General features: G+C 38.1%; 2 protein-coding genes and 1 long non-coding RNA gene across 6 annotated transcripts; all 3 read right to left on the minus strand.

Annotated features, from left to right (window-relative positions):
* Positions 1–12,789: 12,789 nt before the first annotated feature.
* On the minus strand, positions 12,790–67,298 carry LOC114290252 (putative uncharacterized protein YDL057W). 2 transcript variants are annotated; one of them, XM_082868992.1, is made up of 8 exons: positions 67,086–67,298; positions 66,250–66,386; positions 65,314–65,396; positions 31,042–31,163; positions 28,643–28,807; positions 27,837–27,930; positions 13,167–13,333; positions 12,790–13,051 (listed from the first exon to the last, which is right to left on the minus strand). In XM_082868992.1, the coding sequence occupies exons 1-8, from the start codon at positions 67,144–67,146 to the stop codon at positions 13,044–13,046; spliced, it is 837 nt and encodes a 278-aa protein (XP_082725118.1). In that variant the 5' UTR covers positions 67,147–67,298; the 3' UTR covers positions 12,790–13,043. The 2 variants fall into 2 exon arrangements, with proteins under 2 accessions (XP_082725118.1, XP_082725119.1); XM_082868993.1 differs by lacking the exons at positions 12,790–13,051; positions 13,167–13,333 and adding an exon at positions 23,797–23,887.
* Positions 67,299–77,882: 10,584 nt separating this feature from the next.
* LOC114264675 (putative uncharacterized protein YDL057W) lies at positions 77,883–103,483 on the minus strand. Of its 3 annotated transcripts, none has more exons than XM_082868996.1 (9): positions 103,325–103,483; positions 103,082–103,157; positions 102,311–102,435; positions 101,370–101,452; positions 82,305–82,426; positions 80,338–80,502; positions 79,490–79,583; positions 78,261–78,427; positions 77,883–78,145 (listed from the first exon to the last, which is right to left on the minus strand). In XM_082868996.1, exons 2-9 carry the CDS (start codon positions 103,107–103,109, stop codon positions 78,138–78,140), a joined length of 792 nt encoding a protein of 263 aa, XP_082725122.1. In that variant the 5' UTR covers positions 103,110–103,157; positions 103,325–103,483; the 3' UTR covers positions 77,883–78,137. The 3 variants fall into 3 exon arrangements, with proteins under 3 accessions (XP_082725122.1, XP_082725121.1, XP_082725120.1); XM_082868995.1 differs by having other exon boundaries at positions 79,490–79,580; positions 102,311–102,447; positions 103,325–103,464; XM_082868994.1 differs by having other exon boundaries at positions 102,311–102,447; positions 103,325–103,464.
* LOC145790654 (uncharacterized) lies at positions 85,924–94,709 on the minus strand. The gene is made up of 2 exons (XR_014329552.1): positions 94,433–94,709; positions 85,924–89,270 (listed from the first exon to the last, which is right to left on the minus strand). It is a non-coding gene; the product is annotated as an uncharacterized LOC145790654 (long non-coding RNA).
* Positions 103,484–144,179: the final 40,696 nt, after the last annotated feature.

Raw genomic sequence — 144,179 nt, forward strand, 5'->3', positions numbered from 1 at the left:
ACACACAAAAAAACTCGTTAATGTACTTTTTTCAAACATAACACTCAAATTTAACACACCAAAAAAATGATGTGGAATTCTTCAAATAATTCCAAAAGGATGTAGGATTCTTCAAACCATTCTAATAGGAGTATAAAAATTCTTTAGTAAACTTTGAGCAAATTTATAATTTCAAATTGGGAGTATTACGTTTGAGAAAAATATATTTAGGAGTTTTTTAGTGTTTTTGTGTGTTACATTAAAGTGTTATATTTAGGAAAAATACATTAAGGAGTTTTTTTTTTTGGAGTGTTACATTGTTACGTTTAGAAAAAATGTACTAAAATTTTTTTGTTAGAGTGTTACGTTATTAGAATGTTATATTAAAGTGTAACATTTTTATTCGTAACGTAGGATTTGCTTCAGAATGAGGGAAAATCCAAAAACTCTAGGGTGTGGATTGCTCAAATATGTAATATTACATTTGGAGAAACTCACTTTTCTTCCTAAAAAATTAAATCCAAACATGTAAGTGACTACTTTTTGTGTAATTTTCAATATATGGGACCTTTGGATTCATAACAAAATATATATATATATATATATATAGTTTATAAGATCATATTTTGAGATTTATTGATACTTCACTCCAAATATATTATGATAAAAGTTTCCAAAATTATCAACAAAAAAAAAAAAAGGCTTGTATCAAGGAAAGACTTCTTCCACAAGAACATTCCTAATCTCAAAATATACTCCTTGTGATTCAATCAAATCTCACTGTACATGTAACCGAAGAGTCAAAAGGCACAAGAGCTACCACTTGAGCATAAGAATGTTTAAAACATGGTTGTTAAAATCGAGATTCTAAATTGGATCGTTGGAGGTATTTATAGGATCGAATCGTAGAATTGGATCAAAAATCATAAGATCCTACCAAAAAAGACAAATTACATAATCATGTAATTTAAATAAATATTTCTTAAAAAGTATATACAACATGAGCCTATATTCTATTAAAAAGAAGTTAAGAAATTGTGAAAAATATAATACTCCATGAAAAATATAATACTCGATGGTGAAAGTTTTATATTTCATCAAAAAAAAAAGGTGAAGAAGAAGAATTCTATAATAAAATACTTTACAATCTACAATAATGCATAAAAAGTGAAGAAAAAATATTTAACAAAATTGGATATGAAAATAGATTAAGAATTCAAAACCGCAGCTTCACTGAATGAAAAGGTTTGTCGTTAGCATCTTTGGTGGAGCGGATTCGAGTCACAAAAATAATCTCTCCAAAAATTAGGATAAAGTTGCAATCATTTTACCCTCCTTAGACTCCACTAAAGCTAAGTTTGTTTTTCCGACTAGTTAATTTTCTTAAATTAACACAATATTTGAATGTTTGTTTCTTAGTTTGTTTTTCTTAGTCTATTTGATTCAATACTACTTAATTTTTATTATTTATTTTGACCACATAAATTGATATTTAGATAACAAATATAAAATTTACAATAAAATATGTTATAAAATACAAAACAAGACTTGTAAATTAGATCGGATTCGGATCGGGATTCCACGATCCTATAAGATTCCATTAACAGGATCGAAAGATCCTACCTATAAGGAATTTTTTATACGATCCGGATCGTTTGTACTCAAATGGATCGTAAGATCGTAGGATCATAAGATCTGGATCGGAATTCTGATAACCATGGTTTAAAATGGAAAAATAAGAGCTACCGCTTGAGCATCAGAGTGCTTAAAATGGAAAAATGCATGTTTGGCATTTGAGGGAAGAAGAAAAAATTAAAATTGATTCTCACAATTCTCTATCAAATTTGATTCGTCAACTGTACCCTCAAAAATCGTAAAAATTATGTATATAAATAATAGTAAAATAATTTTTAAAAAAGAGAAATTACATGTGTATTTGTTCTCTCAAAGTTCGAATCCTAAATCTGTCAATCCATCATGAGGTTCATGTGACAAATTTAAATTGTTCAATTTGTACCACTTTCAAAACAAATCAAATCACATTTGTTATTAAAAATAATAGACAGTAAATATAATTTTAAGAACTAGCCTATTAATTCTTTTGAAGACAAAATGTGATCTAGTCATTTAATTACAGTTGTTTGATGAAACTGATTTTTTTACATCATTGATTTGCATAGTTTGAATCATTGAAGTCGGTGGTCTCGCGATGGGCCTATTGAACACCAATAGGATGATCCAGTTGGCTTTACCACAATCTGTTCCAAATTAAAAATGTAAGAATTGCTTATCTCACAAAACAAGATGCAGCCACCATGCACAAATAGTATCTCAAGAAACCAACCGAACCGGGTACTAAGAATTCACCGCCAAATAGGAATTTGCAAACAAGATGCAGCCATCATGCACAAACATACTCCAAACAAACCAACCGACTGAGTACCAAGAATTCACCACCAAATAAGAATTTGTAAATAAGATGCAGCCATCATGCACAAACATACTCCAACAAACCAAGCACTAAGTATTCGCCATCAACAAGATGCAACCACACACACATAATCCGAACGAACCAACCACTAAGAATTAACCACCAAATAGGAATTCAACACCCTACTATAGCTATACTAGGACTGCAAGGGTAGCTGATTATGGCCAAATTGTACAACATTGAGGCCGTTAATTAGGATATCTTAACTTTACTTACTTGTCAAACTATGCATTTTATGCCTGTTTAATGTCAATCAGGTTTGTACATAGTAGGAGCATAAAATGAGCAAAAATGTAGAGAAAATTACTTCCCGCACGTGCGAAGGCCCATTCTCGTACATACAGCGTTTACCTGGCAGCCAAACAGGGCCCAAGCTTCCCGCACGTGCGGTTATACCTTGGAATTTGTGCCGCTGTTTTAAACCTGTTTGAAAGACAACAGAGGTATAAAAAGAAGAAAAAGAGGCTGGATTAGGGTTCTGATATTTTTCGAAGGAAAAAGGAGGCTAGGGTTTTGAAGAGAAAGAAACTTGAAGTGTAAAGGATGTCTCCCATGGTGGCTTTTTCTTCCTCCACCTCTTCTCACTCCTCCATGAGTGGCTAGTCTTCCATTTTTAGGGTTTTGATGAAACCCTAACCATGTAAAGGGATTTTTCTTAAGTTTTGATTGTGAAACGGTTTGAATAAATGTATGGATGTTTTAGAAGTTTATAATAATTTTTCTTTTTCATATCTTCAAGTGTTTTACTCTCTGTAATTGTTTAATGCTTTCCATACATTAGTTTTCTTTGTGTTCATGTTCAAAGTATGAGACGAATCATGCTACGAGAGACGGGTCATGTTGTTACCATAGTTTAGAGCAAATGTCTAGTGCTACTTGAGAAGACTCGTGCCTGTACGTTGAACACAACAATCCTCTTGATCAATGTTTCAAACTTGTAGTTGTGAAATATTGGGTAGTTCAAACCAGAGTGCAATTGATGGTCGATGTTAAGTCATATTTATGTGGTTAGTGGTGAATTCTTTCACCCAAGATTTTTCCAAAAATCAGTATCTCAAACCCTAATTTTAATTGTCAATTTAATTCCTCAATTTCATTTAATTCTCGTTTAGTCATAATATCCCTCAATCTTTTTTATCAAAATTAATTTAGGAATTTAACAATCAAATTAGTTTAATTTCCCGTTTGTCTCTGTGGATTGATACCTGGACTTACCATTATTCTAAGGAATTTGGTATAATTTAGTGTTTATTTTAGTGTGTAAAATGACCCATCGGTAGCTTCAAGGGAAATCAATTTCAAAAGCAACCATTTGAAATTGACAACTTTGAGTGGTTGTTTTTATTTTCGTTAAATTAGTTTCTATTTTTTCAAAAATCAAATATGGCGACAATTTTGATATCATTATTAAACAAATCCATTAAATCAAAAAATTCAAAACTAAAAACATTTCATATATTAAATATATCGATTACACATTTAAAGCCTAGCAGCTACCCATTACATGATCATCAACCAAACACATAATAAAAATTAATTTGGTAAAAAAAATAAATAAATGTGTAAAAGATTTATCAATTTTACATAATTTTATCTTTAGTGAGTAGAAACAATTTTTAAAAATTTAAAAATATTTTTTGACATTTATTTTTATCAAATTGACAACTTTGCCCTTAAAATTGAGCAATGGTATTTTCAATTATCCTTATTTTGAACAAGATTTAAAATTTAAGGTCAAATGTGTCACAATTAAAAAGTCAGGGACCAAAGTGACACGAGACTCAAACTATGAGACTGTTAGTGTAATTCGCCCTACTTTTTTTTATTAAAATTTAACTTTGATCCTTTTACTTTTAAATGAAACAAATGTTGTAAAAGAGGTGATTCTAGACGTCCCTCCATTGTTTGTGTGAATCTACACTTGGCACCATTGTGGTTCCAAAATGCTAGGCTAGATAAGGGACACGTGGTGTATTCAAGACTGTGAACTTCTTTCCAGGTACCCTTTAGGAAGGATCTATTCATTTGTTTGTTTTTTTTATTTTTATTTTATTTTATTTTCTGTGAGAAATAAAACCTAGATTTGTTTTCTCTGAGCTAAACAAAAGAAAGAAAAAGTAAAAGTTGATGAAACCTCTGGCTAACTCCATATAACTCTTGCATGAAGTCAGTAGTTTTCAAAAGGCGATTGGCCTTTGTTAGTCTATAGACCTAGATGCCCACCTTCTTTTACTTCAAGGAGAGATAAATAAGGTGTCTTCAAACCTAGATCTCTTACTAAATAAGAGCAAGGGCTTATACTAAACTAGACCCTTTGTGGCTATCTTTTATTAATATAGATTGAAGTAGGACATAGTTCATCCAATTAGATTGTATACCTAAAAGATGTGCTAAAACTCCTTTAGGACTTGTAAAGTGCTAAGACCAATGCTATAAATACAATTTTAACTTTCTCAAAACTAATGGAAAATGCCTTGAGAGAGTAGTGAGGGAGAGAGAAACGCAAGGAGGTCTCAGACTTAGTAATGCACTGAATAAAAGAGAATATTTTAAAATAAAATAGTTAAGATAAAATTGTTTGATTTTTGAATAAAGTTGTCAAGATATAGTTGTATAAAAAATGTATAGTGAACTCAAATATAGCGATCCCGGTTTTACCCCGACCTTTGTTGTGTTCCGGACTCAGATTCCGTGATTGTATGTTGTTGTCTATGTCTTGTTTCCTCCCTTTTTATTCTTTGAAATTGAGTTTTGGGACTTGTTGGATAAGTTTGGAACAGGTTGGTTGTTAGTTGGTCTAGAATGTTGTTGCCCAGATTTTGGCTTCTTCGCTAGAGCGAGGCTTGTGTAATCTGCTTTGTCGCTCGAGCGAGGGTTCTTACGCTCGAGTGAGGATTGAGAGTCCTCAGGTCTTTTCCCAGGCACAAATTTTCTGGGAAGGTGGAGTGCTTCGCTCGAGTGAGGCTTGCCTTGTGAAATTGTTTCTTCGCTCGAGCGAGACTTCTTGCGCTCGAGTGTGCGTCTGCGTTGGTGGCAGACCTGAAGCTTTGCATTCTACGCTCGAGCAATGCTTCTTGTGCTCGAGCGAGGTCACTGTTGTGTCTGGTCACTCGAGCGACGACTCCTTCGCTCGAGCAAGGACTGCATATATCAGTTCGTAGCAGCGTGATTTTATATCACTTTTTGGTCTCCTTTTCACTCAAAACCCTAATCCAGCTGTCTCTCTCTCCAAAGCACACTCTCTCTCTGCAAATACTCCATGATCTTGGGTCTCTCTACCCTACTCCCTTTGTTAAAAAGGCAGAGTTTTGCGTGGGCTTCCTTTTGATCTGAAGAAGTTTGAGTTTTGGGCATCTTCAAGTTTCTCCTTCTTCCTCTTTGGGCTCTACATTTGAGGTACGGATGTTCTACTCTTTAATATGGGTTTTAACCTAGATATTTGTCATTTTTGCATAAATGGTGAAGTTGGGAAGTTTGGGTGAAATAAGGGTTAGGGTTCTGATATTTGAAAGAGGGGTTTTCCATATTTGGTACCATATGTGTCTGAGAGGTCTTGAACATGATATTGCTTGGGTATAATTTGTGAAATTTGGTATTGGGTGTAATATTTGAAAATGGGAGAAGATTGCCCTAATTTGAACTAAATAATCAATTTGTATAAATAATGAAATTGGTATGGGGAATATGAAATTGGGGGAATATGTAAATGAATGGTGTAGTTGGATTTGATAAATCACTCACCTATGGGAAGGTGATAAATTATTTGTTGATAGATTTATTTATCTGTTTAGAAATATCTATTTTTGGCTATCGGTGGAGGATAACTATGATTGTTGTAGAAATTGCATGAGAATTAAGATTGAAACCAATCAACTAAATTATGTCATTGAATATGACGGTTTGATTGAACCATTGAATATGTGATTTGATTAGTCATTGTATATGACAACGTGTTTAAATACATTGTATGTGTATCATTGTTTGGGAGGAGATAAGGGATGTACTCCATTGTGTGAGAGGAGATAGGGGATGGACTCCATTGAGAATTAAGTTGGCCGGAGTGTCTAAGGTGAAAGTCCCGAAATCTTATATTTATGGGTGCCGGTTCCCTCGGACATGGTTTCATAAAATGGCAAGAAATAGAAGTGTTGAATTGATAAATGTATTGAATTGTGAACCATTGAGTTGTAGTCTCATATTGGTTGCTTTGATAATAATGAATTTGGTTAATTGATTTACCCGAAATGGAAAAATGGAAATGAATTAAAATATTGGCTATTTATATTGAATGACCTTGAAAAGAATGTGTTGGTTAAGAATGTTGCACATTTATCTGATGCTCATATTTTAGTTAATTCTCATATATTGTTTAGCATATCTCTATTGGACTTTGGCTCACCCTACTTGAGAAATCATTTTCAGGTATCGGTGACATGCCCCCTCCAAAGACATAGCTTGGGAGGCTTAGGGGCTGAAGGCTCCACTTTTGTGATTTTGTCTTTGTCTTGAATGTTTATTCAAGTCGAGGGCTTTACTTGTATAGAGACTAGACTCTTCTTTTGTTGTAACCAAACGAAGTCTTGGAAAGTTGTAAGCACTTAGGGCATTTATTTTGTTGTTCTCAATTAGAATTAAATGCTATAGTTTCAAGATAAACATTTATGAAAATGTAAGGCATGTGATAGCTCTTGTAACATTAACTCGGATGAATGAAAATATAATATTTCTATTATGTCTATAGATCTCGTGAATGATTGATTTATATACTATTTTGAGGGCGTTACATCAAAGCTTGAACAAAATAAGTTTCGGTCACTATCAGAGGCCACTAATTCATAGTCGACCAACCTATTAACTCATTAATAGAGGATTGTTAGTGTTTTTAACTCATTCATAATCAACATGCCTTAAAAGAGGAAAGATTTGTTGGGATTTATTTTACGTCCTCAAACGTGAACAAAAGCATATTCATACACATACCATAAAGAAAAATAATCACAAAGATTTATGTGGTTCGGCACAAACACATATAAGTTCATAGGAAATATATTACATTAATATAATAAAGTAGAGAATGCGTGTGATATAGTTAAAATAGTCAAAAACTACACAATTACTCGAGTTCCATACTCAAAAGTAGTTGATCTAGTAAACCTCGAGGAACCTTGTTTTTATAGCGATCCCGGTTTTCCCTTTTCGATATCTGTTGTATTCCGGACTTTGGTTCCGCGGAGTTGGTAGTTGTATCTATCTTATTGTCATCCTTTGATTCCATTTGTTTGAGTTTTAGGATGTGTTGGGCATGTTTCGAGCAGTTGGGTTGAGCCTTGGTCTAAAATCTTGTTGCCAGGTTTTTGGTCGTTCCGCTCGAGCGGGTCGTCTAGAGCTCGAGCGGAGATTGCACACTCCCAGTATTTTTTGGTGCTTTGTAAAACTTCCGTAGGTGTGATTTATACGCTCGAGCGGATTTCCTGCGTTCGAGCGGGTCGCGCTCGAGCGGGCTTGTTGGGGCTCGAGCGGGTAATACATTTTTGGTATAAGTTCTAGGAGGGGGAAATCTACGCTCGAGCGAACTGGTTTTCGTGCTCGAGTGGATGTACTTTATTCTTGTGTCTTGGCGCTCGAGCTGGCCCTATTGCGCTCGAGCGTGTCCAGATTTTTGTGCTTTACGCTCGAGCGTCCTGTTCTCCGCTCGAGCGGGAATGTCGTATATCATAAGGCAATTAGTCATTTTTGAATCACTTTTTACATTCACTCTCTCTCTCTTACTTTCCCAAAACCGATTTTGAGTGCCTCTCTCTCTAGAAACTCCCTTCTCTCTTGGGTTTGATCTAGTTAGAGTGCTTCCCTTTCCTTTGGCCTTTGTAAAAGTTGTGTTGATCGTCGAGGGCTTCGTTTTGATCCGTGGATCTTGGAGTTTGGAGCATTTTGGTTTTCTTCATCTCCTTCCCTTGGGCTCCGAATTTGAGGTAGAGATTCCTACTCACTTTTATGGGTTTTGACCTAGATATTGAGTTTTTGTATAAATGGTTTTGGGTTTTGGAAACTAGGGCTTCAAATGTTTAATTTTGAAAAGAGGGTTTGTTTATTTTGGACCTTAAATACGTATTTGGGTTTCAAAATGAGTATATTGATGTTGTTGGTAATATATGGACTCTTGGAGTCAATATTGGGAATCAAGGGGAAAATGCCATGTTTGGGTATTTTTGGGTCACTAGTGTAATTAATGACAAGTGTTGAGAAAATATGGAATTGAGTTGAATATAATGAAATTGGCTCATTATGAGATGGATTAGTGAAGTTGGATTTATTAATCGCTCACTTTTGAAAATATGGATAAATTATCTGTTAACCCATTTATTATCTGTTTAGAAATAATTGCCTTGGGCTATCGGTGGAGAGTAGTCGTGATTGTCGTAGACAATGCATGATGATTAGGCAAACTAAAACTAATCAATGGAAGGTGTCATCGTATATGACAGTTGAAAGAATACATTAACTTTATGTATTGTTTGATAATGTATATAATAATTGTTTATATGCATTGTGTTGTGTGGGAGGAGATAGGAGATGTACTCCACGGTTTAGGGGAAGATAGGGGATGGACCTCTAAACTGGTTAATGTTTGGGAGAAGATAGGGGATGGACTCCGGTGATACAGCTCATATGCTTATCCGTTGAAGTGTTGATATAGCTTATATGCTTATCTATGGAAGTGTTGATATAGCTCATATGCTTATCTATGAAAGTATTGATATAGCTCATATGCTTATCTGTTGAGGTGTTGATATAGCTTGTATGCTTATCTATTGCGAAATGGGAAACGTTTAATATGAATTATTATTTCATTTAGAGTGTGTGGCCAGGTTCTGAGCCATGGGTATGAATTTGGAAATTAGATAAAAAATGGAAAATGAAATGAAACATAGACATAGTGGTCATGTAATGGAAATGGTTTATGAATTGATTTATGGGAGTTAAACATTTATCAATTACTAATGTCTTAGTTACTGCTCATATTGTGTTTAGCATATCCCTACTGGGCGTTGGCTCACCCTATATGGGACATTATTTTCAGGTACAGGTAGCATGCCATCTCCAAGGACATAGCTTGGATGGTTGTGGGAGTTGAAGGCTCTTTTTGATTATTTTGTTTGTATTACATATGTATCAAGCAAAGGGCTTATTTTGTATAGAGTTAGCACTCTTCTTTTGTGTAGGGCATTTGCTTTTGTTGTTAACATGTAATACTGTTGTAAGAACTACTCTGATGAATGGAAAGGTGTTGATTTTCTTATATTACTGCATGTCTAAATGATAGGTATTATGTATTATTTTGAGGGCGTTACAGTTTTATTTTTCAACTCAAGCTCAACGATATCCCTCAAGAAAACTTCTATTAAAATACTAAGGTAATAGAAATGATCTAGTCTCTGATGGGCTAAAATGGACTATGCTAGAAATAAAGGTTATTTCATAAGTATTGATTTTGATGATGTCCTTGAATGATTCTTTTCGACACAAAATATGAACAATTATAATTGAACTTCTGCACCTTATTGCTTAAAACTTCATACATCATTTGTTTTCTTGATCTGTGTCGTTTCAAATTCTTCAAAATTTGGCTAACTAGTATTTGATTCAAACTTTGTCCTTAAAGATGTCAAGTATTCTTAAAGAATAAAGAGTGTTTCACATGATTTTATATTGAGTAAGATTCAAAACAAAGTTTAAAAGAATGAATCGCATGTTCATAAAAGTTTATATATTCTCAAAAGATGATTCAAGCTCAATTTTATGCAACCGTGTTTTCACACATGGTTATCCTTTTTTGGTTTTGCACATGGTTATCCTTGATTCAATCATATTGGTGTCCTTTAATAAACACTTCAATAATATTTTAATATTTGATATGAGGCTAAGAACTTAATTAACATGCTTGTGGATCATATACATTTCTTTCACTAAGATTTACATGAGCAAAAACCCGCAAAGGAAGCCACAAGTCAACAAGCCTACAAAGCAAACAACCACTCTGAGAGCATTTTGTGATCCTGAGAGCACATCAATCTCAATAGGGTCTAGCAATCAACCACTTGGTCGACTAGCTGGCTGACCAACTAGTGTTTCAATCATGTACCCTGCCAACCGCTTATAAGAAAGACATATCACGATCTAATACTCCAACAGCTAGATGTCAATTCATCTAATGGTTAAATGTTATGATCTTAAATATACATGCTCTCATATGAAGATCAATACATTGAAGAAGACAACAAAGTGCCCTGAGCTTTGAACTGTTGAAAACCTAAGTTACTCTAAAATAGCTTTCTTTCTCCCCGTTTGGTACAGCTTATAAGCAACTTAAATCAACTTTTGACTTAAAATAAGTCATTTTGGAGTGTTTGGTTGAGCTTATGAGAGATAGATTATAGTTTAAATTAATTGATTTTGAGCTAAAAGTTGTAAGCTGCCTCAGAGGTGCTTTTTTTTTTTAGCTTATGCGCGCAACTAGTTAAAATGACTTAAATGCCCCTTCAAAAATTCAGAAATTACCAAAATGCCACTATATAAAATTGATATTCAATCGCTGTTCATGTCGAGAGAAAGAGAGAGAGAGAGAGCCTGAGAGGCGATTTCCGACGACTATTTCCGGCTATCTCTCTCTCTATTTCCGACTATTTCTAGAGACATTCAAACACTGTTCTCTCTCTATCTCTCTGTCTCTCTCTCCGGCGTTGGTTTGTCACCATCGCGATCTGTCTCTGAACCATCGCCATCGCGATCTGTCTTTGAACCATCGCGATCTCTCTCTCTCTCTCTCTATGTGTGTGTGTGTGTGTACCTCCACCGTCATCTCCCATCTCCCTTTGCGATCAGCCGTGCGAGGCAATCTCAAACCCTATCGCCGGTTCATCGCTGCCCAGCCTGCCGGAGCTAGGGTTTTAGAATTTTGTGTGTGCGTATGTGTGTGTAGAGGTTTATTTTTTTAATCAAAAAAAAAAAATAATTATTACGCATTTTAGCTATGAATGAAATAAATTTTATATTAATTGAAAAAATGAAATAATTTTATACTAATTGATTTATAATGAAAAAATGGAAATAATAATCTATATGAAAAAATGAAAATAAGTCATTAATTGACACTAATTAATTAATTGAAAAAATGAAATAATTTTTTACTAATTGATTTATAATAAAAAAATGGAAATAATAATCTATATGAAAAAAATGAAAATAAGCCATTAATTGACACTAATTAATTAATTGAAAAAATGAAATAATTTTATACTAATTGATTTATAATGAAAAATTGGAAATAATCATTTATAACGAAAAAATGAAAATAAGCCACTAATTGACAGTAATTAATTTATAATGAAAAAAGAAAATAATTTATACTAATTGATTTATAATGAAAAAATGAAAATAATAATTTATGTAATACTAATTATATTAACTTTATTAATGAAATAATTTTTTTTTCTAAAACTAAAACTGAAAAAAATGAAAAAATAATATAAGGGTAAGAAGGACAATTATACATCAAAAAATTATTTTACAGCTTATCAACCAAACACTACTCTGCTGTTTAAATTCATAATCCCACAGGTGCACCAAACAGGTTAACGGCTTATGTTCACAGCTATAAGTTATAATCTGTTAAGTTATAATCCACAATCACTTTTCCACAGTTCTACCAAACGGGACCTTTGTCTGTACTTCATTGTTGAAATCACTTAATTTGTTGCACACAAACATTTTGTATATATGTGCTAGTACAGACACGTCTGACAAAAAGGTAATTAAAATAGTAGATGACACGATATGTAAGAATACATACACAATATATAATTTAATATATTTATTATATATTATGTATATGTATATATAAATATGGATATTTCATTAAAATTAGAGAGATTAGACGTATAGATTTATATTTTTTTGGTTTTATCATTGTATTTTAAGTTTTTCTTGTTCAAACTTGTCTGGATCAAAAAACTTTAAAAACATAATACAACATGACATGTTTTGTATGAAGTGTTTGATGTGTCCGACAAGTACACACCACCTTCTTAGAAGTATAAATACTTCTTGGGCCTTATTACACAAGCATTAGCAATGTTTCAATTCAAAGTACAAGGATGGAAAAGTTTACTTAAGCTGACCCTTTCATTGTTGCATCAATTAGTCTGTTATCTACAGTACAGTAACCATGATTATAAACAAACAAGAGAGTAACTTAATCTGCTTGGAAATTAATTTCCTGCATTAGTAGAGAGAGTAACTATATTGATTGCTGAGCCAAGAAATTAACCATATGCATAGTCATTGCATTCAAAAACCATATGAAACCCTAAATGGTGTTTTACAGCCATATGAGAGTGCAGTGATGCAAGAATAAAGGATCTATGTTAGCTGCGAAATAGTTAATCACTTGATGCTTATGTATATAGTCATTGCACTCATAAACCAGTATAATAAGGATTGGGGAAGGGGTAACCAACTTGATAGCCCTCTCAATTTATAGTTCAATCATCTCTCTCTATATCATGAGAACGTTCCATTAAGCACCTGTACATAACAAGGTAAATTAAGGGATCATCTTGAAATCACATAAAATATATAAATTTACAGGTCAAATTACAAAATGTACAGCTTAGAAATGTATTCACATCTTGCTGCAGACCTTTTATGAAGGGCAGAACAACTGAGATTAATTCAGCTTGATGTTTAGTGTATACATGATTGGCTTCTTCAATGATGTGTAATTTATGGTTAGGTATGATCTTGGCAAACTCCGAGGCATCTTCAACCGGAACTATTTCATCAGCAGATCCATGGATAGTCAACACCCTACGCATACAATACCCGCCGCATACATGAAACATGAAATATAATAAATATGTTATAGATCATGAAAATACAGTTGCTGATGAATCAATGAAATGAACTATCAATCAAGCTAAAGAGCATACGCCCATTTTAGATCCATATCATATCAGAAAGTGTAGCTAAAAACTCAATGTACTTGATTTTTTTTTATCGCAACAAGTAAATTCAATGAGCATGAATAAACAACTAAAGTTTTTTAACTAAGTCTGTCACAGAGCTTATTCATGGCAATAGCTTTATTTCAACAACTTGCCGTGTATTTTGAGTCATGTGAACAAAGGTCATTCCATTATCCAACAAAAATTGATATAAGCCTTCTTTGATGCAAAAGATCATTATGAGGATTCATAATTGGCTTCTAATATGGTTGTGTTAAATGTAGCCTATGATGAAACACCTCATAAATGCAGAGAATGAATATACGTATGTTGAGATCTATACTCGGCAAGGCCGGAAAGAATAAGGTTTAAAGAAAATTGCATGCCAGGATAAAATTATTGTAGAAACAATTGAGAATTGGACAAATAAAACTAAATGGGTGGGACGTGCAACAAAGATTCCAAGGTTATAAAGTTGTACCACCAAGAACAACGCAGTCCCAATTACATATAACAAATGGACTGTTGAAAGATGGGATATGTAGCTCGCCTCTTTCGCGTCCCCTTTCGGAAGGTTTGAAAAGAAAGGCCTCACAATTTGGACTCCCGCAGTTCTGAATCTAGTCTCACAAGTGCAATGTGAAACTGATAAACACCAAAGAGTCCAAATTCAGCAAATCTTTTTAGAAAATCGATTGCAAATCAAATAATGCCAAAATTGGACTGTTTTGCCAGATACAGAGTCGCCACCTAAATATTTTTCATTTTAGAAAAATTTAGAAAACTTTGACTTGTGCCAAAGGCCACATGTCCGTCATCACCAAAGTTGCCTCGGCTCGAGAACTTGGATACGAAGGGGGAAGGTCATGAATTAAGCACCCCCGCTCACCCGATCAAAAGATCGGCCTCTACTAATCATGATATGATTTTTATGTACATTATGTACTCTTATTCCGGTTATTAGACTAGCTTTATTATGTGATGCGCACAAGCAAGTATAGACTAGTTTGCTCAATTTGGAACAATTCAACTCATGTTTGTTTGCGAAAATAGTTTGAATTTGCCACTTCAAGTGGGCTTAAAAGTTACGGATTTGCCACTAAACATAGTGAGCTTAAAACATGATTTGCCACTCAACAAAATAGGCTTAAAACTTATATTCATTGAATTATTTCAATTTAAACAACAAGCCTTCATCCACAGACATTCATGCAGTTTATGAAGTAAGCACATAGCCTCATGGCAAGCATGCTAATCATGGCAACATTCACACTTATGCAAGTATGCTAAAGCAAACTCACCGAGTACTCTAAGCCAAAAGAGAAACTATTTAGAAAGATGCATGATCCTAATTATGTTAAGTGTCTAATGCAACACATGCAATATGCAATTTTAATAGGCTCGGCTACTAATATGGCATATGGATTGATTTGATAACATGCAATTAAACACGTATTCAAAGAAGTATTGAAATAGCAATGCAGTTTGAATGATGTGCCGAGCCTCGGTGCATGCAAGACAAGATGAATGGATGTAAGCATGCGATATGCTAATTGAAACATGACCCTAATCTAACCATAAAAAAAAAGATTAAATAAAAAGGAGAAAGACATATACACACACGCACACTTATTACAACATTACGCCCTCGTGAAGGAGGGTCTGAATGAATAAGAGCTAAGCTAGTCTAAGCTAAGTTAATCTAATTAAGCTAATTAGACTAAATATTACAAACCAAATGAATAACTAACTAAACTAATTACTAATTATTACAACACTTTAACCAACTAGTAAACTAATTAATTAATTTACAACACAAATGTACACGAACTAAGCATGTAAGACATTAAACTATGCTGCCACTACTCCGCCTCGGGAAGTGAAAGATGCACATGCTCAGTTTTGGCCTGAAAAGACCTCTGTTTTGCTCTCAGAAGCCTCTGTTTGCAAGGTTGAGAATTTCCAGAATCTTTCTGCTTCATCTTACCAAAATCAACTGAGCTTTACATCAGTGACCTGCCGGCCATGGATGAATGTTGCCAGCCCTCTGCCGGCCAAAAAGGTGTACTGTCGGCCATAGATGGTGGCCTGCCGGCCACTGATGCATTAGATCACCATGCTGCAGCAGAGCACAAGCAGAGCAAAAGGGGAGGGGGGGTTTCCAAGAGTTGTCTACACACTTTGCCTCTCCTTTTCGTGGGGAAATCAAAAGAGGGACAAAATTTGGTTCATAAACCATCAATCAAGCAATTTCATTGCATGATGGCTTATGAAACCAATTGTGCAAGTTTAATAAATGCAAGATAAGACCAAAATGACCATCCCCCTATTATGCATGATCAAGGGCAATGGAGACCTAGGAAAATGGCACATTTCATCACTTTTGAGTATGAAATATCCCATTTTCCTTGTGCTCAAACTAACGTCCGATTTGAACACATGCAATGCAATACAAAGAGATACTTATCTTGCCTCTTTTACTTGCCAATTTTGTTTACACATTTTAATTACCAAATCATTTTTTAATCCATTAAGTCCATTGGTGAGTGTCCTCTAATGGAAAGATGGCTCAAACCACAAGTTGCTTTGGGTATGAAAGAGACATTACATTGTTGGTAATGAATCCCTTAAGGAATTAAACCATTGGGTGTAGTACCTCTGTAACGCCCTCAAAATAATAACAATAAACCCATCAGATAAGACATGCATTTACATATAAATTAACCACACTCTTATATTCATTAGAGTTCCGTTAATTAAATATTACATGTTAACCTCATAACAAAATGCCCTACGGGCTTACAGCTTTCCAAGTTAACACTTGGTTACAACAAAGAGTTCTAACTCGTTTACACATTAAGCCCTTGGCTTGAAGTTACATATAATACATCAAAAGTAAAACGACAAAACTATGCCCGCCACTAGCCTCCCAGCTATGTCCTTGGAGGTGGCATGCTTCCTGTACCTGAAAATGATATTCCCATATAGGGTGAGCCACAGCCCAGTAGAAATACACTAAACCAACCATGGACAATGACTAAAACATTAGCAATTGATAGTTGGTCAACACTGATACAATCACATAAATTACATATTTATGTCAACGACTTACAAGTCCCATTTACTTTTCATTTTCCCTTTTTCAACAGATAAGCATGCTAGCTCTATCATCATTTCCACAGATATGTATAAAAACTATATCTCACATTCAGATAAGCATAAAAGCTATATCCACATTCTCAACAGATATGTATATCAACAATATCCACAGATAAGCATACAAGCTGTATCCACATTCTACAACAGATATGTATATCAATAATATCCACAGATAAGCATACAAGCTGTATCCACACTTCACAAGATAAGCATATGAGCTCTATCTTCACTTCTCTAGACAAGCATATGAGCTCTGTCTACGGAGTTCATCCCCTATCTCCTCCCAATACCTATCCGGTTTAGAGGTACATCCCCTATCTTCCCCTAAACCGCGGAGTACATCCCCTATCTCCTCCTCTACACATAACGTATATAAACACATTGGTTCTATATACAATCACACAATACACACAATTAATGTATTCTATCAACCGTCAAGTTCCATGACACATTCCATTGATTAGTTTCCGTTTACCTAATCATCATGCATTGTCTACAACAATCTCGACTATCCTCCACCGATAGCCCAAAGCAGTTATTTCTAAAACAGAAAATAAATGCACAAATGGATATTCAATCAACATTTCATTTCCTCATTTCTCACCAATTAATTATCCCAATTAATTAAACAATGTAATTAGGCCATTTTCCATAATTACTATTTCAACCCTTAGGTTCTATTTTCATCAATGATTCAACAATCATTCCATTTTTTTCTATGCCAAACATGCATCTAGGTTTATTATGAATAAAATCCCAACTTTTGTAAAATTACACAAAAGCCCCAAACTTTCACAAAATTACCAAACCAAGCCCAACATCTCAAAATACCAAAATTTAAAGACAAAACCCATAGAGAGGAGTAGGTTATCCCTACCTTGAAGTTTTAGCCCAAAAGGAGATGAAGACTCCAAGATCAACTTGCTCCAAATCCAAACTTTTTCAGATTAAATCGAAGCTCTCAACACCCTCTACCTTTTTAACAAAGGCCCTAGGCTAGATTCACACCCTAGGGAGATCAAACCTTAGAGAGAGTGCAAGTTTAGAGAGAGAGAGTGTCGGATTAAGGGTTTGCTCAAAGAAAAGAAGTGAAAAAGTGATGTTTTAGACGCTGCTGTGCGCTGATATAAAACACGCTCGCTCGAGCGAAGGATTGGTCGCTCGAGCGACCAGACACAGAAAACTCTCGCTCGAGCCAAGAAGTTCTCGATCGAGCGAAGAAAAACCCAGACCGCTCGAGCCACGAGAAGCTCGCTCGAGCCAGGAAATGCAACTCTCAGGTCCAGAACCAGACGCAACACCACTCTCGCTCGAGCGACATACTCCTCGCTCGAGCGAAGGACCAAAAATCTGGGCAGCAACACTAGGCTCCCAAACGCAACTAACCTGTAACAAACCTGCCCAACGCATCTTATAACTCAATATACAAAGTAAAGAGGATGCAAACTAGAAAATAAACAACTACCAACATCCACGGACACATGTCCGGATCACTGTACAACAAGGGTAAACCCGGGATCGCTATAACCTCCCCCCCTTAAAGAATTTCGTCCCCGAAATTAAGCACAAGTTTTCAAAAACAAGTTTTTCTTCATTTTAAACAATGTTACACTTGAACATTCAACAATTCGACCCATTACCGGTCATCCCATCCCTTTAACAAGAGACATATCACAATATGTAAACAACATATGTATTATTAACATGCACCAACATTATGCACTAGCTTTCCAATGTCAACAATATATTCAACATATATAGTGTTACATCCAACTACCATATGAGGCAAGTTCCAAAACATGCTTCCAATAATCAAAACATTCTCAATGTTTCACAATTTAGGACATATAAAAGCTCTTAAGTTCAACATAATGTAAAATTTAAATACAAGATCACATATCAACAAACAAGTCCGGATATTTCTCACGGACTTCCAACTCATGTTCCCAAGTGGCTTCCTCCACTCCGTGATGTTTCCACAAGACTTTCACCAAAGGAATGGTCTTGCCACGCAGGACCTGATCCCGCCTATCCAAGACCCGAACTGGTCTCTCCTCATACGAGGCATCCTCATCTACCTCTAAATCAGTCCAATCCAACACATGTGAAGGATCTGGCTCATACTTCCGAAGCATACTCACATGAAACACATCATGCACTCCGGACAACTGCGGCGGTAAGGCTAACCGATAAGCAACCTCACCTATCCTCTCAAGGATCTCAAAAGGACCAATAAACCGAGGGGATAACTTCCCACTCTTCCCAAACCTCATCAGGCCTCGCCTAGGTGATATTTTCAGAAAGACATGATCACCTACCTCAAACGCCAAAGGCCTCCTCCTACGGTCGGCATAACTCTTTTGTCGACTCTGGGCTGTAACAAGCCTCCTACGGATAAGCTCAACTTTCTCCGTCGTCTCCCTAACCAACTCCGGACCCAACAAAAGGTGCATCACCCACCTCGGCCCAACAAACTGGAGACCTACACGGTCGGCCATACAAGGCCTCAAACGGTGCCATACCGATGCTAGACTGAAAACTGTTGTTGTAGGCAAACTCTACCAATGGCAAGTGCCTCTCCCACGTCCCACTGAAGTCCAGGACACAACCCCGAAGCATATCCTCGAGGATCTGAATAGTACGCTCGGACTGCCCGTCAGTCTGAGGATGATAAGCCGTACTAAAGGTCAACTTAGTGCCCAAGGCACTCTGCAAACTCTGCCACAATCTAGCAGTAAAACGAGGATCTCTATCTGAGACGATCGTCACTGGGACCCCGTGCAATCTCACTACATCCCGAATGTACAAATCGGCAAGATGATCTACCGAATCTCTCACGCGCATAGGAATAAAGTGCGCCGACTTAGTCAACCGGTCTACAACCACCCAAATAGCATCACTACCCCGCTGAGTCCTCGGAAGACCTACAACGAAGTCCATAGTGACATGCTCCCACTTCCACTCGGCAATAGGCAAGGGTTGCAACAAACCCGCTGGCCTCTGATGCTCGGCCTTCACTTGCTGGCAAGTAAGGCACTTCGATACGAAAACAGCCATATCTCTTTTCATACCCCGCCACCAAAACTGGCGACCCAAATCCTGATACATCTTAGTACCTCCCGGATGCACCGCAAGGCGCGAATGGTGAAACTCTCGGAGTACCTCCTCTCGGCAAGCCTCCGGTACAAACAAACGGTCTCGGTATCTCACACTCAGGTCGGGATACACCGTCAAACCCTTCTCAACTTTCCCACTGGAGATTTTCTCTCGGAGGGATTCTACCTCAAGGTCACCTCTCTGTGCCTCTAACACTCTAATCACAAGTGTAGGTTGCGCCACAACAGAAAACAAGGCCGCAGCCTCAACAGATTCGCCCAGTAGCAAATCAAACTCGCCCAGTGCTCCCAACATCTCCCATTCCCGGATGGCTATACAAGCTACATCACTAATGGTTTTCCTACTAAGGGCATCGGCCACAACATTGGCCTTTCCCGGATGATAATGCAACTCAAAATCATAATCCTCGATGAACTCCATCCATCTCCTCTGCCTCAAATTCAAGTCTCTCTGTGTAAACAGATACTTCAAACTCTTATGATCCGAGAATACCTCGAACCTCTCACCATAAAGGTAGTGCCTCTAGATTTTCAAGGCAAAGATCACAGCTGCTAACTCTAGGTCGTGTGTGGGGTAATTCTTCTCGTGTATTTTCAACTGACGTGAGCCATAAGCTACCACTTTCCCCTCTTGCATCAACACACAGCCCAAACCCTCTCGTGAGGCATCACAATAAACCGCATAACCCAACCCTCTCTCCGGAATAATCAACACCGGAGCGGTGGTCAATCTAACTTTCAACTCTTGGAACGACTTTTCACAAGTCTCACTCCACACAAACTTGACTCCCTTCCGAGTCAGTCTAGTCAACGGTGACGCCAACCTGGAGAAATCTTTCACAAACCGATGGTAATACCCAGCCAATCCCAGAAAACTGCGGATCTCAAACACACTCTTAGGCTGTGCCCAATCTTGCACTGCCTCAACCTTGGATGTATCAACAGACACCCCTTCCCCGGATACCACGTGGCCTAAGAATTTGACTTCCCTCAGCCAGAACTCACACTTCCCAAACTTGGCATACAGCCTATGGGCTCTAAGTAACTCAAGCACCACTCTCAAGTGTGCCTCGTGCTCCTCCTCAGAAGACGAATAGATAAGGATGTCGTCCACGAAAACAACCACAAATCGGTCTAAGAACTCCCGAAAAATCCGGTTCATCAAGTCCATAAAGACTGCCGGTGCATTGGTAAGCCCGAATGGCATCACCAGAAACTCGTAATGGCCATACCGCGTACGGAATGCCGTCTTAGGAATATCTTCCTCCCTGACCCTCAACTGATGGTAACCCGATCTCAAGTCTATCTTAGAGAAACAACGGGAACCCTTCAACTGGTCAAACAAATCATCTATACGGGGCATAGGGTACTTATTTTTAACCGTAGCCCGATTCAACTTCCGGTAGTCTATACACAATCTCAAGGCACCATCTTTGTTTTTAACAAAGAGGGCCAGTGCTCCCCACGGTGAAACACTAGGGCGAACAAAGCCCTTATCGAGCAATTCCTGGAGCTGAACTTTCAACTCAACCAACTCTGCTGGAGCAAAACGGTAAGGTGCCATAGAAATCGGCGCCGTACCAGGCACTAAATCAATAGAGAACTCTATCTCTCGGTGAGGTGGCAAACTAACAAGATCTTCGGGAAAGACATCCGAATACTCACAAACCACCCTCGGTAACACAACCTGGGTCTCACCACTCTCACCACTCTCAAAGCTGGCATGTAGAGTACTAAGCTCACTTCGCCCTCGCGAATCATACCCCGGTGGCAAAACACTACCAACCCGGTCTCCCAAGAAATGGAACCACTCCCCGCTCAAGGTACATAATGTAACCCTCTGGCGGTAGCAATCAATAACAGCCCGGTATGACGATAACCAGTCCATACCCAAAATAACATCAAAACCCTTCATGGGCATGACAACAAACGGAAAAGGAAGCCTATAGTCGGCGACCTCTATATCACAACCTCTAACACCCTGTTTCAGAATCAACTCACCACCCAAAGGCGATACCACACAAATAGGAGATGCTAACTGTGCTAACTCCAATTCCAAAACAGATGCAAATGCAGCAGATACAAAAGAATGAGATGCACCCGTGTCTATCAACACATTAGCAACTGAGTTGCAAAACAGAAAAGTACCTCTCACTACTGATGGAGCTGGTACTAAATCCTGCGCGGTAACAGCATACACGCGCCCCGTAGGCCCCTGGTCTACCTGCTCACCTCTCGGAGCAAAAGACTGCTGCACAGACTGGGATGACGAAACTCCCGGATTGGCCCTCGAGGCCTGCACAGACTGAGCTGGCTGAAAACCCTGCGTCTGCCTAGAACCAGACGCTCCCGAAGTGGCACTCAACTGTGGGCAAAACCTCTTCATGTGCCCAGGTTGTCCACACTGATAACAAGTCAAGAGCTGCCCCCTGCCCAAACTCTGACTCTGCGGTCTAGCTGAAGAAGAAGCAGCTTTCTGACCCCCACCCTTCTGCGGGCAAACAGATACCTTGTGACCCAGCTGGCCACACTTGTAACAAGTGAATTCCCCCTGACTGCCTCTCCCCGAGCCTACACTCGGCACTGGAAAGGTCGATCTAGAGACTACACCCTGAGACTGCTGAGGGTTATAACCCTTCTGTCTCCTGCCATCACCCTGACTATCCTGGCTCCTCTTGGAGCCTCTCTGACCCTCATCCTCCTCCTGCATCATAAGCTCCATATGAGCTGCAGCGTCCACTAGGTGTCTATACTCTCGAATATAAGACCCACCAATTCTCAACTTGAGGCCCCGCCTCAACTTCCGCTCAAACTCATAGCAACGGCGTTCCTCAGACGCCACCAGTTCAGGTGCAAACCTAGACAGACTGGTAAAAGTAGCCTCAAACTCGGCCACTGACAAGCCCTGCTGATTAAGCCGGCTAAACTGATCCCTCAGCTTCTCCCTAGCTGCTGCTGATAAAAACCTCTCCTGAAAAGCATTCACAAACGCCTCCCAAGTACCACCAACACGAGCTTTCTCGTACTTCCACCATTGACCCACATCTCCCTTCAGTTGGAAGGATGCCAAGGTCACTTTCAGTGCTCCGTCCTCGATGCCAAGCATCTCAAACGTCTTCGTTGTCTGTTCGAGCCATTCATCTGCCTTAAGCGGCTCTTTAGGATCCCCGATAAACTCGTCCGGATTACACCGGAAGAACTCCCTCTTCAAGAAGGAAGGCCCTGTCTCAGCTGCCTGATTTCCAGCTCTAAGAATACCCAAAGCTCCTGCTATCTCTCTGGCCAAGGCACCCATAGCCTGCTGACCCACTGGCTCGGCCACATTGGCCTGCCCAACTCCCTCCTGAACTGCCGGAATCTCACCCTGTAACGGTACTTCCTGCCTCGCAGGTCTACCACGCCTAGCACCTCTTCCTCGTCCTGACATCCTAATAAAGGCAACACAGAACGTTAGCACATTCATAAGTGTGCCAAAACTAAACACTCACGTCCTAATGCATGGACAACTGTAATTCACTCCACATAAGCACATAAACACATAAGCACTTACGAATTTCATTTCCGGATAATAATAGTCCCAAGGCGTTACTAGAGTTCCAGTTAGAAATAGCATTGATCAAGTGCTTTTCCAACAAGACTCCCAGAAACTCAAGGATCCACTCAACATCCTAGAAATTAAATCCCATACCCACATAGTCACATAAGCATGTTATCAATTAAGCACATAGCATATGATACTACATCTAAGTCTCTATCAAGCGAGACAAACCCATTGTGATCCTAATCACTTCCCACGTACCCAAAGTATTCGAACCCGGTAGGCTCTGATACCAAGTTGTAACGCCCTCAAAATAATAACAATAAACCCATCAGATAAGACATGCATTTACATATAAATTAACCACACTCTTATATTCATTAGAGTTCCGTTAATTAAATATTACATGTTAACCTCATAACAAAATGCCCTACGGGCTTACAGCTTTCCAAATTAACACTTGGTTACAACAAAGAGTTCTAACTCGTTTACACATTAAGCCCTTGGCTTGAAGTTACATATAATACATCAAAAGTAAAACGACAAAACTATGCCCGCCACTAGCCTCCCAGCTATGTCCTTGGAGGTGGCATGCTTCCTGTACCTGAAAATGATATTCCCATATAGGGTGAGCCACAGCCCAGTAGAAATACACTAAACCAACCATGGACAATGACTAAAACATTAGCAATTGATAGTTGGTCAACACTGATACAATCACATAAATTACATATTTATGTCAACGACTTACAAGTCCCATTTACTTTTCATTTTCCCTTTTTCAACAGATAAGCATGCTAGCTCTATCATCATTTCCACAGATATGTATAAAAACTATATCTCACATTCAGATAAGCATAAAAGCTATATCCACATTCTCAACAGATATGTATATCAACAATATCCACAGATAAGCATACAAGCTGTATCCACATTCTACAACAGATATGTATATCAACAATATCCACAGATAAGCATACAAGCTGTATCCACATTCTACAACAGATATGTATATCAACAATATCCACAGATAAGCATACAAGCTGTATCCACACTTCACAAGATAAGCATATGAGCTCTATCTTCACTTCTCTAGACAAGCATATGAGCTCTGTCTACGGAGTTCATCCCCTATCTCCTCCCAATACCTATCCGGTTTAGAGGTACATCCCCTATCTTCCCCTAAACCGCGGAGTACATCCCCTATCTCCTCCTCTACACATAATGTATATAAACACATTGGTTCTATATACAATCACACAATACACACAATTAATGTATTCTATCAACCGTCAAGTTCCATGACACATTCCATTGATTAGTTTCCGTTTACCTAATCATCATGCATTGTCTACAACAATCTCGACTATCCTCCACCGATAGCCCAAAGCAGTTATTTCTAAAACAGAAAATAAATGCACAAATGGATATTCAATCAACATTTCATTTCCTCATTTCTCACCAATTAATTATACCAATTAATTAAACAATGTAATTAGGCCATTTTCCATAATTACTATTTCAACCCTTAGGTTCCATTTTCATCAATGATTCAACAATCATTCCATTTTTTTCTATGCCAAACATGCATCTAGGTTTATTATGAATAAAACCCCAACTTTTGTAAAATTACACAAAAGCCCCAAACTTTCACAAAATTACCAAACCAAGCCCAACATCTCAAAATACCAAAATTTAAAGACAAAACCCATAGAGAGGAGTAGGTTATCCCAACCTTGAAGTTTTAGCCCAAAAGGAGATGAAGACTCCAAGATCAACTTGCTCCAAATCCAAACTTTTTCAGATTAAATCGAAGCTCTCAACACCCTCTACCTTTTTAACAAAGGCCCTAGGCTAGATTCACACCCTAGGGAGATCAAACCTTAGAGAGAGTGCAAGTTTAGAGAGAGAGAGTGTCGGATTAAGGGTTTGCTCAAAGAAAAGAAGTGAAAAAGTGATGTTTTAGACGCTGCTGTGCGCTGATATAAAACACGCTCGCTCGAGCGAAGGATTGGTCGCTCGAGCGACCAGATACAGAAAACTCTCGCTCGAGCCAAGAAGTTCTCGATCGAGCGAAGAAAAACCCAGACCGCTCGAGCCACGAGAAGCTCGCTCGAGCCAGGAAATGCAACTCTCAGGTCCAGAACCAGACGCAACACCACTCTCGCTCGAGCGACATACTCCTCGCTCGAGCGAAGGTCCAAAAATCTGGGCAGCAACACTAGGCTCCCAAACGCAACTAACCTGTAACAAACCTGCCCAACGCATCTTATAACTCAATATACAAAGTAAAGAGGATGCGAACTAGAAAATAAACAACTACCAATATCCACGGACACATGTCCGGATCACTGTACAACAAGGGTAAACCCGGGATCGCTATAACCTCCATTTCACACTTAGGGAAACAAGTGGTTTGAAGCCACTTTCAAAGCAAAAATAAAATCAAGAAAAGAGGGAGGTTACAGAAACGATTAAGTGCTAGAAATAAGTGATAAAAGCACTAAAACATGCAACCGACTCAAACCAATGGTCGTTGAAGCCTTAAAACACTAAGCTAGTGAAGGAACTTACACTACGCTAGTGAAGGAACTTACACTACAACCATGCCATACAAGGCTTAAAAGGGACCAAACAGCCAAAACAGTTCAAAATAGAGGGTAAAACATGCTGGACTTGAGCCACAAAAAGCTAAAACATTAAGCTAATACGTAGGGCTGACTAGGCATGCAAACAAAACACAAGGAGGGGAGGCAAACCCCTCAAATTTTGGACTTCAAAATGAGTTTTTTACCACTGAAAAATCTCTGAAATTCAGTGGTTAAAAGGCCCAAAAAAGTTGGTTTGAAAGTAGTGAACAAAGGTACAAAAACTTTACAAGCAAAGAAGCAAGAAGGGTAAACCACCCCCTAATTGAAAATAGCCTAAAACCACGACTTTTAGGCCACAAAAACAGAGTTTTTGACAGTTCAAAACCAGCCCCAAAACAGTTGAAAAAGATTGCAAAGCAAGTGTGCAAAACAAGTATAGAATGAGAGTGTTATACCTCTTGAAGGGAAGACACAAATGAGGCAATAAACCAAGCCAAGACCACCTTTTAGAGCTCAAAGAGGATCTCAAATAACCTCAGCCCAAAGATAAGCAACTTTGGTTAAGGGTTGATAGGCAAACTTGAAGTGTATGTAGGTTAATTTGCAAAAACTTACAAGAGTGTGAGAGAAATGTAGAGAGAGAGAGACTCCCAAAATTTTTCTAACCTTGAAAACAATAGAGAAGGTCCTCTATATATAGAAAAATGTGAGTTTTGATCGAAAATATCATAAAATGGACAGCTGGAACTTTGTGCAAACAGCTGGAGGTAAATATCTGCACAAAAAATTGATTTTTGACACCAGTGGCCGACAAGCTTCATCCATGGCCGGCATCCATGGCCGGCAAACATCATCAATGGTCGGAATGGGGCAGGCAAACTTCACCTATGGCCGGCATGGGGCCGGCAAGCCACATCAGTGGCCAAAAACTACTTTTCGGGCCCGATTTCAAATGGGCATATCTCCTTCATCCGGACTCCTTTGCAGGTCATTCTTGAGTCTAAATTGAAGCCCCGAAAGTCTACTTTCCAACGGTGATAGCGTCACATCAAAATTCCAAGTGTGCAAAAAGATATGCCTATTTTAGTGAAGACTACTCAGTTTTAGTACTAACCGGATTGATGCCTAACTTCTCCTCAACTAGTTTTCTTCCCTCCTCTCCTATTTTCTTCAACTCCAAACCTCTAAATAAGGTGTTTTGAAATTTTTATCAAAGAGTTCACCTCTCTTCCATTTATTTCCACTTTGCCCTTGCTCGGTTTACCGAAAAGTGCAACATTTAACGAAATGCGAGCTTCGGAATATCATAGAGATATTTGGCAAAAATATTTTGAAAGAGAGGGTTTTAAAGCCTAAAATAATTTTGGTCAAAAATAGTTTTTGTCCAAAAATAAGGTGTAAGGTTGAGGTTTGAAGCTCCTCTTGCCGAAGGAATCAAACTTTTGCATAGCACAACTTTCATTACCGAGCAATCAACCTGGGGCGCCCAAGTCTTAAGGGCGGTAAAAAATGGGGTGTCTACAGGATGACAAGTCAATGATGTGAGCCCGTGACAAAAAGACATTAAGCCCCACAGGATGACAAGTCAATGCTGTGAGCCCGTGACAAAAAGACATTAAGCCCCAGGACTTGAAAGTACATGGACACTGGAAAAAATTGTGTGGACAGTCAACTACTAGATCAAATAAGGATTCTTATTTTTAGATCCCCAACTTTATAACAGATCCTTCTGTTTTACAACATCTAGATTGATAAACTTGGGCATTAAACAGACGTACAAAATACTTGATAGATCAACAAATTTCTTTCAATCTTTCTACTGAGCTATTGCCAGCAAAAATTGCAAAATTATGAAAAAGCAGACTTCTCATTCTAGATTTTTCCCTATTATATGTTATCAATATGATAAATCAAAACTGCATAAATATAGATTCAATAAAATGAAGCTGACTTCCTTCTGACCTGCAATTTTTGTCAATCTTAAGGCATGCATCATGCATCTTTGTATTTAGGCAATCCATCAAACTTTCCTCAGTCACTCGAAAGAGAACTTCTCCTACACAATGCCATTGTCTAACCATCAAACGCATATAGTAAAATATAGCTTCATGCCAACCAATATCCATACATGATTTGTATTGATCCATATGCTAATTTGTCATGATCATGATTGTCTCCAAGTTTTATAAGCAAACATAACTAACTTTTTCTTGTCCCAAAGAATCAGAAATGCTAGATAGGCATGTAGGATGTGGATTCCATCATTAATAGAAGGGTCAGCACACTGATGATAGTTGTTGGCTGACTCAATCTTGCAAACAATATATTTTTTGTCTTTTATTGAAAAAAAAAATGAAAAAGTGATACCAAAAAAGTGAAAGATAAATCCATTTAGGCACAAAATGAAAGGACAACCTGCAATCCAAGTAGACGGGCGGGACAGGTGATGGAGCTACATATATATTTAATTGCTAGTCCCTAGGAAACACAAATTAATAATGTAAACATCCGATGATCCCAATTACATTTTTTAATGGAAAGAAAAGCAAATAGGTTGTTTGAATTTCCTATGTTTAGCCAAAAGAAAATCATCAAAACAAGTATAATTGGCTAAAGAAACAAAATCATATGACATGCAAACAATGACTAAACTGTAAGTAAACATGCGAGAACATGATGATAAAGCATATCAAACCCATTAATAACAAGGAGAAGTGAAAAACAAACAGCAAAATAATGTGCATAATGAATGTGAACTAATACATTACCTTTTTTATTTTCAACATCCAAATATCCATCCTTCTTGGTTCTTTCAATGAAGTCTTTACCAAAGTGTTTTTCAATGCCCTTCTCCAAATTATAACCACCAGAAACATTGACAACTGTGTGGATATCATGATACTTTGATGCATACAGGCGCACCACATTTCCTCCTGCAAAAATTGATCTCAGTGAGAGCAGTTTGTAGGGAGAAAAGAATTTGCAATGGGCTTTAATGCTTGTGAGAAAAAGTCCAAAAATAAGCAGAGCCTAAGAAGCACAGGCACGGATACGGATATGGATACGGATGCGAATGCGGACACGGACACGGACACGGACACGGATGTGCACACAGGACACGGCAATTTCAAAAAAATGAAGACATGGACACATACACGGTGGGGACACGGCAATAAAATATGTTTTCATATATTTTTATTTGCTATCTAGATAAATATTACATCCACAAACAATCAATATTAACAAAAAATAACTCTAATTCTTTTTTTTATTTTATTTAAAAAAGTACTTTTAAATTAACACTTAAGTTTATATATATATATATATATATTTTTATAGATGATCTATTAAGTATTAAAATCTAAGAAAAAAATAATAAACATTCAACATTCATCAAAAGCACTAAATAAAATGGGAGAAAAGACAACTTGGCATGTCCCTAGTGTGTCCCTAAAGTGTCCTTGAGGTGTCCTCTGAAAATAAATTAATTAAATAAGGGGAAATGTGTCCCCGAAGTGTTCACGTGTCCCCGAAGTGTCCGTGTGTCCGACACGGATACAGCACTTGCTTTGAAGGGTCAGTGCTTCATAGAGCAGAGCTAAAAATCAATAGCACAGTGCAACACTATTCTGCACATCTTTTATTGTTTATAAATCAAGATTCAATTTTTCTCTTTACAAATTCTGCACCTGTGATCTAGTCTTGAATAATAGGCCAGATATAGGCAGTGCAACTACATTTCAGTGGAGATCTGATCCATGAATTGTGAGTGGAACCAACACTATCGTTTCGATTAAAGACTCCCAATTAAAAAAATAAAAAAACATGTTTGTAAGTAACATTTGAAGCATAGTTGAAATACAATCCTAAATGTTGGATGATTCAAAACTCTCATGGAAAAACAATTTATGTAGCTGATCCCATCTGATTGAGACACAAAGCTTAGTTTGGTTTGGTTTGATTAGCGTTGATCCAAACTCCCTAGGGCTAATTTGAGGCAGTATGCCCCACTTTATTCTCAATTTAGGACAACACTTCACAGATTCAATAATTCTAATTCTTGTGGGTCTTATGTATGCCTCTCCTTAAATTAATGATTGCCCTTAAGCGGAAAATCATTGATCCTCTTTTCGTGCATGTGCCATTACAATAGCTGCTTGCTAGTGCAGCCAAACATTAAATAATTACGTTGTGCAAATGGAAAGCATCAGAATTAACTATGTTGGAAAAGGTAAAAAATTGCTCAAATTCCGAAAAGTCCTGCTAGAATTTGTGAACAGTATGATTTTCTTCTTCCACAAAAAAAAGAAAAAGAAAAAGAATTATAGTACTGTGTAGGACTGCAGTTCACAGACTCAATAACGCTACCCAACATTAAATATTTGGCAGCTTTGTAAGCTAGTAGATTAAAAGTCTAAAAGAGTGGAAGGAAGGTCTTAGGCTGTGTGCAGACAGAAACTTTTGGAATTAGTTAGGTTTTAATGGTGATAAATTGCCAAGATTCAGAGATTCCTACTAGAATTTTTGAAAAGTACGGTTTTCATTTTTTTTTTTCCCCCAAAACAGAAAAGGGTGGATAGGGTAAGGGCATGGTTTGGAAAAATTGAGCTTTTAGGCTTATAATTTTTTTTTTTTTTAAATATGGATTAATAGCAATCAAATTTTGGGGGGGGGGGGGATCTTATTGCAGAGAACTAGAGAGAATATGAGTATTTTAAGCATTTTAAGCATCACCTCTAGATCCCTAAGACATCATAGCCAGGGTTAGAATCAAAACACAGAACCCTCAAAGAGTGTAATTTGTGAAACTATTGCATAGTAACAGATCGTACAAATACTAATAAATATCATGTGAAAAGACCTAATAAAATAATGAGACCCCAAGACAGACCTATGGACTACCACTACAATCCAAGCACATAATATATTTAACTTACCAAAATACACCTAACTACTAAAGTTGACTCAACTACAATGAAAAACACAAGACCAACAGTACTAACCTCTAATTGAAAAATATGACTCATTAGGAATCTAGCCTTCTAGAATTTTTTGTTCAGCCTATTATAAACAGCATTAATTCTTATGAACAGAGAACCATTTTAAGCTCAAGGGTCCATTGAGCAGTGAAGTTGGTAGGTTGAATATTTAGTACAAGAGAACACACCTTTACTATGACCAAGAATTGCACTTGTTACACGGCTTGCTCCATTGAAGTGTTGGATAATGGCACGCAAATCTTCAGCTTCTCTCCAATAGTAACCAAATTGAAAGGAACCTTCACTTTCCCTGTCAATAGTCACTAGTACATAGTTATTTAAGCAACCACGAAGTGAAATACACAACTACATGATGCTCAAGAAAGATATTTAGAACTAGAACCAACAAAAAGAAAAATTTAAGCTAGTACAAAAACTAGACCATATACAAGAAGTGAAGTTGGGACAAACTAGATTGTTCATTGTTGGGCCTATTCCCAACAACTTGCATTTGGAGCAACTCGTCGTCACCTTAGATGGAATCGAGGGTTTAGTTCTATGAGATCTTAAGTTCAAAACTGTAGAAATTTAATGTATAAAGAGAAAAAGAGAATTGTATTATTGATTGATGTTTGTAATTGTTGAATAATTGAATGCTACAATGATTCCTATATATAGAAGAGTAGGTGGTAGTAGGTGGTAGATGGAGTAGGTAAAGTGGAGGTGGTAGGTGGAGTAGGTGAAGTGGAGGTGGTAGTGGTGTAGTGGGTTTAGTGGAGTAGGTGAGGTGGTAGTGGTGTAGTGGGTTAGGTTTAGTGGAGTAGGTGAGGTGGTAGTGGTGTAGTGGGTTAGGTTTAGTGGGTGAAGTAGGTGATAGGTTTTCCATATGTTTATGTTCCTTCTCCCCCCCCCCCCCCAAAAAAAAAAAAAAAAATATTCATCATTATGCACTCTATCCCATGTGAGTTTGTCCACCAGTTTAGTTCAGTTTAGTTTGTGTTTAAAATGTCAATTCATGAGCAAGAGGGAATCATGTGTGATGCATGGTGAGAGAGGCTAGTATATGTTTTTGGACCCATTTCATAAGTTTTTGTAGCAATTAACCAACAAGTGAGATATCAAAGTAACGGAGATCCAACCCCAAGAATAATATAAATTATTGAACAACAAAATTAAAGGAAAGAAAATGTTCATAAAAAAAGAATAAGAAGAATCCCAAACCAATAACGTATAAAGGACTTATAAGATTCCAAGGTTGTAAAGTTCAAAGGGCTTTTATGATTCCATGGTTAATACATAAGAAGCATGGACACGGACACGTGACATGACACAGGCACGCCAATTTTCAAAAAATGCAGAACACAACACGTGGGAGACACGCATAAAATATATAATTTTATATATTTATTATATGTTATATATATGAATCTATCATTCAAAGATAATAAAAAATGTAATATGACAGTCTATAAAGCACCAACACGTCCCCAGGGCTTGCGCATGAGTGTCAGACACGCGGTGGACACGTTTCCGACACTCTCTCTAACGTGTCCTCTTTTTTTTTTTTTTTGAATTTTTGCAGTCAGACACGCCATGGACACTCTGTGACACTTTCCGAACATGTATAAGGACGATCGAAGCCCTAACTGTTGGAGAGAAAGAGAGAAAGAGAAATAGAGACAGAAAGAGATCGAGGGAGGAGAGAAGACAGAGACAGAGAAAGAAATTGAGGGAGGAGAGGAGAGGAGAGGAGAGGAGCCCTAACCTATTCAGATCAATAGAAGAAGCTGAGGTATTCTTCATCTGCTCTCTTCTTCTTTGCCTCTTCTTCTTCGTCTTCTATCTCCTTCATCTCCTCCCTTTTCTTCAACTTCTCCTATTCTCTCTCTCTCTCTCTCTCTCTCTCTCTCTATTTCTCTCCTCCTTTATTTTCTTCCCTTTTTTTTTTCTTTCTTTTTATCCTTATTTTTATTAAACCTAAAATTCATAAAATAAATTATTTTTATTTAAAAAAACTCATTTTTTATTAAAAAAATTTAAAAAATATGTTCATTAATTTTTTTATAATTGTATAAAAATTAATAATTTTCTTTTTATTTAGACATATAATAAATAAATAAAATTATATATATTAAACATGTCCCCAGCGTGTCGTGTCCCCCATTTTTTTAAAATTTGCGTGTCCCTGTGTCTTTGTCGTGTCCCATATCCGTGTCCGTGCTTCATAGATGACAGTAATTCTTATAAATTTATATGATTTTTGTTTTATTATTGTATCCTAAGTTGTTTTGTTCAAATTTATAATTAGTTTCACCTGTGTCTAATCGATAAATGCACGTGTTTAAGTGATAGACACGTGTGTCCTCCAACTGTCCAAGGAGTGTCCAAGTCTTTAAAAAAAATTAAAAAAATAGGACGCGTTTTGAAGAGTGTCAAACACGTGTCGAGGAAGTGTCCAAAGAGTGTCAATGTCTGACACAGACACAACACGGATACGTTACCTTCTTAGAAGTGTCCATACTTCTTAGGTTAATACTCAACCATTAGCAAGCAATTCACAACGGAAGCTGCTAAAACAACTCACCCCTCAAAGTTCTAGGAAGTAATTTATATACTTTTTAGATAGTTAATGAGATTCAAATCTTGTTATCCACTGCACAATAGCTCCCATATTACTATTGGACCCAAACACCAATTAGGAAGTACATACTTTAATAAACGGATTGCATCTCCAAGGATATTGAAGAAGAGACAAATGCGCAATGTTTGACACACTCCATATAATGATGTCATCTACCTACTTTTGAACTTCTATTGCTTTTCTAACATGAAATAGAGAGGACAAGGGCATCCCAATTGTACAAACTTCACGCATAAGACATATCTCACATGCCAACTCATTACATTATGTTCTTGCCTTCAATTCGTGTAATACCACATCATAGTTGGGCCAATCCCCTGACAACCTAAGCTACGGCGATAACAAAAAATCAAATTACATGGTATAAAAGCTTCAATCTCAGGAGGTCCTTAATTCAAGTCCCGTCATCTTTGTTATCAGAATCATACGATTCGAAGATTCAGTTCATGATTTGATTCACGATTCATGCATAGATCGATACAAATCTATGGGTGAATCTATTTTTGGCAGGATCTATTCACTATCGATTCATAATTCTATTCACCGTTTACAATTCATTCAACTCTTGAAATTATCGTGTTTGATATACTCTTACCATTTTTTTTTACATTTTTTTTTTCTCCAGAAAATAATTCTAAGAGTATTTAGTACAAAAGTAATCAATACCTATGCATGATTTGTGTGACAAGAGGGTTTTTAACTAGATGCAATAGTTCTACAATAGTTCCTTTATAGTCTTTCTTCTTTTCTTTTTTTTTTTAACAATAAATAAGCATACATATCTTTTAAAGTGTTTTATGTTTTAAAATAAATTATTCCACTTAATTATTTTTTCGTATTATACTCTATATCGAATTGTTAGGTCCATTTTAAAATGTCAAGAGAGATTATATTATAGTTTTTCAATAATTTTATTGTTGTTATGATTTGCACTGACTTCTCTTGTTACAAAGGAAATGCCTTCCTCACTTCCAATCAGACGGTTTAAACATGTCCTTATAGGAGAACTATTTCATAGCATGTATCAAAATCAATTTATTTCATATATATGATTATTCAAAATTATTTTTATAGTTTGTATTGAATCATAATGATTCTCGATTCACAAAATTAAGATTTTGATTCACAATATGATTCTCCATTTGACAGCTATGTCCATCATATTTGTTTGTTCCCCGACTATATTTGTAGTGTACTCTATTTCATGTGTGTTTGTGCAACCCTATTTAGTGTTAATTAGTACCTTCACTTGTAACAAAGGACTGCACTTGAAGGAGGGTGTGAGAGTTTGATTTCATTCTTAGGTCCATTCCTTAATAACGTAACCTCTCAGGGAAACTACAAGGCACTAAATCGAAACTAGAATCAACATCAATGCAATAAAGTTGGCACGTTGTTTCAATCACCATGAAGTGTTTCTCATGAAATTATTGGCATGTGTTTTGCTAACACAATGATATATACGAATTCAACCTCTTGTAAATGGAGCTACAAGTTGTAAATCGAAATTGTGGAGATTAACACATTTGTGCCTAGACAAGGATGAATAAGCCAAATTCTCAAACAAATTACCTGTTAAAATCCACCTACTCTCCACCTACTTCACCCACTTAAACCTACTCCACTAAACCTAACCCACTACACCATTACCACCTCACCTACTCCACTAAACCTAACCCACTACACCACTACCACCTCCACTTCACCTACTCCTTACCTACTACACACTCACCCTCTTCTATATATAGGAATCATGAATCATTGTAATTGAAATCAATATATATCAATCAATAATACATCAATTTTTACATGGTATCAGAGCAGGTTTAGAACCTAATATTTTCGCTTCACCGGCGGGCGGCAACCTCACCTTAGCCGTCCGCCGGACCTCAACCTAGTCCGCTCGAATTTTCTGCACATACCTTGAAATTTCCCTTCTTCAACTGCTATGCATACACTAGCTCTTTTCTCTTCTCCACTGTCCTCACAGAAACTCTGACCCTCAAGCTCAGCGTCACTCACTCTCCGCCAGCCCATCAGCCGCCGTTGTCTACCAGCACCATCACTTCCGTCCTCTTCCATCACCATACTCACCGAAGCTTGCCTAGGGCCCCTAAAAGCTCCGGGTCGACCCTCCAAGCCATGGCGAAGACGACCTCCCTACCTCCACCGCCGCTGCCATCGCTCTCCTCCCCGTTCCCAGTGAACCTGTTTTGAGGGCTCATACTTTGTAGTGAGTCACTTCTGATACATATAGTTATATATATTGATGCGTAAAACCAACAACAAAGAAATAAAAAAATAAAAAAAAAACAAAACAACCTCACCCACTGTCTCTCTCCCTCTCCCTCTAATCTCTCTCTCTTTGGGGTGTTCTGCGATCACGTGCTTTGAGTAGCCATGAGGGTGGCCTTTTGATAAAGCTGTTGCCATTATACTCTATTATAATATATAATCTTCACTCACAAATTCACACACTAGTTTTATAATATATAATCTTGACCCACACACTCACACATGCACCTCTGGTTTTTTAATATAAACAAGAGATCCACACACTCACACATGCACCTCTGGTTTTTTAATCTTTCAACCTTTTCTTTTTTTTTATTTTTTATTCTTTAACTCACGTGGCATGTCTCTTCATGATTTTTATTTTCTTTTATCATCATCACATTACACTCATCATTTCTCTCACATTTCTTTTAATATTTCCCATCATTTCTTTTAAACTTTTCTTCTGCCAACCTGTTCCCCATTGATTTTATAATTTCATTTATTTTATCACATATCTATTTAAAAAAAAAAAACACAAATCATAAACCAAAACACACCACACATCGTTTTATTCATGACAGGGAATTAACCCCCATCACATTTCTACACAAAAAAAAAAAAAAAAAAAAAAAACAAACAAACAACAACAAAAGCTTTGTTTTCTTTTCTGCAGCGGCCACACATCGACCTCACTTCTTCTCTACTCTGCCGCCGGTCTTTTCTTTTTGCCTCCGTCCTGGACGGCCCTTGCCGGTGTTGCCTCCGTGTTTCCCACTCCACTGGGCATGATCACTACTCCCTGCTCCTCCACTGCAGCATATGGCGGCCCTCCAAATCGGAACATCACGGTGGCCTTCCGCTTCAGCTCCTTGTTTTCCGCCTTTAGCACACTTGTCTCTGCTCGCGCATCCTTATACATGCGTTGGAGCAGAGCTAGTTGGGCGTTTAACTGTTGCACCTCATTTGTCCTACTCTGCAGCCGGTTCGACAAATTTGTAACCGCAGTCATGGTTTCCACACATGACTTCAATGTATACTGATTGGCCTCCACATCCGACTGCACTGCCATTCTTTGCTCCACAGACCGCATAGGAAAGTTCAACGGAGCAAACTCCGGGGCGCTTGGTTGAGTTTCCAGTGCCACCGCACCAGTTATCTCTCTTGTTGACTCGTTGAGGTCGGGAAAAAGAGTGAGCAGACCACGGGACGAAGAGGCCATATTCTGGGTAGCTGAACGGGAAGACGAGGCCATGTTTTTGGGTTGCAGAGTGTTTCAGCGATGCAGCAATTTCCGACTGGTACTTTCAGAGAAGGATTGGTTACAGAGTGTTACAAAGTTTCTCTCTCCGAAAATGCAGAGTTTTTCAGAGAAGGGTTGGATCCAGAGTATTTTCAGAGTGTTTCAATCTGACAATGTTCAGAGGTTTCAGCCTGGTTTGGTTTCCACAGCCTCCGCATTGGTTTATATCGACACTGACGACGCGGCCGACACGCCACTCTGTCGCTCACGTGCCTCGCCGCGTCTCCGGCTCACCTTTTGATGGCTCGACGCTTTCTGTCGGGCACGCCTTTTGATGAAGTGGGCGCGCCTTTTGAGGGCTCACTATATATATCCATATATATATATATATTTGGGCAGCCTATATACACCATCATACAGTGTATTTTTTAAGGGTCCGACAAGACTCTGTAAACTGTCCCGACATTGATTCCGGTTAGCTCCTTCAAGGGTCCGACAAGACTCTGTAAACTGTCCCGACATTGATTCCGGTTAGCTCCTTCATGGGTCCGACAAGACTCTGTAAACTGTCCCGACATTAATTCCGGTTAGTTTCTACAAGGGTCCGACAAGACTCTGTAAACTGTCCCGACATTAATTCCGGTTAGTTTCTACAAGGGTCCGACAAGACTCTGTAAACTGTCCCGACATTGATTCCGGTTAGTTTCTACAAGGGTCCAGCAAGACTCCGTAAACTGTCACAACAACTGTCACAACATTGTCTGCTACAACGGTCCGACATGACCCCATAAACTGTCTTCTACAACGGTCTGATATGACCCCATAAACTGTCTTCTACATCGGTCTGAAACCGCCATCCAGTGTCCTCTACAACATTATGACACCCCCATACAGTGTCCTCTACAACGTTATGACACCACCATCCAGTGTCTTCACCAATGGTCTGACACGACCATACAGTGTCTCCTATCCTCTTTTATTTTTATGTATTTTCTTGTTTTGTTACTCTCTCCAAACTCAAGTTGGTTAGTTCCTATCCCCCTTGAGTTTGCGGGGGGCTGTTAAAATCCACCTACTCTCCACCTACTTCACCCACTTAAACCTACTCCACTAAACCTAACCCACTACACCACTACCACCTCACCTACTCCACTAAACCTAACCCACTACACCACTACCACCTCCACTTCACCTACTCCTTACCTACTACACACTCACCCTCTTCTATATATAGGAATCATGAATCATTGTAATTGAAATCAATATATATCAATCAATAATACATCAATTTTTACATTACCAATTAAAACTTACCAAGTGGATTATTTAAATTTATTCAATTTCCAATTTCCAATTATCAATCATATGCCATACATATCAATATTGTAGTCAATAATAAAAATAAACATGATAATAGACACAATGATATATGTTAGTCCTAGAGTCCTTGTGTCTAGGTGTTTGGCAATTCTATTTGGACAAACACTTTTTTGCTTTAATACTTTAGGTTCTGTGTTGGTTTTTATTTGAGATGAATCCACATGTTCTGGACCTAAGGCTAAGTGTATTGGAGTCCAAGACTTGCCAAGTTGCTAGCATGGCAAATTTGTTGAAGTGACTGCTCGAGCCATGAAGTGTCTACTCAAGCAATCAAGATCGGTCACGTCACTTTTTCTTGCGCGATGTGATCCAATATTAGGGCTAACTGACTGGGGCTTCTCTCTCTATGCATGAAAATTAGATCTAAGCTTATGGGGGGGGTGAGAGAACTTCAATTCCCTAAAGAAATTGAGAGATTTATGGATCCTTGGTGATTGATTGAACTCTTCGAGGGTGACTAAACGTCAAATCTTTCATACTTTTATCTTGGAAGTCCTTTGATGTTTCCCAAAGGCAATTTGGGTGTTTGTCAGTGGATTTCGGCAAGATCATTGATGGATTCTGACAAGGTGTCTCAAGGTGAGGGATATCAAGTTCTAGGAGTGATGAACTTGGACTTGGCAAGTTGTCTTAGATCCGAGAGATGTGGATTCATCTAAGGGGTTGTAAGCTAGCTCTTCTAATCACTGATCTTTATAGTACTTGATTTTTTTCCACAATTGAAGAAATTCAATTGTAATTTTCCACGTTAAAATTGTTTTCCCCTTTTGTGTTTGATTGCTTACATCTTATAGCAATTGTGTGATGGATTTGGTTCATTGCACATCTCTAGATTTAGGCTTTTAATTGAATCAACACTATTTTGATTAATCATAGTTCCTTGAATTGGTTGTTTGGATCCTTAAGCAAATCCATAGTTGTGCTTCACTAGGGATTTCAATTGGTATTAAGAGCAGGCACTCTTCAAATAGTATGTTTTATTTGAGTGTTGATTCTTTGAATTGCAAACATGGATATGCATAAGGATCATGTATTCATGCCTATCATGTTAGATATCACGAAATATGTTGATTGAAAGGTTAGAATGAGAGCTTACTTGAAGTCTATTGATAGTAAGGTTTGGCTTTCTGTGGTCAACGGCTAAAAAGCATTTACTGTTCTTGTCGATGATGTGACTATGCATATACCTATTGAAAAATGAGATAAAACAAATTTTCAAAATGAGAATTGGAATAGCAAAGCTCTTCATAGCATTTCTTTATTTGTGTCAATATGGAAGAATTTAGGTATATCTCTACTTGTGAGGCAGCTAAGGATGCTTGGAATATTTTGCAACTCACTCATGAGGGAACTTGTGCATGAAAAAGATCAAAGTCTCAAAAATTGAAAACAAGTTTTGAAAATCTTTGAATGGTCATTATTTCCATTTATATCTATCTCTGTGCATATATTTCATATCTTTCTATTATTCTAACAGTTGTTTTGCAACTTCTCAGAGGAATTCACCGTTCTTATCTTGTGTCCACCTTTCTCTTGTATTTGTTGGGCTTAGGATTATCTTGTTAGATGTATTGTGTCATGGAATCACCAAAAGGAGAGATTGTTTGTTCTATAGTACTTGTGTCTAGGTAGTTGTTTGGCTATTCCGCTTGGACAAACACTTTTTTGTTGTAATTCTTTAGGTTTTGTGTTGGTTTTTACTTGGGATGAATCCACATGAAATAGACCTAAGGCCAAGTGTATTGGAGACCAACACTTCCCAGCAAGACAAATTTGTTGAAGTGATTGATTGAACCATGAAGTGTGCGCTCAAGCCATAAGTGTTAGTTGAAGTCATAGCTTGAGCAATGAAGTGTGACAACCTCGTCATGTATTATGCTTTTAATTCCTTAATTCTGCATGTGCTTATGTGCTAAGTGTGAATTTGAATGATAATTATGTCATTAATATGGTTTTGACTACATACCTGTTGATCGTAGAAAAATCTGTTATGATTTTTGTTATGATCTGAAAATTAAAGGCCTTAATGGCGTCAGAAACCAAAATTGGTTGGTTTATTGTGATCAACATAATTTTTAGAGCCTATTAGAAAGTTTGATTAAAATTTGATTTAGTTCAGAAAAATTAAGTTTTAATTAATTAGTCTTATACCTAATTATTTACTTGATCCTTGATTAGTGATAATTAAGCTAATTAGTATATAATATAATTAAGAAATTGAACTCACCATCTTATTTGGTTGAGATTGTACAAGTTAGAGAGAGAGAGAGAGAGAGAGAGAGAGAGAAAGGGAGCTAGAGAATTTGAAATTTGACAAGGAAATTGGAGAATTCGGTAGAACAACTTAAGTTCTTGCTAGAATTAGTGTTCTTGAAGATTATATGCAAGGGTTTATACCTTAATTCATGAGTTTAAACCATCAAATATGTGAATTCAAAAGGATTATGTGATTAACTACAAGAATTGAGCTAAGATTGTTGAATTTAGAGTCAATTTATGCATGCCTGCATGCATAATTTGGTAGAGTTTCATAAGTTTGAGCATGATTCATCTCATCCATGTTGAGTTTTGAAGCCATCTTATACATGCATTCATGAATTATCAAGTTTGAGAGCTCAATTCCATGATTTACAAAGTTATGACAATGAATTGCATGTTTTTGAAGCTTTGCAAAACAGTATGGAAATACATGCATGATCATTTGAGTTTGAATTCTTGAAGTTTTGAGCTTTGATTTTGCAAATTGGCTTTGTATTCATGTTCTTAAAAGATTTTCTAAGTGTTTTCAATGTTTTGACAAGCCATGTAAGAATTTGATTTGAAAATACAAGCTTTGAAGTTCAATTATGTTATGAAATTTCCAAAATTTTGCCTCACCGCTCGAGCAAACAATCCGTCGCTCGAGCGCACATTTCATGAATCCAGCATTTTTCCAGACATTTGCAGTTGGCTTGAGCGACCGCCTTTTATTTTGCACCTAGGCTCGAGCGAACATCAAGCCTAGATTCGGACCATCCAGTATTTTTGTAGACCATGTTGACCGCTCGAGCAACCAATGTTGCGCTCGAGCGAACTGTCCTGTTTCAGCATATTTTAGAAAACCATGTTTTACTCATTCTAGCATTCTGATTTTTGAGCATTCCTAGGCTTATATTGAGCATCCTGAACGAATTAAAGAGTTAGAATGAAGCCTAAGAGAATTGAATAAGTTAAAGAACAATCCGGTTAAGCAATGTAATTCAATGTGTGTATGTTTATGAATTGTGTAGGATCATCCACTAGGACGAATCAACAACCAAATCACTGTGAGTAATATCTTAGTAAAGATATTTTCTTAATTACTCTATTTTTTGTATATCCTACTGTGGTATGTTTTTCGAACTTATGATTTTGCAAGTGTGAATGAGTTTCTATCTATCTAATCAATATGATACCTGTGACTGTGATTGATATGACACAACTGTGTATAACTGAATTAGACCCAAGGTCATTCTGTATATCTGACAAGATGGACCCAAGGTCGTTCTGAATATCAAATAAGTCTGATTATCTGTTATGAGTTGACCAAATGGTCATTAAGATATGATTGGACCCAAAGTCATTCCATTAAGATATGATCAATTCTGTGTTGTACATCTGTTATCTGTTGGACCCAAGGTCGTTCCGCCATCTGTTGGACCCAAGGTCATTCCGTTACAAATTGTTTATGATATGGGATTGCATATGTTACTTAAAAGAACTCATTCATATAATCTCTTTACTTTGATGTTATTCACTGGGCGTTAGCTCACTCCGTTATATATATGTATATAGGTGAGCAACGAGATATCCAACCCCAGCCTTAGTGAACCTATGAAGGATACTAAGTTTTTGTGAAGTCTATCACTAGCACCTCACAATGTAAATTCCCTAAGAATGGTCTCGCACTCCGTCACTACCCTTTCATCCCATATGATCAAAACTCCCCCCGACCTCCCACAAGAAGGTTAAAAAGGCCCACTTACGAAAATGCAACCCCCCAAATACTTTTAATCAAAGACCTATCACACAATTCACTCTTCGTCTCCTAAAGCATCACAATATACAGCTGATAAACTTTCAAGAATTCTTTAATCACTGCCCTCTTTCTATAGGACCCTAGTCCTCTAACATTCCAGCTTAGAATCTTCATTAAAAACCATCACTGCCCCTTAACCCGTCTCTCTTCCCTCATAATTAATACCGCTTTCAAGATTCCTCAACTCCCTTGCTCCTCTCTTTTGCCCAATAGTCCTACGACTACTACTTCCCTATTCACAGATACATTCTTCTTACTTTCAAAAATCTTTCCATTGTTCCTCACCAAAGATAACCCTAAGGTATCTAGCAAATTCGCAAAATAAGACACATTCCCCTCTTCTAGGGGGAAGGATACATACTTGCTCATATCTCTCAACCACCTTTATGTCTCATCTACTTGTTCCCTACAAACTCTATTCTCATCAAGCCTATGATTGCTAGAGATATCTCCCTCGAACAACCACTTGTGTGACATTCCTCATTAATCTCAATATGAGTTACACGGTCATTGGTAATACATCTATTTAAGGGTAAATGCGACACAGAATCAACCCTAATGGAAACCATTCTATTGGACTGTAAAGAACCAAGAACATCGTGCACCCCTTCCCCAGAAACTGACTCAGAATGAAGACTCTAGTTATGTTTTGAAAGTGAAGAAAACATGTTGTCCCGCTCAAAAGAGTCACGTACCTTTTCAGCTGAATTGAAGTTGAGGACCTTCTCACACTCTAATACCTCAGTGTACTCCTTGCAAGAGGAAGTCAGAATCTCTTCATCTTGGACAAACTAGTTGAGCTTAGGATCAAAGTCCTCCTCTCGAACCTTGTTGCTTTCATTTTCAACTTGATCGATTAATTCATTAGAGCTATCAGTCGACCCATACTCATCGAGAGCCTGCAACACCTCATGGGGAGTAAATTCCCCCTCCACATCACACACTAGCCTTTCAATTCCATTGGCCTCATCATCGCGAAACTCAACCTCAATCTCCATGTCGCAACCTCCTTTCGGGAATCCACATAGCAATGCGTCACTTTTCGATCGGTCGATAATATCCGCCAAGCCCAGTTGGGTCTCAGACTCGTTAAGGTGTGAATTTGGGTCTTCAAAGATCCTTTTCCCATTACATTATGCATCGTCTTCCTCAATAGCTCTCGTCGACTCCTTTTCTCTTCCACTAAGCTCGTCAATCGACTCAACAAAATCCCTAGCTGGTAATTCCTCATGACCTGACCCATGAGGCGTACCCACATCCACCCTAGAATACAGCCTAACTTTGTTGTTGTTAATGTGTGGCCCATTAACAGTGTTTAGCCCAATAACCCTCTGATGACAATAAAACCCTGGGTCTGAGAAGATTGGCCTATAGGTCTTATGATTGGACCATGATTTGGCCCAATCTCTCTAAAACGACAATTAACAGTAACCGGCCCAATATCCATCTGAATGACAGTAAAACCCTGGGTCTAAGAAGATTGGCCCATAGGTCTTATGACAAGACCATGATTTGGCCCAAGCTCACTAAAACGATGACACATTTCTAGTCTTGACCCACCATCCACATGTAACCCATTTGCTAAACCCTAGGCCAAATCATTATTCAGCCCATCACCTAACCCAACCCCATGTATCTCTTTCCTTCCCTCCTCACCCGATGCCCCAAGAGCAGAATCATTCGACTGATTGTCTGGCGCCTCTTCGATTCCAACATAATCACTCTTCGAATGATCTAACTGTCTTGCCCTGTCGTCTTTGCCACGTATCAATCCTGTCCCTTCTAACTTCTCATCTTTCCCACTTCTGCAACTTGGGCTGCTTGAGAAATCTTGCCAGAAAATCCATTGCCGATGATCCTCCTTTTTCCTATCAGACTTTAATAGAGAACCCGGCCAGCTCTAACTTCAAAATCGCTGGCAGAAATCCACACTCATAACCCCTTACCTTCAATCTTCCTTCAAAAAGATTTTTGAAGGATTTGGTTCTTTGATTGACTTCCAATAATCCTCCACACTTCTTTCCAATCAAGTCAAAAGTGTCATGATTCCACAAGTTGAAAGGTAGGTCATAGACAGCAACCCAACCTCCATATGATGCAATAACCCCATAATAGCTATGCCATTCCTCCACCCACTTTTCCATCTTCACTGCTATGCCTCTGTCGAAGAATCGCAAACCATAATTACCAATGATCTCTGCCTCATTTCTGTTAGTGGAAAGGAACAGAGCTCGATTTAACTGAAACGAACGAAGAACAATAGTCTTCCTTAGATACTTGCTCAATTCCTTTTCAATTTGAGCCCAACTAACAAAGAAATCAGTCCTAGTGCATACCACAATACAATCCATATTTGAATAAGAAAAAATCATCTCAAGCTTTGATGTCTCATCTATAAATAAATTTGCATACAGTCTTGCCCTGTTCGTCCCTATTTTTTGACCTTCTACCATTCGACGTGAGGTCCTCCACTGCGACCCTAGTCCTTTGCAACCTCTCTCTGCCTCTCGTCTTCCCTGCCTTTCCTCCTCATCTCTTCCTCATTCCTCGTCATTGAGGTCCCTATTAATGGTATTTCCAAGCATCTGAGCCATGTCTGCCCAAGCACAATCATTACTCCCCGCCGGAACAATGATATTGCTCGTTTCTCCCCTACCACCCATTTGGATATCTCAATAAAGAAACCTTTCTTATTGTTGAATCTTTGTAAACAAAAAACTGCTAAACTACTACTATATTTGCTGAAGAGTTTGCCTTCACTAATCTTCCCCCATGCTTCTCTTAGAATTTGCATTGCCCAAAAAACTACTCCCAAGTCAATCTTCAAGGAAAAACTTCGTGACCGATTTCTCTCAATGATCTCTACTAACCTCCCTCTTGACGACTCATCAATCTGAATGATGATAATCTTCTGCTCAATCCTCAGTTTTGAACTTTTCCCCCTGTAAACTCTCATGGTATAACAACTGTGAAATTTGGATCGATTGGCCAAGTCATTCTTTATGTTCCCTAATTCTTTCATATATCTTATAAATTAACTGAACCAGGAAAGCATTATATGGAGAAAGCATTACATGGAGAAACATATAAAGCAAGAGCACTAACACAATAAGCACTAGGACTAAAGAGCATTACAACAGTGAACAGAGGAGAGCTAAGGAACCATATTGCCGGAGTTGTTACCTTTATGCTTTTAATTATGTAATTGGAGTCCGTAGAGTTTTGTCCAGTGTTATAAGGCCTAGGCGAAAGGCGCAACGAGGGGCAGGTGCAGCGCCTGAAGCAACCCAAGGCGAGGCTAGTTGAAGAAGGCACGCGCCTTTTGCGCAACTTGGCCAGGCGAACAAAGGCGCAAGTCGTGTAAGGTTTTAAAAAGCGGCCGCAACCGTTACGTAACGCCGTTACGTAACGGTTATGGTGATTACCGTCACCCGTTACGGCTACTTTTGCAGTGTGATTGAGATTCACAAGTGTGTCGGCCATAGCGGCTGCCATAGCGGTCGTAACGGTACCGTAACAGCCGTAACGGCCTGTTATGCACCGTTACGTAACGGTTCTGAACTATTTTTCGAGAAAACACACAAAAAAAAGTTAAAAATGGGGGAAGAGGGATAGAGAGAGAAGAGGGAAGATGGAGGAGCAAGAGATAGAGAGAGAGAAGAGGGAAGATAAAGAACATGTTATTGATTTGTTGAAGCTGTAAGAACTATACTATTCTATTCAGCTGATATCACTCAACTATTTTGTTTGTGTGTGTCTATCTATATATTGTTTGAAAGTAATAATAATAATAATAAGTGTGGTCATTATCTATTTGGCTTGATTAAAATATGTATATATATATATATATATATTTTTACGCTCTTATTTATTCTCTTACTTCTGTCATTGTTTATCTTATATATAATAGTTAGTGATTGATTTTTTGTATAATATAAAGTCATTAATTATTAAAATAAAATGTAAAGAACTCAGTTTATAGTGATTTAAAAATATGAAATATATTGGATCATACTTAAAAATTTTAAAAAATTAATCAATAGTTATCTTAAAACCCAATAAATATGATCATGGAAAAAAAATATGCGTATCGGTAAGTTTTTTTCAAATTGTGCAAAAAATAAAAAAATTCACGGTTCCGGTTACCGCAACTGTTACGCTACGGCCTTTACACACCCGCAACCGCAACCACAACCGCGCCACCGCCACCGTTACGGCAATCGCAACCGCATTTTAGAACCTTGCATGCGACTGTTCGCGACTTGTTCTTTTTTGGTTTTTAATTGAATCTACCGGTTGATATCGTGTTTTTAAAGGCCTCAATCACAAAGGATTAGAACTCTGAGCTATAGTACTCAATAGCCAGCCCCAAATCAATTTGAAATGTGCTAATCAATTCGAAAGAAAGAAGAAATCTTGTGGTGTCTCTTCTCTTCCCTTCGGCTCGTCTAGTCCCGTCTATAGCCCGGGTGAGTTCTTTTGCTTTTTCTTCTTCTCCTTTTCTCTTCTTCTTCGCTGTCTGGGTTCTTCTTCTTTGACATTTTTTCCGAAGAAACCTTACGATGTCTAAGTGTCTCTTCCCTTAGGCTTGTCTCGTCTTGTTTGGACTAGGTAGTTCTTCTTCTTCAATGCTTTCTTCTTCTTCTCCTTCTCTTCTTCTTTGTCTACTTCTTCTTCTTCTTCTTCTTCGCTGCCTCTTTTTTTGGCATTTGTCTCAATTTTTTTTTGCTTCTTCGCTGCTCCGTGTTATTTTTTCTTTTTCTTTTGCTTATTCAATGTATTGGGCTGGGTTATTCTTCTTATAAGCAAATAGAGACAATTGATTTTCTTTTTTAGTTGAGAATGTCATCAAGTGTGACATCATCTTGCACTTGGAATTTTTAATCTGATGATATGACACTACTTTGTTTGCCAGTTAACTTTCAATTTGGAAACACTGATTAGCTACATAAATTTAGTTATGGTTTCACTTACAAAAAGCTTCAAATGAACATCAACTTACCAAAAAAAAAAAAATCCTTTTCAGTGTTTCAATTGCAAAAAGCTTCATATATATATATATATATATATATTTTGTGGAATGTGGATTATTTTATCTTTGAAAATTAGAATGCTATGTAATATGCACTTTTATAATTAAATACGGAAAACAAAAGGTATTATTTTCTGAAAAGTGGATTTTGGAAATCAAAACCAAACAGAGTGATTAGTAGCTGTTATATATTTATGCTTTGGATGTTAGGTTATTTTTGTGTGTGTGTGTGTGTGTGTGTGTGTGTTGTGGGGGGGCGGGGGTTGGTTAAATGTGGGTTATTTTAAATGCTATGCAATATGTATTTTTATAACTTTGAGAATTATTCTATAATTTGCCTCAGTTATTTATTTATTTATTTATAAATTGTCTTAGTACTAACATACTATGAATCATTAGTCTATGTTAATTTGTCTATTTTTTTACTAAGATTGTGCGCCTTACTTCAATAAAGCCCGCACCTCACCTTGCGCCTAGGCCCCAAGAGACCTTCGGCACCTTGTTGCGCCTTGAGCCTTTAAAAACACTGATTTTGTCCTTGGCCATCGGTGAAGGATGGTATTGTTTGTTGATTAATAGATGCCATATGTAGGGTTTGTGTGTTAGATTATTTAACAATAGTTGTCGATGGACATTGTGAATAGACAATTCTATTTGTGTGTTGTGAACTATGTTGTCAGAAAGAAATTGGAACGATTGTAAATGTTGTTCATGTTATGAGATTGTCGTTGGATAGATAGTTTGGGTGAACGATAACCATTAACTAGTTATGGTTTTGATGATTAGTAACTCATATTGTATTTTGGAAATGAAAGAAAACCTGTTGTTGAACGGTGCTACACGGAGCACATTTTGCAAGAATGGTTAATGCATCTAATTAGTAGAGGTTACTGCTGTGTTGAATGGCTTAAGTGTATGTATTACACTCGTATACTAGTGTAGGGAAGTGGTTTGGAAATACTCTTTCGATCCAATGGGACGCTTGAGATCCTTAGCTAGTCACCTGAAAAGGAATGAACACTCCGGTCGGGGGTGCCGGAATTAGCACTCCGACGGATAAGTCAATGTATACTCTCTTGGTTGCTTGTATCTTAAGTTAAACTTCTTTGTTCTCACATACCTCTCTTTGGCTGATGTTCCTCTATTTATATTCTTTCCCTTGGGCCTTAGGGTCGGGCCCACCCTTGATTCATTGCACGTCTATTTATTCGGCTCTTGTTCTGCTGGTTGGAATGCCGATTATCTTATTCGGCTCTGTGGTCGACTAGGATCAATACCGAATACAAATTCCGTCCTTGACTGATCTCATACCTGTATCCGGCCTTATTGCCCCCCAGAATATTCAGCTCCCACAATTGCCCCCCAAACATCCTATTAACGCCAGTTATTCGGCATGTTTGGTTTCGAACGGCATGTTTATTTTCGAATTTGAGAAGTCAAAGAAAGAACGGCGGCTAACCTCATCCCAACGTATGTCAAAGCAGATGCTTTTTAGGCATTATTACATCTTCTTGCCTCTTCGTACGCGTTCTTCATTTAATGCGATTTGAAACTATGTTGTCCCTTCGTGTGTAAGTTCCTTTTGAATACTCAAAGCTTCTGGTTTGCCTTTCAATATACCTCCATTTCGTGACTTCTGCAACTTCCTCCTATCTCTCATTATCTCTTCTGCTTCTTGTAAGTTTTCTTCTCCTTCATTTCGAATCCCATTTCCTCGTTTATTTTTAGCTCCATATAGTCCTCAGACTGGCTAGGATGGCAAAACATTTGAAAGAACTCCTTTCTGCGGGTCGAATTTCCGGCTTCCGACGCCATTATTCCATCCGCAACAACGTCCATCTGTCACTCGTGGCAGACAGCACCACTGATATGGAGAGGACTGATGAGAGTACAATCATCTTTCCTCTCCTATCGATTGCTAAGGGCGGAGTCCATTTTCCCCTTCATCCATTTCTAAGGGCCGTCCTTCGACACTGGGGTTTAATCCCTTCCCAGCCTAACGTAAATTTTTTCCGAATCATAATGGGGATTATAGAGTTGAATCGACGCCTTAGGATTAACCTAGGGATACCTGCTATTCGGCATTGTTATGCCTTAGCCAAGTCTACTAGCCGGCTGGGACGCTATTTTCTCAGGGCCAAGGATACGGACCATCACTTAGTGACTATGCTTGCCAGCTCTAGCAAGCGTGTTGACGATGTGAAGGTCGTTGTCCGAGGCAACTGGGAATTCGGCGAGGGTGAAGATCGCCTAGATCCTGTGCCAAGGCGAAAAAGCGAACCAGGTGGCCGTATAGTTCATTTTTGTTTTTTGTTTTTCTTTTTTATTTATTATCATACATGTATTTGACTTTTCTTCCATGTACTAACCGTTTTGTTCATGCAGGCAACGATTTAAAGAAAGTGTTGGTTTCAGCCGCCGACGCTGTGCTTGCGGAGATTAAAATCGCACTACAGTTCGTTGGTCATCCAAGCCTTCAGAAACAAGGGAGGGCGGCCCACATTCTCCTACGGTACGAGCCGACTAACGCAACGTTTTCGGCGGCAGACCACATTCCAATTCCCAGAGGCAAAGAGCATCTTACGGCCCTTATCTTTCCCAACTTCAAAAACCTAAGGCAAATTGGTTTGGAAGACTCCGATTCGGAGCATGCGGAAGAACAAGCAGCTGAAGAGGTCGCCGAGGACCCGAACCAATTGGAAGCCGAGGTAGACGAGGCTCTTAACTTGGCCTTTGAGGAAGCCGGACTCCATTCGTCCGACCCTCCGTCCACGTCAGGCCGTGGGGACGTCTCCTTCGAAGACATTTTTACAGACTTAGGAGACCTTCCCGGCGCCTATCCTGAGAATATGGCTGGGGAGTCGCTCACGCAACTTGCCAAGAGAAAAAACGCCAAAAGGATGGCCGCTCGGAGGAGAGCCTAGGCTGCCCGATCGAAAACTCCACCCGCCGCGATCGCTGAATCCTCTCTGCCTGTTAATGCGGAAAAAACAACTCAAACCGAAATGGCCGCGACGGAGCAAGTAGAACGAGGGGATAAGGAGGCTGAGCATAGGGGGGAAAAGTGCCCCGCCGAGCAAGAAGCCGTCCAGGATGAGGACTAAAGCGACAAACGGCCGTGCATTGAGGAATCGGACTTGGTTGTTCCATTCACTGTTCAACCAAGGATAAGGAATATGCCGATTGCCTCTGATGCGTCGGCTTTGAACGACCCGACAATGGCCTTGAGCATGGTCTCCTCAATATCCCTGCCGGTTGACAGAGCCGCATTTCGGGTAGGAGCCAAACCTAATGCTAATTGCTTTAGCCGCTCAGTCGGCCTTATTGGTACATCACTTGCCTTACCTGCAGTCCTCCGACTAAATACATATATATATTTTTCTTATTATTTGTTTGCTGCAACTCTATTTCCTTGTTTTGTAGACAGTGGGCAGGATAACCGAAATCGACCGCCGTCAACATGACGCCATAGAACAAATCGGCTTCTTGAAAGCCGAAATTGACAACGAAAGGAACAAGTCTGTGGTAGCCTCTCAAAGGGCCAATTCTGAGGCATCCGAGCAGCGGAGGAACGTACGAGAGCCGACTTCGAGGCCGAGCGAGCGAGGAATTCCAACCAACTAAGGCTTGCCGCTGAAGAGAGGGCAAAAGCGAGCAAGAATGCGCTAAAGTTAGCCAAGGAGGTGATCGCCAAGCTAGAAGCCGACTTAGAAGAATCGAGGAAGGCAAAGGAAGTAGCTGACTCCGAGATTTCCAAAGCGTTCCAAGTTAGGAAGGACACCGCCTTGGACAACTATGTGGAAGAAATCCCCAAGTTCGAGAATCGGGGCTTCAAACACGGCTGGCTCAAAGCCCTCGCTGCTGTGAATGTGACATTGGCGCAGCCGATTCCATACGAGCAGGTGGACGTTGAGCCGTTAGCCTCTGACCCTAAAGATTGATTTAGGGGATATTTTTGTTTTTGGTAGGCATCTTATATGCGTAGTTTTTGTAGGTTTTTGTTAGTAGCTTTTCATTTCTTGAAATGTAAGCTAATTTTCATGCGTAAAATGACTGCTGTTTGTGCTCTATTTATTAATGAAAATTTTATGTGCTTTCCAGTTTACTGCATATACTATTTGTCATCTGTCTTTAATTTATTAATGACAATTCCTTATGCTTTTCTGTTTGCTACATGAGTAAATTAAACATCCAATAAATTAACCAAATCAGTTGAGCATCCTTGCCTCTTATTTAGCCGAATAACTAAAATAATCAACAGTTAACAACTTGGAAGCATGAATATTCGAGACTAACAAGTAAAACGGCCCAAGGCCCCGACGCGTGGCCAATTAGCTTAATGAATCTGCCCTTACCCCAACTGGTGTAAGAACTGGAAGGCCGAATTATATTAGGTCATGGAGCGGCTAAGGCACATGAGATGATCGGCACCAGGTTTGGGGCATTTGCCAATTAGATTAATGAATCTGCCCTTGCCCCAGCTGGTGCATGAACTGGAATCAGATCGGGGCATTTGCCGATTAGATTAATGAATCTGCCCTTGCCCCAGCAGGTGCATAAACTGGAAGGCCGAATGATACTAGGTCATGGAGCGGCTGGGGCACATGAGATGATCGGCACCAGGTCTGGGGCATTTGTCGATTAGATTAATGAATCTGCCCTTGCCCCAGCTAGTGCATGAACTGGAAGGCCGAATGATACTAGGTCATGGAGCGGCTGGGGCACATGAGATGATCGGCACCAGGTTGGGGAATTTGCCGATTAGATTAATGAATTTGCCCTGGCCCCGGCTGGTGCATGAACTGGAAGGCCGAATGATATTAGGTCATGGAGCGGCTAGGGCACATGAGATGATCGGCACCGGGTTTTGAAATTTAGCATTAATGAGGTCGCCTCGGGAATGTTGCACCCGTAGTTAATAAATGGGGTGGGGGCTGCGTGCGCATAGGTTCCATTTCTGCGTTCAAATCCAATAAATTATGAGAGGGAAAAAGCATTGTGTCGAACTAAGCTGGATGACTGTTGTGGATGGCAAGAAGAGTATTCTTCAACAGCAGAGGAGAAGGGAGGACACTCGCGGAGTTGGACGCAGAGATGAATCGAGGGGGTGAGCCAACGCGTACGGGGAGCAGGACATCGAGGGAACGTGAAAAACGCCAGTCCCTGCGTCATCGAAGTAGGTCACCTAGAAGAGAAAAATAGCAACGGGGCAGCTCTCCTCAACCACGTTCAAGAGGAGAAACCAGTGCGACTCCGCGCCCGTTGAGTTTTGCAGTTTTTGTGGGGAACAAACCGATGACGGAAGCAGATTCAATTGTGCACGACCCAAATGTGGTAGTTGAGTTTGCTTGACAAATTTTTCCACCAGAAGTCCAGCAGTCGGTGGTCAGTCGACCTGATTTCGAAGTGTTTCAGGAGGGCATCCATGGAGCTGTGAAAGGGCTGTATACCGCCTACGAAATCGGCATGTGTCTTCGCGCCGCGCGACGGGAGATAGAGTAGAAGGATGAACGCATTCGAAGCTTAGAAGCTCGCGCGGAGAAGGCTGAGTGCGAACTAAGAAAGGTCAAAACCACCGAGACACAATCGGCCAGACAAGTTAACCCGATCGTAGAAGAAAGGGTGACCCAACGGCTTATAAGTCATGAGATTGCCGATCATGATACGGCAAGTATGTTTGCAATAGAGGCCGTAAAGACCAAGTCTTATGAACAAGGCTTACACGATGGCCAGAAAGTCGGGATATAGAAGACTAAGGAAAAGCTCACCGAAGAGGTCTGCCGATGTGAGAACCATGGATTTAAGCACGGGTGGGTCAAGGCTCTCCAGGCCGCAGAAGCTCTTCGGGCAGCAGGCGTGGATTCGGCGTCGCCGTTATATCAGAGTCATCACTTCCCCTTTACGGCTTTCGAAATCAAGAAAAGCGACGACGAGGGGGATGCCAAATAAAACTAAAGATGAAACATATTGTATCGCTCTAATGTAGATTGGGAGCGAATTGTGTATTATCGATTAATTCAATAAAACATATTATTTTAAATGTCTGCATGTTATTTTAATTTCTCGCAATTCATATATTTGGTGTGCCAAACATTATGATCCCCTGATTTTAAGCTCATATGTAATTTGATAAATTCACATATGAGATGGTGGGTTTTTTGAATTCATAGTTGTACCGGAACGGTTGAATTTAATCAAAATGGTTTTTCTCTTGCATAATTTGTATGCTTGTTTAGTTTCTAGTATAATTTGTGGACAATAACGCCGAATAAAACTGAAGATAAAACATATTATCGATCTTCCTCCATTTTTTGTCAACTGCGCTTGTGCTTGTTATTCATAATATTCATGAAAAGCGTGCCGAGTTGGTAGGCGTTTTGCCTCGACCAAATGTGATTTTTGGTGAAGGGCACCCCGAAAGGAACTTCGAATCCGGAGGCTTACTCGGCCCAAAAGTGTCATTCATTAGTGCGGCTCCGAATTCGGAGGCTTTTAACTTGACTAATTGTGAATTCCACGAAGGGCACTCCAAATTCGGAGGCTTACTCAGCCCAAAAGTGTCGTTCACTGATGGGGCTTCGAATTCGGAGGCTTTTAACTTGGCCAATTGAGAATTCCACGAAGGGCGCTCCGAATTAGGAGGCTTACTCGGCCCAAAAGTGTCATTCACTGTTGGGGCTCCGAATTCGGAGGCTTTTAGCTTGGCAAATCGTAAATCACGAAGGGCGCTCCGAATCCTGAGGCTTACTCGGCCCAAAAGTGTCATTCACTGATGGGGCTCCGAATTCGGAGGCTTTTTACTTGGCCAATTGTGAATCACGAAGGGCGCTCCGAATCCGGAGGCTTACTTGGCCCAAAAGTGTCATTCACTTATGGGACTCCAAATTCGGAGGCTTACTCAGCCCAAAAGTGTCATTCACTGATGGGGCTCCAAATTCGGAGGCTTTTTACTTAGCCAATCGTGAATCACGAAGGGCGCTCCGAATCCGAAGGCTTACTTGGCCCAAAAGTGTCATTCACTGATGGGGCTCCGAATTCGGAGGCTTTTAACTTGGCCAATCGCGAATTCCATGAAGGGCGCTCCGAATTCGGAGGCTTACTTGGCCCAAAAGTGTCATTCACTGATGGGGCTCCGAATTCGGAGGCTTTTAGCTTGGCCAATCGTGAATAATAAAGGGCACTCCGAATCCAGAGGCTTACTCGGCCCAAAAGTGTCATTCATTGATGGGGCTCCGAATTTGGAGGCTTTTAGCTTGGCCAATCGTGAATCATGAAGGGCGCTCCGAATCCGGAGGCTTACTCGGCCCAAAAGTGTCATTCACTTATGGGGCTCCGAATTCAGAGGCTTTTTACTTGGTCAATCGTGAATCACGAAGGGCGCTCCGAATCCGGAGGCTTACTTGGCCCAAAAGTGTCATTCACTTATGAGGCTCCGAATTCGGAGGCTTTTTACTTGGCCAATCATGAATTTCACGAAGGGCGCTCCAAATCCGGAGGCTTACTCGGCCCAAAAGTGTCATTCACTGATGGAGCTCCGAATTCAGAGGCTTTTAACTTGGCCAATTGCGAATTCCACGAAGGGCGCTCCGAATTCGGAGGCTTACTTGGCCAAAAAGTGTCATTCACTGATGGGGTTCCGAATTCGGAAGCTTTTAGCTTGGCCAATCGTGAATAATAAAGGGCACTCCGAATCCGGAGGCTTACTTGGCCCAAAAGTGTCATTCATTGATGGGGCTCCGAATTTGGAGGCTTTTAGCTTGGCCAATCGTGAATCACAAAGGGCGCTCCGAATCCGAAGGCTTACTCGGCCCAAAAGTGTCATTCACTGATAGGGCTCCGAATTCGGAGGCTTTTAACTTGGCCAATCGCGAATTCCATGAAGGGCACTCCGAATTCGGAGGCTTACTTGGCCCAAAAGTGTCATTCACTGATGGGGCTCCGAATTCGGAGGCTTTTAGCTTGGCCAATCGTGAATAATAAAGGGCGCTCCGAATCTAGAGGCTTACTTGGCCCAAAAGTGTCATTCATTGATGGGGCTCCGAATTTGGAGGCTTTTAGCTTGGCCAATCGTGAATCACGAAGGGCGCTCCGAATCCGGAGGCTTACTCGGCCCAAAAGTGTCATTCACTTATGGGGCTCCGAATTCAGAGGCTTTTTACTTGGTCAATCGTGAATCACGAAGGGTGCTCCGAATCCGGAGGCTTACTTGGCCCAAAAGTGTCATTCACTTATGAGGCTCCGAATTCAGAGGCTTTTTACTTGGCCAATCATGAATTTCACGAAGGGCACTCCGAATCCGGAGGCTTACTTGGCCCAAAAGTGTCATTCACTTATGAGGCTCCGAATTCGGAGGCTTTTTACTTGGCCAATCATGAATTTCACGAAGGGCGCTCCGAATCCGGAGGCTTACTCGGCCCAAAAGTGTCATTCACTGATGGAGCTCCGAATTCAGAGGCTTTTAACTTGGCCAATTGCGAATTTCACGAAGGGTGCTCCGAATTCGGAGGCTTACTTGGCCCAAAAGTGTCATTCACTGATGGGGTTCCGAATTCAAAGGCTTTTAGCTTGGCCAATCGTGAATAATAAAGGGCACTCCGAATCCGGAGGCTTACTTGGCCCAAAAGTGTCATTCATTGATGGGGCTCCGAATTTGGAGGCTTTTAGCTTGGCCAATCGTGAATCACGAAGGGCGCTCCGAATCCAGAGGCTTACTCGGCCCAAAAGTGTCATTCACTTATGGGGCTCCAAATTCGAAGGCTTTTAACTTCAAACTAAAACTTCATATAGTGAGATAAGTATTCTTGCATTATAACAGTGAAAGTTTGTACACGGCGAACATTCAAAACGAGTTATCATGCCCCACAGGTTGGGTTAATGATAGAATTTACGCAAATGCGTGGAATTCCAAGGACGTGGCAGACTTTTGCCGGACATGTCTTTGAGCCGATATGCCCCTGTTCCCGCGATTGAATCGATCTGATAGGGGCCGTCCTAGTTAGGACCCAGTTTTCCGTCAGCCGGATTCCTGGCAGCTGGGAGTACTTTCTTGAGGACCAATTCTCCTGGGGTATAACGGCGTAGATGAACATGTCGATTATACGACTTCGCGAGCTGTTGCTGGTACCGTGCCATGGATGCAAGGGCACGGTCTCGTCGTTCTTCAATCAGAGTCAAGTCCAAGGCCAACATCATGTCATTTTGGCACATATCAAAAACTTTCGATTTCAAGGTTGGGAGACCGATCTCGAAGGGGAAGATTGCCTAGGTTCCGAAGCATAAAGCAAACGGCGTTTCCCCAGTAGATCGCCTCGGAGTGGTACGATGAGCCCACAATACACTCGGCAATTCTTCGACCCATTTGCCTTTAGCTTTCTCCAGCCTCTTCTTGATGCCGTCCAGGATGGTTTTGTTGGAGGCTTCAACTTGACCGTTGCTCTGTGGATAAGCCGGGGTAGAGAAATAGAGCCAAATACCATACGTGCTGCATAATTCTCGATAAACTCCACAATCAAATTGGGTGCCGTTGTCTGAAATGAGTGCTCTTGGAATACTGAATCACGTTATGATATTCTTCCATACAAAATGCCTAACATCGGCATCTCGAATGTGTGTTAATGCCTCCGCTTCGACCCATTTTATGAAGTAATCTGTTGCGACTATCAAGAATCGCTTGTTCCCTGGGGCTCGTGGCAATGGCCCGATGATATCAAGCCCCCATTGAGCAAACGGCCAAGGGCTAGTGATTGAGCTCAACTCCTCAGCAGGTAAATGGGTTAAAGGGGAAAACTTCTGGCACTGTTCGCATTTCTTGACATAACACTCGGCATCGACTCTCATGGTCGGCCAATAATACCCCTGTGTTACAGCTCGATGAGCCAAAGAACGCCCACCAGAATGGGCACCGCAACTACCTTCGTGTATCTCAGTCAAGAGTTCTTCGACTTTATCCGGATGGACGCATTCTAGGTATGGACCAAAAAGGGATTTCTTGTAGAGCTTTCCCTGCAGATCGAGGTAATATCGCAGGGCTTTGTTTCGTAGTTTGTGGGCTTCTTTCTTGTCCATCGGGAGCTGTTCGGAAGATAAAAATGCAGCGATAGGGTCCATCTAACTTGGACCTAATTCTATGATATTGATCTGACTCGACTCTACGGGGCAATGCTCAGCTCAGGGATGAATCCTACTTCAATTGTCCGTTTAATTTCTGAGTTGATGGCAGAGGCTAGGCAGGCCAGGGCATCGGCGTGCATGTTCTGATCCCGGGTTATTTGATTTAGTTCATGATGGTCGAATTTTGCGAGTAAAGAACTTGCCGTTTTCATGTAAGCTGCCATACGGTCATTTTTGGCTGCGTATTCCCCTTTCAATTGGTTGATGACTAGCTTTGAGCCGCAGAAGATAAGCAGCCGCCGAGCACCAAGGAGAAGTGCATTCCATAAGCCGGTTAATAGTGCTTCGTATTCGGCCTCATTGTTCGATGCTTCAAAGCCCAGTTTGACTGCCTGCTTGATTATTACCCCGTCAGGAGCCATGATTACTACGCCCACCCCACTGCCGTGTTAATTGGATGATCCATCACAGTACAACTGCCAAATGTCCCCAACATAAATTCTCCAGTTTGGCTTAGGTTGAATTTGATCAGACTTAAAGTCGGCGAGGCCTCCAGTGAATTTGGCCACAAAGTCGGCGAGCACTTGCCCCTTGATTGAGGTTCTAGGCAAAAACTGAATATCGGACTGGCCGAGTTCAAGAGCCCACTTTGAAACACGCCCTGATGCTTCTGCACTACGGAGTACTGATCGGAGAGGGTAATCCGTTAGTACCCCGATGGTATGCCCCTGAAAGTAATGCATCAATTTTCTTGCTGCCATGACGAGAGCTAGGATGAGTTTTTCCAATGGAAGGTAATGTGTTTCGGCGTCAACCATTGCTTTGCTCACATAATACACTGGCCGCTGCTCCCCAAGCTCTTCCTTTAACAGTACGGCGCTGACGGCCCGGTCGGAAACTGCCAGATATAAAATGAACGGATCACCTGCTGAAGGTGTTGTCAAGAGTGGAACTAATCGGAGATGAGTCTTCAGACCGTTGAAAGCGGCTTCGCACTCAGGGGTTCATCCAAAAGCTCTACCTTGCCGAAGGGTATAAAAGAATTGTCGGCAGCGATCTGTGGAACGACTCATGAACCTGTTGAGTGCGGCGGCCATCCCCATCAGCTTTTGAACCTCCTTGACCGATCAAGGAGAGCCGAGTTCTAAAATTGCTGTGATTTGCCTCGGGTTGACTTCGATTCCGCGGTGGTTAACGATGTAGCCAAGGAATTTGCCGGATCCGATCCCAAATGCACACTTGGAAGCGTTCAGCTTTATTTTGTACTTGCGTAGAATGCCGAATGTCTCTTCCAAATCAGCTAGATGAGTTTGCTCTTCTTTGGACTTGACCACCATATCGTCAATGTACACTTCCATAGTACGGCCGAGTTGCTCCTTGAACATGGCAGTGACTAGTCTTTGGTAAGTTGCCCCCGCATTCTCCAGCCTGAAAGGCATAACCTTATAGCAATAGGTTCCTCTTGGGGTAAGGAATGCAGTTTTGTCTTGGTCCTCCAGATGCATGGCAATTTGATGGTAGCCCCTGTAGGCATCCAGGAAGCTCATACGTTGATGATGTGCCGTGGCATCTACGAGTTGGTCTATTTTGGGGAGGGGAAAACAATCCTTGGGACAAGCTTTGTTCAAGTCCGTGAAATCCACACAAACACGCCAAGTCCCATTTTTCTTCTTTACAACCACAAACAACCATGTAGGATAGGTCACTTCCCGGATTGCCCTAGCATCAAGCAACCGGTCAACTTTTTTAACAACGGCAACAGTGTGTTCTGCGGCTGGCCGCCGACTTTTCTGAATAATCGGCTTATATTTGGGGTCAACATTTAAACGATGTTGAGAAACAGATGGATCCACCCCCGGCATCTCATACGGTGACCATGCAAATACATCAAGGTTGCCGAGTAAGAAGGTAATTAGCTGCTGTCTATCGACTTTATTTAGGGAGGCACCGACCATGAAGAACCTATCTGGATTTCCGTCAATTTCAACTCAATCCAGGGCTTCTGTAGCTTTTTCACTGGGAGCCGCCCAACATCGTCGAGGTTCTCTCGATCCGGTACCTCAATAGAATTCACTTCCAACTCTCTTGGTGTCTTTGCGGCAAGAAGATAACATGCTTGTGCCGATTTCTGGGAACCACAGATTTGTTCAATGCCGCGTTCAGTCGGGAAATGGAGCAGTTGATGATAGGTGCTTGGCATGGTCAGCATGGTATGCAGCCAAGTTCGTCCCATTATGAGATTATATGGCGAAGGAAGCTTCACAACCAAAAATTCCACATCCACTGATCGGGAGCCCGCTTGAACTGGTAGTGTGATTTTGCCCAACGGGTATTCTGGATTAGTGTTGAAGCCGAATAACGGATAATGAGCCGGAGACAGGTCCGACTCAGTGAAGCCGAGTTTGATAAAGGTCTTGTAGTACATAACTTCTGATGTACTCCCCTGGTCAATGAGAACACGTTCAACGGTGAATCGGTTTACGCGTAGTTCGATGACCAAGGGATCAATGTGCGGAAGCATTACGTCGACCAAATCAGAATCATCGAAAGAAATACTCGTAGCTTCATAGGGCCATTTCACCGGTGTGATTTGCTTTTGGGGGTTAGGATGCGACAGAATTGTATTTACCGCGGATGTCGTCGGCAAGCTGTATATCATGTGGATTACGCCGAGTGGAGGTGAATCCTGTCATAAAGCAACTGTTTTGGTTGGGTTGTTCTTTCGGATGTGTTGTTGAAGCCGACCGTCCTGCACCAACTCCTCAACGCATAGCAATTGTCAGTATCATGACCGTGGTCCTTGTGATATTCGCACCGTCTATCCCGTCTCCTCGTGTCGGGAGGTCCCATCATTTTGAGTGGCCATTTGAAAAACGGAAGGTGTTGAACCTTAGACATGACCGTGCTGATCGGCTTTGACAATTCCGTATATTTCTTGTCCGCGCGCCTTGTGCGCCTGCTATCCACTTGAAGTTGTTCATTAGCCCGATGGGAACATTGGTCATTTGATCAGCCCGAATCTCGTCTTTTGTCTCGTTTAGCTCGATTCCGTGGTTCAGGGCTCCGTGATGGTACATAATTTATCAGCTGAACGATTTCAAATGGGGCCATCTTGTTGGCATTGTGCCCAGCTTTGACCCGCAAGGCGTCATCTTCTACTTTGCATTATTCCTCGACTTTCTTCATTAACGACCAGACTATTTTAGGGGGCCTTCTGGTCAAGGAACTGCGGAGGACACAATCAGGATGCAACCCCATTTTAAAGGCAGTGACGGCCATGGAGTCATTGTAGAGATCATCTACGAGATTAAAGCATTCCCAATAACGCGCCGAATAAGCACGTAGGGTTTCCCCTGGTTAAATTTGCATTGCCCAGAGAGAATCAGCCTGCTTTAGCTAGACCTCATTGGTGATGAACCTTGCCCTGAAGAATTTTTGGAGTTGATGGAAGCTCTTAATTGATGCCGGTTCCAATTTATAATACCATCTGACGGCCAATGGTCCCAAACTGCTGGGAAATATTCGACACATGAGGGCCTCGTCGTCTGCATGTAGTGTCATGGCTTGCTTGTAATGACGGCTGTAACCGGTGGGGTCTGATTTTCCATCATATAGGGTGAATGATGGAGCTTTGAACTTTTTGGGTAGTACCGCCCTTGCGATCTGTCGCACAAAGGGGTTATGTTGATCCTCTTCGCCTGAATCATTTCTTCTTCGTTTAGTCCTTGCATGCGGACTCCCTTCAGAAGAACTGGAGACTTCGACTCGTCCCTTCGTTTTGGATTCTGGGGATGACGAGTCAAAATCACTGCCACTATCTTGTTTCTGAATTCGAGGTCGTCGACCATCCTTTCTCAGAGGTCGTTCCGGATCTTGGCGCGCGGCTTGTTGGGATTTTGCCACCTCCAAGGCCAAATCCTGTTGAAGACGCTCGTTCTCTGCCATCATGTTTTCCAACCTCTGTTCGTTTTGCTTCCCCTGATCCAAATTGCTTGCATTGTCTCATGTGCTGATGTCGAAGGTGAGGTCTGGGCAGCTGAGTTGAAGTTCAAGGCTCTTCATGCGGTAATGTCTTCTAGTCCAAGCAGGTTGCTTGGAGTGGTATCAACTCGTGGTGTAAGGTCGTCAGCGACTACTAGAGGATCTTCCGTCACGCCCACTATGGATGTGCTAGAGTATTCCCACAGACGGTGCCAATTGTGGGAAAGTGGTTTGGAAATACTCTTTGGATCCAATGGGACGCTCGAGATCCTCAGCTAGTCGCCTGAAAAGGAATGAACACTCCGGTCGGGGGTACCGGAATTAACACTCCGACAGATAAGTCAGCGTATACTCTTTTGGTTGCTCATATCTTAAGTTAAACTTCTTTGTTCTCACATACCTCTCTTTGGCGGATGTTCCTCTATTTATATTCTTTCCCTTGGGCCTTAGGGTCGGGCCCACCCTTGATCCATTGCACGTCTATTTATTCGGCTCTTGTTCTGCTAGTTGAAATGCCGATTATCCTATTCGGCTCTGTGGTCGACAAGGATCAATGCCGAGTACAAATTTCGTCCTTGACTGATCTCATATCTGTATCCGGCCTTATTGCCCCCCGAAATATTCGGCTCCCACAACTAGTTATGTATCTTGCTTGTTATGATATGGATTGGGGGTCCGTTTCCTACCGGGTGAGGCCGGTAAAACTTGATGCCTTGACAAAGATTCCTCTCCCTTCTGGTTTGTGCCTGGTAAAGTGTGAATGGAGGTCCGTTTCTCTCCGGGTGGGACCGGTAAAGCGTGGCACCTTGTGATAGGTTCCCCTTCCTTTCGGTTTACGTGCGTGGTGCGGGTCGGTGCGGTTTGAGAGAAAAATAGAAACTGTATGGCGGGTGGCGGATTGATAAAAGTATCACTAGAATTTGCCATTTTCCTTATCAAAAATCGATGGTTCGGTTGGCAAATAATGGCAGATTTGCCTTGGCGGTTCGGGCGGATTGGCGGTTTATAAAAAATATAATTCAAATTACAAAACTTAAATCAAAGAGTAAAAAAAAGACGAGAGATACCGTGATGTTAAGCATCTTACGAAGCTTTCTTCTGATGCAGCAAGTGTAGCAACAACATGATAATATCAACGACTATGCCATCATTTCATTACAAGCATCTGTGGAAGCTACAATGATCAAATACAATACATAAAATTAATATCATTCAAGGTTTACAATATATTGAAAATGTTTACTGTTGAAAAGTATTTAGATTGAAAAGTGAGCTGGTGCAAGTTTGCAACATGACCAGAAAAAAAAAAGATTGAAAAGTGAATTGGAATCCAACTTTATTTTGGATTACTGACATCTTGAATTCCCCTCGAGCAGTAATGTAATACTATATTTTAAGGTATAGAATAACAAGCAAACTTAAGTTAAAAAAAAATTTTAGAATCTTATAAAACATGATTTAATAGCGGTGCGGGTCGGTGCGATTTGGAAGAAAAATAGAAACCGGCGGATTGACAAAAGTGTCACTAGAATTTGCCATTTTTCTTACCAAAAACCGGCGGTTCGATTGGCAAATAATAACGAATTTGCCTTAGCGGTGCGGTTCGGTGCGGTTTCGGCGGTATTATGCACACCCCTACGTCCGGTAAAGTGTGACCTTGGGGTCGTTCCCCTCCGGGTGAGGTCGGTAAAGGGTTGTGTTATTTAGGTTGTAACATTTACCATCTATGTTGTATGCCCATGGAAATGGAATTGGAAGTATGTATTACTCTCAGCTTTTTTTTTTTGGGATGTATGTGTTTCTCAGTTTCATATTGTGGGTGTCCCTTGCCCTTGGACCAATGGCCAGGAAAGGTGGTAGATGTATTGTAGATGCATATAGTGTATTGGCATGTGGGGTCGGGTTATGACTAGTACATATCCAGTATGTGTGAACGTGTTTTCAAAACTAATGTTTAAATGGAATTCTTTTATGTCAACATGGAAGGTTTTTATTAAAAGAAAGCGAGGTTTTGCAATGTTCTGAAGTGAAAAGGAAGTTAGAAAGACAAGTTATTTTCTATTGTGTTGTGTTAAAAAGATAATTTTTGGGGAAAAATATATTTATATAAGTACACTTTTGGATATAAACCGTCACATTACTTATACGGTAGGTTGTGCATGCATGATCATATCTAACTATATGTTGTGATTGGTTAGGATCTTTGGAATCTCTATGGGGCATTGTGCTCATCCCACATATTGACAAATTTTTTAGGTGCATGACTAGAAGATTGTTCAGGACTTGAGGTCTTTTGTTATGTTTGGCTACGGGGCCTTTTATTTGTTGGTTGAACGCCACACATTATATAAGGGTAGATCCCTTTTATTTATTGTTATTCGATGTAAGCTTAAGGACTTTGTACCAGATTTTATCTATATGCCATCATCACATCGAGAGTGAATGTTATTATGTACTTATAATTTTGTTGGCTTGTGTTTGATATTTTCAAATTAGTAATAATATAAAGGATTTGGTAATGAATTTGGGTAATAAAAGCTGGGACATTACAAGTTGTTTGGATCATCTAGCAAATCCATAGTTTCCATTCATTGGGAATTTCAATATAAATGGGAAGAAAAAAAATACTTAGGAAGAACAACAATCTCCTTGGTAAAAAAATAAAAAATAAAATAAAAACCCCCACGAGCAGCTGCTAGTCAAAATCCACTAGATCAAAAGTATAATACAAATGCTTAGGCAAACAACTTACATCCCTACCCTAGATGCGTTAGCCTTGACACCTTCCCCTTCAAGCTCGAAAGTTCAAACTCCACTTGTGGCTCTAACACTACTACTATCAACATAATTTTGTCTACATGTTCACTCCTTGTGACTACGATCACAATTGGCTAGTTGCCAGGAATTACCAATGCATTAAAAGTAATCCAAGTGCTTATGATCTGTATGTAATTTTTATCAAAACAATCAAAGGAGGGTTTCCACAAATTAAAGCTCATCAACATAAGATTCTTCTTCTGTATATACATGTACAAAAAGTCGCTAAGGGACTCTTGTTTTTATGTCTTTGTGTATCAGATAGAAAAACATCAACTCCTTAATTCCAAAGCCAAGTTGTGAAAAGATTCAGAGATCCGTAGGCCTGCTCAAGCACACATTGGGAGAGCTTCCAGTCCTAGAATTTGGATTTTTTATGACAATTGAAGGACCTGTGTGTCTACACAAGAAATGATAGTTCTATTAAAGTGGGCAAAAAACAACGCTCAATTAGTACACATAAATGTGTGTTTGCGAGGGGAAAGATTGGGTACACACCTAACCTTTGACATAATGCACAGAGTGGTTGCCCTATGCCTTGAACCCATAACCTCAAGGTTATTAGGCCAAGATTCTATTAAAGTGGGTCCATGATTAAAAAAAGCAAGTTAAAAGTTATTAGTGAATGATACGGCATACATCTACATAACTGCATTGCACAGACTCCTAATATTACGGAGGTGGCAATTTTTTAGCACTATAAGATAATTCCACTAGGGAAAAGAAAAAAAAGTACTGAGTTAAAAACAAGTGAAAAACTATAACTTAGCAAATAAGAAGGCCAAGTCCAAGTTAAAAAGAAACGATGTGAGTGAACCCACCAAATGAGCCTCAATCTATCAAACCACCAACCACTTAATAATACCTGTTACATACCAAAAATAATTCCAAGTCAGTTTTTACACCCTTTCATTTACAAGCTTACCCATTTCCAGCAAAGTCAAAGCGGAAGGCAGTGATTCCTTCTTTTTCTAAAGCAACAGCAACGTTCACCATAATGTCCCGTTCCTGGAGCAGAAACATGAGCTATAAGATCATTCCCACAATCAGCAAAAAACATCAGATAGTCCAAGAATGACCTTATGTAAGCTATCAATGGAAAAGTAGTTTGAAGAAAATATTCTCAAAATAGCATGACTTATATTTGGCTATTTCAAGATCTCCCAAAACAGCAAATGGCTAAATTGAGTGCGGCACATTTTTAAAGGCTTTCTATCATTTCTCAACTCTTAACTGACTTGATTAATTTACCACTAATAGTATGCACTAGAAGAAACCAGTGCAAAAAAAAAACCTCATTTGCTCACCCAAAAAAGAGAAAATGAGTCCCACTTTATTGCAACACAGGCAGGTTCATATTACTTCTCTGTTATTATGAAGCTTCTTAAACTGGAGCAAGTAGCAGATTTACAACAATTGATAACTCCCCAAGGTGACACAAGAATAATACAAGCTAAAGAAAGAATAAATATTGCTCCCACCAAGCTATTTTACAGGATAAACAGCAATGAGAACACCTATATGCATCAAATATTTATAAGTTCAATTTTTAAAAAGACCTAATCAATATGATCTGCATTCTACAACATTACACAGGAACACTTTGCTTTCTAAGTTTCTAACATATAATACAACACAATTTGCCAATCTCAGGAGGTTAGAATAACTTTTGTTGTCTACTTGCCTTACTATGTCTTTGATTGATTTGATAGAGGGAAAAAATAACATTTAATAGTAGAGTAGATGCACTACAAACATACTAAAACACAAATAAAGCCTCAACATCATAATTACCATTATGCATCATAACCACACTAGACAGCAAAATCCAGCTTCAAGTTCGAGTATCATGATTACTGACCTTTGTGGATCGAAAACCATGGCACAATATCACAATCTCCACAGATCCAGTTTCATGTAGTATACCAACAAGTTTTTCGCCAAACTTGTTTGGTATTGTGATTTTCTGTTGCGACGCCGGCATTACCGAAACATTCACTAGAAACATCACAGATGGTTCTTAAGAGGACAGCAATTATAACACAAAAATCTCTCTTTTCATACTAAGTACAACTATACACAGCCAGCTCTGAATTCTGTCCACAATAAATCCTCATAGAGTCATCATCTGAAGTTTCATTTATAAATCACAAAATACTTTACAGTCAATATTTTTGTGGATGCTATCACTAACTATTTCTATTATGTGCTGCATGAAAAAACATTGCTAGTAATAAAGAAGTGAAGCTTTTTTAATCATCTAGTCTGTATGTCATTTGATTTGTTCTATGAGGAACAACCAACAACTAGTTGTTGTGACTTATTCTAATCCACACACGGGTACTCAACAAGCAACGATTTTCCACACCTAATTAACAGTTATATTTCTGCATCAATAATTAAGAATCACATACTTGCCACAACTAATTCACTCCATTAAAATCAACAAACAATGACTAGCCACGATTAAGAGCATGTCTAATCCTCAACCAATTCTGTCAACACTCAATATTATTACTCGAATTTGATAATTTTTTTTAAAAAGAGTACGGATTGATTTAATCAAAGTTTCACTCAAATTTAAATGAAAAGAAGAAAAAAAAAAGTTAAAAAAGGATTGAAGATCGGGATTATATTTCTCATTCTAATACATATATATATATATATATATATATATGAATCGAAAGATTGTCGCACCAGGATTTTGTGAAGTAGGCAGAGACATGTTGAGTGTTGTTGTTACTCGATGTGTTGCCATAGATTAATCAATAGAATACCTGCGCTGTGCCTTCACTCGTGAATGACTCACTGACTTACCTCTCTCTCTCTCTCTGTCTCTCTCAAGTTCCGTCGGTAACAGCGAGACAGAATAGTGGAGCACAGTGACTTGAAACTACGGAAACAGAATGAAATTCAACATATTCTGCTACACTCCCCTTTCATTATTTATTTTTATTTTTTTAAAATTCTCATAAATTTTTGAAAAATTTACCTATAAATCTTATGTTAAGGAATGATGATCCGTTTATTCTCAATAATATTTTTTATAGATTAATTAGTCTAATTGATTTTGGAAAGGTAAATTTAATATATTACTTGAAAATTAGATTTACGATTATATCCTTGTATCTACTATATTTATTTCTCTTTCTTCTTCTTTTTTTTTTTTTTTCTTTTGTGCTAGAAAAAAGTTATATAATCCATGGGAATTAAATTTTGGATGAATTGTATATGGGAATCTTTTTTTATCTAGAAAACATTTTATAATGAGTACAAAAATTATTCAAACATTCCTTCAAACTTTTTAAAAGGAGTACAAAAAACTTCTTGGTAAGCTTTAGGCAAATGTATTCAAACTTTAGCACTCTAATGTAACACTCAAATGTAACACTTCAATGTAAAATTCCAAAAAAAAAAATTTACTATACTTTTTCCAAATATAACACTCCAAAAGAACTTTCTAGTGTAAAAACTCTAATGTAACACACAAAAAACTCTGTACTATACTTTTTTCAAACGTAACACTCTAATTTAACACGTCAAAAAAATGATGTGGAATTCTTCAAATAATTCCAAAAGGATTGTAGGATTCTTCAAACCATTCTAATAGGAGTGCAAAAATTCTTTAGTAAACTTTGAGCAAATTTATAATTTCAAATTGTGAGTGTTACGTTTGGAAAAAATATATTTAAGAGTTTTTATGTGTTACATTGGAGTGTTAGGAAAAAGTACACTAAGGAGTTTTTTTTAAAGTGTTATGTTGTTACGTTTAGAAAGAGTGTACTAAATTTTTTTTATTAAAGTGTTACGTTATTGGAGTGTTATATTAAAGTGTTACATTTTTATTCGTAATGTAGGATTTGCTTCAGAAGGAGGGAAAATCCAAAACTCTATAGTGTAGATTGCTCAAATATGTAATATTACATTTGGAGAAACTCACTTTTCTCCCTAAAAAGAAAAAATTAAATCTAAACATGTAAGGTGCCGTTTGGTAACACTTACGTTTTCAGTTTTCTGTTTATATTTACAAAAATTTTAAAAACTGAAATAAAAACTTGTTTGGTAAAATTTTTGATTTATAAATCAGTGGTCTCAGTTTATAAATTTGGCCAAAAAATGAAAACACAAAAAATGTGTTTCCGTTTTGAGTTTTGAGTTTTTTTTTTTTTTACCACCCAACACTAGCCACCACCCGCCACCATTTTCCACCACCGTCTTCCGCCACTACTACCCGCCACCCACTTCCCACCACTACCTGCCACCACCACTCACCACCCACCTGCCACCACCACCCGCTACCACTACCCACCAGCCACCTGCCACCTACTCGCCACCAACATCTACCCTTCACCGCCACCGCCACCACCATCACCACCCACCTGCTATCCACCCGCCACCACCATCCACCCACCACCACCCACTTGCCACCACCATCCACCACCCACCACCCACCCGCCACCGCCACCACCACCCACCACCCACCACCACTACCACCATCACCCACTCGCTACCACCTACCACCCGCCACCGTCACCCATCCACCCACCACTACCCGCCACCACCACCACCTACCACCGCCGCCACCACCACCACCACCACCCACCACCCGCCACCGTCACCCACCATCACCACCCACCACTCACCACCACCCGCCATCCGCCACCAACCTGCCACCACCACCCACCACCACCACCACCACCACCACCCGTCATCCGCCACTAACCTGCCACCACCACCCACCACCACCCGCCATCTGCCACCAACCTGCCACCACCACCCATCACCACCACCACCACCACCCACCACCCGCCAACGTCACCCACCCATCCACCCACCACCACCACCACCACCCGCCACCACCCACCACCACCCGCCATTAGCCACCCATCTGCTACCACCACCCACCACCACCGCCACCCACTCGCTACCACCCACTACCCGCCACTGTCACCCACCCACCCACCCACCCACCACCACCACCCATCCGCTACCACCCACCACCACCAACTACCCACCACTCATCGTCACCACTTTCCACCACCGTCTTCCGCCGCCACTTGCCACTACTTGTCATTTCTCACTCTTTTTTATATTTTTAAATTTTTTTAAACATTTTGTCAATTACCAAACGTGTTTGTAGTTTATGTTTTTCTAAAAATAAACAAAAAATAAACAAAAACCAATTTATAAAAATTTTGTAAATATAAACTGAAAACGTAAACGTTACCAAACACGTGACTACCTTTTGTGTAATTTTCAATTTATGGGACTTTTGGATTCATAACCAAAACAAAATAGTTTACAAGTTCATATTTTGAGATTTATTGATACTTCACTCCATATATATTATGATAAAAGTTTCCAAAATTATCAAAAAAAAAAAAAAAGGGTTGTATCAAGGAAAGACTTCTTCCACAAGAACATTCCTAACCTCAAAATATATTCCTTGTGATTCAATCAATCTCACTGTATATGTAACCGAAGAGTCAAAAGGCACAATAGCTACCACTTGAGCATCAAAATGTTTAAAACAAGGCCGTTAAAATCGAGATTCTAAGTTGGATCGTTGGAAGTGTTTATAGGATCGGATCGTAAAATTGGATCGAAAATCATAAGATCCTACCGAAAAAGACAAATTACATAATAATGTAATTTAAATAAATATTTCTTGAAAAGTATACACAAAATGAGCCTATATTCTATTAAAAAGAAGTGAAGATATTGTGAAAAATATAATACTCCATAAAAAATATAATACTCAATGGTGAAAGTTTTGAATGTCATCAAAAAAGAAGGTGAAAAAGAAGAATTATATAACAAAATACTTTACAATCTATAATAATGCATAAAAAGTGAAGAAAAAATATTTAACAAAGTTGGATATGAAAATAGATTAAAAATTCAAAACCGCGGCTTCACCGAATGAAAAGGTTTGTTGTTAGCATCTTTAGTGGAGCGGATTCGAGTCACAAAAATAATCTCTCTAAAAATTAGGATAAAGTTGCAATCATTTTACCCTCCTTAGACTCCGCTAAAGCTAAGTTTGTTTTTCCGACTAGTTATTTTTCTTAAATTACCACAATATTTGAATGTTTGTTTCTTAGTTTGTTTTTCTTAGTCTATTTGATTCAATACTACTTAAGTTTTATTATTTATTTTGACCACATAAATTGATATTTAGATAACAAATATAAAATTTACAATAAAATGTCATAAAATACAAAACAAGATTTGTAAATTAGATCGGATTCGGATCGGGATTCCACGATCTTATAAAATTCCATTAACAGGATTTAAGATCCTACCTATAAGGAATTTTTTATACGATCCGGATCGATTGTACTCAAATGGATTGTAAGATCGTAGGATCATAAGATTTGGATTGGGATTCTGATAACCATGGTTTAAAATGGAAAAATAAGAGCTACCGCTTGAGCATCAGAGTGTTTAAAATGGAAAAATGCATGTTTGGCATTTGAGGGAAGATGAAAAAATTAGAATTGATTCTCATAATTCTTTATCAAATTTGATTCGTCAATTGTACCCTCAAAAATCGTAAAAATTATGTATATAAATAATAGTAAAATAATTTTTAAAAATGAGAAATTACATGTGTATTTGTTCTCTCAAAGTTCGTTTCCTAAATTTGTCAATCCATAATGAGGTTCATGTGACAAATTTAAATTGTTCAATTCGTACCACTTTCAAAACAAGTCAAATCAAATTTGTTATTAAAAATAATAGACAATAAATATATTTTAAGAACTAACCTATTGATTATTTTGAAGACAAAATGTGATCTAGTCATTTAATTACAGTTGTTCGATGAAACTGATTTTTTTACATCATTGATTTGCGTAGTTTGAATCATTGAAGTTGGTGGTCTCGCGACGGGCCTATTGAACACCAATAGGATGATCCAGTTGGCTTTACCACAATCTGTTCCAAATTAAAAATGTTAGAATTGCTTATCTCATAAAACAAGATGCAGCCACCATGCACAAATAGTATCTCAACAAACCAACCGAACCGGGTACTAAGAATTCACCACCAAATAGGAATTTGCAAACAAGATGCAGCCATCATGCACAAACATACTCCAAACAAACCAACCGAACTGAGTACCAAGAATTCACCACCAAATAGGAATTTGTAAATAAGATGTAGCCATCATGCACAAACATACTCCAACAAACCGAGCACTAAGTATTCGCCATCAACAAGATGCAACCACACACAGAGAATCTGAACGAACCAACCACTAAGAATTAACCACCAAATAGGAATTCAACACCCTACTGCAGCTATACTAGGACTGCAAGGGTAGCTGATTAAGGCCAAATTGTACAACATTGAGGCCGTTAATTAGGATATCTTAACTTTACTTACTTATCAAACTATACATTTTATGCCTATTTAATGTCAATCAGGTTTCCCTTCTTAGTTTGTTTGGAGTTTTACTCCCTTCTAAAAAAAAATGTCAATCAGGTTTGTACATAGTAGAAACATAAAATGAGCAAAAATGTAAAGAAAATTACTTCCTGCACGTACGGAGCCTCATTCCCGTACATGCGGCCTTTACCTCGCAGCCAAACAGGGCCCAAGCTTTCTGCACGTGCGGTCGTACCTTGGAATTTGTGCCGTTATTTTAAACCTGTTTGAAAGACAACAGAGGTATAAAAAGAAGAGAAAGAGGCTAGATTAGGGTTCTGATATTTTTCGAAGGAAAAGGGAGGCTAGGGTTTTGAAGAGAAAGATACTTGAAGTGTGAAAGATGTCTCCCATGGTGGCTTCTTTCTTCTCCACCTCTTCCCACTCCTCCATAAGTGGCTAGTCTTCTATTTTTAGGGTTTTGATGAAACCCTAACCACTAAAGGGATTTTTCTTAAATTTTGATTGTGAAACGGTTTGAATAAATATATGGATGTTTTAGAAGTCTATAATAATTTTTCTTTTCATTTCTTCAATTGTTTTACTCTCTGTAATTGTTTAATGCTTTCCATACATTAGTTTTCTTTGTGTTCGTGTTCAAAGTATGAGACGAGTCATGCTACGAGAGACGGGTCGTGTTGCTACCATAGTTTAGAGCAAACGCCTTGTGCTACTTGAGAAGACTCATGTCTGTACGTTGAACACAACAATCCTCTTGATCAATGTTTCAAACTTGTAGTTGTGAAATATTAGGTAGTTCAAACTAGAGTGCAATTGATGGTCGATGTTAAGTCTTATTTATGTGGTTAGTGGTGAATCTTTGACCCAAGATTTTCCCAAAAATCAGTATCTCAAACCCTAATTTTAATTGTCAATTTAATTCCTCAATTTCATTTAATTCTCGTTTAGTCATAATATCCCTCAATCTTTTTTATCAAAATTAATTTAGGAATTTAACAATTAAATTAGTTTAATTTCTCGTTTGTCCCTATAGATCGATACCTGGACTTACCATTATTTTAAAGAATTTGGTATAATTTAGTGTTTATTTTTAGTGTGTAAAACGACCCATCGGTAGTTTCAAGGGCAATCAATTTCAAAAGCAACCATTTGAAATTGACAACTTTGAGTGATTGTTTTTATTTTCGTTAAATTAGTTTCTGTTTTTTCAAAAATCAAATATGGTGACAATTTTGATATCATTATTAAACCAATCCATTAAATCAAAAAATTCAAAACTAAAAACATTTCATATATTAAATATATCGATTACACATTTAAAGCCTAGCAGCTACCCATTACATGATCATCATCCAAACACATAATAAAAATTAATTTGGTAAAAAAAAAAAATGTGTAAAAGATTTATCAATTTTACATAATTTTATCTTTGATGAGTAGAAATAATTTTTAAAAATTTAAAAATATTTTTTGACATTTATTTTTCTCAAATTAGTATATATTTTATCAAATTGACAACTTTGCCCTTAAAATTGACCAATGGTATTTTCAATTATCCTTATTTCAAACAAGATTTAAAATTCAAGGTCAAATGTGTCACAATTGAAAAGTTAGGGGCCAAAGTGATGCAAGACTCAAACTATGAGACTGTTAGTGTAATTTGCTCTACTTTTTTTTTATTAAAATTTAACTTTGATCCCTTTACTTTTAAATGAAACAAACGTTGTAAAAGAGGTGATTCTGGACGTCCCTCCATTGTCTGTGTGAATCTAGACTTGGCACCATTGTGGTTCCAAAATGCTAGGCTAGATAAGGGACACGTGGTGTATTCAAGACTGTGAACTTCTTTCTAGGTATCCCTTAGGAAGGATTTGTTTGTTTGTTTTTTTTATTTTTATTTTATTTTATTTTTTGTGAGAAATAAAACCTAGATTTGTTTTCTCCGAGCTCAACAAAAGAAAGAAAAAGTAAAAGTTAATGAAACCTCCGGCTAACTCCATGTAACTCTTGCATGAAGTCAGTAGTTTTCAAAAGGCGATTGGCCTTTGTTAGTCTATAGACCTAGATGCCCACCTTCTTTTACTTCAAGGAGAGATAAATAAGGTGTCTTCAAACCTAGATCTCTTACTAAATAAGAGCAAGGGCTCATACTAAACTAGACCCTTTGTGGCTATCTTTTATTAATATAGATTGAAGTAGGACATAGTTCATCCAATTAGATTGTATACCTAAAAGATGGGCTAAAACTCCTTTAGGACTTGCAATGTGCTAAGACCAATGCTATAAATACAATTTTAACTTTCTCAAAACTAATGGAAAATGCCTTGAGAGAGTAGTGAGGGAGAGAGAAACGCAAGGAAGTCTCAGACTTAGTAATTTACTGAATAAAAGTGAAGATTTTAAAATAAAATAGTTAAGATAAAATTGTATGATGTTTGAATAAAGTAGTCAAGATATAGTCGTATAAAAAATGTATAGTGAACTCAAAGCTTGAACAAAATAAGTTTCGATCACTATCAGAGGCCACTAATGCATAGTCGACCAACCTATTAACTCATTAATAGAGGATTGTTAGTGTTTTTAACTCATTCATAATCAACATGCTTTAAAAGAAGAAAGATGTGTTGGGATTTATTTTACATCCTCAAACGTGAACAAAAGCATATTCATACACATACCATAAAGAAAAATAACCACAAAGATTTATGTGGTTTGGCACAAACCCATATAAGTTCGCAGGAAATATATTACATTAATATAATAAAGTAGAGAATGCGTGTGATATAGTTAAAATAGTCAAAAACTACACAATTACTCAAATTCCATACTCAAAAGTAGTTGATCTAGTAAACCTCGAGGAACCTTGTTTTATTTTTCAACTCAAGCTCAATGATATCCCTCAAGAAAACTTCTATTAAAATACTAAAGTAATAGAAATGATCTAGTCTCTGATGGGCTAAAATGGACTGTGTTAGAAATAAAGGTTATTATTTCCTAAGTATTGATTTTGATGATGTCCTTGAATGATTCTTTTCGACACAAAATATGAACAACTATAATTGAACTTCTGCACCTTATCGCTTAAAACTTCACACATCATTTGTTTTCTTGATCTTTATTGTTTCGAATTCTTCAAAATTTGGCTAACTAGTATTTGATTCAAACTTTGTCCTTAAAGATGTCAAGTATTCTTAAAGAATAAAGAGTGTTTCTCATGATTTTAAATTGAGTAAGATTCAAAACAAAGTTTAAAAGAACGAATCGCATGTTCATAAAAGTTTCTATATTCTCAAAAGACGATTCAAGCTCAAATTTATGCAACCGTGTTTTCACACATGGTTATCCTTTTTTGGTTTTGCACATGGTTATCCTTGATTCAATCATATTGGTGTCCTTTAATAAACACTTCAATAATATTTTAATATTTGATATGAGGCTAAGAACTTAATTAACATGCTTGTGGATCATATACATTTCTTTCACTAAGATTTACATGAGCAAAAACAGGCAAAGGAAGCCACAAGTCAACAGGCCTACAAAGCGAACAACCACTCTGAGAGCATTTTGTGATCCTAAGAGCACATCAACCTTGGTAGGGTCTAGCAATCAACCACTTGGTTGACCAGTTAGCTGACCAACTAGTGTTTCGATCATGAACCCCGCCAACCTCTTATAAGAAAGACATATCACGATCTGACACTCCAACAGCTAGATGTCAATTCATCTAATGGTTAAATGTTATGATCTTAAATATACATGCTCTCATATGAAGATCAATAGATTGAAGAAGACAACAAAGTGCCCTGAGCTTTGAACTGTTGAAAACCTAAGTTACTCTAAAATAGCTTTCTTTCTCCCTGCTTGGTACAGCTTATAAGCAGCTTAAATCAACTGTTGGCTTAAAATAAGTCATTTTGGAGTGTGTGGAGTGTTTGGTTGAGCTTATGAGAGATAGATTATAGCTTAAATTAATTGATTTTGAGCTAAAAGTTGTAAGTTGCCTTAGAGGTGATTTTTTTTTTAGCTTATGCGCGCAACTGGTTATAGAAGGGAAAAATGACTTAAATGCCCCTTCAAAAATTCAGAAATTACCAAAATGCCACTATATAAACTTGACATTCAATCACTGTTCACATCGAGAGAGAGAGAGAGCGCGCCTGAGAGGCGATTTCCGGCGTCTAAGCGGCGATTTCTGGCGACTATTTCCGGCTATCTCTATCTCTATTTCTGACTATTTTCGACGACATTCAAACGTTGTTCTCTCTCTATCTCTCTGTCTCTCTCTCTCTCTTCGGCGTTGGTTTGTCGCCATCGCAATCTGTCTCTCTCTATTTTTGAACCATCGCGGTCTGTCTCTCTCTCGCCATCGCGATCTGTCTTTGAACCATCGTGATCTGTCTATCTGTCTCTCTGTCTCTGTCTCTCTCTCTCCCTCTCTCTGTGTGCCTCCGCCGTCGTCCTCCATCCCCCTTCGTGATCAGCCGTGCGAGGCGATCTCAAACCCTATTGCCGATTCATCGCTACGCGGCCTGCCGGAGCTAGGGTTTCAGTTTTTGTGTGTGTGTGTGTGTGTGTATGTGTGTGTGTGTGGAGGTTTTCAGTATTTTTTTAATCAAACTAATAATAATAATAATAATAATAATAATAATAATAATAATTGTAGCTATGAATGAAATAAATTTTATATTAATTGAAAAAATGAAAATAAGCCATTAATTGACACTAATTAATTAATTGAAAAAATGAAATAATTTTATACTAATTGATTTATAATGAAAAAATGGAAATAATAATCTATATGAAAAAGTGAAAATAAGTCATTAATTGACACTAATTAATAATTGAAAAAATGAAATAATTTTTACTAATTGATTTATAATGAAAAAATGGAAATAATAATCTATGTGAAAAAACTGAAAACAAGCCATTAATTGACACTAATTAATTAATTGAAAAAATGAAATAATTTTATACTAATTGATTTATAATGAAAAATTGGAAAAAATAATTTATAATGAAAAAAATGAAAATAAGCCATTAATTGACACTAATTAATTTATAATGAAAAAATGAAATAATTTTATACTAATTGATTTATAATGAAAAATTGGAAATAATAATTTATAATGAAAAAAATGAAAATAAGCTATTAATTGACACTAACTAATTTATAATGAAAAAATGAAATACTTTTTTACTAATTGATTTATAATGAAAAAATGAAAATAATAATTTATGTAATACTTATTATATTAACTTTATTAATGAAATAATTTTATTTTTTTAAAATTAAAACTGAAAAAAATAACAAAATAATATAAGGGTAAAAAGGACAATTACACATCAAAAAATTATTTTACAGCTCACTACTCTGCTACTTAAATTCATAATCCCACAGCTGCACCAAACAGGTTAACAGCTTATATTCACAGCTATGAGTTATAATCTGTTAAGTTATAATCCATAATCACTTTTCCACAGCTCTACCAAACGGGGCTTTTGTCTGTACTTCATTGTTGAAATCACTTAATTTGTTACACACAAACATTTTGTATATATGTGCTAGTACAGACACGTCTGACAAAAAGTTAATTAAAATAATAGATGACACGATATGTAAGGATACATACACAATATATAATTTTATATATTTATTATATATTATGTATATATATATAAATATGGATATTTCATTAAAAGGAGAGAGATTAGATGTATAGATTTATATTATTTTGGTTTTATCATTGTATTTTAAGTTTTTCTTGTTCAAACTTGTCTGGATCTAAAAAATTTAAAAACATAATACAACATGACATGTTTCGTATGAAGTGTTTAATGTGTCCGACAAGTATACACCACCTCTTAGAAGTATGAATACTTCTTGGGCCTTATTACACAAGCATTAGCAATGTTTCAATTCAAAGTACAAGGATGGAAAAGCTTACTTAAGCTGGCCTTCACATTGTTGCATCAATTAGTCTGTTATCTACAGTGACACAGTAACCATGATTATAAACAAACAAGAGAGTTACTTAATCTGCTTGGAAATTAATTTCCTGCATTAGTAGAGAGAGTAACTAGATTGATTGCTGAGCCAAGAAATTAACCATATGCATAGTCATTGCATTCAAAAACCATATGAAACCCTAATACGGTGTTTTACAGCCATATGAGAGTGCAGTGATGCAAGAATAAAGGATCTATGTTAGCTGCGAAACAGTTAATCACTTGATGTTTATGTATATAGTCATTGCACTCATAAACCAGTATAATAAGGATTGGGGAAGGGGTAACCAACTTGATGGCCCTCTCAAGTTATAGTTCAATCATCTCTCTCTATATCATGAGAACGTTCCATTAAGCACCTGTACATAACAAGGTAAATTAAGGGATCATCTTGAAATCACATAAAATATATAAATTTACAGGTCAAATTACAAAATGTACAGCTTAGGAATGTATTCACATCTTGCTGCAGACCTTTTATGAAGGGCAGAACAACTGAGATTAATTCAGCTTGATGTTTAGTGTATACATGATTGGCTTCTTCAATGATGTGTAATTTATGGTTAGGTATGATCTTGGCAAACTCCAAGGCATCTTCAACTGGAATTATTTCATCAGCAGATCCATGGACAGTCAACACCCTACACATACAATACCCGCGATATACATGAAACATGAAATATATTAAATATGTTATAGATCATGAAAATACAGCTGTTGATGAATCAATGAAATGAGCTATCAATCAAGCTAAAGAGCATACGCCCATTTTAGATCCATATCATATCAGAAAGTGTAGCTAAAAACTCAATGTACTTGATTTTTTTTATTGCAACAAGTAAATTCAATGAGCATGAGTAAACAACTAAAGTTTTTTAACTGAGTCTGTCACAGAGCTTATTCATGGCAATAGCTTTATTTCAACAACTCGCTGTGTATTTTGAGTCATGTGAACAAAGGTCATTCCATTATCCAACGGAAATTGACAGAAGCCTTCTTTGATGCAAAATATCATTATGAGGATTCTGAATTGGCTTCTAATATGGTCGTGTTAAATGTAGCCAGTGATGAAACACCTCAAAAATGCAGAGAATGAATATAAGTATGTTGAGATCTATACTCGGCAAGGCTGGAAAGAATAAGGTTTAAAGAAAATTGCATGCCAGGATAAAATTATTGTAGAAACAATTGAGAATTGGACAGATAAAACTAAATGGGTGGGACGTGCAACAAAGATTCCAAGGTTACAAAGTTGGACCACCAAGAACAACGTAGTCCCAGTTACATATAACAAATGGACTGTTGAGAGAAGATGGTATGACAAGTCAATGGTGTGAGCCCGTGACAAAAAGACATTAAGCCCAAGGACTTGAAAGTACGTGGACACTGGAAAAAATTGTGTGGACAGTCAACTACTAGATCAAATAAGGATTCTTATTTTTAGATCCCCAACTTTATAACAGATCCTTCTGTTTTACAACATCTAGATTGATAAACTTGGGCATTAAACAGATGTACAAAATAATTGATGGAGCAACAAATTTCATTCAATCTTTCTGCTGAGCTATTGCCAGCAAAAATTGCAAAATTATGAAAAAAACAGACTTCTCATTCTAGATTTTTCCCTATTACATGTTATCAATATGATAAATCAAAACTGCATAAATATATATTCAATAAAATGAAGCTGACTTCCTTCTGACCTGCAATTTTTGTCAATCTGAAGGCATGCATCATGCATCTTTGTATTTAGGCGATCCATCAAACTTTCCTCAGTCACTCGAAAGAGACCTTCTCCTACACAATGCCATTTTCTAACCATCAAACGCATATAGTAAAATATAGCTTCATGCCGACCAATATCCATACATGATTTGTATTGATCCATATGCTAATTTGTCATGATCATGATTGTCTCCAAGTTTTATAAGCAAGCATAACTAACTTTTTCTTGTCCCAAAGAATCAGAAATGCTAGATAGGCATGTAGGACGTGGATTCCATCATTAATAGAAGGGTCAGCACACTGATGATAGTTGTTGGCTGACTCAATCTTACAAAGAATATATTTTTTGTTTTTTATTGAAAAAAAAAATGAAAAAGTGATGCCAAAAAAGAGAAAGATAAATCCATTTAGCCACAAAATGAAAGGACAACCTGCAATCCAAGTAGGCGGGCGGGACAGGTGATGGAGCTACATATATATTTAATTGCTGGTCCCTAGGAAACACAAATTAATAATGTAAACATCCGATGATCCCAATTATTTTTTTTAACAGAAAGAAAAGCAAATAGGTTGTTTGAATTTCCTATGTTTAGCCAAAAGAAAAATCATCAAAACAACTATAATTGGCTAAAGAAACAAAATCATATGACATGCAAACAATGACTAAACTGTAAGTAAACATGCAAGAACATGATAATAAAGCATATCAAACCCATTATATAACAAGGAGAAGTGAAAAAAAGTGGACTGGCTAAATTTGAATTTACAGGCAAAGGAAATCAAACAGCAAAATAATGTGCACAATGAATGTGAACTAATACATTACCTTTTTTATTTTCAACATCCAAATATCCCTCCTTCTTAGTTCTTTCAATGAAGTCTTTACCAAAGTGTTCTTCAATGCCCTTCTCCAAATTATAACGACCAGAAACATTGACAACAGTGTGGATATCATGATACTTTGATGCATACAGGAGCACCACATTTCCTCCTGTAAAAATTGATCTCAGTGAGAGCAGTTTGCAGAGAGAGAAGAATTTGCAATGGGCTTTAATGCTTGTGAGAAAAAGTCCAAAAGTAAGCAGAGCCTAAGAAGCATGGGATACAGATATGGATACGGATACGGATGCAGACACGGACACGGATGTGGACACGGGACACGGCGATGTCAAAAAAATGAAAACACGGACACGGTGGGGACACGGCAATAAAATATGTTTTCATATATTTTTATTTGCTATCTAGACTAGTATTACATCCACAAACAATCAGTATCAACAAAAAATAACTCGAATTCTTTTTTTTATTTTATTTAAAAAATATACTTTTAAATTAACACTTACAGTTTATGTATATTTTTTTTATGGATGATCTATTAAGTATTAAAATCTAAGAAAAAAATAATAAACATTCAACATTCATCAAAAGCACTAAATAAAATGGAAGAAAAGACAACTTGGCATGTCCTTAGTATGTCCCCAAAATAAATTAATTAAATAAGGGGATACGTGTCCCCAAAGTGTTCACGTGTCCCCGAAGTGTCCGTGTGTCCGACACGGATACAACACTTGCTTTGAAGGGTCGGTGCTTCATAGAGCAGAGCTAAAAATCAATAGCACAGTGCAACACTATTCTGCACATCTTTTATTGTTTATAAATCAAGATTCAATTTTTCTCTTTACAAATTCTGCACCTGTGATCTAGTCTTGAATAATAGGCCTGATATAGGCAGTGCAACTACATTTCAGTGGAGATCTGATCCATGAATTGTGAGTGGAACCAACACTATCATTTCGATTAAAGACTCCCAATTAAAAAAATAAAAAAACATGTTTGGTGTGTAGCTGATCCCATCTGATTGAGACACAAAGCTTAGTTTGGTTTGGTTTGATTAGCGTTGATCCAAACTCCCTAGGGCTAATTTGAGGCAGTATGCCCCACTTTATTCTCAATGTAGGACAGCACTTCACAGATTCAATAATTCTAATTCTTGTGGGTCTTATGTATGCCTCTCCTTAAATTAATGATTGCCCTTAAGCGGAAAATCATTAATCCTCTTTTCATGCGTGTAGTGCCATTACAATAGCTGCTTGCTAGTGCAGCCAAACATTAAATAATTAGGTTGTGCAAATGGAAAGCATCAGAATTAACTATGTTTGAAAAGGTAAAAAATTGCTCGAATTCTGAAAAGTCCTGCTAGAATTTGTGAACAGTATGATTTTCTTCTTCCAAAAAAAAAAAAAGAAAAAGAATTATAGTACTGTGTAGGACTGCAGTTCACGGACTCAATAACGCTACCAAACATTAAATATTTGGCAGCTTTGTGAGCTAGTAGATTAAAAGTCTAAAAGAGTGGAAGGAAGGTCTTAGGCTGTGTGCAGACAGAAACTTTTGGAATTAGTTAGGTTTTGATGGTGATAAATTGCCAGGATTCAGATATTCCTACTAGAATTTTTGAAAAGTACGTTTTTCATCCTGTGAAAAGACCTAACAAAACAATGAGACTCCAAGACAGACCTATGGACTACCACTACAATCCAAGCACATAAAATCTTTAACTTACCTAAATACACCTAACTACTAAAGTTGACTCAACTACAATGAAAAACATAAGACCAACAGTACTAACCTCTAATTGAAAAATATGACTCATTAGGAATCTAGCCTTCTAGAATTTTTTGTTCAGCCTATTATGGGCAGCATTAATTCTTATGAACAGAGAACCATATTAAGCTCAAGGGCCCATTGAGCAGTGAAATTGGTAGGTTGAATATTTAGTACAAGAGAACACACCTTTACTATGACCAAGAATTGCACTTGTTACACGGCTTGCTCCATTGAAGTGTTGGATAACGGCACGCAAATCTTCAGCTTCTCTCCAATAGTTACCAAATTGAAAGGAACCTTCACTTTCCCTGTCAATAGTCACTAGTACATAGTTATTCAAGCAACCACGAAGTGAAATACACAACTACATGATGCTCAAGAAAGATATTTAGAACTAGAACCAACAGAAAAAAATTTAAGCTAGTACAAGAACTAGACCATATACAAGAAGTGAAGTTGGGACAAACTAGATTGTTCATTGTTGGGCCTATTCCCAACAACTTGCATTTGGAGCAACTCGTCGTCACCTTAGATGGAATCGAGGGTTTAGTTCTAAGAGATCTTAAGTTCGAAACTTTCCATATGTTTATGTTTCCCCCCCATTATATTCATCATTATGCACTCTATCCAATGTGAGTTTGTCCACCAGTTTAGTTTAGTTTAGTTTGTGTGTTTAAAATGTCAATTCATGAGCAAGAGGGAATCATGTGTGATGCTTGGTGAGAGAGGCTAGTATATGTTTTTGGACCCATTTCATAAGTTTTTGTAGCAATTAACTAACAAGTGAGATATCAAAGTAACGGAAATCCAACCCCAAGAATAATATAAATTATAGAACAACAAAATTAAAGGAAAGAAAATGTTCATAAAAAAAGAATAAGAAGAATCCCAAACCAATAAAGTATAAAGGACTTATAAGATTCCAAGGTTGTAAAGTTCAAAGGGCTTTTATGATTCCATGGTTAATGCCTAAGAAGCATGGACACGGACACGTGACACGACACCGACACGCCAATTTTCAAAAAATGCAGGACACAACACGTTGGAGACATGCATAAAATATATAATTTTATATATTTATTAGATGTTATATATATGAATCTATCATTCAAAGATAATAAAAAATGTAATATGATAGTCTATGAAGCACCGACATGCCCCCAGGGCCTGCGTACGCGTCGGACATGCGATGGACACGTGTCCGACACTCTCTAACGTGTCCTCTTTTTTTTTTTTGAATTTTTGCAGTCAGACACGCCATGGACACTCTGTGACACTTTCCGGACATGCATGAGGACGATCAAAGCCCTAACTGTTGGAGAGAAAGAGAGAGAGAGAAATAGAGACAGAAAGAGATCGAGGGAGGAGAGAAGACAGAGACAGAGAAAGAGATAGAGATCGAGGGAGGAGAGGAGAGGAGCCCTAACCTGTTCAGATCAATTGAAGAAGCTGAAGTATTCTTCATCTGCTCTCTTCTTCTTCGCCTCCTCCTCTTCGTCTTCTGTCTCCATCTCCTCCCTTTTCTTCGTCTTTGTCTTTTGATTTCACTTTCCCCTCTTTTGTTTCTCTTTTTTCTTGTTTTTCCCCTTTTACTGATTCACCCCTATCTCTCTCTCTTTTTTCTTCCTATTTCTCTCCTTCTTTATTTTCTTCCCTCTTTTTTTTTTCTTTTTTCTTTTTTTTATCCTTATTTTTATTAAATCTAAAATTCATAAAATAAATTATTTTTATTTAAAAAAACTCATTTTTTATTAAATTTTTTTAAAAAATATGTTTATTAATTTTTTTATTATAATTGTATAAAAATTAATAATTTTCTTTTTATTTTAGACATATAATAAATAAATAAAATTATATATATTAAACATGTCCCCAGCGTGTTGTGTTCCCCATTTTTTAAAAATTTCCGTCTCCCCGTGTCCGTGTCGTGTCCCGTGTCCATGTCCTTACTTCATAAATGGCAGTAATTCCTATAAATTTATATAGTTTTTGTTTTATTATTGTATTCTAAGTTGTTTTGTTCAAATTTATAATTAGTTTCACCTATGTCTAATCGATAAACGCATGTGTTTAAGTGATAGACACGTGTGTTCTCCAAGTGTCCAAAGAGTGTCCGGGTCTTTAAAAAAAATTAAAAAATAGGACACGTTTTGAAGAGTGTCAAACACGTGTCGGGGAAGTGTCCAAAGAGTGTCAATGCCCGACACAGACACAACACGGATACGTCACCTTCTTAGAAGTGTCTATGCTTCTTTGGTTAATACTCAACCATTAGCAAGCAATTCACAACGGAAGTCGCTAAAAGAACTCACCTCTCAAAGTTCTAGGAAGTAATTTATAGGGATGTAAGAAAAATCGAAAAAACCAGCCAAACTGATTGAACCGAACCAAATCGGCTATATTTGGTCTGTTTTTTAACAAGAATCGGTCTGTGCGGTTTTTTAATTTGATTTTTTTCGGTTTTCGGTTCGGTATTGGTTTAAGCACCTTGTGCACCGATCTAAACCGAAACCGACCGTTTCAACATATATTGTATTTATAATATATATATATATATATAATCTAATAATATAATGATATTAATAAGTATAATAAACCTTAATTAATTAAACTTATCATCTTTATAACCTAAGTTTGTAAACTCTTATTATATTAATTTTAACTCTAACTCATTATTCTTGAAACCTTAGTATTTTTAAATTTTTTTTTGTTAATTTAGAAATTGAAATGTATTAAATGGATGGATTGGATATGTTTGAATGATAGACAAATAACTAATTTAATATTTTTACATAGATTAATGATTCGTTGACTAGCGTTTTAAATAGAGACATGAATCTACTTAATTTGACTTATGAAATGGCCTTTGATAAGGCCGCGTGGAGAAGAAGGATTCATGTAGCCGACCCCATTTGATGGGACTTAAGGCTTGGTTTCGTTTGGTTTATATAGATTAATGATTATATTTAAAAGTGACTAAAGTTTGAAAAATCCTAAACCGATTAAATCGCACCAAACCGAACCGTTTCAATTGGTTCGGTTCGGTGCGGTTTGATGGGAGAAACGGTCTTTATCAGTGTTCAAAATAATAAAACCGACATTAACGGTTCGGTGTAATTTTTAACTAAATACCGACCGTACCGAACCGATTACATCCCTAGCAATTTATATACTTTTTAGATAGTTAATGAGATTCAAATCTTGTTATCCACTACACAATAGCTCCCATATTACTATTGGATCCAAACACCAATTAGGAAGTACATAATTTAACAAACGGATTGCATCTCCAAGGATATTGAAGAAGAGACAAATGCGCAATGTTTGACACACTCCATATAATGATGTCATCTACCCACTTTCGAACTTCTACTGCTTTTCTAACATGAAATAGAAAGGACAAGGGCATCCCAATTGTACAAACTTCACACATAAGACATATCTCACATGCCAACTCATTACATTATTTTCTTGCCTTCAATTTGTGTAATACTACATCATAGTTGGGCCCATCCCCTGACAACCTAAGCTACAGCGGTAACAACAAATCAAATTACATGGTATCAAAGCTTCAATCTCAGGAGGTCCTTAATTCAAGTCCCGTCATCTTTGTTATCAGAATCATACAATTCGAAGATTCAGTTCATGATTTGATTCGCGATTCATTTATAGATCGATACAAATCTATGGGTGAATCTATTTTTGACAGGATCTATTCACTATCGATTCACAATTCTATTCACCTTTTACAATTCATTCAATTCTTGAAATTATCGTGTTTGATATACTCTTACCATTTTTTACATTTTTTTATTTTTTTTATTTTTTATTTTTACAGAAAATAACATAATACAATTTCTAAGAGTATTTAGTACAAAAGTAATCAATACCTATGCATGATTTGTGTGACAAGAGGGTTTTTAACTAGATCCAATAGTTCTACAATAGTTCCTTGATAGTCTTTCTTCTTTTCTTTTTTTTAACAATAAATTAGCATACATACCTTTTAGAGTGTTTTATGTTTTAAAATAAATTATTCCACTTAATTATTTTTTCATATTACATTCTATATCGAATTGTTAGGTCCATTTTTAAAATGTCAAGAGAGATTATATTATAGTTTTTGAATAATTTTATTGTTGTTACGATTTGGCCTGACATCTCTTGTTACAAAGGAAATGCCTTCCTAACTTCCAATCAGACGGTGTAAGCATGTCGTTATATGAGAACTATTTCATAGCACGTATCAAAATCAATTTATTTCATTTATTTCATATTTATGATTATTCAAAATTGTTTTTATAGTTTGTATTGAATCATAATGATTTTCGATTCACAAAATTAAAATTTTGATTCACGATATGATTCCCCATTTAACAACTATGCCCATCATATTTGTTTGTTCCCCGACTATGTTTGTTGAAGTGATTGATTGAACCATGAAGTGTGCACTCAAGCCATGAAGGGTTAGTTGAAGTCACAGCTTGAGCAATGAAGTGTGACAACCTCGTCATGTATTATGCTATTAATTCCTTAATTGTGCATGTGCTTATGTGTTAAGTGTGAATTTGAATGATAATTATGTCATTAATGTGGTTTTGACTACATATCTGTTGATCGTAGGAAAATCTGTTATGATTTTTGTTATGATATGAAAATTAAAGGCCTTAATGGCGTCAGAAACCAAAATTAGTTAGTTTATTGTGATCAACATAATTTTTAGAGTCTATTAGAAAGTTTGATTAAAATTTGATTTAGTTCAGAAAAATTAAGTTTTAATTAATTAGTCTTATACCTAATTATTTACTTGATCCTTGATTAGTGATAATTAAGCAAATTAATATATAATATAATTAAGAAATTGAACTCACCATCTAATTTGGCTGAGATTGTACTAGAGAGAGAGAGAGAGAGAGAGAGAAGGGGAGGGGGGGGGGAGCTAAAGATCGTGGAATTTGACAAGGAAATTGGAGAATTGGGTAGAACAACTTAAGTTCTTGCTAGAATTAGTGTTCTTGAAGATTATAGATAAGTGTTTATACCTTAATTCATGAGTTTAAACCATCAAATATGTGAATTCAAGAGGATTATGTGATTAACTACAAGAATTGAGCTAAGATCATTGAATTTAGAGTCAATTTATACATGCATGCATGCATAATTTGGTAGAGTTTCATAAGTTTGAGCATGATTCATGTCATCCATGTTGAGTTTTGAAGCTATCTTATACATGCATTCATGAATTATGAAGTTTTAGAGCTTAATTCCATGATTTACAAAGTTCTGAAAATGAATTGCATGTTTTTGAAGCTTTGCAAAAGAGTATGGAAACAATTGATACATGCACGATCATTCGAGTTTGAATTCTTGAAGTTTTGAGCTTTGATTTTGCAAATTGGCTTTGTATTCATGTTCTTAAAAGATTTTCTAAGTGTTTTCATGGTTTTGACAAGCCATGCAAGAATTTAATTTCAAAATACTAGCTTTGAAGTTCAATTCTGTTATGAAATTTTCAAAATTCCGCCTCACCGCTCGAGCAAACAATTTGTCGCTCAACCGCACATTTCATGCATCCAGCATTTTTGCAAACATTTGCAGTTGGCTCGAGTGACCGCCTTTTATTTTGCACCTTGGCTCAAGCAAACATCGAGCCTAGATTCAAACCATCCAGTACTTTTGCAGACCATGTGGACCGCTCGAGCAACCAATGTTGCGCTCGAGCAAACTGTCCTGTTTCAGCATATTTTAGAAAGCCATGTTTTACTCATTCTGGCATTCTGATTTCTGAGCATTCTTAGGCTTATATTGAGCATCCTAAACGAATTAAAGAGTTAGAATAAAGCGTAAGAGAATTGAATAAGTTAAAGAACAATCCGGTTAAGCAATATAATTTAATGTGTGTATGTTTATGAATTGTGTAGGATCATCCACTAGGACGAATCAACAACCAAATCACTTTGAGTAATATCTTAGTAAAGATATTTTCTTAATTACTCTATTTTTTGTATATCCTACTATGGTATGTTTTCCGAACTTATGATTTTGCAAGTGTGAATGAGTTTCCATCTATCTGATCAATATGATATTGTGACTATGATTGATATAACACAAATGTGTATAACTAAATTGGACCCAAGGTCGTTCTATATAACTGAATTAGACCCAAGGTCATTCCGTATAACTGACAAGATGGACCCAAGGTCGTTCTGAATATCTGATCTAATTATCTGTTATGAGTTGACCAAATGGTCGTTATACAGTTGTAAATGATTGGACCCAATGTCATTCCGTTAAGATATGATTAATTCTGTTCTATACATCTGTTATCTGTAGGACCCGAGGTCGTTCCGCTATCTGTTGGACCCAAGGTCATTCCATTACAAATTGTTTATGATATGGGATTGCATATGTTACTTAAAAGAACTCATTCATATAATCTCTTTACTTTGATGTTATTCACTGGGCATTAACTCACTCCGTTATATATACGTATGTAGGTGAGCAGCGAGATGTCTAACCTGAGCTTTAGTGAACCTACGAAGGATGCCAAGTTTTTGTGAAGTCTGTCACGAGCACCTCACAATGTAAATTCCCTAAGAATCGTCTCGCACTCCGTCACTACCCTTTCATCGCATATGACCAAAACTCCCCCCGACCTCCCACAAGAAGGTAAAAAGGCCCACTTACAAAAATGCGACCCCCCAAATACTTTTAATCAAAGACCTATCACACAATTCACTCTTCGTCTCCTGAAGCATCACAATATACGGCTGATAAACTTTCAAGAATTCTTTAATCACTACCCTCTTTCTATAGGACCCTAGTCCTCTAATTTTCCAGCTTAGAATCTTCATTAAAAACCATCATTGCCCCTTAACCCCTTCTCTCTTCCCTCATAATTAATACCGCTTTCAAGATTCCTCAACTCCCTTGCCCCTCTCTTTTGCCCACTAGTCCTACGACTACTGCTCCCCCTATTCACAGATACATTCTTCTTACTTCTGGATTTCTTTCCATTGTTCCTCACCAAAGATAACCCTAAGGTATCTAGTAAATTCGCAAAATAAGACACATCCCCCTCTTCTAGGGGGAAGGATACATACTTACTCATATCTCTCAACCACCTTTCTGTCTCATCTACTTGTTCCCTAACTTAGAAAATATGAAGAAGAAGAACTCCGAAAATATGAGGAAGAAGGAATATATTTCTGTTATATTCAAAACTTCTTATCTTACAAGACCAAATGACACTCCTTATATAGGAGATATTACAAACATCATCATAACCCATTATATGCCACTTACATATTATATATTACCACTATCTACCACTATCTTATTATATACATGCCACTATCTACCACCAACACCACTATCATATTCTATACATGCCACTATCTACAACCAACACCACTATCATATTCTATACATACCACTATCTACCACCAACACCACTATCATATTCTATACATGCCACTATCTACCACCAACACCACTATCATATTATATGCATGAACACAATTTCCAGCACTCCCCCTCAAGCTGGTTTGAAGATATCTTCCATAGCCAGCTTGCTAGTCAGCTTATCAAATTGCTTCTTGTGTAGTCCCTTCGTTAGCACATCAGCTAATTGTTCACCTGTTGGAAGGTAGGTCATACAGATTATGCCAGCATTGATTTTCTCCTTGATGAAATGTTTATCCACTTCTATATGTTTTGTGCGATCATGTAGAACTGGATTATGAGCTATAGATATAGCTGCTTTGTTGTCACAATAGACCTTCATAGGTGTCGGGTGAGAAAGCTTTAATTCTTCAAGAATTCTTTTAATCCACATTACTTCACAGATTCCATGGGCAACAGCTCTGAACTCTGCTTCTGCACTACTTCTAGCTACCACATTCTGTTTTTTACTCCGCCATGTAACTAGGTTCCCACCTACAAAGGAGCAGTATCCGGATGTTGATCTCCTGTCTGTAACACTTCCTGCCCAGTCTGCATCTGTGTATACTTCAACTTGAAGATGTCCATGTTTCTTGAATAGTAAGCCTCTCCCTGGAGTTCCTTTCAAATATCTTAAGATCTTATAAACGGCCTCAAAGTGCTCTGCCCCTGGTGAGTGCATGAACTGACTTACCATGCTGACTGCAAAGGCAATATCAGGCCGCGTATGAGACAAGTAAATCAATTTCCCTACAAGTCGCTGATATTGTTCTCTCTCTTTGACTTCTTCAGCCTTAGCAGCTTGTAACTTCAAGTTAGGCTCGATCGGAGTCTCCGCCATCTTACAACCAAGCATACCTGTTTCTCCAAGGAGATCAAGAACATATTTTCTCTGATTAACGAATATACCTTCCTTGGATCTTGCAAATTCCATTCCGAGGAAATACTTGAGGGCTCCCAGATCCTTAATGTGAAATTCTTTTGCGAGTTTCTCTTTGAGGGCTGCTAACTCTGCTTCATCATTACCAGTTAAAATGATGTCATCAACATAAACAATCAAAATTGCAATTTTACTGTTTTTTGAATGTTTATAAAATATTGTGTGATCTGCTTGACTCTGCGAGAAGCCACAACTGATAACTGCCTTCCCAAAGCGTTCAAACCACGCTCTTGGTGATTGTTTGAGTCCGTATAATGACTTGTTCAATCTGCATACTCTGTCACTTCCAAGTCTCTGCTCAAATCCCGGCGGTAGGCTCATGTACACCTCCTCTTCAAGATCACCATTGAGAAATGCATTTTTAATGTCAAGTTGATGTAGAGGCCAATCTGAATTTACTGCAAGAGATAACAGTACTCTGATGGAATTTATTTTAGCAACAGGAGCAAACGTCTCCTGATAGTCGATCCCATAAGTTTGAGTGAAGCCTTTAGCTACCAGTCTCGCCTTGTATCTCTCAACGCTTCCATCTGCGTTACATTTTATCGTAAACACCCATTTACACCCAACAGTTTTCTTGTCTTTGGGTAGATCAACTATCTCCCAAGTACCACTTCTCCTTAAAGCATTCATCTCCTCCATGACTGCTAATTTCCAATTCGGATCATCCAATGCTTCCTGTATATTCCTTGGAACAAACAAGTGTGAAATCCTAGATGTGAAAGCTCTATGGTTTTTAGACAGTCTTTGATAGGAGAGGTAATTTGCAATAGGATGTTTAATGCAATTTCGGACACCTTTCCTAATTGCTATAGGTACATCAAGGTCGGAAATAGAAGGAATAGGATTACCTAAAATTTCGATGCCAGAACTCGGGTGGACATTCGGGTCATTAGGATGGACATTCGGGTCATTATTCCTCAGATGAAATCGCTTCCTAGTATAAACCTGAAGCTCAGGATTTAGATCATTTTGTAGTACTTCTCCCCCTAAACAAGAATCTTCTTGACTAGGCACCATAGAACTTGGTTCTCCTAAGTGATCATTATCAGACAGATGTGGTTTTTGTGTAGGATAAATGACATTGGGGAGCGGGATAGAAATATCCCAAAAACGGTCTTCTACTCCACTTGTCTCCCCCTGAAGAGAAGTGTTGGGGAAATAGGATTTTGTTTCCACAAATGACACATCCATACTCACATGAAATTTCTTGTTTTGAGGATCGAAGCACTTATACCCCTTTTTGTTTGAGGAATAACCCAAAAAAACACATTTTATAGCACGGGGGTCAAGTTTTGAACGAAATTGACTGGGAACATGAACATAGGCAGTACATCCAAAAACTTTGGCGGGTAAATCAGAAAACAACCTCGTGTCAGGAAAAAAAGTTTTGAGACAATCAAAAGGTGTTTTGTATGTTAACACCTTTGTAGGCATCCTGTTTATCAAATACGAGGCTGTTAAAATTGCTTCACCCCATAAATATTTAGGAACATGCATGTAAAACATTATAGCACGTGCTACTTCAAGTAGATGTTTATTTTTTCGTTCTGCAATGCCATTTTGTTGAGGGGTATCCCGACATGTAGATTGATGAAAAATCCCATTTTTTTCCAAAAACTCACCCAACTGCTCATTGAAATATTCTGTTCCATTATCAGAATGTAAAATACCAATTTTGGTTTGAAATTGGTTTTCAATCATATTGTAAAAATTTGTGAATAAATTTTTCACGTCAGATTTTTTATTCATCAAATAAATCCAACATAAGCGGGTATGGTCATCAATAAATGTAACAAACCACCTTTTACCAGAAAGAGTAGTGATTTTAGAAGGGCCCCAAACATCACTATGAATCAAATAAAAAGGTTTTGAAGCCTGGTAAGGTTTTGGCAAATAAGTAGAGCGATGAAATTTTGCAAAAATGCAACTTTCACAATGAAAAGAAGAACAATCAATCCCTTTAAATAATTCTGGAAATAAATGTTTCAGATAAAGAAAACTAGGATGTCCTAGCCTATAGTGCCATAGCATTATTTTTTCTCGAACAGAGATTGAACTGGTACTATTAAAGCTCTGAGCTTTTTTATTACTAACAGGTACTTCATCAAAGTAGTAAAGACCTTCAAGCATCCTAGCACGCCCAATCATCATCCCCGAGTTCTGGTCCTGAAATTCACAATGGGATTCAAAAAATGTAACACGACAATTAGAATCCTTAGATAGTTTACTGACAGACAAAAGGTTACAGGCTAAGTTGGGGACGTGAAGAACAGCATTGAGATTAATTTTCTCAGTTAGTTTAATAAATCATTTTCCTGCAATAGGTGAAAAACTACCATCGGCTATTCTGATTTTGTCATGACCAGAACAAGGGAAATAGGTACTAAATAAATGGGAAAAACTAGTCATGTGATCGGAGGCACCGGAATCTATGATCCACGGAGAGAAGTTGAGGCAAGAGAAGGCTTTAGGATTTCTACCTGTTTGTGCCAACAAAACACTAGGAGTACCGGTTGAGGAGTTGGATTTTATCAGCTTTAAGAGTTGATCAATCTGCTCTTTGTTGAAGGGACCTGAATCGGCTTCATTAGCGGTAGGAAAGCCACGATTCTTCTCTCCTTGTTTGCTGCTTTTCCAGTTGACAGGTTTGCCATGAATCTTCCAACACGTTTCGCGTGTATGGCGAGGCTTGTTGCAAAAATCACACCAGACCCGTGGCTTATCATCAAACCTGCGCTGGTAATTTGCAGCCTTGTTGGCCGCAACATCGCTAATTAAAGCAGAAATTTCAATTGATTCACCATTACCTTTTTTCTTAAGCATGACGCTCCTTCGGCTCTCTTCCCTTCTGACTTCGGCAAATACTTCGCCAATGGATGGGAGAGGAGGTCTGCCAATAATTCTTCCTCGCACTTCATCGAACTCAATGTTGAGGCCGGCAAGAAACTTGTAAATACGGCTGTCTTCCACAGTTTTCTTGTGGTGGTTGCAGTCGTCAACTGATTTCTATTCGTATGTGTTGAAGATGTCAAGATCCTGCCACAACCTTTTCAACGAATTGAAATATTTGGTGACGGAATCATCTCCTTGACGAATCTCTCCCAACTTCAAAGTTAATTCGAAAACTTGAGATTGATTTCCTAGGTCAGAATACATCTGACTAACATTATCCCACAATTCTTGTGCAGTAGTATAGCACATGTAATTAGAGCTTATATCCTCCTCCATGGAATTGACCAACCATGTCATAACCATGGAGTTTTCAGCATCCCAATTGTCGAACAGCGGATCATTAACCGCAGGAGCCTTCTTGTCACCAGTGATGTAACCGATCTTTCCTTGCCCACGGATATACATCCGGACAGATTGTGACCAGCGGAGAAAATTATCACCATTTAGGCGGATGGTGGTGATTTGGACAGAGTGAGAGTTGGACGTTTTCACCGGAATGGCAGCGGCAGGGATTGAAGTAGTTCCGGACGTGACTTCCGACATGGCTATGACGGTTTTAGGGCTGCTGTGTTTTTTGTTGCTCTGATACCAACTTAGAAAATATGAAGAAGAAGAACTCCGAAAATATGAGGAAGAAGGAATATATTTCTGTTATATTCAAAACTTCTTATCTTACAAGACCAAATGACACTCCTTATATAGGAGATATTACAAACATCATCATAACCCATTATATGCCACTTACATATTATATATTACCACTATCTACCACTATCTTATTATATACATGCCACTATCTACCACCAACACCACTATCATATTCTATACATGCCACTATCTACAACCAACACCACTATCATATTCTATACATACCACTATCTACCACCAACACCACTATCATATTCTATACATGCCACTATCTACCACCAACACCACTATCATATTATATGCATGAACACAATTTCCAGCACCCTACAAACTCTATTCTCATCAAGCCTATGATTGCTAGAGATATCTCCCTCGAACAACCACTTGTGTGACATTCCTCATTAATCTCAATATGAGTTACACAGTCATTGGTAATACATCTATTTAAGGGTAAATGCGACACAGAATCAACCCTAACGGAAACCATTCTATTGGACTGTAAAGAACCAGGAACATCCTGCACCCCTTCCCCAGAAACTGACTCAGAATGAAGACTCTAGTTATGTTTTGAAAGTGAAGAAAACACGTTGTCCCGCTCAAAAGAGTCACATACCTTTTCAGCTGAATTGAAGTTGAGGACCTTCTCACACTCTGATACCTTAGTGTACTCCTTGCAAGAGGAAGTCAGAATCTCTTCATCTTGGACAAACTAGTTGAGCTTAGAATCAAAGTCCTCCTCTCGAACCTTGTTGCTTTCATTTTCAACTTCATCGATTGATTCATTAGAGCTATCAGTCGACCCATACTCATCGAGAGCCTGCAACACCTCATGGGGAATAAATTCCCCCTCCACATCACACGCTAGCCTTTCAATTCCATTGGCCTCATCATCACGAAACTCAACCTCCCTCTCCATGTCGCAACCTCCTTTCGGGAATCCACATAGCAATGCGTCACTTTTCGATCTGTCGATAATATCCGCCAAGCCCAGTTGGGTCTCAGACTCGTTAAGGTGTGAAATTGGGTCGTCAAAGATCCTTTTCCCATTACATTGTGCATCGTCTTCCTCAATAGCTCTCGTCGACACCTTTTCTCTTCCACCAAGCTCGTCAATCGACTCAACAAAATCCCTAGCTGGTAATTCCTCATGACCTGACCCATGAGGCGTACCCACATCCACCCTAGAATACAGCCTAACTTTGTTGTTGTTAATGTGTGGCCCATTAACAGTGTTTAGCCCAATATCCCTCTAATGACAATAAAACCCTGGGTTTGAGAAGATTGGCCTATAGGTCTTATGATTGGACCATGATTTGGCCCAATCTCTCTAAAACAACAATTAACAGTGACCGGCCCAATATCCATCTGAATGATAGTAAAACCCTGGGTCTAAGAAGATTGGCCCATAGGTCTTATGACTGGACCACGATTTACCCCAAGCTCACTAAAACGATGACACATTTCTGGTCTTGACCCACCGTCCACATGTAACCCATTTGCTAAACCTTAGGCCAAATCATTATTCAGCCCATCACCCAACCCAACCCCATGTATCTCTTTCCTTCCCTCCTCACCCGATGCCCCAAGAGCAGAATCATTCGACTGATTGTCTGGCGCCTCTTCGATTCCAGCATAATCACTCTTCGAACAATCTGTCTTGCCCTGTTGTCTTTGCCAAGTATCAATCCTGCCCCTTCTAACTTCTCACCTTTCCCACTCCTGCCACTTGGGCTGCTTGAGAAATCTTGCCAGAAAATCCATTGCCGATGATCCTCCTTTTTCCTATCAGACTTTAACAGAGAACCTAGCCAACTCTAACTCCAAGATCGCTGGCAGAAATCCACACTCATAACCCCTTACCTTCAATCTTGCTTCAAAAAGATTTTCGAAGGATTTGGTTCTTCGATTGACTTCCAATAATCCTCCACACTTCTTTCCAATCAAGTCAAAAGTGTCATGATTCCACAAGTTCAAAGGTAGGTCATAGACAGCAACCCAACCTCCATATGATGCAATAACCCCAGAATAGCTATGCCTTTCCTCCACCCACTTTTCCATCTTCACTGCTATGCCTCTGTCGAAGAATCGCAAACCATAATTGCCAATGATCTCTGCCTCATTTCTATTAGTGGAAAGGAACAGAGCTCGGTTTAATTGAAACGAACGAAGAACAATAGTCTTCCTTAGATACTTGCTCAATTCCTTTTCAATTTGAGCCCAACTAACAAAGAAATCAGTCCTAGTGCATACCACAATACAATCCATATTTGAATCAGAAAAAATCATCTCAGGCTTTCATGTCTCGTCTATAAATAAATCTGCATACAGTCTTGCCCTGTTCGTCCCTATTTTTTGACCTTCTACCATTCGACGTGAGGTCCTCCACTGCGACCCTAGTCCTTTGCAACCTCTCTCTGCCTCTCACCTTCCCTGCCCTTCTTCCTCATCTCTTCCTCATTCCTCTTGTCATTGAGGTCCCTATTAATGGTATTTCCAAGCATCTGAGCCATGTCTGCCCAAGCACGATCATTACTCCCCGCCGGAACAATGATATTGCTCGTTTCTCCCCTACCACCCATTTGGATATCTCAATAAAGAACCCTTTCTTAATGTTGAATCTGTGTAAACAAAAAACTGCTAAACTACTACTATATTTGCTGAAGAGTTTGCCTTCACTAATCTTCCCCCATGCTTCTCTCAGAGTTTGCATTGCCCAAAAAACTCCTCCCAAGTCAATCTTCAAGGAAAAACTTCGTGAACGATTTCTCTCAATGATCTCTACTAACCCCCCTCTTGACGACTCATCAATTGGAATGATGATAATCTTCTGCTCAATCCTCAGTTTTGAACTTTTCCCCCTGTAAACTCTCATGGTACAAAAACTGTGAAATTTGGATCGATTGGCCAAGTCATTCTTTATGTTCCCTAATTCTTTCATATATCTTATAAATTAATTGAACCAAGAAAGCATTATATGGAGAAAGCATTACATGGAGAAACATATAAAGCAGGAGCACTAACACGGTAAGCACTAGGACTAAAGAGCATTACAACAGTGAACAGAGGAGAACTAAGGAACCATATTGCCGGAGTTATTACCTTTATGCTTTTAATTATGTAATTGGAGTCTGTAGAGTTTTGTCCAGTGTTATGAGGCCTAGGCGGAAGGCGCAACGAGGCGCACGTGCAGCGCCTGAAGCAACCCAAGGCGAGGCGAGTTGAAGAAGGCACACGCCTTTTGCGCAACTTGGCCAAGCGAACAAAGGCGCAAGTTGTGCGACTGTTTGCGACTTGTTCTTTTTTGGTTTTTGATTGAATCTAACAGTTGATATTGTGTTTTTAAAGGCCTCAATCATGAAGGATTAGAACTCTGAGCTATAGTACTCAATAGCCAGCTCCAAATCAATTTGAAATGCGCTAATCAATTCGAAAGAAAGAAGAAATCTTGCGGTGTCTCTTCTCTTCCCTTCGGCTCGTCTAGTCCCGTCTATAGCCCGGGTGAGTTCTTTTGCTTCTTCTTCTTCTTCTTTTCTCTTCTTCTTCGCTGCCTGGGTTCTTCTTCTTTGACTTTTTTTTTCCGAAGAAACCTTACAGTGTCTAAGTGTCTCTTCCCTTAGGCTTGTCTCGTCTTGTTTGGACTAGGTAGTTCTTCTCCTTCTCTTCTTCTTTGTCTACTTCTTCTTCTTCTTCGCTGCCTCTATTTTTTTTGCATCTGTCTCAATTTTTTTTTTGCTTCTTCGCTGCTCTGTGTTATTTTTTTTTTTTCTTTTGCTTATTCAATGTGTTGGCTGGGTTATTCTTCTAATAATCAAATAAAGACAATTGATTTTCTTTTTTAGTTGAGAATGTCATCAAGTATGACATCATCTTGCACTTGGAATTTTTAATTTGATGATATGACACTACTTTGTTTGCCAGTTAACTTTCAATTTGGAAACACTGATTAGCTACATAAATTTAGTTATAGTTTCACCTACAAAAAGCTTCAAATGAACATCAACTTACCAAAACAAAAAAAAAAAATCCTTTTCAGTGTTTCAATTGCAAAAAGCTTCATATATATATATATATATATATTGTGGAATGTGGATTATTTTATCTTTGAAAATTAGAATGCTATGTAATATGCACTTTTATAATTAAATACGGAAAACAAAAAAGTATTATTTTCTGAAAAGTGAATTTTGGAATCAAAATCAAACAGAGTGATTAGTAGTTGTTATATATTTATGTTTTGGATGTTTGGTTTTTTTTTTTTTGTGTGTGTGTGTGTGGGTGGGGGGGGGGGGAGTGTGTTAAATGTGGGTTATTTTACCTGTGAAAATTCAAATGCTATGTAATATGTATTTTTATAACTTTGAGAATTATTCTATAATTTGCCTCAGTTATTTATTTATTTATTTATTTATAAATTGTCTTTGTACATGCTACGAATCATTAGTCTATGTTCATTTATCTATTTTTTACTAAGACTGTGCGCCTTACTTCAATAAAGCCCGCACCTCGCCTTGTGCCTAGGCCCCAAGAGACCTTCGGCGCCTCGTTGCGCCTTGAGCCTTTAAAAACACCGATTTTGTCCTTGGCCATCGGTGAAGGATGGTATTGTTTGTTGATTAATAGATGCCATGTGTAGGGTTTGCGTGTTAGATTATTTAATAATAGTTGTCGATGGACATTGTGAATAGACAATTCTATTTGTGTGTCGTGAACTATGTTGTTAGAAAGAAATTGAAACGATTGTGATGTTGTTCATGTTATGAGATTGTCGTTGGATAGATAGTTTGGGTGAACGATAACCATTAACTAGTTATGGTTTTGATGATTAGTAACTCATATTGTATTTTGGAAATGTTTTGGAAATGAAAGAAAACCCATTGTTGAACGGTGCTGCACGGAGCCCATTTTGCAAGAATGGTTAATGCATCCAATTAGTAGAGGTTACTGCTGTGTTGAATGGCTTAAGTGTATGTATTACACTCGTATACTAGTTATGTATCTTGCTTGTTGTGATACGGATTGGGGGTCCGTTTCCTGCCGGGTGAGGCCGGTAAAACGTGATGCCTTGACAGAGGTTCCTCTCCCTTCTGGTTTGCGCCTGGTAAAGTGTGAATGGAGGTCCGTTTCTCTCCGGGTGGGGCCGGTAAAGCGTGGCACCTTGTGATAGGTTCTCCTTCCTTTTGGTTTGCGTCCAATAAAGTGTAACCTTGGGGTCGTTCCCCTCCGGGTGAGGTCGGTAAAGGGTTGTGTTATGTAGGTTGTATCATTTGCCATCCGTGTTGTATGCCCGTGGAAATGGAATTGGAAGTATGTATTACTCTTAGCTATTTTTTTTTTGGGGGATGTATGTGTTTCTCAGTTTCATATTGTGGGTGTCCCTTGCCCATGGACCTATGGCCAGGAAAGGTGGTAGATGTATTGTAGATGCATATATGGTATTGGCATGTGGGGTCGGGTTATGACTAGTACATGTCCAGTATGTGTGAACGTGTTTTCAAAACTAATGTTTAAATGGAATTCTTTTATGTCAAAATGGAAGGTTTTTATTAAAAGAAAGCGAGGTTTTGCAATGTTTTTGTAGTGAAAAGGAAGTTAGAAAGACAAGTTATTTTCTACTGTGTTGTGTTAAAAAGATAATTTTTGGGGGAAAATATATTTATATAAGTATACTTTTGGATATAAACTGTCACATTACTTATACGGTAGGTTGTGCATGCATGATCATATCTAACTATATGTTGTGATTGGTTAGGATCTTTGGAATCTCTACGGGGCATTGTGCTCATCCCACATATTGACAAATTTTTCAGGTACATGGCTAGAAGATTGTTCAAGACTTGAAGTCTTTTGTTATGTTTGGCTACGGGGCCTTTTATTTGTTGGTTGAACGCCACGCATTATATGAGGGTAGATCCCTTTTATTTATTGTTATTCGATGTAAGCTTAAAGACATTGTACCAGATTTTATCTATATGCCATCATCACATCGAGAGTGAACGTTATTATGTACTTATATTTTTGTTGGCTTGTGTTTGATATTTTCAATTTAGTAATAATATAAAGGATTTGGTAATAAAAGCTGGGGCGTTACAAGTTGTTGGATCATCTAGCAAATCCATAGTTTCCATTCATTGGGAATTTCAATATAAATGGGAAGAAAAAAAATACTTAGGAAGGACAATAATCTACTTGGTTAAAAAAAAAAAACCCACGAGCACCTGCTAGTCAAAATCCACTAGATCAAAAGTATAATACAAATGCTTAGGCAAACAACTTACATCCCTACCCTAGATGCGTTAGCCTTGACACCTTCCCCTTCAAGCTCGAAAGTTCAAACTCCACTTGTGGCTCTAACACTACTACTATCAACATAATTTTGTCTACATGTTCACTCCTTGTGACTACGATCACAATTGGCTAGTTGCCAGGAATTACCAATGCATTAAAAGTAATCCAAGTGCTTATGATCTGTATGTAATTTTTATCAAAACAATCAAAGGAGGGTTTCCACAAATTAAAGCTCATCAACATAAGATTCTTCTTCTGTATATACATGTACAAAAAGTCGCTAAGGGACTCTTGTTTTTATGTCTTTGTGTATCAGATAGAAAAACATCAACTCCTTAATTCCAAAGCCAAGTTGTGAAAAGATTCAGAGATCCGTAGGCCTGCTCAAGCACACATTGGGAGAGCTTCCAGTCCTAGAATTTGGATTTTTTATGACAATTGAAGGACCTGTGTGTCTACACAAGAAATGATAGTTCTATTAAAGTGGGCAAAAAACAACGCTCAATTAGTACACATAAATGTGTGTTTGCGAGGGGAAAGATTGGGTACACACCTAACCTTTGACATAATGCACAGAGTGGTTGCCCTATGCCTTGAACCCATAACCTCAAGGTTATTAGGCCAAGATTCTATTAAAGTGGGTCCATGATTAAAAAAAGCAAGTTAAAAGTTATTAGTGAATGATACGGCATACATCTACATAACTGCATTGCACAGCCTCCTAATATTACGGAGGTGGCAATTTTTTAGCACTATAAGATAATTCCACTAGGGAAAAGAAAAAAAAGTACTGAGTTAAAAACAAGTGAAAAACTATAACTTAGCAAATAAGAAGGCCAAGTCCAAGTTAAAAAGAAACGATGTGAGTGAACCCACCAAATGAGCCTCAATCTATCAAACCACCAACCACTTAATAATACCTGTTACATACCAAAAATAATTCCAAGTCAGTTTTTACACCCTTTCATTTACAAGCTTACCCATTTCCAGCAAAGTCAAAGCGGAAGGCAGTGATTCCTTCTTTTTCTAAAGCAACAGCAACGTTCACCATAATGTCCCGTTCCTGGAGCAGAAACATGAGCTATAAGATCGTTCCCACAATCAGCAAAAAACATCAGATAGTCCAAGAATGACCTTATGTAAGCTATCAATGGAAAAGTAGTTTGAAGAAAATATTCTCAAAATAGCATGACTTATATTTGGCTATTGCAAGATCTCCCAAAACAGCAAATGGCTAAATTGAGTGCTGCACATTTTTAAAGGCTTTCTATCATTTCTCAACTCTTAACTGACTTGATTAATTTACCACTAATAGTATGCACTAGAAGAAACCAGTGCAAAAAAAAAAAAAAACCTCATTTGCTCACCCAAAAAAGAGAAAATGAGTCCCACTTTACTGCAACACAGGCAGGTTCATATTACTTCTCTATTATTATGAAGTTTCTTAAACTGGAGCAAGTAGCAGATTTACAACAATTGATAACTCCCTAAGGTGACACAAGAATAATACAAGCTAAAGAAACAATAAATATTGCTCCCACCAAGCTATTTTACAGGATAAACAGCAATGAGAACACCTATATGCATCAAATATTTATAAGTTCAATTTTTAAAAAGACCTAATCAATATGATCTGCATTCTACAACATTACACAGGAATACTTTGCTTTCTAAGTTTCTAACATATAATACAACACAATTTGCCAATCTCAAGAGGTTAGAATAACTTTTGTTGTCTACTTGCCTTACTATGTCTTTGATTGATTTGATAGAGGGAAAAATTAGCATTTAATAGTAGAGTAGATGCACTACAAACATACTAAAACACAAATAAAGCCTCAACATCATAATTACCATTATGCATCATAACCACACTAGACAGCAAAATCCAGCTTCAAGTTCGAGTATCATCATTACTGACCTTTGTGGATCGAAAACCATGGCACAATATCACAATCTCCACAGATCCAGTTTCATGTAGTATGCCAACAAGTTTTTCGCCAAACTTGTTTGGTATTGTGATTTTCTGTTGCGACGCCGGCATTACTGAAACATTCGCTAGAAACATCACAGATGGTTCTTAAGAGGACAGCAATAACACAAAAATCTCTCTTTTCATACTAAGTACAACTATGCACAGCCAGCTCTGAATTCTGTCCACAATATATCCTCATAGAGTCATCATCTGAAATTTCACTTATAAATCACAAAATACTTTACAGCCAATATTTTTGCGGATGCTATCACTAACTATTTCTATTATGTGCTGCATGAAAAAACATTGCTAGTAAGAAGTGTAGCATTTTTAATCATCTAGTCTGTGTGTCATCTGATTTGTTCTATGAGGAACAAGGAACAACTAGTTGTTGTGACACATTCTAATCCACACAGTTACTCAACAAGCAACGATTTTCCACACCTAATTAACAGTTACATTTCTCCATCAGTAATTAAGAATCACATATTGCCACAACTAATTCACTCCATTCCAATCAACAAACAATGACCTGCCACGATTAAGAGCACGTCTAATCCTCAACCAATTATTTCAACAGTCAATATTATTACTCGAATTTGATAATTTTTTTTAAAAAGAGTACGGATTGATTTAATCAAATTTTCACTCAAATTTAAATGAAAAGACGGGAAAGAAAAAGTTAAAAAAGGATTGAAGATCGAAAGATTGTCGCACCAGGATTTTGTGAATTAGGCAGAGACATGTTGAGCGTTGTTCTTGTGTTGTGGTTGATTGAAGGAATGAGGCGTAGCTGGTGAAGAGGAAAAGCAGAAGAAGAAGAAGAAGAAGAAGAAGAGTAAGGGTTTATTAGGGTAATAGTACTAGTATTTATACAAGTAGTAGTAATGGAGAGCAATGAATGGACAAGAGTTGCCATATTGGATTCGATGTGTTGCCATAGATTAATCAATAGAATACCTGCGCTGTGCCCTCATTCGTGAATGACTCAGTGACTCACCTCTCTCTCTCTCTCTCTCTCTCTCAAGTTCCGTCAGTAACAGTGAGAGAGAATAGTGGAGCACAGTGACAAGAAACTATGGAAACGGAATGAAATTCAACATATTCTGTTACACTCCCCTTTCAATTTTTTTTTTTTATTTTTTATTTTTTATTTTTTTTTTTTAAAGAATCCTCATAAATTTTTGAAAAATTTACTTATAAATCACACATTTAGAAATGATAATTCATTCATTCTCAATGATTTTTTTATAGACCAATTAGTCTAATTGATTTTGAAAATTTAATTTTAATGTATTACTTGAAAATTATTATATTCATTTCTTTTTTTTTTCTTTTGTACTAAAAAGATAAGGTATGTAATCTACGAGAATTAAATTTGAGATTAATTTTATATGAGAATCTTTTTTTTTATTTGAAAAACATTTCAAAATGAGTATAAAAATTATTTAAACATTCCAAAAGGACGTGTGATTCTTCAAATATTTCAAGAGAAGTACAAAAACTTCTTCGTAAGCTTTAGGCAAATGTATAATTTCAAACGATAACACTCTAATGTAACACTGAAACGTAATATTTCATTATGACACTCCAAAAAAAAAAAATTGTGTATTTTTTCCAAATTTAACACTCCAACATAGCATTCTAAAAAAACTCTTAGTGTAAAAATTCTAATGTAACACATAAAAAAACTCTTTAGCGTACTTTTTTCAACGTAATACTCTAATTTAACAAACCAAAAAAAGTGTGTGAGATTCTTCAAACCATTCCAATAAGAGTACAAAAATTTCTTAGTAAATTTTTAGTAAATTTATAATTTCAAATTGTGAATGTTACGTTTAGGAAAATATATTAAGGAGTTTTTTAGTATTTTTGTGTGTTACATTTGGGATTACATTGATTGGAGTGTTACGATTGAAAAAAATAATTAAATTTTTTTTTGTAGTATTACGTTGTTACGTTTGGAAAAAGAGCACCAAAGAGTTTTTTTAGTGTCACGCTCCAAAATTTGGACAATTAAATATTAAATTAGGACTAAACCCCAATCAATGTTTCATCATCCAAATGCTAGGGATAAAACAAAATCTAAACGTTCTCATCACCATAAGGTTTAAGTAAATTTTCATGCTCAAAAGATTATAAGGGATAAAGAAAAACTAACAAAACGTCAACCAAACCATTCACCATAATTTCATTACTATCCAATACTTCCAACATTAAAGTAACAATAAATAGTCAAAACAACTTAAATAATGTAAAGTGACAAACCATGCCAAATTATCAAAATACTAAGGTCATAAAAAAAATAATAAATACATAAACTAAGATCAATCCTAAACTCAAGAAACAAAAGAAGTCCAAACGACATGTCCAATAGCTATAGTTATTTCTCGTCACCGGTAGTCCCAACTAATCTTGCAAAGAAAACTTAGTTGCGCTCAAACAGAACGCATCTAAGATGCTAAGAGACAAAACGGGTCAGTATACAAGTATACTAGTACGAGTACAAAATTTGACACTCACATGTCCACCAGACACAAACAAAAGTATATTTAATTTTTGTTATGAGACAAGACAAGTAGTTCCACCCGCACCGAGACGAAAGGGTAGTTTCCCGAGATACGGTGACATTTAGTTTCTTCCCTGTACACAACTAAATATAAATTGAGTATAAAATAAACAAAATAAAAATAAAAATGTGTTGGGTCAGCCCTGCATAAAAAGTTATTAAGACCCACCATTCTGCAAAAAATAAAGGTAGTATAATTTAATCATAAATAACTTGCTGAAAAAGTATAAAAATGTACCGTTTCATGCTTAAATTATTCGAATTAATCAAAAATTAAAGAACAAAAGTTGTACATAATCAAATTTCCTAAAAGGCTATGGAAACAAATTTAGTAAACATTGAACAAGTTGAAACAAAAACTTGACAGAAGAACCTAAACGGAATTTAACCAAAAAATCTAAAGCTGGAAACAAAAAGAAATTGCCCTAAGATGATTTTTTTTCGGAAAAGTTCAAAACACGAAAAGTGTTCAAAGTAATGTTTTACTTCATTTTTTACTTAAATTAAGGGATTTTTATTGATAAATCCATTTTAGAGTTGTTATAACCCATTAGGTCCACAAAGGAATATTATAACCTGATTAGTCTCATATACTTTTCTTTTTATTCCATAAGGTCCATTTTACTAATTTTATATTTTTACCTGGACTATTATGCCCTTATATATATATATACACACACTGTGTTAATACATAGCACGTTTCCTATTTTTTCGTTGATTCAGTTTTGGAGTTTTGGTGTTTTTGTGTGCTTTGGTTCGTTACGTAATTGTTGGAGATCAGTCATTGATCGGAGGTGGAGAACGATTACAGAATTTCTTTCTCAAGGTTCCCATCATTTTGTTTATGAATGCATGTTCATTTATGTGAAGGATTGCATGCTCTGTTTTTTATTCATGTGCATTTTCTAGAATACATGGGTAATGCAAGTGCATGTTTGATGAATGAGGTTCTGATTTTTTTACTAGTAATGCATGTATATTTTTGTTGTTTGAGTTTCGGATATTTAACAGAGATGCATATACAGTTGTTTGAACAAATTGATTATGGTGGATCATTGGTGAAAAGTTGCATATGCAGTTATTTTGATTTTTTTGTTAACCTCATTATTAATCAGTGTTAATATTCACATTATCGATAATGGAAATTTGTTATTTGTTTTATCAATCAGTGTGAATATTCACACATCCATATAATATTGAATAGTGTATATATTTTCACTGTGTTCATTGCCACTATGCAAAATATTGAAGTTCACATCAGACCATTGTATTCAATCATATAATTACAAGCCACAATGTTTATTTAGATAAAAAAATGATGTGAATATTCACTTCCTTGTTTTGTTTCATCTCTGTTTGGTTAGATAATTCAGAATATGTGAACAATGTAAATGTTCACATATCATTGGCTATAATGTGTTTATTTATTTCCTTATTTTTGTATTTTTGCAGCAGATGGATACATTCATGTTGGTGGTGTGCTCATATGGGTTTAGTACTATTGTAATAAATGTGGTGCAAGCTCCGTCTTGTTCACTTTTCGTGGAGTGTGTGTGTGAAAAATGGAGCGCGTTATCTACTGATTGTGTTTCATTGTTCTATCGACTACTTGGGATTAATAGGTGTTATTTTGGACAGTGATGATGAGCTTCAAAGTATGTTCTTACTTGCCAAATCAATAAGGGTTCAACATGCAGAGGTTGTTGTTGGATTGATGTAATGTTGGAATTGCATGGTAGTGATAATGATGAAGATGATGAAGATGAGAATGTGGGTGATGGTTTTTTTGTTTTTGGAGAGTTTGAGATTTTATGGGTTTTTTTGTTTCTGGTTTTTTGTACTGGAATTTTGTCATATGTATTGTCAATTAATGTTAATATTTACACTTTTATATAATATTGAATGGTGTATATGTTTTTGTTGTGTTCATTACCATTATGCAATATTGATGATATGAATATTCAAGGACCATTTTGTTTTAGACACAAACATGATGTGAATATTCACAATGTAATAAATAAATGTGAAGATTCACATTAATTTTGATATGTTTGTTCATGGGTAGTACACCTAATTAATGTATAATGTGAATATTAGCATTTGTAGTCAACCACAGTTTGATGTGAATATTCACAATGCAATAAATAGACGTGAAGATTCACGTTTATTCTAATATGATCATACATATGATTAATGTACAATGTGAATATTAACATCTGTAGTTAACCACAATAAATATAAGACATAATTTGAACATTCACATTTATTGAACATAAATTAAGATGTAAACATTCACACAAACTTCAACATAAGAAAATAGATGTGAATGTTCACAGTCTATATTGTTTAGCACACGCAACACATCAACACCAAATATACCATCAAAAGACATAGGCATGTGAGAAGTATATCATTGATTTATATATATGTTGTCAAGTGTTTTCAACTGCAAGTTATCAAAGTTACAAAAAATAAAAAAATAAAAAAAAAACAAAAACAAAACAAAAAACTAAAATAAAAATAAAAAAAACTAGCACTATATTCTGGTATAGCTAGTGAATAGTGGACAACCCCAACTATCGAACAACGAAGTTTGCCTCAAGTAGTCCATCTGAAAATCTGAGAACTTGTTGCTTCTCATCGATTTTACTTAGCCTGTAATGTTTGATCGATAATTGACATGTCGCATGTTGATGTGGGTGTTGCTCTCTAGAGGCATGCTCTCTTCTTTGACATAATAATCCTCCCTCTTCCTTTTTGTGCAAAATTTAGATGCAACATTTGTTACATGGGCATGCACAAATAGTGAGTGTTTGCATGAACATTAAATTTGATTTCAATAGAATTTGTAGGGTAGGCATGTACATTGACATTAGCACATCATTAATCAGTGTGGATGTTCACCTTTAACGATATTCATATAAGCAAAAGCAACAAAGTGCTATTTAAGTGACAAACATAGCAATGTGAACATTCACATCATTGGAGATGTGAATATTCACATTACTACTAGGGTACAAATAGTAGTGGTCACACCAAATGTTAATATTTAAACATCCATATAATATTAGGTATGTCTATGCGTATAGAAGAGAATGTTAAAGTTCACATCAACATTTGGTTACAATAATTCACAGTATGACAATGATTATATGTACACATTTATAAGCAAATAGCACCAATGTAAATATTCATAGTGGCTATAAACAACCAAACAACATGATAGCATCACCCATTCATTACCCACAAACCAAAAATTTTCAATGTACACAACTATGATGTGAATAATAAGTGGACAAATATGAACAACATTAATGCTCACAATGTCAAGGTTCACGTCAAAATTGAACTACAAGTAGAAGAAACGTTTTTATTTGGAGATTTGCTTGACACAATGTTCACAATCATGTAACAAATTTATTCAGGACATGTCCCCATGTGAATGTTGACATCATGCCAACAACAACAATATCCGAAACAATGACAATTTTTTGTTTTCTAGGAAAGCAACAAATTTGGGAGTTTACATAATTTTAACAATACCAACAACAACAAAAAGAGGAAAAATAACAGCAAAATCATGAACAACAAGGACCAAAAATAATAATGGCAACATGTGAGAAACTTTGCATTATGACCAAAAAAAATGTAATTTGATTACACAAAAAAGGGAAAAAAAGGTGCTTGCATTTGGTCTCCATGTTGAGTTGATACACTCTGATAAATAGAAATCTTCACAGCGTTGTTTCTTTTTCGTTGGAGTATGGTTCCAATAGCCAACAACACTTCGATAACGGTGGAATGGTTGGAGAACGGAAAGACACAAACGGTGGGTCGACCCGCCGCATGTCAACATTGTTGCTAGTGTTTGCATGTGGGCTTTCTTCTTTGGCATGATACTCGTCTCTTTTTCGCTTTGAGGTTTTCTTCTGTGCAATATTTGCAAAATAAAGCATAAAAAAAATTAAGACAAGGCTTATGTGATTAAAACAGTGGCACAAATGTAAACATTCACAACATTGGCATAGATGTGAATGTTCACAGTTGTATGCATGGGTGTGAATGTCTACAGTTATGTGCATGGATGCGAATATCCATATCTGTCCATGGATGTGGATGTTCACTGTGTCAACAAAAATAGAATGTGCATTGCGTGTGTGTGTGTAAAAATCAATGTGTTCTTATATTAATGAACAACATTCAAGAACATGTGGATGTTAACCCAAATAGATTAAAGGATGTTGTGAACATTCACAGTACTAATTTGGCTAACAATACACAGACTTACTACAATCATGTTATGCCAATTTTATAGTACAACCTCAAAATTGAAATATGGTTTCAAACATGGGATAACAAAAGTGATATATTTCTTCTAAATATAGTGGTGAATGTTCACAAAATGTCTAATTAATTTACACATGTTGTGAATATTCACAACATAATTATATATCACAACAACATCTGATATAAGGAAATTGGACCGTGATTCTTTATTTTCATGTGAATATTCACTACGGTTAACAACAACAATTTGATTGGCCAAACATTTTCAATCCATGTGAATGTTCACATCTTTCAACAACAACAACAACGACAATAACATCTGAAACAATTTGATTGGCCCAACATTTTTTAATCCATATGAATGTTCATATCTTTCAACAACAGCAACAACAACAACAACTGAAATAATTTGTGTGTCCAACAATTTTCAATTTCATGTGAATGTTTACATCTTTCAATAACAACAACAATAACATTTGAAATAATCTGATTGGCCCAACATTTTTCAATCCATATGAATGTTCACATCTTTCAACAACAACAACTGAAACAATTTGCTTGCCCAACAATTTTCAATTCCATGTGAATGTTTACATATTTCAACAATAACAACAATAACATCTGAAATAATCTGATTGGCTCAATATCTTTCAATCCATGTGAATGTTCATATCTTTCAACAACAACAACTAAAACAATTTGCTTGCCCAACAATTTTCAATTTTATGTGAATAGTCACATCTTTCAATAACAATAATAATAACATCTGAAATAATTTGATTGGCCCAACATCTTTCAATCCATTTGAATGTTCACAGATTTAAACATAATATAATGGCAACTATAATGTTTTTGGACGAAAAAACCCATATAATTGGGTATAGGGATTGAGGGTTCAAATTAACGATTAGGGCATGAAAAATAACAATTTGAAGTTCCATAAATTATATGCATAGAAACAGGGGATATTGGTGAAAGTTCACAATGTTGTTTGTTGAAGAAGAGATTTAGGGTTTGCATACAAAAATGATTAGATTACTTATATTTTTTGCCCATTTCGATGATTGCATTGTCACAAATGGTCGTCGATGGTGATTTTGAGCAAAAAATATAAGTAATCTAATCATTTTTGTATGCAAACCCTAAATCTCTTCTTCAACAAACAACATTGTGAACTTTCACCAATATCCCCTGTTTTTATGCATATAATATATGGAACTTCAAATTGTTATTGTTCATGCCCTAATCGTTAATTTAAACCCTCAATCCCTATATACAGATGTTCAACAATGGTAATTTCCATGATTTCAGCGACTGGCGATGTAGGGATGACGAAGAAGACGATGCGATGATGCGATAAGGAAAGTCTTCTGGGCGTTGAGATGATATGGAATTCAATTTTGGATTTTTGGAATAGTGGAGATATTGTACATGATTTTCTGCAAAAAGAGAGGGAAAGAGAGAGATGACTATTTGATTCAAAGATAGGCGCATGTTTGTTTGAGGGTCTTTCAGTCTTTTAGTATGAAACAGGACCTGATGGAATATTACAAAACACTATGGGTCCAATGGAATAAGACTCTTAGAGAATGGATTTACTAAAAAAGCTCCCTTAAATTAATTAAATACCACATTAAATTCTCATGTAACCACGTAATTAATAAAGTCAAAAGAAATAATAATAATAAACAACGACTTAGGAAAAATTAGGGTTGCTACATTTAGTGTATTAGATTAGAGTGTTACGTTATTAGAGTGTTATATTAGAGTTTTACATTTTTATTTGTAATATGGGATTTGTATCAGAATAAGGAAAAATCCAAAAACTCTACAGTGTGGATTGCCCAAATGTGTAATTTTACATTTGGAAAAACTCACTTTTATTTCTAAAAAATTAAACCCAATCATGTAAGTGACTACCTTTTGTGTAATTTTCAATTTAATGGAATCTTTGGGTTCATAAGAAAAAAAATGTGAACTAAATAGTTCACAAGATCATATTTTGATATTTATTGGTAGTTCACCCATATATATATTTATGACAAAAGTTTACAAAACTACTCAAAAAAAAATAAAATGAAGGTTTGTATCAAGGAAAGACTTCTTCCACAAGAACACTCCTAACCTCAAAATACACTCCTTGTGATTCAATCGTATCTCACTCTACATATAACTGAAGAGTCTCAAAAGGCACGAGAGCTACCACTTGAGCATCAGAGTGTTTAAAATGGAAAAATAAGAGCAACCGCTTGAGCATTAGAGCGTTTAAAATGGAAAAATAAGATTTGCAATGCATGTTTGGCATTTGAGGGACAATGGAAAAATTAGAATCGATTCACACAATTCTTTATCAAATTTGATTCGTCAACTGTACCCTAAAAAATTGTAAAAATTATGTATATAAATAATAGTAAAATAATTTTAAAGAATGAGAAGTTACATGTGTATTTGTCCCCTCAGAGTTCGAATCCTGGATCTGTCAATCCATCATAAGGTTCATGTGACAGATTTAAATTGTTCAATTTGTACCACTTTTAAAACAAATCAAATCACATTTGTTATTAAAAATAATAGACCACAAATATAATTTTAAGAACTAACCTATTAATTAGTTTGAAGACAAAATGTGATCTGGTCATTTGATTACAATTGTTCGATCAAACTAATTTTTTTACATCATTGATTTGCATAGTTTGAATCATTAAAGCCAGTGGTCTTGCGATGGGCCTATTGAGCACCAATAAGATGATCCAGTTGTCTTTACCTGTAACACCCTCAAAATAATAACATTAAACTCATCCATATAGAGACATGCATTGATACATAAAGGTCCACATTCATCTATTCATCAGGGTATTTCATTACAACAGTATTACATGTTTACAACACAAAAGTAAATGCCCTACGGGCTTACAACATTCCAAGTTAACACTTGGTTACAAAAGAGAGTGCTAACTCAATTACACCTTAAGCCCTTGGCTTGAAACTATATGTAATACAATCAAGGAAAATAAGACCGCCAAAGTATGTCCGCCTCTAGCCTCCCAAGCTATGTCCTTAGAGGTGGCATGCTACCTGTACTTGAAAATGATGTCCCCATATAAGGTGAGCCACAGCCCAGTAGAAATATACTAAACCAACTATGAACAATGACTAAGAGATTAGCAACTGGTAGATGGTCAACACTTACACTTTCATTTACATCTTATTACAATTCCATGACGGTCAAGTCTAGGTTACAATTCACCTTCCATTTCTTATTCAACTTTGAGTTTGAAAACAAGGTTCAGTACTCTGGCCAAAACATTTGATGAGATTATAGTTCATCACTAAAACATTTTCGAAATTCAAGGTGGATACACATTTTAGTGTTGTATCAATAACACATAAACTACTTCCATACTTCACCAACGATGATAATATACATTTTAGTGCTATATCAAATCAAACAAACTTTTCAATAGATAAGCATATGAGCTATATCACTACTACAACAGATAAGCATATGAGCTACATCAATACTTCAACATATAAGTATATGAGCTATATCAATACTACAACAGATAAGCATATGAGCTATATCAATACTTCAACAGATAAGCATATGAGCTATATCAATACTACAACAGATAAGCACATGAACTGTATCAACATTCCAACAGATAAGCATATGAGCTGTATCAACACTTCAACAGATAAGCATATGAGCTGTATCATCACTACAATGGGAGAGCATATGAGCTGCATCCCTGGGTCCATCCCCCATCTTCCCTTAACCATTAACCGGTTTAGAGGTACATCCCCCATCTTCCCCCAAACCGTGGAGTACATCCCCCATCTCCTCCCATACACAAGTAATGCATATAAACACAGAATCACATACGCAATCAATCAATACATAAAGTTAATGTATTCTATCAACTGTCTACACATAATGCATATAAACACATTGGCCATATGTACAATCAACCAACACATAAAGTTAATGTATTCTATCAACTGTGTACACATAATGCATATAAACACATTGGTCATATGCACAATCAACCAATACATAAAGTTAATGTATTCTATCAACCGTCATACTCTATGACACATCAAATTGATTAGTTTTAGTTTCCCTAATCATCATGCATTGTCTACAACAATCAACACTACCCTCCACCGGTAGCCCAAGCAATTATTTCTAAGCAGGAAATAAATGCACAAGTGGATAATATATCAACATTTCAACTAGATGAGCAATAAAAGATTCGACTACACTCTTTAGTCCCATACTTTCCCAATTTCAACATTCTCAATTCAATTCCTCGTTTTCTTCAATTAATTATATGCATTAATTAATTAAACCAATTAGGGCAAACTACCATAATTCACCAAACAACCCTAAGGTTCCATTTCCATCAATGTCCCAACATTAATCTCATTTCTCTATGCCTAATATGTATATAGGTTTATATATTTAAAACCCCAACTTTTGTAAAATTACACAAAGGCCTAAACTTTCTCAAAATTATCCAACAACCCCCAACATATCAAAATGCTAAAATTCAAAGACAAAGCTCATAAGATGGAGTAGGCTATCCCTACCTCGAATGATGCGACTCAACGAAGGAGTTGAAGAAATGGAAATGCTCCAAATCCTGAAATTTTCAGATTAAAAGATAGCCCTCGACGATCAACACAACTTTTGTAAAGGCCCAAGGTGAGAAAACAACTCCTACTAGATCAATCCTAAGAGAGAAGTTAGGGTTTTAGTGAGAGGAACTCTCAAAATAGCTTTTTGGAAAAGTAAGAGAGAGAAAGGATGTTGAAAAGTGAACAAAAAGGTCGGATCTCGGCTTTATATAAAAGTCGCCCCGCTCGAGCGTCACTCACAGATCCCCGCTCGAGCGTCCAATCCCCCGCTCGAGCGGCGGATGCACGCTCCTAGAACTTTTACAGACATGGTGCCCGCTCGAGCGTCAAACTCCCCGCTTGAGCGTTAGACACAAACTCCCGCTTGAGCGGCCAATCCCCCGCTCGAGCGTCTACCACTGCAGACGAAATACTGGATGGGTGATTTCCCCGCTCGAGCGCCAATACCCCCGCTCGAGCGGACAAGCAACAACAGAGTCCCGCTCAAGCGTCAAAAGCGCCGCTCGAGCGGAGAGACCAAAAACTGGGCAAAGATTTTACGTTTTAAAACACAACCAACTTATTCCCAACTTGCCCAACACAACCCAAAGCTCGAACACACAGAGAAAGGGATAGAAAGAGGATAAGACAACAGCACCCTTACGAAACCGAATCTGGATTACAGTTAAGCACGAAAGGGAAAACCGGGATCGCTATAACCTCTCCCCCCTTAAAGAATTTCGTCCCCGAAATTAAGGATACGCCAAAACACAAGGCCAATTGATCATAGAGCATTTAACAACCAAGCCCCAAGGAAAGAAATTACTTTCAAAACAAACCTCCGACCCACTCTTACCAAGGAAGAGACTAACCAAGGGAACACATTCTAAACGACAACACCTTAGGTACGCAAGCCTCAACAAACCAAACCTCCCCCGAAACAATTCACCAATAACCGACTAGTGCTTCAAGGTAAGTCGCTACTCAACAACACGACCAAAGCAAATCTTTAGAGTAGATAATAAGAAAACATTTTCTTGTTCAAGAGGCATTTCTCAAAGATGTTTAAATTTTCAACGTTAACGTTCCGGAATAAATCTTGCATTTTCCATACGAAAACTCAAAAGCTTTGTAAACATTTTTCACAAATACTGTGTTACCCAAAACGCAGAGTCACCCACAGTTTATTTTCCAAAAAGATTAATCTAGAATTCTTTAAAATCCTTGAATTAAATCAACTTTTCAACAACGCCCTCAGATGGCCCAAACACTGGGACAATTTTGTTTTCCATTTCTTTCCAAAACAGCACTATCTCCAACCATCACTCACACAGTGATGCCACAACTGACACAGAATATAACATTTCTATAATGATAGTTAATAGAAATAACAACAGTACTAACAACACATAAGGCATAAGAAAATCATGGTTTTGCAATTTCATCCCACCTCCCTTTACAAAAAAAAAAAAAATCATAAATACGGCTCAGGACCTGGCCAACAACCAAATGAGAGCACATCTCATCCCAACAATACCCCCCTTTAATACACAAATGATACACATTTTAGTGCTGTATCAATATCAAACCAAACATCATACATACATAATGTATAAAAAGTCAATCCTTCACAATGATCAATCAATACACATATAAGATGTATTATTCCAACCGTCAGATTCAATGACAAAACATGTTCGATTAGTTTCAGTTTTCCCTAATCAACATACAAAGTCTACAATAAACGAGACTAAACTCAAGGTGACTAATGCCAACCCAAAACCCGATGCCGGCAAGTCGCCTAATCAACTCAATAAACTCTACACCCAATATTCCACACACTTATGTGCCACTCAAACCACTAACCCCAAACACGGAGTTCCCTACAAAAACCACAAATTTTGGAATCTCACCGGATCTCCTAAAATTGAACCGCATCAACATTGTGTCTAAGGAAATCACCGTCCCCCACCATGACTATCTAGCAAGCCTGCTCACTTCCTTGACTGAAGACCGACATGGTCAACCTCAATCACAACAACCCCAAACACGAAGGACCACTTTGACCAACGCTATACTCATTACTCTAGAACACAAACTATTCTTCCTTCAAAGAATGCTACCGGCATCCACTCACAACCCTACACCCAACAATTGATAACCAATCACAATACGAACAGTACCCCTATACAACCAATGGGGTTACCACGGACTCACTAACTAGCAAGGCCCAAAACATGAACCAACATACAGGTACCATTCCCACTAACTCGAGATACAAATCTCACATTCCCTCGAACATTCTCACATAGTCTTGCCAACACCGCGCAACTCTCGAAACCATCACATCTAACACATTCAACTGTACTAGGCAAAACCTCCTTATTTTGCAAGCCCTCTTACTCCCACACCGAATCCCCCAATAACTCATAGGGTCCACTCGTTACTCTACATCTTACTTGTCACTCATCTCGAGAGTACCATCAAGAACCAAACCCCGACACCGTTACAAGTCGCCGACAAGGCTTTCAAAGATTCACTCTTCTAACTTTCCAGAGGAGTAAGAGTCCTCGCCTCCCTCGTCATTAACCCACATCTTCATCCGCAAACACCATACCACTGTGACTCCATCCACGGGTCACACTCTAACCACGGGCTATATACCCAAATAACCCTTCTGATAACATCCTCTGACCTAACCAGTGCTAAGGTACGAACCTATCACATTCGATCCAAATAAAGGAATTTGAAAACTTAGGAAACACCCATTATACTACTGCCCGAGATATAGTACCAGCTACCCACAACACATCGCTCCCGATACAACAATCACAACCTTATATAGGGACTAACATCCCCTCACTTAAAACAGCCAATCAGTACACCTGCAATCTCGGCAACGTTACTTACCACGAAGGTACAAGTCCAACCTTAACAAAATTATGCGCTATGCCCCCGTAGGACACCATATTAAATACGTGTTACATCTAGTATTAATCGCACACTTCACATCCTCTTGAGTTCACCCGACAGTAGACCAAAATCTATACCACGCACAAAATTTTAAATGGGTAATACCCATGAAATTCCATACACTCGGCAAGTAAAACAGTTCTCGCTCCAATATTGCCTTGGCTAGGACACGCACCCCTCAGTGGTTCTTCCAAATTTTGAAAACATGGCTCCTCAGCCCTCATCTTTCCCAAATCAAGTCACACGCATAATAAAAAAAATGCATTAATACCAAAAATTTTATGGTTTTACAGCAACTTATTACATTAATAAAACTTTAGAGCTACAACATGCTCCAATTCACCTACTCCAGGGAAATTAACAAACAAAGCATATATGTGTATATATATATATATATAGATAGATAAACAAACAGTTTAGATGTTTCAACATTCCCAAAACACATTGGTTACACAACAGAACCCAATGATCACAAAACAATAATCCACTAATTACAAAACGGATTAGTCAAAACAAAACCATCCCATCGGTATTACCACCACTACCATTCCTTGCTGGACCGCCGAAGTTGGTCATCCCCAAACATAAGATAACCTACGAGCTTACAAGCCACGGACAAGAACTACTGACGTGCCCCCTCTGTCCACACCTGGAACAACTACAAACTTCCCCAACTGGGGCTTGGGAGCTCGACTCTACTGAGGCCCTCGCAATCTGGCCTGCTAGTCCCCCAAAACGATATTGTTCCTGCCCAGTCGAATGAAACTGAGCCTGGCTAGGTTGCAAAACCCCTAAAGAAGCCCCCGACTGAGTACAGAAACGTCGAATATGACCCGGCTGATTACACATCCAACAAGTAGGCGGTGCCTGAGCACGAGACTGGTTCAGAATCTGGGCTGATGAAGACCCCAACAACTGCCTCCCCACTGAGCATTTGATCGGCCCAGAACCCGGCTGGTTGGATAATCCTGGTGGTATAACTACTGGTTGAACTGCTAACCCTGCCCCCTTCCTCTGAGGGCAACCCGAAACCTTGTGGCCCAGTAGACCACATTTGAAACAAAAGACACCCCTCTGTTTACGTTCTCCCGAACCCAAATCTGACACTGGAAGGGTAGTTCTAGTCCGACCTCCCTGTTGCGGGTTTAAACCCCTCTGCCTCTTAAAAGGCCTATCAACACCCTGAGTCACGGGAGTTGCCAAGATGGCTCCCTCCCCACTCTGCCCCATTACTAGCACCGCAACCTCTACATGGGCAGTTGCCTCAACAAGCACACTATATCTTTTATGCCAAGACCCCACTATCCTTACACGAATGTCGTCACGCAGCTTACTCTCAAACTCGAAACAACGCAAGTCCTCAGTCTCCACCAATTCTAGAGCAAACCTCGACAGGTTAGCAAACCATTTTCGAACCGCACCAAAGGTGTAGTACCTTGGCGTAACTCCACAAACTGTTTCCGCAACTCTTCCCGAGCGGAAGGAGGGAAATCGCAACTTCCTCGCCTAGGCATCCTAGTAAAAGTAACAGAGACACGTTAGCACACTCATACATGTGCCGAAGTTAAACACTCACGTCTTAATACATGGACAACTGTAATTCACTCCACGTAAACACATAAACACATAGGCACTTACGAATTTCATTTCCGGATAATGATAGTCCCGAGGCGTTACTAGAGTTTCGGTCAGAAACAGCATTGATCAAGTACCTTTCCAACAGGACTCCCAGAAACCCAAGGATCCAATCAACATCTAAGAAACTACATTCCATACCCAAATAATCACATAAACATGTTATCACATAAGTACGTAACATTACGTCAAAGTCTCTAACAAGCGAGACAAACCCATTGTGATACTAATCACTTCCCACGTACCCAAAGTATTTGAACCCGGTACGCTCTGATACCAAGTTGTAATACCCTCAAAATAATAACATTAAACCCATCCATATAGGGACATGCATTGATACATAAAGGTCCGCATTCATCTATTCATCAGGGTATTTCATTACAACAGTATTACATGTTTACAACACAAAAACAAATGCCCTACGGGCTTACAGCTTTCCAAGTTAACACTTGGTTACAAAAGAGAGTGCTAACTCAATTACACCTTAAGCCCTTGGCTTGAAACTATATGTAATACAATCAAGGAAAATAAGACAGCCAAAGTATGTCCGCCTCCAGCCTCCCAAGCTATGTCCTTAGAGGTGGCATGCTACCTGTACCTGAAAATGATGTCCCCATATAGGGTGAGCCACAGCCCAGTAGAAATATACTAAACCAACTATGAACAATGACTAAGAGATTAGCAACTGGTAGATGGTCAACACTTACACTTCCATTTACATCTTATTACAATTCCATGACGGTCAAGTCTAGGTTACAATTCACCTTCCATTTCTTATTCAACTTTGAGTTTGAAAACAAGGTTCAGTACTCTGGCCAAAACATTTGATGAGATTATAGTTCATCACTAGAACATTTTTGAAATTCAAGGTGGATACACATTTTGGTGTTGTATCAATAACACATAAACTACTTCCATACTTCACAAACGATGATGATATACATTTTAGTGCTATATCAAATCAAACAAACTTTTCAATAGATAAGCATATGAGCTATATCACTACTACAACAGATAAGCATATGAGCTATATCAATACTTCAACAGATAAGTATATGAGCTATATCAATACTACAACAGATAAGCATATGAGCTATATCAATACTTTAACAGATAAGCATATGAGCTATATCAATACTACAACAGATAAGCACATGAACTGTATCAACATTCCAACAGATAAGCATATGAGCTGTATCAACACTTCAACAGATAAGCATATGAGCTGTATCATCACTACAATGGGAGAGTATATGAGCTGCATCCCTGGGTCCATCCTCCATCTTCCCTTAACCATTAATCGGTTTAGAGGTACATCCCCCATCTTCCCCTAAACCGTGAAGTACATCCCCCATCTCCTCCTATATACAAGTAATGCATATAAACACAGAATCACATACGCAATCAATCAATACATAAAGTTAATGTATTCTATCAACTGTCTACATATAATGCATATAAACACATTGGCCATATGTACAATCAACCAACACATAAAGTTAATGTATTCTATCAACTGTCTACACATAATGCATATAAACACATTGGTCATATGCACAATCAACCAATACATAAAGTTAATGTATTCTGTCAACCGTCATACTCTATGACACATCAAATTGATTAGTTTTAGTTTCCCTAATCATCATGCATTGTCTACAACAATCAACACTACCCTCCACCGGTAGCCCAAGCAATTATTTCTAAGCAGGAAATAAATGCACAAGTGGATAATATATCAACATTTCAACTAGATGAGCAATAAAAGATTCGACTACACTCTTTAGTCCCATACTTTCCCAATTTCAACATTCTCAATTCAATTCCTCGTTTTCTTCAATTAATTATATGCATTAATTAATTAAACCAATTAGGGCAAATTACCATAATTCACAAAACAACCCTAAGGTTCCATTTCCATCAATGTCCCAACATTAATCTCATTTCTCTATGGCTAACATGTATACATGTATATAGGTTTATATATTTAAAACCCCAACTTTTGTAAAATTACACAAAGGCCTAAACTTTCTCAAAATTACCCAACAACCCCCAACATATCAAAATACTAAAATTCAAAGACAAAGCTCATAAGATGGAGTAGGCTATCCCTACCTCGAATGATGGGACTCAACGAAGGAGATGAAGAAACGGAAATGCTCCAAATCCTGAAATTTTCAAATTAAAAGATAGTCCTCGACGATCAACGCAACTTTTGTAAAGGCCCAAGGTGAGAAAACAACTCCTACTAGATCAATCCTAAGAGAGAAGTTAGGGTTTTAGTGAGAGGAACTCTCAAAATAGCTTTTTGGAAAAGTAAGAGAGAGAAAGGATGTTGAAAAGTGAACAAAAAGGTCGGATCTCGGCTTTATATAAAAGTCGCCCCGCTCGAGCGGCAAAATCCCCGCTCGAGCGTCACTCACAGATCCCCGCTCGAGCGTCCAATCCCCCGCTCGAGTTGTGGATACACGCTCCTAGAACTTTTACAGACATGGTGCCCGCTCGAGCGTCAAACTCCCCGCTCGAGCGTTAGACACAAACTCCCGCTCAAGCGGCCAATCCCCCGCTCGAGCGTTTACCACTGCAGACGAAATACTAGATGGGTGATTTCCCCGCTCGAGCGCCAACACCCCCGCTCGAGCGAACAAGCAACAACAGAGTCCCGCTTGAGCGTCAAAAACGCCGCTCGAGCGGAGAGACCAAAAACTGGGCAAAGATTTTACATTTTAAAACACAACCAACTTATTCCCAACTTGCCCAACACAACCCAAAGCTCGAACACACAGAGAAAGGGATAGAAAGAGGATAAGACAACAGCACCCTTACGAAACCGAATCCGGATTACAGTTAAGCACGAAAGGGAAAACCGGGATCGCTATATTACCACAATCTGTTCCCAAATTAAAAATGTAAGAATGGCATATCTCATAAAACAAGATGCAGCCACCATGCACACATAATGTCTCAACAAACCAACCGAACCGAGTACTAAGAATTCACTACCAAATAGGAATTTGTAAACAAGGTGTAGCCATCATGCACAAACATACTCCAAACAAACCAACCGAACTGAGTACTAAGAATTCACCACCAAATAGGAATTTGTAAATAAAATGCAGCCATCATGCACAAACACACTCCAAACAAACCGAGCACTAAGTATTCGCCATCAACAAGATGCAACCACACACATAGAATTCAAACAAACCAACCACTAAGAATTAACCATCAAATAGGAATTCAACACCCTACTGCGGCTGACTACAAGGGCAATTTCAAGGGAAATCAATTTCAAAAGCAACCATTTGATTCCTCAACATACCAGTTACAGTGGCTCACATATCATGAACATAATTGAAATTTTACAATGGGGACTGCATTTCTAACTGGTGAAACCACTTAATGAAAGAATTCATTAATTGGGCAAAATAGGATTACACTAGACAACACCATACAATTAGCAACAAAGTTTGAAAGAACTCCTACATGGCCATTATACAAAAAGCTTTCGCTCCTGTATCTTTTTTTACTTGATCTAATGTAGTACAAAATTTACTAAGTTGTGTTACAAAGTAGAATCAAAGTGATGTCTAAAATCAAACCCACACTAATAAATTTAAAAAACAAAAAAAAAAAAACAAAAATGAAGCACATCTTTTACTCAAATGCCATGAATTGGGTTCATGGTATCTGTCATAAAAAGGTTCAATGCGTTCTTGACGCTTGCGTTTGATCATTTTTGTGGGATCTATCACTTGTTGGAATAATTCGTCTTGAATTCTTCAGTTGGTGGTCTTTGGGTCTTCAAAACTTAGCGATGAAATTGTCTATATAGAACAGAAATTTGATGCTTCAAGTCGCGTTACTAAGTCGTTTTCCTAAAGACAATATTTACACCCACCAAAAGGTGTGCAGCGGTTTGGACCAAATTTGCCTCTATGATACAATGAAGCCTGATCTAAAAATCAAGTCTATCATAATTAAGAAAATCAAGACACTGATAATCAAATCTGCAGAACTTGATTACCAGTAAGAAAAGCAAAAATTTGCTAAAGACACTCTTGATCAAAAACACAAAATCAAGAGGGGGGAGAGAGAGAGAGAGAGAGAGAGAATTACAGGAATGCTTTTGAATTTTTTTTGGATGGATTGAAATAGTTGATTTCGTAGCCTATTTATAGGCCTTGATGCATCTGATTTAATGGTCATGTCCCTTGGTCGCATCTGATCAGATCTGACCGTTGGATCGACGATCTATGGTGCAGATCATTCTCACTCTGAATAGCTGCCTTGACTAATTACACCTGATCATGATCGGGTGCCATCTCATCTGTACGATCGTGTATATCTCCAATCAACAACTATGATCAAACCGCTCCAGATCGGACACACAACTGTCTGATCAATTGGTTGACTTATAGCCAACGGACGCCATGTCACTACTACGTGGAGCTGACTGTATTCCTCGTCATCGCTCCAACCTATCCAATGTAAATAGGAAAGCACCCTCATGGCGCCTTGCGCCAATGCGTACTGGCTAAGTGCAAAGTGCGCCATCAAACGCCACACAGCCACTACCCATGCCACGCGCGAGCCCGTGTGTGTGTGCGGATGGTGCGAAGCACCATCCTTGCAGTGTGGATGCATGCACACTAGCTTTCACCTCACAATCCCATATTCAAAAGAATATTCCATGTAATACTTTATTAAGTGCTCTATGTTTTCTTCTCTTTCCGATGTGGGACAAAGTCCCCAAGCTTATTTCTAGCTTTTCAAAGAAAAACAAGGAAGGTTTTGAAAACAACCAAAAATTAAACTATACATTTTAAAAACCATTTTGAAAATTCCCCAACATTCCCTCACCATTTTCAAAATATTAGATGATGACTCTTGGTTCACTTGATAGCTTATGCATAGGTGAAGATATCTTATGATTTGAATCATTCACTTAGTGAAGACATCTCAAAGTTATTCAAGATGGCATAGTAGACTTGTCTTTGAACTATCGATCTTATACGACTAACCAGACATGTCTCATGCACAGTATAGCTTACCTCAAGTATTCAAACAAATCGACATGTAGATTGGCCCTGTGTCTATATCCTATTTCATGAGCACTCTAGAGTCAAGCCCTTAGACTCATAGGAAGCGGCACCACCTCCTACACTCACATGGGTAAGCTTACTGAGAGTACCCCTGTAATTTACAGTACCCTAACAACTCAGTTGTAAGCTTATTAAGAGTTTGCTAACTCATCCTCTTCTTTTCACATTACAGGTACCAAGCACTTCAACCTTGGGATGAAAATGAAATAAAGCTAAGTGCTTTCAATCACGACATATGGTGTACTTGGGCTCATTGAACTCAAGACTTGATGTTTCTTCAAGCGTTGAGTCGAGTTTTCACCAGGAGTGATTATGTTAAGTAGACTTAAGACCCATCCCTTTTGATGTTTTCCACACCAAATCCCTTGCAAGTCCCTTTGTTAAGGGGTCAGCCAAGTTTTCACTTGACTTTACATAACTAATGGTAATCACACATTTTGTGATTAACCGCCTGACACAGCTATGTCTCAGTCCTATATGCCTAGACTTTCCATTATAGACATGGTTATAGGCCCGTGATAGAGTTGCTTCACTATGACAATGCAAATATATTGGTGGCATAGGTTTTGGCCATATCTTTATCTCTAACAAGTGATTCTTTAGTCACTTTGCCTCTTTGCTACAAGATGCTAATGCTATAAACTCAGACGCCATGGTTGAGTCTGTTATGCATGTTTCCTTCTTAGAACCCCAGGAGATAGCTCATCTTCCAAGAGTAAAAATCTAACCACTCGTGGACGAGTGATCTTCACGGTCAATTATCCAACTAGCATTCCAGCACTGCTAGATAGCCATTATAGACTATTCTATAGTCTATGGTTTTCCTCAAGTAGCTAAGTACTCGGTTAACAGTATGCCAATGCACACTACTGGGATTACTAGTGTATCTACTAAGTTTTCCCACTGCAAATGCAATATCAGGTCTAGTGCAAGTCATGGCATACATCAGGCTACCTATCACTCTTGAATATTCTAGCTGATCAGCAACTCTTCCAGTATTAGGATACAATTTCAAATTCAAATCAAAAGGTGTAGATATGGGTGTACAATTATATTGATTAAATTTTCTAAGAATTTTCTCAATATAGTGCGACTGGGTAAAAATTAAATTATTGTCCTCTCATTTGATCTTAATACCCAGAATTACTTCAGTCAAGCCCATGTCTTTCATACTAAAGCTAGACGACAAGAAGCTTTTAGTACTTTCAATGACATCATTGTCAGTACCAAAAATAAGCATGTCGTCTACATACAGGCATATGATTACACCTCTATTGCCAGTAACTTACTGTACACACACTTATCAGATTCATGTATCCTAAAACCATTTGACACTATTACTTTGTCAAATTTCTCATGCCACTGCTTTGGAGCTTGTTTCAGTCCATATAGTGACTTCACAAGTTTACACACTTTGTGTTCTTGACCCTGTACAACAAATCCTTCTGGTTGTTGCATATGGATTTCCTCATCTAACTCTCCATTTATGAAAACGGTTTTAACATCCATTTGATGGATTTCAAGCTTGTAGATTGAGGCTAAGGCAATCGACACTCGAATGATGGCAATTCTAGCCACCAGAGTATATGTATCAAAATAATCGATACCCTCTTTTTGAGTAAAACCCTTAGCAACTAATCTTGCTTTGAACTTGTTAATTGTGCCATCAACTTTCATTTTCCTTTTGAAAATCCATTTACAGCCAATTGGTTTAGATTCAGGTGGTAAATCTGCAAGTATCCAGGTATTGTTACCCATGATAGAATCCATCTCATCGTTCATTGCTTCTTTCCAGAAAGCAACATTTTGAGACTTCATAACCCCTTCAAAAGTTAATGGATCTGAATCTATATTCAAAGAAATCCTTGTTTGCTTACAATAAGCTTTCCTAGTTCCTTTTACAAGGTAAACAATGAAATCAGGGCGAAATGACTTCTCAGTCCTAACCCTCTTACTCTTCCTCAGCTCAACAGGCTCATTTGGTTCATTAGACTTAATGTGTTCATGTCATTCACTTTCCTCTGTAGACATCAAAGGATTTGATTCATTTTCTTGATTAGAATCCAACCTTGGAATGGTTATAAAACGATTATCATAAAATACTACATCACGTGATTCAATGATGGTATTTGTTTTCACTAAACCATTGGACTCCACTACCAGAAACCTATGTGCTTTACTATGTATAGCATAGCCAATGAATATGCATTCAATTCCTTTTTCACCTAATTTCTTCCTTTTAGGTTCATGCAATCTGACTATTGCTCTATAGCCCCATGTTTGCAAGTAACCTAGATTAGGTTTCTTGTTTTTCCAAAGTTCATGAGTAACATTTCTTCCCTTGAGAGGAATTCTATTAAGTATGCGACAAGCAATGAGTAAGGCTTCACCCCAAAAACTAGAACTTAAACTGGAGTAAGAAAGCATATCATTAATCATTTCTATTAATGTCCTATTCTTTCTTTCAGCTACTCTATTTTGTTGTGGTGTGTAGAGTGCAGACTTCTCATGAATAATACCAACATTTTCATAATATACTGGAAAAATGGTATTCACCGCCTCTATCAGACCTAAGTCTCTTTATTTTGACATTACACTGATTTTCTACTTCTATCTTAAAAATCTTGAATTTATCTAGCACCTAATCTTTTGAATGCAAAAGATAGATATGAAAGTACTTAGAAAAATCATCAATGAATGTTACAAAATATTTCTTACCACCTTTAGTGGGGGTACTATGCATGTCACATACATCACTATGCACAAGTTCAAGCAGAGATGTGATTTTATCTACTTTTGGAAAAGGAATACGAGTAATTTTAGATTGCACACAAAATTTACATTTTTCAAACATATTAATGTCATACTTAGGAATTAAATCTAAATTAACCATATCATGCATTTTCCTAGTATTAACATGACCTAAACGAACATGCCATAAAGAAAGAGAATCAACAATATAAGCAGAAACAGATGTATTATTGATAACATTAAGTTTGAACATTCCCTAATACATATAGCCCTTCCCAACAAAGATCCCACCCTTAGACAGGACAAATTTGTCTGACTCAAATACTAACTTGAAACCATGCTTATTAAGCAGGCATCCAGATGCAAAGTTTTTCCTGACATCAGGTACATGACAAACATCATTAAGACTTAAGACTTTTCCAGATGTGAACTCTAAATCCACCGTCCCTTTGCCTTTGATAGCAGCAGTTAAAGAGTTGCCCATGTAGAAAACTGTTCCATCACTCGTTTGTTCATAAGTAGTGAAACAACTCTTGTCATTACAGATGTGCCTTGTTGCTCTTCAGTCAATCCACCAGTCACCAACATTTTCGAACATGTTCACCTCGGATATAACAACCATGAACTTGTTCTTGGCATTTAATGCTTCTGGCTTCTTCTTATATGACCGGCATTCATTTCTGAAGTGCCCTGGTTTGCTACAGTGCCAGCAAGCGCTTTTCGGCTTCTTAGTATCTTTCTCGGGTTGGGGTTCACACTTATGCTTTGTTTTTGTTAAACCTCTTGTCATCATCCACCGTGTGGATCTTAGAAGTCTGAGCCAAGTGATTATCTTTACCTTCAAGAAGCTTTGACTCTTCCTCAACTCGAAGGTGTTGAGCTAATTCCTCTAAAGTAAGATCTTCCTTTTTGCGTTTCAAAGTTTTCTTAAAATTCTTCAAAGAAGATGGAAGTTTCTCTATTATAGATGAAACTACAATAGATTCATCCATGTTCAAATTCTTTTGTCAAAACTGACTCAGAATATGTTGGATCTCATGGAATTGCTCCATAATCTCATGGAATTGCTCTATAATTCTCTTTGTATCAACCATAGTAAAACGCATAAAATTACTAACAAGATATTTCTTACCGGTGGCATCCTCAGTGAGGTACTTTGACTGTAATATGTCCCAGAGTTGCTTTATCGTTTCCAAATGTTGATACACATCAAACAGAGAGTCTGACAGCGCATTCAAAATGTGTCCTCGACAAATGTAGTCGTCATTTTCCCATTTGGTCCTGGTATGGGTTTGCTCCATAGTCTCGTCTTCTTGCTCCACCGAATAGGGGGTAGTTAGCACATAGACCACTTTGAAAGTGGTGAGCAAAAGTGCATCTTTTTTTGCCAGCGTCAAAAATTTCCTCCAACAAAACAGTTAAGCTTCATGAAATCTTGAGTCATTTTCTGGTGATGTCTATTCAGTTGTGAACAATTCGTCTTGAATTCTTAAGTTAGTTTCTTGACAAAAAATTTCTTTAGATTGTTTCAGTTGTTGTTGTTGAAAGATGTGAACATTCATATGGATTGAAAAATGTTGGGCCAATCAGATTATTTCAAATGTTATTGTTGTTGTTATTGAAAGATGTAAACATTCACATGAAATTGAAAATTGTTGGACACACAAATTATTTCAGTTGTTGTTGTTGTTGTTGAAAGATATGAACATTCATATGGATTAAAAAATGTTGGGCCAATCAAATTGTTTCAGATGTTATTGTCGTTGTTGTTGTTGTTGAAAGATGTGAACATTCACATGGATTGAAAATGTTTGGCCAATCAAATTGTTGTTGTTAACCGTAGTGAATATTCACATGAAAATAAAGAATCACGGTCCAATTTCCTTATATCAGATGTTGTTGTGATATATAATTATGTTGTGAATATTCACAACATGTGTAAATTAATTAGACACTTTGTGAACATTCACCACTATATTTAGAAGAAATATATCACTTTTGTTATCCCATGTTTGAAACCATATTTCAATTTTGAGGTTATACTATAAAATTGGCATAACATGATTGTAGTAAGTCTGTGTATTGTTAGCCAAATTAGTACTGCGAATGTTCACAACATCCTTTAATCTATTTGGGTTAACATCCACATGTTCTTGAATGTTGTTCATTAATATAAGAACACATTGATTTTTACACACACACACGCAATGCACATTCTATTTTTGTTGACACAGTGAACATCCACATCCATGGACAGATATGGATATTCGCATCCATGCACATAACTGTAGACATTCACACCCATGCATACAACTGTGAACATTCACATCTATGCCAATGTTGTGAATGTTTACATTTGTGCCACTGTTTTAATCACATAAGCCTTGTCTTAATTTTTTTTATGCTTTATTTTGCAAATATTGCACAGAAGAAAACCTCAAAGCGAAAAAGAGACGAGTATCATGCCAAAGAAGAAAGCCCACATGCAAACACTAGCAACAATGTTGACATGCGGCGGGTCGACCCACCGTTTGTGTCTTTCCGTTCTCCAACCATTCCACCGTTATCGAAGTGTTGTTGGCTATTGGAACCATACTCCAACGAAAAAGAAACAACGCTGTGAAGATTTCTATTTATCAGAGTGTATCAACTCAACATGGAGACCAAATGCAAGCACCTTTTTTTCCCTTTTTTGTGTAATCAAATTACATTTTTTTTGGTCCTAATGCAAAGTTTCTCACATGTTGCCATTATTATTTTTGGTCCTTGTTGTTCATGATTTTGCTGTTATTTTTCCTCTTTTTGTTGTTGTTGGTATTGTTAAAATTATGTAAACTCCCAAATTTGTTGCTTTCCTAGAAAACAAAAAATTGTCATTGTTTCGGATATTGTTGTTGTTGGCATGATGTCAACATTCACATGGGGACATGTCCTGAATAAATTTGTTACATGATTGTGAACATTGTGTCAAGCAAATCTCTAAATAAAAACGTTTCTTCTACTTGTAGTTCAATTTTGACGTGAACCTTGACATTGTGAGCATTAATGTTGTTCATATTTGTCCACTTATTATTCACATCATAGTTGTGTACATTGGAAATTTGTGGTTTGTGGGTAATGAATGGGTGATGCTATCATGTTGTTTGGTTGTTTATAGCCACTATGAATATTTACATTGGTGCTATTTGCTTATAAATGTGTACATATAATCATTGTCATACTGTGAATTATTGTAACCAAATGTTGATGTGAACTTTAACATTCTCTTCTATACGCATAGACATACCTAATATTATATGGATGTTTAAATATTAACATTTGGTGTGACCACTACTATTTGTACCCTAGTAGTAATGTGAATATTCACATCTCCAATGATGTGAATGTTCACATTGCTATGTTTGTCACTTAAATAGCACTTTGTTGCTTTTGCTTATATGAATATCGTTAAAGGTGAACATCCACACTGATTAATGATGTGCTAATGTCAATGTACATGCCTACCCTACAAATTCTATTGAAATCAAATTTAATGTTCATGCAAACACTCACTATTTGTGCATGCCCATGTAACAAATGTTGCATCTAAATTTTGCACAAAAAGGAAGAGGGAGGATTATTATGTCAAAGAAGAGAGCATGCCTCTAGAGAGCAACACCCACATCAACATGCGACATGTCAATTATCGATCAAACATTACAGGCTAAGTAAAATCGATGAGAAGCAACAAGTTCTCAGATTTTCAGATGGACTACTTGAGGCAAACTTCGTTGTTCGATAGTTGGGGTTGTCCACTATTCACTAGCTATACCAGAATATAGTGCTAGTTTTTTTTATTTTTATTTTAGTTTTTTGTTTTGTTTTTGTTTTTTTTTTATTTTTTTATTTTTTGTAACTTTGATAACTTGCAGTTGAAAACACTTGACAACATATATATAAATCAATGATATACTTCTCACATGCCTATGTCTTTTGATGGTATATTTGGTGTTGATGTGTTGCGTGTGCTAAACAATATAGACTGTGAACATTCACATCTATTTTCTTATGTTGAAGTTTGTGTGAATGTTTACATCTTAATTTATGTTCAATAAATGTGAATGTTCAAATTATGTCTTATATTTATTGTGGTTAACTACAGATGTTAATATTCACATTGTACATTAATCATATGTATGATCATATTAGAATAAACGTGAATCTTTACGTCTATTTATTGCATTGTGAATATTCACATCAAACTGTGGTTGACTACAAATGCTAATATTCACATTATACATTAATTAGGTGTACTACCCATGAACAAACAAATCAAAATTAATGTGAATCTTCACATTTATTTATTACATTGTGAATATTCACATCATGTTTGTGTCTAAAACAAAATGGTCCTTGAATATTCATATCATCAATATTGCATAATGGTAATGAACACAACAAAAACATATACACCATTCAATATTATATAAAAGTGTAAATATTAACATTAATTGACAATACATATGACAAAATTCCAATACAAAAAACAGTTAAGCTTCACGAATTGTCTTTAGATTGTTGGAACAATTCGTCTTGAATTCTTAAGTTAGTGGTCTTCGGGTCTTCAAAACTTGGCGATGGACTTGTCTATATAGAACAGAAATTTGATGCTTCAAGTCGCATTACTAAGTCCTTTTCCTAAAGACAATATTTGCACCCACCAAAAGGTGTGCAAGCGATACAAATTCGCCTCCAGGATACAATGAAGCTTGATCTAAAGATCAAGTCTACCGTAGTCTACACTGACGACAGTAGATCAGAATACTTTTGATATAATCAAGAAAATCTAGACACTGATAATCAAATCTATGCGAAGCACCATCCTTGCGGTATGGGTGCATGCACACTAGCTTTTACCTCACAATTCCATATTCAAAAGAATATTCCATGTAGCACTTTATTAAGTATTCCATGTTTTCTTCTCTTTTTGATGTGCGACAAAGTCCCCAAGCTTATTTCTAGCTTTCCAAAGAAAAACAAGGAAGGTTTTGAAAACACCCAAAAATTAAACTATAACTTTTAAAAACCATTTTGAAAATTCCCCAACACCACTTTGAATAATCTTGGTGCCAGTTCCACATGCCATATAGGGTCAACAACTGTGACCTCTCGGATGAACTCCTTTGTAGTCATTACCAGCTCAGGTAGATCACCTAATTAGGCTATCTCTGGAAAAGAGCAGTGCTCGGGTGGAAATAAACTGGCTGGTTTTCTACCAAAGTTTTATAACCTTCCTTTGGGTCCTTTCTCTGTGTATGGAAAAGGAATCCTACAGCAATTGCTTTTCTTATCTTGGTGAAATTCTTCCCGGCAGTCACAACATCCAATTTATACCTGCAATACAACATCAATTAGTAACTTGGGAAACATTTAAAGTCCAGAAGGTAGAATCTTATTATCAGTATGAATATGAGATAAAACATGAGAATCTCTAACTCATCTGCTTTACTGCAGATCACATATAACCTATAATAAAAACGACAACTTACACAAGTTTTTTCTTCTCCTACTTGCCTAAATGAAAATTACATGTCTTTTATGTTTTACTTTTTGACAATATGTATAGACACACAAGACCAATAAGATTATCAAGTCGAAGCACAATCGCCGCAATCAAGCTAAAAATAGCAATTGTCTGATGGGATATGTCGAACTTTTATAGCTTCATGCATCCATATGCAGACTAAATATTAGGTATAGTGATATCACCAATTTAAAAAAAAAATAAAAAATAAACCAAACCAAACCAAACCAAGCCTTAAGTCCCATCAAATGGGGTCGGCTACATAAATCCTTCTTCTCCACGCAGCCCTATCAAAGGCCATTTCATTAGTCAAATTAAGTAGATTCATATCTCTATTTATAACGCTAGTGAACGTTAATCTAGACCTACCCCATCCCCTAACACTTCCATCTACCGTTACAGCATCGCATCTTTTCACTATTGTCTCTGTTGGTCTCCGTTGAATATGACCAAACCATGTCAAACGATTCTCTCTCAACTTATCTTCTATCGGTGCTACTCCTACCCATTCCTGAATACACTCATTCCTAATCCTGTCTTGTTTAGTCTTACCACACATCCACCTTAGCATCCTCATCTCAGCCACACTAATCTTATCTACATGTTGTTTCTTGGTTGCCCAACACTCCGTCCCATACAACATAGCTGGTCTAATAGTTGTTCTATAAAACTTACCTTTTAGTCTAGTGGGTATTCGTTTGTCGCACAATACCCCAGACGCACTTCTCCACTTACACCATCCCGCCTTAATCCTATGGGCCACATCTGCATCAATCTCTCCCGTTGTTGTGATAATCGACCCTAAATAACGAAAATGTTAACTCTTAGGCAGTTCTTGGTTCTCAATCTTCACTTCTCCTCTGCTTTCATTGTTACTATTACTAAATTTACACTCCATGTACTCTGTCTTAGTTCTGCTTATCCGGAATCCTTTAGATTCCGGAATCCTTTAGATTCCGGAATCCTTTAGATTCAAGAGCTTTTCTCCAAATCTCCAACTTTGTGTTAACTCCTTCTCTAGTCTCATCCACTAACACAATATCGTCTGCAAAAAGCATACACCATGTGTAGACACCCCATTTTTGACCGACCTTAAGATTCAGACGTCACTGATTGAGCGCTGGGTGATGTTGCATATTGTGCTCGTTTAGAAGTTTCAGAGTCTCGGCTGCGAGCCTTGCCTCCGGACTTCCGGGCTCTTTCGTGTCTTGTCTCGATTTGCGAACCAGGCTCCCTTTTCTCTGTTTTCTCCTCCCGAAGGGAGGGAGAGGTCTTGTAGATCATCTCTCAGTGGCCGTAGGCTACGTTTTGTGGTCGCAGGCCATTTTGCCAGTTTGGAGTCCGATTTTCGGTTTTTTTCGGAGCCGTTGGCCGTGTGCCTCGGTTCGGGACCGCTTAACCACCTCCGTTTGCTCCGATTTTTGGCATGCATCTTATTTTCTCCCTTTTGAGGGACACTGTGGCTCGAGAGACCAACTTCATGGTCGAACACCACTTCCGGTGCCTAACAGTCAGTTTTCGGGGCCTCGGGCTGCGCGTTTCGGCCCCCGAACCTTCATTTTGCATCGGTTTGGGCTCATTTTTGGTGGAGACCTTATTTTCACTGCTAAGGAGGTCATAGAAGGGTGGGAGGCTAGTAATTGTTCTGACAACCAATTTTATTCCTCCATCGCCCTCCGTCGCCCGTTTTTCTCACTTAAAAGCCAATGTTGACCACCCTAAGGTCACTTTTTCTTGCCCCAAACCACATATTTGTGTTGTACACACCTGAGAGGCCACCAATATCATATGGCCAGCCAGTAATTCTATGTGACCCTTTTGAACCCCTCCTAAAAGTGGCCTTTTCTCTCTCCTAGTTCATTCTCTCCAGTTTTTGACCACATGGTTGTGTTGTGCACACATGAGAGGCCCTTTTTTTGGCATGGCCGGCCATTAACCTTCATTGACCCTTTTGACCCTTGGCCGACCGGCCACCTAAACCCTAGGAAACCGGCCGACCATGATCCTCTCTCCAGGTACTTTACAAAAATGCCCTCTGTTTCCCCCCAGATTTTGTATCCGGGGGGGCCAACTTTTGGAGGGAAATTTGAATTCCATTCCTCCCCTTTTTTCCCCCCTCTTTTGCCTATATATCCAGGCCCTCTAGCTCCCATTTGAGGGGTTAGAAAGTTTGGTTTAAGCCTCCTACATTGTGTCTCTCTCTCTCTCTCTACACTCCAACCCTCAAAACCTCTCAAATCCTACATCCATTCTACTCCATCTCCAAGCCAACCAATCCACACTCCATTCCAGCAACTTCAAGGCCATTTCCAGAGGTCAAGGGCTCCCAAACTTGGTCCAAGAGTTGTTGAAGCATTGGTCTTCAAGGGTAAGTCTTCTATCCCTCTCTTTGGCCCTATTTTTGCTCAATATATTAGCTCCTCTTACTTGCATATTTGGGCTCCGACCCTAACTGAAAATAGCATTATTTTGAGCTCTTTTTCATGTTTGTTTAAGGGTCTCTCCCTGTTTGTGGCTTACTTTTTACACTTGCTTCTTTACCTCTTTTGTATGCCTCTTTCTTGCATAGTATTTTAGGCCTATTTGTAACTGTTTTGAGCTTGGTTATAAACTGTAAAGTGGCTTATTTTGAGCCCTTCTTCAACATTGTTGAAGGGCTTTTCACTGTTTGAGGCTTTCTTTTGTCACTTGCCTTTTTATCCCTCTTTTGGCCTTATTTTTGCATGTTTTGTTAGCCCCTTGTGCTTGTATTTTTGGGCTCTGGTCTAAACTGTAAATAGCCTTATTTTGACCCCCTCTTCATGTTTTATCAAGGGACTTTTGCTTTTTGAAGCTCCCTTTTTGCTCTTTGTGTTTAAACCTCTTTTTAGGCCTTATTTTGCATAGTATTTTAAGCTTGCATGTGTACTGTTTTGGGTTTGGTCACTAACTGTAAAATACCATGTTTTGGGCCCCTCTTTAACTTTGTTGAAGGGCCCTCCTCTGTTTGAGGCCAGAAACCATCACTTGCTTCTTTGTCTCCCTTTTGGCACATTTCTTGCACAATAGTTTAGCCATACTTGTGTTTGTTTTCATGGCTTGTTGTAAATTGTAAAATACCATGTTCTGAGCCCCTCTTCAACTTTGTTGAAGGGCTCTTGGCCATTTAGGGCCAGCAGATGCTACTTGCTTCATTATCTCTCTTACGGGGCCATTTTTGCATGCTAACTTAGCCCTATTTGTATTCACCTTTTGGCCTTGCTTAAAACTGGAAATATGCATGTTTTGGGACTTCCTTGATTCTGTCCTTACACTTCATTTTCAAATAATGCATGCTTTGTATAGCTATAGGCCATTGCGTGTGCCTAGTTTTGCGTTTCGGGTCTCATTTTATACATCAGGTACCATATTGCCATGCTTCGGGGCTGTTTTGCATCATATTTCGGTACTGAAATTTGCATGTTTGCATACCATGTTTCATGCCTTGCCATGCCTTGTTAGTGTTGCATGCTATGCCTTAGGTTCGGTCCTCGGTTTGCATGCACGTGTGCACGCATCTCGAGTGTCTCATTTTTCATCTCATGGCTACTAATGTGAGTGTGGCTGAGGTCCACTCATGTTGGTGTAAGTCCATTGTGCATTGAGTATGCCATTTCATTTTATAGCATTGCGTATGCTAGGTTGTATGTTAGAGCATTGCGTATGCCTTGTTACATCGTGCATTGTGTATGCCGTCTCAGTGCATTGTGCATGCTAGGTTGTATATTAGTTGCATTCATGCATGTCATGCATATTGCATTATGCTTGGGATAGGAGTTAGCCCGAGCACGGGAAACGAGGGACATTTCGTACTTCGAGTGACGGAATATGTCTCAATTCCCAGTCACCGACACTTCGGATTATCCATGATGGAGTTTAGGTCTTGTTGTGTTTATATGTGCATTCATTTCATATTGAGTCATGCAAATCGACTCCTCAGCCATCATGCATCGAGATGCGTGATTGGTGGCACGAGAATTGAGGACTACACTCCCTGAAGAGTAGTCATGCATACATATGTGAAAATACTTTGCCATGCCCCTTTGTTGCTCTCTGTTGCAGCAAATCAGAAATCAGCAGCCTTCCGAAGCTTGGCACGCATCCCGAGAATAATTACAAACAGAGGCTAATTGGGACATCGCAGTGGATTTCCGCACAAGGCAACTCGAGCATGCATCATTCATCATCCGGAGCAGATTTGAGGCAGTCCCTGGCTTGCATGCCAATTTATTGCTTTCCTAATTTAATTTGTTAATTAATTAGGGTTTTGTACATATTTGGACTGTAATTATTCGGGACTGTATATTATTTATTCGGACCCTCTGCGCGAGGGCAATGTTGTAATAAGTGTGCGTGTGTGTGATGTATGTCTTCCAACCGTACGTCTTTCTCCCTTTTATTTACCAGCTTATGATGGTTAGATTAGGGCATTTTTCAATTAGCATACAGTATGATAGCATGTTTGCATTCATTCATCTGTTTTGCATGCACCGGGCTCGACGCATCATACTAACTGCATTGTATTTTCAATTCCAAGTTGAATACATGTTAGCTGTAGCATTTCATATGCCATGTTTAGAATAGTCGAGCCTGCTATAGTTGCATTTTTGCATGTGTTGCATTAGGCCTTTCCGTATAATTAGGATCATGCATGGATTTCTAATTAGCTTCTGTTTTGGCTTGGAGTACTCGGTAAGTTTTATGCTTTAGCATCCTTGCATGCGTGTGAGTGACTGCCATGAATAACATGCTTACCAGGAGGCTATATGCTTATGTGATATAACTGCCTGAATGCCTGTGGGTGAAGGTTGGGTTATTTGAATTGGAACAATTCATCAAATGTGTATTTTAAGCCCACTAGATAGTGGCAAAATCATGTTTTTCTAAGCCCACCCGAGGGTGGCAAATCCACGTCTTAGCCTATTTGTGGGTAGCACCATCAAACCACTTTAAAAAATAAACATGAAATGTTTTGTTCCAATTCAGACAATCCAGTCTATACTTGTATGCTGTGCGCATCACATAGTAAATCTAGGCTAATAACCGGAATAAGAACGCATAATGTTTTCAAAAATAGATATCATGGTTAGTAGAGGCCGATCTTTGATCAGGCGAGCGGGGGTGCTCATGAAGTGACCTTCCCCAATCGTACCCAAGTTCCCGAGCCGAGGCAACTTTGGTGATGACGGACACGTGGCCTTAGGCAAACGAGTCAGGGTTTCCTAAATTTCCCCAAAATAAAATATTTAGGTGGCGATTCTGTATCTGGCAAAGCAGTCCATGTTTGGCACTTCTTTCAAAATTTGTTTTCTCAAAACAATTTGCCGAATTTGGACTCTTTGGTTCAAATTTAGAACCGTGACAAATTGAGAGTCCGAACTGTAGTGAGCCCAATATCGAATGGAATGGGGGACTCGTTCCTCCCGGGGCGTTCGGGGACGTATACAGTTTCTGGCATGTTGCCCCTCTTTGACAGAACTCGAAAGTCACACGTGACGGGAGTGAATGTCAAAGCCCAGAGATGACCCATTTTTGACAAGGCCGAAGACTTAGACAAACATACAAAATAACAAAGATGTGCCCACAGGCATGCCCGCAGGCAGGGGCAAAATGCAAAATGATATGCACAAAGCTGAATGTAGCTCATGATCATGCAAATGCAGCAAACTGTAATGAGACAAGTATTCGTAAATAGATGCAACAGTTTTAAGCAAGAATGCAAAGCAACAACTACATTTCATGCAGTAAGGATCATGTAAATAAAGCTGTAACGAAGCAAATATTCACAATAAATGTGACAGTTTTAAGCGGGAAGGCAAATCAAACTACATTTCATGCAGTTATGATGCAATCTTAGTGAGCATGTGTGATAGATACACAAAAGTGAAGAGAGTGTGATGGATACACTATATGAATAAAGTGTGATTGATACACTAAGCGAACGTGTGTGATGGATACACAAAGTGAACGCGTGATAGATACACAAAATGAGCATAATGTGAAACGAGTGTGACGAATACACTATATGAAGCAAAGTGTGATAGATGCACTAAGTGAACAGAGTGTGATTGATATAGTAAAAGCGAACACAAAGTGTGATAGATGCACTAAGTGAACAGAGTGTGATTGATACACTAAAAGTGAACACAAAGTGTGATAGATGCACTATGTGAACAGAGTATGATTGATACACTAAAAGTGAACACAAAGTGTGATAGATGCACTATGTGAACAGAGTATGATTGATATACTAAATGAACACAAAGTGTGATAGATGCACTATGTGAACAGAGTATGATTGATATACTAAATGAATGAAGTGTGATTGATACACTAAAGGTGAACACAAAGTGTAATAGATGCACTATGTGAAAAGAGTATGATTGATATACTGAAAATGAACACAAAGTGTGATAGATGCACTATGTGAATAGAGTATGATTGATATACTATATGAATGAAGTGTGATTGATACACTAAATGAATGAAGTGTGATTGATACACTAAACGAGAATGTATGTGATAGATACACTAAAGTGAATATGTGCATGGTAGATACACAAAATGAAAGAAGTGTGATTGATACACTAAGTGAAGAGAGTGTGGTTGATACACTAAATAAATGAAGTGTGATTGATACACTAAGCGAACGCAAAAAGTGTGATAGATACACTAAGGGTGAATGAGGTGTGATTGATACACTAAAGAAATGAAGTGTGATTGATACACTAACTGAATGAAGTGTGATTGATGTACTAAATAAAGGATCTCAAACGGAACTTCTTTGAATGAACCGTACATACAATATCGTGCGTGATTGAGGAAGAAACTTGATAGGTACAATGCATTACAATGCATGATGCTTAAGGAAAGCAATAAATGGACAAAGCGGCGCTTTAGAAAGCACCTCATGGGGTGAGTGGCGATGAACCGCTCTACTCTGACGGGGATCTCCCCTCGTGCTCTTCGAACACTTACCTTCAACTCACAGTACAAAGGCTCTTAAATACTGACAAGGATCCTTCACGTAGAACACCTTGGATGCTGCCTTTCTTCCTGATCATATTCACAACTTTCCCTATTCTCCAACGGGGTGACAGACTAGGTTGGTTCGGTATCCAGAATTGAGGTGTATACACGCTATCTCAACCTATGGGGTTTCCATACAGATTCCAAGCCGAGGACACGCCTCTGGGTATTTAAACCAGACTTTAGTCTCGAAAATCCCGAACCTTTGCATTCTAGGCAACAGCCATTCGAACTCTAGTTTCCACCGTTGCAGTTGGTCTCCTAGGAACTCATTGCAAACACAGCCAAGATGCCTCTGGTAGAGAATGGTACTCGGGGAGAGCACTTTTGATCGCCATTCTGGCTTGAAGCAGACTTGATCTCGAGCTTGAGGCAGAGGCACACTCATACTTTGGAGCATTGGCAAGACCTGAAGAGGTACACACGGAATGTAGTCCTGGAGCTTACTGAAGTTGAAACAAACTCAGATACCCGACATTTTCCTCTTTTGCTTTTGCTTTGCAGTCCGGAACCATATATAGCTTCAGATAGGTCCTGGTTTTACTGTTCTCACATGACCTGGGTTGAATCCTGCGATTTTATGAAAGAACAAATTCTGTTTTGTACAAATGTGGAGAACGACATGGCACTTGGAGCACAAAACGATTTTATTTTTGAAATTGAGAGATGAGTTTTTGACCAAGTATTGAGCCTACGACTGAACACAGCAAAACGACTCAACAAGGAAATAAAAGGCACACAACCTAGACACATCGAGTAACACTCGAAACGACCCAAAACAAGAATCGAGATAAAACAAAAAGACAAGACACTCAGACGTGCACAGGGAGCCTGTTTCACCGGGTAGTGTTTCCCACCCTTTCTCATTTGTGGTTCTCACATCACTCGGCCCTCAAGCTCTGTTTTTCTGAAAAAGCCCTCTTCTCACTTTTCCTCTCATCGCACATCTCTCTATTCTTCAATCTCTCATTTTTCATCCCTCTCCTGGGTGGTTGATGGATAAACAGCAAATTATGGGCTCGTGCCTTTAGCATTCTGCTAGATTCTCTTTCTTCCGTTCACAGCTAGTGAATTCCTCCCATGGAAAGGTTGCGCTACAATTGGGTGTGTAGCAAATCTGCAGCTAACATCAGTTGATGATGCTTTGCTGGGGAGTTTGGATGTGATAAGATCTGTCCAGATGATGGAGTGGAATATCTTGCCCCATTCTAGTTCGTGCTTTGCACTTTGCTTGATACCTCATTGCTTGGAGGATGTGAGAGCTTTCTGCCCTTTGCTGTGCCCTTTTCTGGCGAATACGGTGCCCTTTCCGACAAGTAGAGTGCCCTCTCTGGCAAGTATTTTGACAAAGGGGAAAAGACAGAACACCTGACTCAACTGTGCCCCTAGTTCATTATTTTGACCATTTTTTGTTTTTTGCTTTCTACTAAAACAGTTTTGACCAACATGAGAGTTAGATTAACGCGCTTGTTCGATTTTTTGATTTAAAATCATGAAAGTTAGGCTATGAGCACTGAGAGTTTTCCTTTTTTGGGTCCAAGAAATGGTCCATTTTTGAAAAATGGAGTACTTTTTGAGAAGATTAGTCAACCTCAGTAAAAATTCTCACAAATTATTTTTGCAAACGACCACTGCTCAACGAGCACGGAACCTACTCTTGAGATGTACAACCTCGGACCCATAGCAATGGAAAATTGCCCCTTGTCTGAAGGACACTGCATGGCAACGGAAAGTTGCCCCTTGTTTGAAATGACACTGCAGCGTTTTGAATGGCAACGGAAAGTTGCCCCTTGTTTGGATAGCACCGCAGCGCATTGTAGTCAGTCCTCAGAGCGACGAACACAACCAGACTCTCAGATACAGAAAAGACAAAGATGACCAAAACCATCGCATGGACACAATCGAATTTGAAGTGTTTTACGGCTGGACTTCAGAATGAAGTTGCCTACGTATCCCAAAGATGGGAATCAAGCCTCACGTAGTTCGGGGTTAAGGTACACTCGGGTATTTTAACTTGCACTTTTTAGGCTCTAACTTTTGCCAAGGCGCCCGTTGCGGGTTTTCGACCTTGCGAGCTTTGTTCTTCTTTTCATTTCTTTTCATCTTTTTTTTCTTTTGCTTCTTTTTCTTCTTTCATTTTCTTCATTTTTCTTCTTTTTCTTTTTTTTTCATTCTTTGCATTTTTCTTTTTTTTTCTTTTTCTTCTTTTTCTTGCTCTAATTTTTACCTGGGTCGCCCTTCCGGGTTTTCGGCCCAACGAGCCTCTCAAGGGGTAAAAGTATAACAAGTCCATGCCAAATGGTTTTAAGATCCTAAAATTATCTGAATCCAGGAGAATGGCTGCTGTTCTGGCTTCGCAAGCTTCTTCTGATGAGATCTAATCTTTTTGACCTGACTTTAGGTGCCTTTTGTTCGAGGGCTGCTTCAAATCTGGCCACACAGGCCTTACATGGCGGTTGACCGTTGAACGTTCTGAATGGGTCCAAGGTTCGAAAACAAATGGATTGAATCTTGAGGCTGAGAGCGATCCTAGGCTGCACAATCTCAAGAGCGATTCCACACAAGTCTTCACAGGACTACGCAAAACATTTTGTTTTTAAAAGTTTTTAAGAAAGCGACAAATCGCTCGCGCCAAAAATAGTGTGGAACCAATCTGGATCAAAGCTAGGGTCCTTCTCAGTACTCACACTAACAAGCATGATTTCATTCATTAAGGGCTTAGCACGCCTCTCTTTCTCTCAGTTTGATCAAAGTTTTGCAAATCCCGAGGAATTCCTCCCTCTTTGTTTTCATCGTAACGTTCAAAAAGTTTTGAAAAACTCAGGTTATTACAATGACTTCAAGGCACAGAAAAGGCAGAGTTCTTAGTCAAATACTGCCATCTCATTCAGAACTTCCGGCATAACTGGCACAAGGCAGAAGCAAATACGAGAGCGTGAAAATCACTGCTGTTTCATTCAAAATCTGTCGGCACAACTGGTTCCCTGGCAGAAACAGACTCAAAACAAAATGAAAAGATAAACACAAAACAAAATGGTGACGCCCGAGGTAACACCCCCCGGAATCACCCGACTCCTATACAACAAGACTAACTCGATACAACAATGACAGACCCAAAACAAAAAGAGACTGACTCAAAACAAAAAGACAGACTCAAAACAAAACAACAAGACTGACCCAATACCCAAGTCAGAAAGCACAAAAGCTAGCATTGGCAAATGCTCAAAACAGTGCATGCCATACACCATATCTGAAATAAACTGTACGCCGCCTACAAGTGGTTTATCCCTCGATCACATCACATTATCCCCCACAGGTTCACTGGTCGAGTGCCGATAGACTTTGCTGGACTGGCGCAGGGATGACCCTGTTGTCAAACAGATCTTGTACATCATGGCGCAGACGAAAGCAACTGTCAGTGTCATGACCGGTTTGTTGATGGTACACACAGTACCTAGTATGGTCATGCTTTGGAGGGAGAGGATCAGGTAAAGGCCGTTGTTCTAATGGTTTCAGATGTCCTTTCCGGATTAAGGCCTCTAGAGCCTTTGACAAAGGCATATAAAGTGGGGTGAAAACCCTCTTGACTCGAGGTGGATATTTGGCCGTCTGTGAGCTACTTCCGGACGCACCGGTGAATGGGGTAGCTTTTTTTGATGTGGTGGTGGTGACCATGCCCACTTCAGAAGATCTTGCAGCTGCATCACCACTGGTGGTCGCATTCGAACTGCGGGTAAACGCCCTCCTGGGCTGCTCCTTCTCCTGGTCAAGAAGGCCCTGCTTTATAGCGTCCTCGATCTGTACTCCCATCTCATGTAAGTCTGAAAAGGTGGGGAAGGGGAGAACGATCATTTTCTGCATAAGCTTGGGCTGGAGATTGCGCACAATCATCCAAATTTGATCTTTGTCAGTGGGCCTAAGGGTCATCATCGAGGCCTTGGCCCTCCAGCGGGCTACGAAATCAGAAAAACCCTCCTTAGGCTCTTGCCTTGTTGTCTCAAGATCACAAGTTGTGACCTCGATTTGCGTATTATAGGAGTACTGCGCAATGAAGGCCTCGGCCATCTCATCCCAGTTCCGTTTGACATCATCTTCTAGTTTTGCATACCAGATAGCGGCCACACCCGACAGGGTCCGGCCGAATAATGAAAGTTTCTGCAGCCTAGTGAGGCCCATCGGCCTTAGTATGTCCGAAAACAACCGGAGGTGCACTATGGGATCGCTAGATCCATCAAATCGATCGATGTGTGGCATCTTAAATCTGTCTGGCAGTGTCACAGCTGCGTCGGTATACCCGTCCTCAATGTCCGGAATGGATTTTACTCCCTGAGATTTCTTGAACATCTTTTCTAGCTTGCTCACCTTCAGCGCTGTAGGGTCTAACTCGAACTCAAATGGTGAATTCGGCAGGTTGATCGGTGCTTTAGACAGCTGGGGTAAGATTGGGGGCGGAGCCGGTCCTGTCGGAATGTTTGTATCTCCCTGGACATTTGGTGCCTCCTCGGATGCTGGAACTCCTGGTGGGGGAGGGGCTTGGTGCGAAGCAGATGCTCCAGTTTGCTGTTGCAGCCTGGTGATTAGCTCAGCCTGCTGGGCCATGATCACAGCCTGCTGTTTGGCAAATTCCATTTGTCGGGCAGCGTCTTGCTGCATGAGTTTCATACTTTCTTGGAGTTGATGCATCATTTCCTCTATCCCTGCCATGTTCTGCTGTTCCGGCTGACTGATTGGTGAGGTGACTAAAAACTAATAAAAACTGAGGCCTCAACCTGACTATTCACTGGTAGGGTGGATAAGGGCCACCGATCTGGCAACTGCTGAACCGGTGATCTGTGCCTAACTGGCCCCTTTTACCCTGCCTCTGGCGGAGGAACACTGATTTGTCCTTGAACTGAATCTCTGACCTGACAAAATCTATCAGCACAAGTCCGATGAACCTCGGGGGATATCGGAGCCTTCTGAAGCTATGGTTCCAAGACTACCCCCTAGCAAAAGAGAAAACATGCAGCATCTCAGCCTGATTTTACCCTTGAACAGATATGAGCATAGTTGAATGAGTGTGCTCTCTACTGATTTCTGGCCAAAATTCTACCGGTGAACTGATACCCTCAGGTAAAACTGATTCCCAGATACTGATGCCCGCAGGCCTGATACCCAGACTTGGAAACTGTTACATGCATTCCTGTAGAGACGCACTCTAAAAGCACATAACAAGCAAGTGAGAGCCAAAACACCCCTATGTTGGGGTAGGGTTTCCCTGTCCTATTT

This window comes from Camellia sinensis, chromosome 5, assembly GCF_055761805.1.
Source record: "Camellia sinensis isolate YWXY chromosome 5, ASM5576180v1, whole genome shotgun sequence".
In the NCBI taxonomy this organism is placed as follows: domain Eukaryota; kingdom Viridiplantae; phylum Streptophyta; class Magnoliopsida; order Ericales; family Theaceae; genus Camellia; species Camellia sinensis.

What these genes read in the sequence shown, in the direction of transcription:
- LOC114264675 (XM_082868994.1), bottom strand. Translation starts at nt 103,109, where the DNA reads ATGTCTCTGCCTAATTCACAAAATCCTG. An exon ending in ATGGTTTTCGATCCACAAAG is followed by an intron (nt 101,453 to 102,310) that starts GTCAGTAATGAT and finishes TTTCTGCTCCAG; the next exon opens with GAACGGGACATTATGGTGAA. An exon ending in GGATGTTGAAAATAAAAAAG is followed by an intron (nt 79,584 to 80,337) that starts GTAATGTATTAG and finishes GGCATTGTGTAG; the next exon opens with GAGAAGGTCTCTTTCGAGTG.
- LOC114290252 (XM_082868992.1), bottom strand. Translation starts at nt 67,146, where the DNA reads ATGGCAACACATCGAGTAACAACAACACTCAACATGTCTCTGCCTACT. An exon ending in TTTGACTTTGCTGGAAATGG is followed by an intron (nt 31,164 to 65,313) that starts GTAAGCTTGTAA and finishes GACTATTGACAG; the next exon opens with GGAAAGTGAAGGTTCCTTTC. An exon ending in AATTCTTGGTCATAGTAAAG is followed by an intron (nt 28,808 to 31,041) that starts GTGTGTTCTCTT and finishes CAATTTTTGCAG; the next exon opens with GAGGAAATGTGGTGCGCCTG.